Below are 127,318 nucleotides of genomic sequence, written 5' to 3' on the forward strand. Positions count from 1 at the left end.
TGCTTCATTGTTGACTTTGACAAAGAGAAATGGTATTAAGTTTGCAAACTGGGAGTTATCTGAAAATGAGAGTAAAGTTAGCATGGTGCTAAAGTGGACGAAAAAGACTACTGATAATAATAATAATAGCGTTGAAAAAGCTTCTACAAAAGACACTAAAACTGATTTTTCTGCTTTGAAAACGACCCAGATCAACACATCTGTTAAAGCTGATCAATCAACAATGGCGGAAGTTGAAAAAACTGTTAATGTTGTGACCTCTGGTGAGGAGCAGTCAAAAGACAATCAGCAAATCATTATTGTAACTGGCCAGGAAGGAGAAAACAAGTCTAAAGACTCAAAAGGTGTAAAAAGAAACCTGACCGAGGGTGATGAAATATCACAAGCCAAAGTTATAAAAGTGGATGAGGACTTTGAAGCCCAAAATGTCAGCGGCCAAGAAGAGTTTATTGTCTGTGTTGAAGAAGGGCAAGACCTTGAGGGTGTCCAAGATGAAGAAAGGGAGATGTTGGCCTTGGCAGATGCAGCAGCTACAGGAAATCCATATTCAGAAGAAGTTGTCGTCCAAGCTGAGCCCGCATTGTCAGTGTCCCAATCTGTAAACACAAACACATTGCTTGAAAACTTATCAAACCTCTCCAATCCATCGGAGCAAGTGCAAATTGTTGTTGAACAAGATCCCACTGGTGAACACTCAATTAAACATGAACTGGCTGAAAACAGTCAAAATTTGCAAAACCAGGGTGATGAAGGCCAACAAACAAGCACTGCTACTGTAGCAGCTCCACACGGTGTAAACCCTTCCATGATGAGCAACCTTCTACACACAGCAGCTGCAGTTGCTGCCTCTCAAAATGCCGCAGCAGCCACTGTACAAGTAATCCCTGGTCAGACGGCAGGAACGATTCAGCTTGTTCAGGAACAAGATGTACAGAAAACACAAGCCATGATGGCCGCTGGTATCGCTCCCCAAAGTGTAAATCAGTCTGCTGAAGATGCTGCGAAGACACCACCACAAACAACATTCACTTATTTAGTCACCAGTCAGGGAACGTTGATTGCTGCTCATTCTAGCGATGGCACAGAATTGATTTCCAATAGCAGTGCTGCTGCAAAGACTCGTCGTACTCAGGGCAGAAGAAGACAGAGCAAAGGCTCTAAGGCAGTTAAGGAAGAAGTATCAGAAAATGGTGATGATGGTAAGTGTAGAATCCTTCAAGGAAACTAACTGTCTGAACTCTTGAGACTGTTGTTTGCAGAAAGTCAAATATCCTCAGAGTGTAAGCTTTGTGTCATAATTTTTTGTATTTTGCAGGCCATGGCAGCGGAGTCAACCAATTGGGTGGAATGTATGTCAATGGCCGCCCGCTTCCAGAGCCTATTCGGCAAAGAATTGTCAACTTATCTCATCAGGGTGTAAGACCTTGTGACATTTCAAGACAGCTAAGGGTCTCACATGGGTGTGTGAGCAAAATTTTGGCAAGGTAACTTTCGACAGAAACAAACCCAGTTGCAGTGACTGAGCCAGAAAACTATGAAAATGTGTGAACCTTTTAAAGTCGTTTCAACATTTTTTAAATGAGATTTTTCTGGAGCTTTTTTGAAAATTAGTCATATTATGTAAGCCTCTCACAATAGCATTTATCGAAAATTCATAAAATGTAAAATATAGCACATTCCATGTATTCAATAATAAAATTAAAGTGTGACCTAGAAATCACCCTTTGCTTAAAGAGCATGTACAACTGTTAGATGAAAAAATAATAATAATAATTTTTGTATTTTTCTCCAGATATTATGAAACTGGTAGTATTCGACCAGGGGTGATTGGTGGCAGCAAACCCAAAGTGGCCACACAAGATGTGGTTGTCAAAATCACTGAATACAAGAGGGACAATCCCACCATGTTTGCCTGGGAAATAAGGGACCGCCTTTTGAGTGACGGCATTTGTACAGGGGAAACTGTACCAAGTGTTTCTTCAATCAACAGGCAAGATTCTTAAAAACACAAAAAACTTTGACACATAACTTAATAGTTATGAACATAAAACAGTGACTAACATGGCAATAGCAATTATGTCCCTTTATATTAATATATTTTGTGTTTGTTCTGTGCAGGATTGTAAGAAGTAAAACTTCGGAATTTATGAAAGACAATCAAAGATTAAATGAACAGGCCAACCTACCCTCTCCTATTGTTCATATGCAAGTTAAAGGTAGGTTACCTTGCAGCTTACACCCTTAACATCTCAAACCATCTTCATTCCTCCACATTCAACTAAACAGTAGATGCTAAACCATTCTAAGATCATTTAAAAAAAATGTCTTTTATCAACTTCACAGGGTATTTTCACATAGCCAAAGTGTCTATTTTCAAACTAGATAAAAAATTAAGTTTTTAGATTCTTCCGTTGGGAAGCACTGCCTTACTGTGTGAATATGACTAGTTCAGAAAAATAACAAAACTACAAAATATAATATCTGTGAATAAGCTATGCAAAAGTTTTCTAGAATTTGCTTTCAAAACCGTATTCACAATATTTGATTTTTTGTTTCTAGGAGAAAGGAGAAGGTCTACTGGTCCTGTTGTCATGTCTGCCCAACAACACACAAATGGAAGCACAGTGCAGAGTGTGGATTTAGCCTCAATGCAAATTATATCAAGTGGTCCAGAAAGCTCATCTCTGCCACAATTTATTACAGTAGATGGAACTAGTGAGTTCAAATGAAATATATATATCTCAACAAGAATAGCTAAGAAATTTATACTGTTGACACACATATATATATATATTTCTATGAATACATATGGCAGTGGTTCCCAACCTTTATGGACGAATTCATCACTTAACCATTCAAAACATTTTTAATCATTCCCAATACACTACAGAGTCGATAACCGTACAAAGATTGTCTAAAATTGGGTCTTTTATGAACTTTACAGGTTATTTTCCCAGAGCTAATGTGTCTATTTACAAACCACATGTACAGATTAAAGTAAATTTCCTCCTCTTTAAGTTGGGAACTACTGACACACTGTTATATAAACAAAATAATATATCGGCAGGAGTTGTCCTAATTTGGTCTACATTTTATGCATTGAGAAGGCGTTTAATTTGCACCACTGGCCTATCAGTTGCGCATATTGATAGGTAGCTCTCTCTCTCGTGTAGTAAATGCTTTTTTGTAACTTGATAGAAGGCGGTTCTATTTTCACGGAAGGGACTGGGCTAAAAACAGAGACTGCTGCCAACAGCACTGCCTCGAGTGAACAAAACCGAATTTACAGTCTCAGTAACCTATTGGGAATTACTCCTAGTCAAGCTGCTATCCTTGCAAGCAACCCTGCTGGTATTTACCTAAATTTTTAAACGCTGATGATTAAATTAACATTAAACATGCTCTTAAAGGCATTAAAATTGGTTGCCAAATTCATTACTATTTCGTTTTCGTTAGATAATGCTTGGCAGATAATCACCATCACAATTTTCCTTAAAAAAATAGCCACTAACAGCATGCTTTTTGACTAGGGATATTTAATGTTTCTTTAAGTGTAAAAGTAAAAGACCAAACTGGTGCCAATCAGTTTCTGCTCTTTTTTGAGTATTTTTAGTATTGCCAGTTACTGCCTAGTAACACAAGTTGATTCCTGTAGTCTTTTCTGACGTTTACACTTTTTCTGGAATAATAACACTTTTTTTCTTTCACACAGTAATATTTTACTTTTTGTATACTCTTAACCAGTGGTGGGATTCAGCCGGTTCGCACCAGGGCTGCCAATGAGAATTTCAACAAAACCCAAGACTCACAGCAAAATAACCCAAGAATTTAAATGAAAACCCAAGATTGCAAAATGTGGTTAGAAATGCAATTAATTAGGAAATTTACTCGGTTCATTGACAAATTTTTGACAATTTACAGTCCAGAAATGCAACTTTACAAACTGGTAGGAAATGGTCAATGCAAGCAAAGGGAATGTTATGTTCAATAAAATATGCAGCAATCGCCATTTCACTCTTGGCTGTTTGATGATCATAATCTGTTTTCTTTTTCATAAAATTAGTAATGTCTACAGTATATTTAGAGTTTTTATGTTTAACAAGCATTGATTTATTTGCATTTTTAAGTGTAACGATTGCTTTCCCTGTATACTTATCTGGAAAGAATTAGGGTCTAGAAAAGAAAGAAAATAAAAGAGATGATAAAATGGCCTAAACACTGCAGCTACCCGAAAAACTTTTCTCGTTAAAATAGTTCTTACATATATTTATTTCATCAATAAGACTCAAAACCCAAGAATTGCTATAATTTTCAAAATAAAACCCAAGAATTGCTATAATTTTCAAAATAAAACCCAAGAACCCAAGACGTCAAGTAAAAACCCAAGATCTTGGGGCAAAACCCAAGCTTTGGCAGCCCTGGTTCGCACCGGTTCTATAGAACTGTCTCACGAAATTTTATGAGATCAGCGAACCTGTTAGCAATACTAGTCACTGTCAATAGATTTTGTAACAAAACCGGCTGAATAATATGACTTTTGTGATAGAACTGGCTGACAAAACATTTGAATCCCACCACTGCCCTAACCATTCATCTCATTCCCTACGCTAATCCTAATACGCCATAATTGCAAAAAATTCAGCTAAGTTAAATTTTTAGCATTCACTCAAGCCGCTGCAGTGGTTGGAAGCAACACGTCACCGGCTCCTACGACATCTGTTGAGACGTCAAAAACATCAAGTAGCGTTCCCTCTCTACCTGCTGTACTGGCTAGCTTACCCCTAGGACAACAATATGAACTTCTGAAAACTGTAGGTGGTGATTTGGTTGCTGTTCAACCACCAAATGAAAAATCACAGGAGGTATGCATGTTGGTGTATTGTACAACATTCTTTTTAAATGAATAAGCTGTTACTGCCAGGCATAATGTATAAATAAGCAGTTTTATGTTGATGTTTCGATGTCCAATAACAGACGCCTTCATTAGGATAATGGCATATCTTGAAAGACAAGTTTCTTACAAAGCAACAAAAGCGTTAAAACACACAAAAAATAACAATAACAAGCTTGTGGGAAATGTCAAAACTTTGATTATTTATAATAAAACTACTGGAAGAGCAATACTCATTTATTCATTTCAACATTTAGAATTAAATATTTACTACTGGGATAGTTTGTAATAGGGTTGGCAAGCCGGTCAATTGACTGGTCAAATACGGTCAATTGACAACACTTTATTTAACCGGTCAAATACTATTTTTAATTTCAAAAATAAAATTTGGTAAATTTTCTTGGACTTGCTTTTTGGTTGTTGAAAAGGGTAATTTATTTCGAATAACCCTCAGGTAGAACAGTTTAGGGCATACTCTTGTATTAATAAGTGATTTTTAAGCTAATGTAGATGTGTTTTGTTCATTTGAAAAAAATCCCATAACAATTAGGAGATACTTTACATTTGAAATTAAGATCTGATTTACGTTATGGCAAACTTTGCAAGGTTTCCAATGCAATTAAAAAACATGGATCACTTCTAGCACCGTTTTATCTTAATAAATTTGAGTGTGATAGGTCCATGAGGGGAAGTTAGTTCATTGGTATTTACTTAGGCATTTTGCAAATGTTGCACATTTTTACTGACAAATAAAATATCTAAGTAATTTAAACCATCTGTGTAAACTTGTAGGCCCACAGTCCTTTTTTCTATAGTTGATCCAAAAATTGTTTGTAGCTATATATTTAGCTTATAATTGCCCAGAATAGATTTTTGTAGATAAGTTACTGTTCAGTACTTATTGGGATAAAGTACGTACATATCAAGCTTTTGTATATTCCTTTTTTGTCATGAATGGACAACAGCTTAACAGCATAAATTACGATTTTAAGCAGGATAAGCGAGTTTTGCAGTTAAATCTCAGTCAAAATTAGACTTTAATCTGATGTATATAGAATATTATGAGAATCCAGTTCACAAATGTGATTACTGAATGAAAATTACAGACACACAGGTGGGGCCATTGATGAAATGAAGCACGCAATGCAGTCGGAAAAGTCTGTAATATAATATAAACTGAACATTTCCTATTTCACAAACAAATTTACATGAGTTGAAACCTTCATTTTCATTACTTATGGTTTAGAAGAAGATTAAACTTCCAACTTTTAACTAAAATTGCAATTTAATAATGGGAATAGTATTTGACCGATATTTGACCTATTTGACAAGAATTTGACCGGTCAATTGACCAGATTTTATTTGACCGGTCAAATGCCCAACCCTAGTTTGTAATATAGGTTTTTGTATTTTTAGAGCTCCAATCGTCTCCCGGTGTCTATGAGTAAAGCAAGCACAACCGAAACTGTCGGACAACAATTTGTCATCAATGCACAGGGTCAAATTGTGCCACAAACTGGCGTTGTTATGGCAGCAAACCAGGTACACCAGTTTTGTCTTAAATCAATAATGAGATAAAATACATTTTGTTAAAAATGTTCCATATTTATAGTAGCCACAACCTTGGGACTAGTTTATATGGGACCCATGGTAATACTGCTACTGCATACAAAACTATGTATTAAAATACAAGAAAAGTATCACAAAACTCATAAGACTTAATTGGCAAAATACAACATTTAGCTAAGAGTTGTGACAAACCATTAACACAGAAAGGAATACACTTAGTACATAGTTTATTTGCGATATTTATTATTGTTCCAGCACTATCAATTGTCTTGTGCTGTATTATATAGTGTTGGACTGTAGTTTAACACAAAAATTTGACTTTTTGTTTTAGGGTCAAGTTGTGTCACCAGCTTTGCAGCAATCTGGCTTACTGATGACATCTAGTGGTCAAGTTATTGCCTCTCCTTCAGCACAAAACCTGTTACTTCAGCCAACCTCACAAACTGCCGATCAACAACAGGTGATTGTTAGTCACATAAAGGACAACTAGTATATTTGAAGTTTGTTTAACCAGTGGCAACAACTTTTCCCTATAGCTGACCGCGTTATAGTTATTATCTCAAGTGCGCCAGATGAGAAAAAAGTTTACCAGCTGACTACTTAAAAATTCTGTAGTTTCTAGACCAAAAATATGTTTCTTTCCAGCCAGTTTTTAGGGCCAAGTTTATGTCAAACAATGCACAGCCAACTGTACATAGACTTATGCAAAGCTTAGTAGATTTGTTTTAAATTTAATCTTATTGCATAACATATAATCGTCTAAATGATGTATTCTATATACGCCAGTTCTTTGGCAGTTATGTTTATGATAAAATTACTTTTCAAGTCCGTGTACAGTGTTCCTAATCATTCCAGTTCTATGCTTTTTAGTGCTACTATCTTACTGAGCACTGTGTTAATCTATCAAAAATTTGTTTATTTTAATGACAATGTTCTGTTTATATAATATACTTGTTTTGTGTTTATGTGGTTATGTGTTACTTCTATGCATAGGAAGCATTTATATGTGGTTTGTAGTTAACACTTGATTAATTTTGAAATTTCAAATGTGTTGCGCTTTTAGAATACCTCCACTGAATCTGTTGTCACTACATCAGCTCTCAGTCCATCAGGAACAAAACTAGGCAAACCTGAAACTATAACTGCTGCCACAAGTAAGTATTTAACTAAACCAAAGCTGCAACACCAGTAATAAACAATTGGCAATTTCTTTAAAGATCAACAAGGCCTTGTGACTCTTACACAGCAACAAATACAACAGCTGGCTGCTCAAGGAGTAATAATTCAAACAACAACCAACCAAAATCAATTCCAGTCTTCATTTACTGAACAAATTCCTGAGGTATGAGCTAGGCCATGGTAAAGTGCGTTGGCATGAAATCTAGCTGTAGTTATTGAAAGTATTGTTCCTTTTTCTGCACGACTACAGTTTGACAATTAACCACATGCATGAACACTTGATTAAGTAGATCTCACAAGTATCTAAGGTGGAAAGTGCTAAACCATTTTTTATACAATTTGGGATTTAGGTTGTGAAGTAGCGTTATAAAATTTAATGTTGAAAATAGCGGCCTAAATAGACATAAAAAGCAACATGCTTTGTTGTATAAACGTTTCGGCAAATGATTCATGCCTTCATCAGCGATATAAAGGTCAGCATCAGTTACACCCGTTTATATCCATTTAAGTCATGTAAAATCATTAAACTTATGAACCGATCTGTATATGGTGTTCCAATGTATTTGAAACATGTAGTACAAATTTTGAATCTTTCGTAGGTAAACTTTCTCTTATATGTATCAGTCTTCTCAAGAAAAAAACAACAACATTTTGTTAACATATCACAGATCCTTTGATCACACTTGGAACTTAGCATTGTCTGTTTCTTTGGTTGCATTGGCTCCCAGTAAATCTATTTTCTGACAAAAAACTTCTGTTAATCGTTAATCGCATGGTATTTACTCACAAACTAATCACAGAAATCTGACGAAAGTTCGACAACTGCTGAAACTGAAAACACTAAGCCTGCTGAAACTAAAACCGAGTCTAAACCATCTGAAGATAGTGAGAAGGTATTTAACACTGCATGTGGCTGCCAGTCTTAACTGCATGAATGTAGTGTGGCTCGTATTATAAGCAACTCTGCATGGCCAATCTCACTAAAATTGTTTTGTTCACATTTTTTTACCATGCTAATTGCCAAACAGTCAAAATAATCCATGTTTGATTATACATGTTTAAGATTTCATGTGGCAAAAATGTTTCTTTTGCCATTAAATCAACATAGGTGTTCTTGGAGTTGTATTATAGTCGGGGTTGCCATACTGTCCTTATTTCTAAGATTTGTCTTTATTTTGAAGGGCTATGTCTTATAAAAGTTTATTGTCCTTATTTCTAAGAAATGTCCTTATTTTTGACTTGAGTCCTTATTTTGTCCTATTTTCAACAATTACAAGTCAAATCCCTGCTACATATAAAAGTAAACCTAAACCTGAGCTGTCGTAAGATGCACGAAGTATTGTTGACGAAAAAAAGAATATGGCATGTGATATGTCATGGCTCTGCAACGATTTGTTCAAAAACGTTTGGTTCGTTTTGTATGAAGATTTAATTTTTTGGTTGTCCTTATTTTTGGTTTTAAGTTGATGGCAACCCTGATTATAGTACTGATGTTTTTACATCAAACTCAGTTTAACTTTACTTGAGTAAAAAGATTCAGATATTTCACCTAGGCACAAGACTCGTAAAAGGTGCTTGAAAAAGATATCAAAAAGTTTGCACAATAATGCAAGCACTAAAAAACCTAATTAATTTTTATACTACGCCAAATAGAAACAACTAATAATTAGATGTCATCTTTTTTTAAATTTTGTACATTGTTATCTTTGTCAATTCGTATGTCACATAATATTAACCCCTCCTAATCATCTAAAATCCTAGTGGTCACACTTTGCAAGTTTCAACAGTTGTTCAAATAAACCATGATTTTTACATGTTTTTTTACTGTAGCAGTATTTGACAGATTTTGCTCCAGCTTTTGTTTTTTGGCAGAGCACTGAGCATTTGAAAAAGTTTTGTACTAAAGTGGTATTGCACTGTTTAATAAAACAACTCCTACTAATGTATGCAATGTTAGTCTAAGCCAGGGGTGTCCAACTCGAACACACTGCCATGCCAAATTTTGTTTTAGAATATACTCGCGTGCCACTGTTTGGTACTTTTTTCATACCATTTCTTAAACGTCCTAACGTGACGGGCTCAATTTATGATATTCCAAAAACCTTTTATTATGTTTATGCGACACAAGATAGAAATAGTTTGCAATGGCGCTAAGTTTTGTCAAAGAACGAACAATTTAATTAGTGTGTTGTGTAACTTTACTACTGATAATCCTTACTTAAGTTAGAATAAAGGGCAAAAGAATTAATAGAAACAAATTGAAATTGCGTGACAAATCCTATTGTTTACCATCTGAATTTGCAAAAGCTTGTGTGCCATTTTCAAATGCTCTGCGTGCCACTTTTGGCACGCATGCCACGTGTTGGACACCCCTGGTCTAAGCCTATCATACAAAACAGAACTTCTAAAAGTAACTGTATTTAAAAGTCACACAGGCCTGTCAAAATGTTTTCTTTCAAATTGATGTGTATCTTGTTCTAAGGGTTTTAAAAATCACACTTCAAGTATCATAGTTTTTTTTTTAATTATAAAACTCTCTCAAATCAATTTACCATCTTGAACTGATATAACAAAACAATATGTTTGATATTGTACAAACATTTGTATTGAATTTGCATGTTGTTCGATGCTTGCTTAAGTGGTGTATGTATGCAAACTATATTGTAACATGGGCAGTTTTATGTTTTCATGTTATGACAAAATATTTGCACATTAATTTTAAACTTTTCTTTTAGGTAAAACCGGTTATTGAACAACCAGCACCAACCCAAACTACAGATGAACAGCACCAACAGCTGCTAAAAATGATACAAAATGGTTAGCAAAATGTCTGAATTAACTCTAGTAGTTTGTTAAAACAAGCGTGACACCCAGTCAGCAGTTAAGTAGGCTAAAAACAGATATTTGAAGCCCATCTTTTGTTTGAAATAATAGACCCAAATTTGCGCCTTTTTAATGGCAATTAACTCAAACATTGCCCGAAAAGCGAGGTTGGGTGATTGTACAACAAAGTAAAAAAATCCAGTTTGAAGCTATGCTGTATGTATAAACGATCATAACCATGTAAAAAGGGAACCAACGAAAGCCTTGTCAGACCATCAAAGCTTTCGACATTAATTTGTCTTGATATCCATCAGTGACTGGACAATGTTTAAGCGAGATACAGTTGCACCAACCAAACATAACACAGTTGGAAATGTGCCTTTAATTAAGTAAACATTGCCATTTAATTAGCACACAGTCCCTAAAGAGTTTTTCATTTACCTATACTAATGAACTGATCGTCACAAATAAACATAAAATAACTGTAAAATAACTTTTTTCAAAGTGATATACTTTCTCTTAAAAAGTAAGGTAGTCTTTACTGAAATACTCATTTAATATAATATGATTTGACAAAAGACACAATTAAAATAATTTTTAATTTAAACTTTTGAAATGAAAGCCCATGTTTTATGTTCAGTTGCAGCTCAACAACAGCAACAGCCAGGAACTGCTCAACTCCTTTCTGCAGCTGCTGCTTTAAGTTCTGTTCCCACCACAGGCTTCTCAACTTCAACTGCAGGTAACTGTGGTTCTGTTGTCATATTTTCTTTTGCATTTTGTCCGAAGAAAAGTATAGTGAGATACATATCTTTCACATGTAGAGAAGCAGGTCTTGTACTTATCTTTTTCATGTTTAGCAGATTTTTAAAGCCTTCCATTTATGGTTTATTAAATGATATTTATGGGTCCTTCTTTCTGAAGCGGACACATAATATTTTTGTACATTTCTGGTTGTTTTCCCCTTTTGCTATCTACTGATGGTGTTTTCATTATGGTTGAAAACTTATGCCCAGGTTTTGTGACAAAAAAGCTTTAACAAGTTGTTTTTTCTGGTCATTACGCTAGGGAAATAAACCTAACTATTTTTCGCATTATTTTTGCTTGCTCAACTAAAAATAGAATCATAATTGCTTCTTTTCAGAAACCAATACAAATGCAAACAACAGCAACCAGACACAACAACTGCTCACCCAACAACCACAGGTGTTAACAGCTGCACAAATACAACAACTTACAAACAACCTACAGCAACAACAGACACAACAACCAGGGATTGTACAGGTAAATTTAATTACTCCAAATTTAAATATTTTTAAAGTTAGGATTTAGCATTGTGAAATTATTGCAGAAAAAAATATGTCAAATTGTCAATTATTTCAGAAAACAATCATAAAAATGATTTTATTGTTATTTTGGGGACACCAGTATTATGTATTACAACTAAACTAAAATTATTATCCTTCATGACCAAAGCCACCCAGAAATACAACTTAAAGTACTACATGTAGTATTTTTTGGCAATCTCAATAGGTCCATAGAAAAAGTTCTGTGCTAATTTAGAGTCATGTGACTAAACATAAATTGTAAACCAACTTATAATTTGTGTTTAGATCTTGTCAGCGGCTGCCCAGTTGCAAAACCAGCAGAATGCAAACAGTAACAACAACAGTAACAGTCAACTACAACAACAACTTGCCGTAGCACAAATGTTGTCTGCTGCCAGTACCAACACTGCCGGATCTGTTGGAAGGTAAGTTGTTTTTTAAATGAGAAAATAATAATGGATACAAAAATTGAATCACAGTGCAATGCTTAAACTCCGACAACGTTGTTTAAAATGTAGGTCATTATGTTAGTTTTATTAAATTCCAACAGCATTGCACATAACTTATGCTTTTGTATTAGGAGCTGCAATCGATACGAATAAAATGCTTGGTGGCCGATAAAAAATGCAGTCAAAAACACAAAAAACAACCAACATATTAGATATTTCATATTCATCTAGTGCAGGTGTGCACAACCTTTTTGCTAGAACGGCCGCATTGCAGATCCTTATTTCACCAACGGCCGCCAATGACCTGCTTGTTTTTGTTTTAAAATTTATTGTGTGAAAATAGGGCTTGTCCCACATACATCAACCATCTAATGGCGTCCAAAAAGCCCGTATAATTTGAAACTTGATCCACAGATTGAGCTATATTTATGACGTCATAATCTATATTGTGACGCAAGAGGTGACTGTTTATTTGCATTGTTTCCATACAATAGGGGTATATAAAGTGTGATGCACAGGGGGTTACTAGGCTGGTAATATTCTTTACAGTCTTACAAAATCTGTTTAATGCAGTTTGAGAGTCAAAATATTTAGCAAAAGAGTTTTTTTATGTCACGGCCACCAGTGCATATATTTTAATAAACATGTTCATGGCCGCACAAAATCGTCTATTCGGCCGCGTACGCCGCAGGTTGTGCACCCCTGATCTAGTGTAAATAAAAACTACAGTAAACATCAGTTAATCTGGACCCATTTGGACCAAAACAATGTCTGGATAAGGCCATGATCTGGATTAACCAATGTCGATTAATTCAAGGTCTATCACGTTTCAAATTATTTGTACCTCAAGTTTTGTCTGAATTATATGAAGATTACCCGAATTACTAGGATGAAGTTTAACCGAAGTTTACTTCAATCGCATTTTTACATGCTGATTTTTCTTTACCAGACCTGCCACCCAACTTCAGTTGAATGCTGGAACCTTGACTGAGCTTCAGCCTGTCAGTTCCCTACTTAGCCAGCTTCGTCCACAAGCTCAACAAACCGTTGCTTACTCTGTTGCTGCTACTGGTGTGTTTAAATAAGCTTGTTGAAATGAGTGTATATCTAAAAATGTGTGTCAACAATCAGTCCAACTCTTGTCCAAATTTTATACTAAAGCGAAGCAGTTGCTTGGGGATGGGCCCAAACTTGGTCGAGCACCAAGCGTCTCACACTCAGTGCATTGTGACATCACAAACATTCCCTATTCTTCATTAGTTTTCTAGCTTTCCAAGGTCCCTTGCATCACCAGCGGTATATTAAGCTGAACTGGCCCCAGAAGTACCCATTTTTCCAATATCCAACTCATTAAACAAAAGATCATTGTTGTTCTTTATGTTACAAGTGCATGAATATGCAACTGCTCGGCCGAGCACCAAGCATCAAAAACAGCAATGCTTGGTACCGAGTACTATGGTTCTGGCTCAGCTCAGTCCATTCCTGATGTTGGTTAATCATTTGCATCAAATTTAGGAGAAATAATAAATTCTTGTAAAAATGCAATTGTGTTGTTTCAAGTTAGCAAAAGCACTTTTTTTCACATACCAAGTTTCTGAAAAAAATCTTTCACAATAAGTAATCTGGATTTTTTCTGTAGCATTTATAAACTATGATACCATTCGGTTCATAATACAATGTATGTTCTGGCAGGTGCAAATCTGCTACCAGGACAACCAATCACAGCCACTGCCCTGCCATCGCTCATGTTACCACCGGCAACGGTTACTGGAGTAACAACAACAGCCAACATAGTCCAAGAGGCTTCCAATACAATCCAGCCATTCACCTCAATTTACAATGAAGCATGGAAGCTTGCCACTAATGGACAAACCACGAGAGGTAAAAATAGCCTGAAAAAGGTTGATATAATAAATAATCATGCTATGTATAGTATAAACTAACAATGTTTAAAAAGTTTACCCATTTTAGGGGGGTAGTGGGTTAACGACTGTGGCTACATTAAAAGAACTCATACCTATAAATGGAAATTTTACATGCTATCAAAGCTTCATTTATCCATTTTCAGTGACGACTTGGGTAAACATTGGGGCTATTGAGTTAAACGAAACAAATTCCCAATGTACATGTTTATGTCTACAATCTGTAAAAATTTCATCCCACGCCATCAGACATTTCATAGCAAAAGAAGATGGGCAAACTTCAAGGAAGAAAAAAAATACAGAAAAAACAAACAAACAGATTCAGTACGATCAAAATGTGTCCCCTTCTGGAAAATGGCCCAAAATTTAAGATTTTTCTAGATCTAAATGCAAAGTGTAACACAGATGTGTTATTGCTCTTGTAGCATACTTTTTGATCTAAACATCTTTTAAGGCCACTGTTCCGATTTATTATATGTTTTGTAGAGGATTCAGTACATCCCTAGAGCTTGTACTAATTTCTTGAACCCTTATTTTAAGACTGATAATGCAAAAACAATACTATTCAAGTTACGGGGTGCGTTTCGGTCAGTATTTTTTAACAAACTTATTTTGTTGCAGTCAGCCAATCAGGAGGTGAAAGCTCTTCAACCCCAGCCGGTGGTGATGTAGCATCGAAAAAGAACTGAAAAAATCCTGAATTTTATGACTATAAGCTGTACCATTGCGAAGTGCCTAAACTGTATATATATGTTCATCAACTTGCTCGTGGTTGTTAGAAACAGATATACACAAGCTGAGTTCTGAGCTTGTATACATTTTTTATACTTCAATGCTTTAGTTGAGTTTGTGTGTTGTGTTTGAGGGATTGTAAATAATCAACATTGCGTTGAATTCAAACCCAAGCATTCATCAATATATCATACAACTTATCGTGTTCAATAAAATTTTGTATGTTTTATGTTCATCAAAAATTCACCCCCAAGACTTTCCATAAAACAGTTTTAAATTTTAAATTATAGGTAAATTAAAATACACGACCGACAAAAAGAAATGTTTTCATTAAAACTTGATGAATTTTTTTCACAAACAGTTATTGTGTACTTTGTGGTGGCCTATCAATAGAAGCAGCAATTCAAAGTTCATTTATATGCCATGCTAATGCTTTCACTATTTTTTCACCAAACTCTTTTAATAATCACCCAGTTGTGTAACTTGTATTCCCACCCAAAAAAACAGTCCTATTTTCCCCAATCTAACAAATAGCAGTAAAGTCTGAAGAACCTGTGCTTGGTAAATACCGCTATTGAAAGTCTTTGTGATGTTGTGTTTTGCACTGCTATTCTTCAGACAATTTTTTTGTTGCATAATAGTTTGTGCATCCTTTTGTGGTACCCCATGTACATTTCCCTGCCATTTGAATTTGTGGTTTTTGTTTATTTACTTTTTGTATCTTTAAAAAAAAACTGTAAAATAAACTCGTTAATGAAGAATTTGTTACATATGTTTCAAAACGTCTTCCTCTCACTCTGTACTCAATTGAAAAACTACTAAACATGCTTTGTATAGTTTATAAAGTGCTTGTTTAGTAGGTTATAGATTTTGAATTTCCCTAAAGTAGTTTAGTCTTTTATTATTACATGTTTGCCAGGTAATATTCTGAAAAATCTTTGCCTTACAGCAGTGGTTCTCAAACTTTTTAAGCATGTGGTGCATTAAAGAACTAAAATTTCCTTCCACAGCACACTTTGCAGGTAAACACAACTTAAGTGGATTAAATAATGTTAACTTTCAAGATTATTGTGGTGGGTAAGGATGCTTTTTATTACCAATAACAAAAGTAAGCTTTGAAACGTTGTCATGCACAGCAGTATTTCGTTGTAAAGTCCTAAAACACCAGGGAATGTTTGCACTTTAAAATAGAGAATATTTTGCGGCAAACTTAAAAATCTCTTACGGCACACAGTTTGAGAATCACTGCCTTACACAAACAATTTTGGTAAATTATGTAGCAAGATTTTTTTGATGCAATTTACCAGAATTTTTAGCAAAAATGAATATGCCACTTAAAAATTTTGGTGATTATAAATACATTTTTTCCAGTTCTAAACAACTCCCAAATTTGCCAACTGGTTTGTGCTAATGAGGGTGGGTTTAGTTAACACAAGACTTTTCCAAATATATTTTCGAAGAACTTTTTATTTTATTTCAGTAAATTGAAAACTTTTGGGTATGGGATTAAGGTGAAGTTGAACTTGTAATTGTGTGATGTAAATTGAAGCCAACAATGTAATTATATATTAACCAATTGCCTATTATTGGGATTAAACAACTATCCCCATTAAACACACAAAAAACCTTACTGGCTCTGCAAATATTTAACAAGGCGAAACTGGCTGTCGTTAAATAACGTTGAAAGCAGTTTCCACTAACAAACTTGGTTATTATTTTTTAGGATTTGTAGTGTACTAATTAGTGAGTACAACATAGGTATTAGCATAAGTATAAATGAAACTGCAGTACATGACTAAAATTTTATTTTGTTGTCGTTTATTTATATACGTCTTATTATTTTGTTTGTTTGTTTTAGTTTAAGTGGAAATGAATAGATCAATGGATAACATTATAACTTTGTGCTTTTTGGTCCTCTACACTGGCTGTGTAACAGGTAGGTCATTGAGTTTACATTGGTTGTTGTGTTGTTGAAAAATAGATTTTCAAATGTTGGAAATAAATTACTTTGTATGGTTTTTAAAATGCTGAATTATAATCTAATGTCTTTTGGGTAGTTTATGTTAAACATGTCAGTTGTGTGTGTACTTTTGTCTGTTTTACATTATCATTATATTATTTGTTTTTAGGTGTACAATTTGACAATAGTCTTAATGGTCAAAAATTCTGTGAAAATCTACCAGTTGGACATTTCTTATACTCGCTTACTTTAACCGATGTCAGCAACTCCAATCCAACAACAATAACAATTCAAAACGTGTTATTTTCTGATTATGTTGAAATAAACAAGCAAGAAGCTACAGTATTTAACTTGTTTGTTAAAAAGCCTTTTGATCGAGAGGTAAAAACTAGCTTTGTTCTCAATTCTTAGAATGTGCTTGGATTTCATTATTGTCTTGTTTTTAGGCATATGGTACCATGCAAGCAGTGCTAGTAGCTGAAGATGGTCCTGACTTTGTGCAGGTAGACATTGTGATTTAATATTTACATTGTATTGTGTAAACTTATTGCAAAAATGTTCGTAGCAAACATGGACCATTATTATTGATGATGCTAATGACAATGCTCCTGTGTTTGATTCCCTGCCATATATTCAGGATGTTTGGGAGGTTGGTTTTCTTCTACAGATATACAAAATAAATAAAAGTGTGCTGTACATAAAAATTATGTGTTTTCACACAAAAAAATGTATATTCCTTTGAATCAATTTAAATTGGTAAAGTTTTCCTAAATCCAGCTAAAATTTACAAGTTTTGTCAATTTATGTGTATTCAAGGGTAATTTACATGATTACATTTAAAACTCACTTATTGCAACAAAGCTCAAGAAAACAGAAGTTTGTTTTTATTATACACTATACTGTTTAAACTTATACCAAGGTTTTAGATATGATCAATCAATCCAGTGTAACTGATAGGGTAAGAAAAATTTGAAATTTAAAGAAAACTTTTCATATATTTCAGTATCCATGGGCACCTGCAGAATTGTTAATTGTTTCAGCTACTGATCGTGATCAGGGTTATGCTAAGTCATTTCTGTTTACAATGGTAAGGATGGCAAATCGTGCAATGTTACAAGTTTTGTTAAACTTAAAATATTTAACAGGAAGATGCAATCTTATCTGTTACTGCAGCTGATGGAATAGTTAAAGCAATTGACCCCAAATTACTAGATTTCGAGAGTTTGCCTGTTGTTATTGCGACTGTTGTTGCCACGGTAAGTATTTTGTGAAAAACAACTTTGTAAATAAGTTTATCAATTTATTACTAAGACAAGAACTTCCTCCAAACTTTTTAAATCATATTTAAGTCATACATAAATAACTCTCTGGATTAGGTCCAGAATTTTTCGCATTGACTTCAGTCATGTTATTCCATGAAAAAAAAATGTTTTGTTCTTGAATATGGTTTATAAATAAAGTTTGCCTTTATTTGACTCCTGATAACTAGGGCAATTGTTTTTTGACCTAAAAATGAAAAGTTTTGACCTAAAAATTAAAAATTTGGACATTAAAAAACTTTTTTTGACATATTTATTGTACAAAAAGTTAAAATATGGCTGTAGGCTAATCTAACTAAAGCGAAAGAATGTGCAAAAATATAACAGAGGGGCAAAAATCTAAACACAGACCTGGCCTTTTCTGAAAAGAAAAATGAGCTAATTAAAAATCACTGCCAGTAAACTTATGCTAGGACACAACAAAAATTGTTCAGTTCAATACATCTAAACGAAAGATACATGAAGTATCTAATTCTAAAGCAAAACCCAAGCAAGAGCTGTACCTAACCTACAGCTGCTGTAAAATAACTTGGGACCTACCAGAATTTTACACGTTTTGAGTTTTGTTGAGCATCACACCATCTCAACCTAATTATTTCACTTAATGGTTTATGATTCACAATAAGTAGACAATATGCCATTTACAACTGCATGAAGTAGGCTACCAAGTGTAAAATGAAAAGTTTACTGACGGTGCAACCTCTACAAAACCATGACAATGCAGTTTCACAAACAAACAAATTTTGACTTTGTAAAAAATTTTGACTTTCTAAACAATTTTGACAATTTTTGACCTAATCTAAAAATTTTGAAAGATTTTGACTTTTTTTGACAAGTCAAAAAATAATTGCCCTACTGATAACCAATATAAATAAGAAACCTATTAAAATATCATAGTTTTTTTGTAGATTATGTTTGTATATTTTAACCATGTGTCCCAGGATCAAGGTCTAGCTCCTTGCAATCAGACAGTAATTAAATCTTCAACTGCCCAAATTATTGTCAACATCGGTGATGGCCCTGATACCCCACCATTTTTTATGGAAGCCAGATATTCTAAAACTATCAATGAAACCAACACAAAGGTAAACACAACCATAATATTTAAAATATGTAACATTGACAACAAGCGAATACAAAAAGCGTTTATAGCAGGCTACTAAAATGGCAGACTGTGGTCCCATCTGGACCTTTGAGACGTTAAATCTGGACCTTGCCGGTCTTTTGATTACTGCTCCATATAGGCTATCATTTGTGTTTTAAGTACTTGATCATTGCTAGCGTACAGGGGTCTGCATAGATTGATCGGGGGGCTGCGAAGAGCCTAAAGTCTTGAAGTCCTATGTGAGGTCAGATTGTCCAACTGTGACGAAAAAATGGTCCATTATTCAACCATACAAATAACACAATGGCCATTGTTGCGCACAGTAGTATCTGTGATGTAATAAACTGAATTTTGAATCAACCATTCCTGCAAAACCAGATAAAATGTATTTTGTATGACAGTCTGCCAATATACTCTCGCAAGGAATAAATTTAAATGTTCGGACCTTTTCTACCTGGACCGTTGATAAAACTAATTGAGTAGCCCTAGTTTATAGTATATTTTTAATTTTCAATAACTATTTTTTTTTTCAGGGGGAATATGTTCTTACAGTTACAGCGCAGGATGGAGATTTGGGTTTGAATTGGACAATGGAATATTCAATTATTCCCAAGGAGGGTATTGATGGGGTGTTTGAAATCGACAAATCAACTGGTGTAATTTCAGTTTCAGGAATAGTAGATAGAGAATCAACTGCAAGTCTGCAAAACGGAGGACTTTTTGTGTTTGAAGTGATGGTATGAACTATGAAAAAGATTTGATATTAAGTCTTTGTTTCTATTTTATGGCCAACTACAGTTAGAGTGCTAAAATGTATTACATTTTTTTGACATTTCGTTGAGAAGTGAATTTTAGAAATGAAATGTAAACAATAATACAATACCATAGTAGATTGCCTTATTGAAGTCTGTACAACACAACTTTGTTACTTATGTAGGACAGGCTTTAAACTTGCAAATGTGATAATAAAAGATGTTTCGGCAAATTAAAAATGTTCAATCGAGATGTTTTGGATCATTGTTTTGTGTAAAGTTTGCTGTTTGTTAGTGTTACATAAGGGTTTTTGTTCAGGCACTTGAGGTAGACCCTTTAGATCATACTTTCTCAAAAGATGTGATAAACTTTCCGCTGAATGCTACAATTGAAGTAACCATTTCTGTGACTGATGTTGATGACAATCTTCCAGTTTTCTACAAGTAGGTTTGATTTTGTTACAAAGCATGGTTTCTCAATAAAGCTTCAATTTGTATAATTTTTGCTGCCAAACAACTTTAAGTGGTTTTTGCTGTTTTTAAACAAAATTTCTCGATTTACGTTTCCTCCCCAGTCATGCTATACTCATTGTGCGCCAAACTCACTTTCTAGTGAGCTCCTGTCACATAACGCTTTATGTCACAGTGTAGCTGCAGCATATTTCGGCATGATCCACCAATTGTGCCCTTCACTTTCTTGCGCTCAATAACGCCTTAACGTTGTGCAGCTATTTCCGGCTTGGTGATTGTTCAGTGCAATTGTGTCACTATGTGTTCTTGCACCAAGCAAAATAAACTCAACTCAATTTTTCAGTCTAAATGGTAGTGACACATCCTCAAAAGTAGAACAAAATGAATTTCAAGGTGAAATACCTGAGTCTACCTCTGCAGGGGTTTCTGTACCAAATCTCAACATATATGTACAAGATATTGATGCAGTAAGTTATTTGGACATGCCACTTAATTTGCAACAACAACAACAACTTATTTTCAATTCAATTTTTCAGGTACAAAATTCCCAGTTTAGTTTATCTCTTACCACTGCAGAAGATGTGTTTTTAATCTCACCAGAGTCTGTAAGTGGAGAAGCTGCTGTGAACCTTATTGTCAAGAATTCAAGCCTACTTGATTACAGTGCACAAAAATATATTCTTGTGGAGGTAAATATTTTTGATGTTCGCAAAAATATGCTTTAGGCAATGATAAAGATTTTTTGATACAACAGTTGTATTTTTAAATGTATAACTAAATCTTTATTGGCTTGACAGCAACTATTGTTTAGTTTTTTTTCAGAACTAAGTTCTTCAAAGTTTACACATGAATATGTTACCTGTCGAATTATATTACCATCAGCTATGAAAAATTATACAATTAATTATGTAAGATTAAGGCAAACTTGTGTAAAAATATTTTATTTTTTACAGATTACTGCCAAATCATCATCCGGGAGTAAAGCATCTGCCACCGTTAATGTTACAATTACAGACATTAACAACCATTCACCAGTCTTTGATAATGCAACCTTCATAGGAAATGTTGCTGAAAATTCTGTTAATGGCACAGAAGTATTGATAATACAGGTACCCAACTGCTAGCAAAATATAAGACAAGTTATAACAGTAAAATTGATCTTTTTTTCAAAGTTAGCAATAAAATTCTGGAAGTTACAATTCATTTTGATGCTCTTTTGGAGTAATAACCTTGTCTTTTTGCAAGTATTTTTTTTTTCTTGTGACCAAAAGTGCCACAAGAAAACACCTAATGTATTTATGTAAACAATTTTACAATCTTTTTTAAAACTAGAACAATATATCAAAGCATCAAAACAATACATGATAACCTGCAGACAGTGCATACTGTTTCACCCTAGAAGATTTTAGCAGTGCAGATGGTGACTGAGATTGAATGTATGAGCTAATGTAGTCACCTTATGACGCTCTAGTTTAGGCTTAAAAGCTATATGTACTGTCAGACCTTATGGATTGAAACAGTGTACTATTTGTGGCTTCTGTCATAATGCAAAAATAACGTTTTTGCACGCTTGGGGTCACCAAATGTAGCGAGGTGTTTATTCGAGGTACATTGTCATAGAATAACACAATGAGCGAATATGACTCATAAGACGAGAGTCAGAGAAAGATGGCAATCTGTCTGGTTCGCTGTAGTATGAAGGCACACAATAACGGAAGTGAGAGAGGCCGCTACAGTACACTGTTTGCAGCTTACAACAATGTAAACCTAAATTTTTGTGTTAGCACAATATAAATGTAAATTTTTGTGTTTGAACAATATAAATCTAAATTTTTGTGTTAGCACAATATAAATCTAAATTTTTGTGTCAACAGGCTACAGATGATGATGCTGGAAAAAATGCAGAACTAACTTACACACTTCAGAACAATGACATGTAGGTCAACTTGTGTTTTAAAATATGCAAGTATCACTTGTTGCTTTGCAAACAGATTTGAAGTAAATTCAACAACTGGACAACTATCTGTTTTGGGTGATTTGGATAGAGAAGCAACAAATATATATTATGTTGCTGCAACAGTAACTGATGGAGGTGGAAGACGAGATGTTGCCACAATTATTGTTAATGTCACAGACACAAATGACAATCCTCCAATGTAAGTTTGTTCCGTTTTGTCTCTTTTTATGGTTGAAGCAGCTCATTAAATGATTAAGCATATAATTGTTTTTAACTCCATATATTTTTCGCTCTATGGGGCCTATTATTTTTTGAAGTGAAATTGAAACTTGTTCTCCTGCTAGAGTAATATATTTGAAACAAAATGTATGCTACAGCTTCCCTAACTGTAAAAAGTTATATGTTGTAGATTCCAAAGATCTTCATATGTGGCTAATGTCCAGGAAAATTCAACATCATTTACAACTGAAGTTTTACTAAATGTTTGTATTTTTTCAAAAATATTTGACTTTTTTTTTAGTTAATATGTTACTGTCTTGTAGGCCATTGATGATGATGAACCAGGCAATCCAAACAGTGAAATTAATTTCAGCATTAGTGCCGGTGATGTATTTGGCAATTTTGACATAATTAAACAACCAAATTCTTCAACACAAGGTAAGTTTATAGCTGCCTGTCATTTTTGATGTAATGAATACTTGGATGCTAACTTTTGTTTCTGTAAATTGTTTTTTAGTGTGTGTTTTGGAAAGGTAGTGTTTACCTGGGTGTTATAAATAATTAAATTTTAAACTTACTTGGGAAAAAAATTGTAGTTAGTTTTTGTGGTTATTTTTTCAAAACTTCTTGCCTTTTAGCAACCTACTTTAGGGCTTTTTACTGATCATCAATTATGTTTCCAGCTGAACTTGTTGTCATATCACCAGTAGATTTGGAGAGTTTAAACCCAGAACAGGTTGTGTGTAGTGGTCGAGGTACAGGTACAATTATTTTGGAAGTTATGGCCACTGACGGTGGAACTCCATCCCGTAACAGCACAGTAAATGTATCTGTATCTGTGCAGGTAAACAAAATTGACAAAAGCCCATATGTTTGTAAATACAGTGAACCTTAGTTAAACCAGACCCGTTTGGAGCCAAAAATTGTCCACTTTGGGTTAAGATCCAAATTTATTGATGTTGATTAGGTAAAGTCTTACCGCATTACTAACATTTGTATCCCAAGTTTTGTCCGGATAAGTTAAAGAATCGAATTACCCAAGATTTACTCCACTTTGACCCTTGTTGAACAAAATACTTTAGCCCATGTTAAACTAAATACTTTTGCCATAATGTGATTTATGCTGAAATGATAGCTGTAATAAAAGTTTGAATTTTCTGTAACAATTTAACCCCTTGCACTGGGCTTGGACACTGTAAAAATAAAAATGATTAGCTTGATTTCAGTAATGAAACACTTTTATTGTCATTGTTTGTTTCGTTGGAAATCACCATGGTTGAAGAGGTTAACAAACACAGTAAATGTTTAACTTTTTCATGTTTGCATACTTTGTTGCTATTTAAATTACACTGGAATAAAGTTGGTATTTCCTTTTTAGGACATAAATGATCACAGCCCTAAATTCTTACAAGATTCATATGAGGCTGAAATTCCAGAGAAGTCTTCTACGGGGTTTTTCGTGCTTCAGGTAGTGAAATATATCAATATTGTTTGAGTTTAACCATAAATTTATGGTGCTAAAAGTTATTTGTGGACCAGTAAACAGATACATGCAAATAATTTCACTAAAGGTTACTATTTATCTTCATCAAGGGTAAGGAAATTTTCGGATCTACAAAACACTATGAACTAAGTATTTTAAATTTAGAAGGCATGTTGTGGTTAAGTTGTTGCAAAAAACAAGAGTTACATACTTTGGAACACTGTACACAGACTTATGGAGTAATTTGATTAAAAACATAACCGATAACTTGTGTATATGGCATATATCATGAAGATGTTTTAACATTTGCTGTTGTCATCATCAGTGCAGGTTACAAATTTGGAGTTTTGACAGTACATGTTGCTGTGTTACACATATTATTAATTTGTTTTCGATGCAAGACTAGTATTCTAACTTTATTGATTAGGTTTCAGCCAATGACAGTGATGCTTGTGATCCTAACAACTTGGTGGAATATCAGATTGGTCCTGGTGGAAACACAACATCCCCAAGTGCATTTGACATCAATACTGAAGATGGAAATATAACTGTATGTGCAGTAATGTACTTTCTTTTCAAATTTAAAATTAACCATTGTTTTGTCGTTGTAGGATAGCAGATGATTTCGATTAAAGTTTAGGTGCAATTTGAGGTCAAATCAGTTAAATACTGTGCAAGACAAGTTAACCCTATAGTAAAAATGTATATAACAGAGACAAACTGGTTGGCTATAAGTGGTATCGAAAAACTGTTTTATTTGGTAATGCTCTGAATTGCAAGAGGTAAATTTTGACTCCAAAATTATGAAAAAATAAATCAGAACCCATGTTTATATATTCATTTCTGAACCTGGGTGGCTAACTTGATGAATTATATGGACCCTTCATCATTAATCAGTTCATTGCCCAGCGTATTTTATTTGCAGTATATTCTAAGCAATTACATGTCATAACTGTATAGCCTAAGCAACTGCAAATAAACAAGATGATGATTAACAGTAATTTAAACAATGAAATTGGTTTAGGTGCGAGATTTTCAACTAGATCGAGATGAACAGGAAACATACTGGATAGAAGTAATTGCAGTTGATGCTGGGACAAATCGAATGAGTGCAACTACTACGGTTGTTGTAACATTACTGGACATAAACAATAAGTCACCAAAACTTGTTGGAGCAAGTCTTGAAAATGCTGAAGTAGAGGAAAATTCTGCCAATGATACTGGTGGGTATTTGTCATGTTTTTCTTTGTACATCTGTACTTTAAATTTATTGTACATCTCATATAAGTCAATGAGGACTTAAAGTTGAAAAACACAAACCTAAACTTAATTATATTTTGAGCTGGTATACCTAGAATTATGCCCGAACAGTTATGCTTGGCAGCTAAAAATAGTCTTTTTTGGTTTCTGGTGATTGTCATTTTTTGCATACTCATAATTTTGAAGTAATAATTTCAAAATTAAATCAACTTTTGGATATCAAACATACGGTTCCACTTCCAATGGCATATTTATTTTTTAAGGAAGCCAAACAAATTTCCACTTATGTTTTTACACCTTTTTTCTAAAATGAAAACTTTTGTGCCAAAAACAATTACTGAATTCTTGTCTACTAGTTATTCGTGAAATTGTTGCAACTGACCCTGACCATAACCCCGACTTGGTGTATGACATTATCAGTATTACTTGCTTTGATGTTGGAGGAAATCCAGTTGCAGAATGTGGACATCCATTCAAAATTGACACAAATGCATCTGAACAGGTATATTCACGCAACTTTATTGAATTGTCATCAATGATAGTACGCCAGGCCTATCAGAGGTGTTGTAGTGAATCAGCTGGTCTCCCAAGCATTTCCATATGGTAAAGAAAGGCAAATTATAATGCTTGGGAGACCGTTTAATTTGCTACAAGGCCTTTGATAGACCTGTCATACTAATGATTTATCGATAAGTGTGCATGATCGTTAATCTGCATTGACGCTTCGTGGCTGATACCAGAATGAATATATTCATTTTAGCTTTATTGAAATGTTAATTACAACTAACAGGTTACTCTGTACCTAAAATATGTGAGCTGTGTGTGTACAGTTTTCAATTCAGAACTAGCAATAAAACTTTTATGAATTGTGTAGCATATTTGCATTAGGATTAGGGACAAATCCTGCAAGCAAAATGAAAGTCTTTTTGTTGACATTGCTCTTACAATTACATTATATATAGGTACTTGTTTGAACATGACACATCAGCTGAAATACTTGTTTGTTTAGGTTGGAATTTTGAAAGTTAATGGGGAACTAGACAGAGAATCTATTTCAACTTACAAAATTCGGGTGGAGGTACAGGATCTGAATGCAACTTCTAATCTAACAGTACAAACTGATACAGGTATTTAACAAGTTTATGGTATCTCGTCATTTTGGCATGCCTAAGCTCTAAAGTTATTTTCTCTAATTTGTCCCTTTGCAAGTATCAATGATTACACAATGAAAGCCTCTTCCCAATGTTTTACAAAAACACACCGATTTCACTTATATTTTGTTTACCTCTGAAGTGTGGCCCATTTCGCCTTGATTGTAAATTTATCCCATTGGAGAACCTTTACTTTAGATATTGTAGCACACCGGAAGGATTTCATGGAACTTAATAGTACCCCAGTAGAAAAGTTTTAAACCACTTCTAATACATGTTACTTAGATGAAACATACAAAATAGGTTTTTCAATACCATATGTACAGCATTATTATTGGGTACTAGTTTTTTTTGCATAAAATCCCCTTTTCACTGTTTTTGTTGCATATGCTTTACAGCTGTTAATGTTTGTGTTTAGGAGAAATCCAAGTTTCAGTAACTGATATCAACGACAATTATCCTGAATTTGTTACTAATGCAGTTTTAAATGTAAATGAAGAAGCTGATCAAAATTCAGTTGTTGGTCAGGTAAGGGAATACATATTTGTTTACTTTCTTGATATCTTGTATTCATGTATTTCCTATTTTTGAAGGTTTCATGTACGGATTTGGATATTGGTGTGAACGCCGAAATTCGTTTTTCAGTTGATGAAAACTCATCCTACTGGATTAATATTGATCCTTTGACAGGTTACCTTGAAATTAAATGTTTTAAAACTGTTAATTTTTATGTTATTTACCTCATGGCCTCCACAGCTCAAACTTTGTATTAATTTGTATGTCATTTCATACACAGTTTTGGTATTGTCTTATTGTTTTTGCTGCTGTAGGTCAAATTTCAACAACAAACAACCTATTTGATCGTGAAACCCAGGGCGACAGCATTAATGTGACTCTGATTGCTTCTGATCGTGGCCAACCATCTTTAAATACAAGTCAACAGTTTGCCATAGAGATCATAGATATAAATGACAACGACCCTCAAATTACCACTGTAAGTGTGCCATATGATAAAAGATGAACAAAATAGCATTACCTAATTGGATTAAAAAACAAATATTTACTACAGCACAACATTCATGTTTTAAGTGAACATAAATTAGCATGAAGTTATGTTTAGATTTACCAATTTTTCACTTTTGTTGCAGAATAGTTCTGCAGTTCTTGAAGTAGAAGAGGCAAGTTCCTTTGTTTTGTTTTTTTATAATACAGTATATTACATAATTTATTTGTATGTTTGTTATGTTGCTGCTAACATTGAAAAATTGTACATAACCTATGTAAACATCAAAATACAAATTAATGCCAAAAGCGGAAAAAAGTTAACCACTAAAGTAAAAATCTTTAAAAAAGTTATTTGCATAAAAACTGCAGAACAAGGATCCAGGAGCTTATGTGTTTCAAGTAACTGCCACTGATGATGACATTGGACGAAATGCTGATCTCTCATATATCCTGAGACTAGGTTATGAACAATTTTCAATCAATGCAACAAATGGAAAAATATTTACTAAAGTTCCATTCGATGCTGAAAATTCACAAGTTCAAACAGTAAGTGTAAAACAAATTTGCTGAATTATTTTCTGCTGCAAATAAATGGCCAATTTTTAAAATTTAAATTCCGGTATTGTAAACATTTGTACATAACCTTTTTTTGAAAGTTTGACCACATAAGCTTAAAATTGGATGATTGAATTCATACATTTAACTTTACCTTAAGCTTGCATAAACAGATGAAAAATGTTTTCTTTTTAAAATTGACGTTTAAATATAAACTCTAATTTGTTAAATGTTAGTGTGTAAGCTTCACTATGAATTTTCACATTGACACCTCATAAAACTTGTTTAAATTGACTGGATAATTTAATGTCGGTTTCGGTTAAATGGAGTAGATATACAAGGAAACACTGTATAAACACTGTTTTGTAAAATATTTAACTATTGTGTTTAAATTTGTTGTTTCTTTATGCATAACGATTCAAACTGAAAATTAAACTTATTCAACTAAAGAGTAAAAATGTTACTAATATCAATAACGAAATACTTTTTTAACTTACATTGTGTTCAGATCACAGTTGAAGTTCGTGACAATGGACCTGCTACAAGATCTAATGAAATGACATTAAATATTAACATTTTGGACCTTGATGACAATGAGCCTTATTTCCCAAAGGTAAAATCACCAAGTTATGACTTCACAACTACACAACAATTAGCTAGTTGTAACCAAACATAAACAAACATTTTTTTTATTATTGTTGTCATTTTATAAAAAAAAAACCTACAAAAATTATTCAATCTAAAACATTACATAAAACAGGGGTGTGCAACCTGTGGCCTGCAGGCCAAGTGAAGCCCATTGATTAAAGGTTGTAAGGCCCGCAGAGGTGCTTGGATTTTAAATGTACTGGACGACAAGTTGAATTTATATATTTTTGAGCAGATCATTTCAGCCTGTGCTATTTTTTTGTGAACTGACAATAATGCGGCTAGAATCAAAGGCAAATTTAACTTGTTAACTAGTGATGTACCGAATCGGCTAAATTTCGATTCGGCCGAAACCGAATATTCGGTGGTTTTGCCGAATAAATTCGGCCGGATCAACCGAATCATTTATGACGTCACGCGAAGTCGTACCCTTCGCGTTTGACATGAAAACATAAGTTTATCTACCAGGCAATTAGTGCAGAATGGTTGTGTTTCGTCCTTATTTTAGTTCTGTGGGGTTTAACATTGCCTCAAGTATGATTGCCAACCCGACATCGATAAACTGATTTTTGTCTGCAGTGGGAAAAGCGTCAATGTGTTAAAAAATATAACGCGATTTTGGTTGGTAATAAGCAGAAAAGACACGTTTAACACTTTAAATGTGTGTTTGTAAAAGATTCGGTTTCGGCCGAATCGCAACAAATTATTCGGCCGAAACCGAATCTTTGCAAAAGTGGCCGATTCGGCCGAATAAATTCGGCAAACCGAATATTCGGTACATCTCTATTGTTAACTCAGTATAAGCATATGTGGTATGCAACAAAGTAAAATCACCTTGTGTTATAAAAAGGTACGGCCCATGATCTAGTTATGGTAATTGTATTTGGCCACACAGTAAAAAAGGTTGCACACTGCTGATGTAAAGCATTTGTACTGGCAAAATCAATAATGGAACAAAAAATTCACTATGTGATGTACTTTTTGAGTCTTATTTTTTCATTGTTATGTGTTGCAATGTGTGATAGTTGATATTGTAAGTTTTTGATCATTAACTGATCCTTTGCTTACACAGGATGAAAAACAATTTATTGTTACGGTGGATGAAGAACAGGATCCACTTATGATTGACACAATCCCTGTGGCTTCTGATGATGATGTTTTGTCTGAAAACCACATTGCTTATTATTTCATTGTTGGTGAGTTTTAAAACAAAATTGACCAGTCCCAGTTGTCAGTTGAATAATTGTTGAACTATGACTGGCATTCAGGTTACTACACACACACACAAATTTTGCCTTTTGACAAAAATGTTTTAAAATTATTCTTTCTACACCTCAAAATCAAAATAATTTCATTAGATCTTTACTATTCCATCAGAAAGTTGCCGACAATTAAGGAAATATGTTAAAATACCTGATATTTAACTGATCTTTCAATGTTAGGTGGAAGTGGTGAATTTCTATTTGCTCTCGATAATTCTCGTGAGCTGTGGACCACTGATCGTTTAGATTATGAAACTACACCCTCTTATGATTTGGTTATACAGGTTAGTCTAAAGATTTTGGCAAAACGTTTTACTGTCGTTTAATGGGCATTGTGTAGTGGTACAAAATTGAATGAACATAATTTATGCATATAATTTATATAATTACATGAACATAATTTATGCATAAAATTTATATAATTGAATGAACATAATTTATGCATATAAATTTTATAAGTTTTGTAGCCACTTCTTAGACTTTAAATTTTGGTGCCATTGTATAAATTAATATTTTCAGGTTGGTGTAATAAACTCTACAAATTTGACGGGGATTTCTTGGAACGATGTTCAATCCAATTCCTCCATGTTGCATGTGACTGTAAATGTTCAAGATATAAATGACAATTCACCTGTATTTGACAATGAACTTTATCAAACCTGTAAGAAACAAAAATTTTTGTTTACAACTTGGGTTAAATGTATTAAAAAAAATTCAATGTGATATTGTTTTTTTTCCAATTTGTATTTTGCTTTTTATGGGATAAAGTTTTTTTTCTTTCAAAAGTTGGTGTGCTGAACTCAATTTGGTAAAAAAATCAGTTTTTGACATTTACTTCTAACACAATTATATTTTATGTAGACATCTCTTATAATGCCCAACCCAGTCAAGAAGCCATTTTCCAAGTTGTTGCGAGTGACATTGACCTTAAATCTAATCTTACTTACAGTATAACATCAACTTCACTAATCACTGCAGAAACAAGTACATCAAGCCCGGTAATCATTTAGTCCAGTAATCACCCTTATTTTATTTTTTATATTTTTTATTTATGGATTTTACAAAAAGACAAATAAAGAAGTTTGCAAACCTGCCTTTATTTGATGATGAACTTTTGTTTTTTAGCTACATTTGATTTCAGAAAAAACTAACAAAGTATGAGATATTAAACGAAATAGAAACTAAACTATATTATTTATACATGTCACAGACATCAAAGTGTTTAACCTTAATAAACAACATGAAAAAATACAAACAATTTTGTTACTTCGATCTATTTAACATGCCTAAAAATTTTGTCATTAGAACTAGAAAATTTTTACCAATTATGAATATATTAGTTTAGTTTACTATGATGAGCTGAAGTTTGTTATTTTAGTGATAATTAAATAAAGACATGTTCAAATTATATATCTATGTCTATTAAATAATTCATTTTCCTATTTAGAGCACTTTTGGTATCTTACAATCAGACAACAAAGGAAATGTGTATTTAAATAGCGAACTCAGCCCGGATGCGTCAGGATATTTTGAACTTACTCTTCAAGTGACGGATGGGTAAATTCATTTCTAACTGCTTATAAATGGCATGCAAACTATAAAGCAAAGATTGTGTAAATAAATAAACTTTTTTACTTGTAGGAAATATGGTTCCTGTTTAAAAGTCACATTTTGCTTATTTTATAAACTCTTTTAAATATATGCACAAACATTTTGGTAAAATAAAAACAAACAAACATTGAATTGTTTTAGAAAAATCTGTTATATGTCCAAATTTTAAATCAGGTTTTGTGAACATTTTTCCCACACTCCCTACAGCAGTGGTTCTCAACATTTTTGCCTTTGCGGACCCTTTTCAAAGCTGTAAGCTAATTGCGGACCCCTTTGAAGGTTTAGGTATTTTTAGTACTTTTTTACTAACAAGGAACCAATACATGGTGCATAAAATACCAAGCATGTTTAGCCCAGGACCAAAATTTCAATCCATTTATTTGGGTTGGGACATCGCGAATTAAAAAGATCCATTACCTTGTGATGTGATGTTGTTTTCCACTGACAAGAAAAAAAGCGCTTCACGGACCCCTGGTTGAGAACCACTGCTCTACAGCTTTAGGACCTAGTTATACAAATAAGACATAAAATATTTGTTTTGTAGTGTTGCCAGTCACATCAATGAGACAAAGGCTGAACTTCAAATTGTTCAGTCTACTGAAACGGTTCCTTTGTTCTCTGAATATTCTCCAGCAGACTTTGCAATTATACAGGATGAGTTTATAAGGTAGTTTAATTTTTTTATTACAAGACAAAAGATATTTTTGTTTTTAGCAGTGATAAAAATTAACAAGGAAAAAAATTAACCCTTTTATAACTTTTTACAGTGACTTTTCAGCTCTATTGAATGCCCAAGTATTCATTGATAAAGTGATTCCACATGTTGCTACTGATTCAACTGATAAGGCGAAGTAAGTTCATATAAAAGTTTCACACTATAACATGAATTTATGAAAGCAAATTTGCTAATTTTTTGTACTATGATTGTCCAACACAATTTTAATTGTTTCAAATGCAAAAGCATTTCATATAGTTTGATATTTTGTTTAGCGGTGTAAATTTTTTCAACTTTTGCAGATCTGAAGTTTATATGCATGCTGTAAATGATGTGTCAAAAGAACTGATGCCTAAGGATGATGTTATCCAGTAGGTGTCTGTAAAGTTGTGTTTAAAAAACCTAAAATGTTTCTTATAGCTCCAATTGGGTTTAAATTTTGCTATTACTGGTTATTGATCATTCACTATACTGCACTTGTAACCTGCATATTTTTTTATTTGCTAAACTGTAACTGTTTTCTAATGGAAACTTCTGGTTATAGAAACCATCAATACAATGAATCAATTCAGAAAAACAAAGAAATTCAAATTTCTAAAAAGTAACTCTACAAACTGTTTTTTTTTAGAATTTTAAATGAAGCAAATAGTTCCAGTGTTTTGGTGAAATATGCTATCACCGGTTATGACAACACCGTTATAGGATCTGATATTAACTCTGGACAAACTCTGAAGATTGCCATTATTGCCGTCATTGTTGTCCTTGTTATTGTCATTATTCTTTGTTTGGTGACTTTTATTGTTTACCATCGAAAGTAAGTGCTTTTTTATTTCAAAAAATTGTGACTTTACCCTTAAGTTGATTACAACATTTACTTCTATTGCTCACTTTTTGACCACTTTCATAATTAGAGCTATTATGGTATATGTGTATAATTTGTTATTCCATGGTTATTTAAAATACGTTTTTTTTTTTCAAGGCTAAAGGCTAAATTGCGTTTTGCGAAAGCAATCGAAGAAAGTAATGAAGAAATGCTTAAAACCAACAGAACACAGACTGAAATTGGAGCTGTGCCAACTTCCAATATGTTTGTTGGGTAATAACTTGTTTAAATCACAGTCATGTAAACATATAACTGTTATGTTCAACTTTTATCGAATGCTAAATCTAAACTTTGTACTTTGCATATTCCTACAAATAATACTTCCTTGTTCAGTCAATTTAATAATTAGGATTTGTGGTTCTATTTTTCTTAAAAGAGACAATAATTACATGTAGATTTAAGGTTAAAATTTTGCAGTATAGCTAATGCATAATTGTTTTAAATCAGTGCAAACCCCATTTTTGGTGAAAATGATGAAAATAAAACAACATCTGATTGGCAAGATAAGGGGGAATCTAGTGACACTGATAATGAGGAAGACAGTGCTGTTGTTGCTGATTCACAGGTTTGACTAATGTTTACATAATAATGGCCAACTGTAGGGGAAAAATAACAGTAATTAAAACAAGTCTATAGCTGTGTACAAAACATCACAATGTTTTAACAATTACTGCTTTCAAATGAAATTCGGTATGTAAAAACACACATTGAACAAGTTTTGTCTTTTAAAACTTTGAAAAGTACCTTTAAGCCTGTAGTACTGTTTTAAATATGCTAGAACATGCAGACTTGAACTTTGATTTGCAATTTTTGTTTCAGGATTACAATCCAAATGAACCTGATTTCAGTGGAGGTGGTCAAAGCAATGCTGAACCTGATTTCAGTGGAGGTGGTCAAAGCAATGCTCAGCTTTTAGCTGCTTTGAGTGCAGCTACAGAAAGTTTTGGAGAAGATAACCTAGCATCTGTGTTTGATAATTTAGATGACACTTCATTTTAACCACTTTTATGTGGTAATCGTTTTTGTAATCATCTAAGATTTTTACTCGTTATTGTTTTGCTAAACTCGTTACTCTTGACTTTTCAAGTTTTGCGTTTAATTGACTATGCTTTGCATTGTTGAGTTTTCTGTATGTAATTTCTGTATGTGTATGTGTTGTAATTACAAGCTGTAAGGTTTAGATAATTTAAAATTCAAATCACTTTTCATCTTGGTTGCTATATTACCTGCCACTGCAAACATGAAATATATAAGCAAGGCCCAGAAAAAAATGTGTACTTATTTTACTTTTGCATAAAGCAGTAGTTCTCTTATATGGATCGCATACCACTAGACAACTTTTTCTATCGCTGCATACCACCCAAAGCCGTAAACCTTGTTTAAATAGATATACCAAAAATTGGCCCATTTTCTCAACCTGGCTGCCATATTTAGCAATTTCAAATAATGTCCAAACCACGAGTTTTGCCCAAATCATTAGGGTCAGCTAAGTTGCAATTTTAGATCTGTATAGCAGATAGCTACTAATGTACCACCTAAAAAGTTCCGGCGAACCAATAGTGGTATTACCACAGTTTGAGAGCCACTGGCATAAAGTAAGACATAGCAAAACAAATTTTGGTTAAGGATTTTCCTGTTCAGCGGACTATTTTGTTTTAGTGTTTTGATACATACTGACTGGTAATGAATTAAGTAAAAAATACAAACTGAAAATATTCTTTACCATATTTTTAGTTTCTTTTCAAGTTTCATGCTTTTCTATTGTATGCAAAGTTTGGATGCATATATTTTGGGTTCAATTTTGTGCATATAAATGGTCACAAGCTGTGCATGCATTTATTTAATGTTTAGAAAAAAAATATAATCTTCATTTCATTGGTTCACTTCTATAAAACAAAGTTGCCAGCATTGAATATCTGATAAATGCAACTCTTAAACACAGACACTTTAACAGATCAAACGTATCAAGTGCTAAAGTTTTGTTGGTACGTTACTACTTTCTGTCACTAGATAGGGCCAGAAATTCACAAGTGGTCTCTCAAGTGACTAAAATTTGTCCTATGGTGTGTTTGCTATAGTCTGGTTGAAAAATCATTCAGATTTTTATCAATTGAGACGTAAAAATAACACTGATATGTAGCCTAATGTTTAACAGATTTTCAGGGCAAATAGCAAAAATGATTGGTATCTGGTTGTAAAATTACCACAAAAAGGTTATTAACAATTTTCATCAGAGTAGATAGCTAAATGTATTCTTGTTGCTCACAAACCTATAAAGTTTAATTATGTTGAGTTACAATTGCCTTTTACTTTTAGCTAAACAAATATTTGCCACCTACTGTTTGCTTTTACCTGTTCCAACTCTGACAAGGCGGGTAGACTTAATAATGAAAGTTGTGTGGCGATTCAGTCTGTATGTTATGAACTTGTACTGTTTATGCTGTGTTTCAGGTTTATGATGAATGTTTTGAGATGAAACTAGTAAAAAAACATTCCTGTGGTATTCTTTGAAGAAGTTTAGACAATGGAAGGAATATATTTGGCGTTATTTGCTTTGTTGCCACAGATTTTGGCTCAAGGTTAGTTCGTTTGTTTCGATTAATAAATGTGTTTACTGTCAAATTTCACGGAAAATGTTGTTCAATTTTGAAACATTTCCAACAAACATTTTGTGTATAAAGCTCCTATTTGGATCAACTCAATGGATGGGAAGCATTTTTGTGAAAACCTTCCTGTTGGCAAAGTTTTTTACACACTGTATGCAAGTGGTGCAGTGAGATATGAAATTACTACCACTACCTTTCAAGATTATGCTGAAGTAAACCCAACATCTGGAGAACTAAACTTAACGAAACCATTTGACAGAGAAGTACTGTTTATGTGACACTACTTTAAAATGTCCTTTATAAATTTCATTATTTTGCCAGACACAAGCAACCATGACTGTACAGTTTAAAGCTATTGGTTCATCTTCAAGTGATTTTACTGATGTAAGTATTTACTTTTGCTGTGCTAAAAATTATTAGCTGGTTTTTGTGGCTTTCATACTGTCATTATAGTCAATGAAATAATTTAGCATCAGTTAAATTTATCAGAATATGTTTTTAGCAAACCTCAACCATATATATAGATGATTCAAATGACAATGCCCCAATATTTACTCAACCAACTTACTCTGCCGATATTTTGGAGGTAAGAATGTTAAGTTAGCTGTGTAAAATCACGCAAAATAAAATCATTGTTGTGTACTTCCACGGGGCAATTTTACATTTTACCAGTAATAAGCAGGAGAAAATTTAGTTTTTGCTATATTCAAACTTTAGTTTGTGTGTCAATCAATTACAACATGAACCAAATGAAATCATGATTTTGAAATCTCATACCTTGCCCTAACTATCAAATTTGTGGTTTGTAAACATAATGGTTTATCACATGCATTTGTTGGCTGACTAGATGTTTCCGTAGTAATACCATCTGAAATATTTACCAGTTCAACCAAATCGTTAGTAAAAGGACATCATAATCATTTTGTTTTGTTTGTTTTAAGTCAAAAGTTCTTACAAGATGACATGAACATAATTTACACAGCTCTAAATGTATGTCGTTTTATGTTGTGTCCATTTTAGTCCCCATGGACTGCAACTTCGAGCATACTTGCTGTTAATGCTGATGACGCTGATGATGGTGCTGCTGGGACTGTCACATATTCATTGGTATGTGAAATGGTGCAAAAATGATTGTGGTTTTGCATAATTGTTCAGTTTACAGCCTTTTTTGCAGACAGATGAAAGTGTAATTAATATTCAGACTGATGGAAGTGTTTTACTACAATCTGGAGTAAAACTTGATTATGAGAAAACACAGTACCACAGTTTTATAGTAACTGCCACAGTAAGTTACAATTAATATGGCTCTTTTGTTGATTTTAACTTCATACTATTTTAGGATCTAGGCGGTGGTACTTGTGATACTAGCAGTATCTTCCTTAAATCTACGTCGACAATTGTTTTAAATATTAAAGATGGGCCAGATGAACCTCCATATTTCATTGGGGCTCCTTACTATGCTCAAGTGTTGGAGGGGTCAGATGTGGTATGTTCACTTTAAGTTTTGTTAACCTACATATAACACATGCACCTCCATTGGTACCCAACAGGGTCATAAACTTTCTACCAAACTGCTAAAAAATATTTATATTAGCCATTTCATTCTTATACTACATTATATCATGGTTTATTTATATATATTACGAGAAACATATCACAGCAAAAATTTTGTTTAAAATTTTCATAAAAAGTAAACAAGACACACAAGTATTGTTTTTGTACACAATTATTTAATACCTGAATTTTGAAACTTAAAAAAAACTGATTAAAAATATTTGTTTTGTTTTTTAATTTTTTTAACCAACTTTCAGAATGCATATATTACAAATGTTACTGCTCGCGATCGGGATTATGGTTTAAACTGGAACATGGAATATTCCATTTCAAGCACAAATGGAGCAGAAAATGTGTTTCAAATTGATAAAAACACTGGCGAAATTAAACTTAATCAAGTAATTGACAGGGAATCACAGACTGCCTTGGATAATGGAGGAGTTTATTCTTTTGATGTTATGGTAGGTCTTAGAGCTACAGAGTTAGTCAAATATTTTTTGGATAGCTGGAACTACAAATCTTGTTCAAAGTTTTCTCTAAAAAACTTATCTTTTGTTTTACAACTGTAACTTTGCAAGTGTTTTTATTGTTGATGTGTGTTTTTTTTATTATTGATTGAAGTGTCATTATTCATTCACTTGTAAAATACAAGCATTATACAACTAATAGCTTCATAAATGGTTTTAATTGCATACGTGTTACGTTTATGTAGTATATGCAAAATGTTATTTTGGCACTATACTACGATTTTATTGTCAACTTTCAGGCAACAGAAATAGTTCCTCAAGACAATACATTTTCAAATGATTCTGTTTTCTTTCCTTTCACGGAATCAACTGGCGTAACAGTCACTGTAATTGATGTGAATGACAATGTACCAACATTTTACTTGTAAGTCTAAATATTCATTTGCATACTTTCAATGTCATGTAATGTTCTGGTAAAACCTTTTTTAAGCAAACAAAAAACTTGACACAAAATCAAGTTTTTGTCCACTTTTAAAAGAATATTACAGTTTTTATTCATTTAAAATTTATCCGTTTTTGTGGATCAGACTTTCTGACCCAACAGACACTTCTAGTAAGCAAAATCAAACTCAATACAATGCTACAATTGATGAAGGCACATCCAACTTTATAGCAGTTCCAGGCCTATACATATATGTTCAAGATATAGACTCCGTAAGTCCTATAATTTAAGGTTGTGTCAGGAAAGTGATTGTGTTTTACTATTAATCTGCTGTACAAAGTTCGTTAAATTTTACAAATATTTTTTACTTTTTGCGTATTTAGACTGGATTAATTGCTATTGAGAGGTGTTTTAACAGTAGATTATTCTTCTATTTTTTGTACAAATAGTTTTAAGGACAAGTGTGACAATAAATATAGTTATGTTCCAACATACTATTGAAAACTGCATAGGTATTTGCAATTTTGGTGGATTTACAGTTGAAAGCTCCTGAATCTGTTTTAACCAAATGAGCATCATGTAACTATGAAATTTAAAATAATTGTTTTTGGCCATTAATTGCTACAGGTAGAAAATGCTCAATTTCAATTGTCACTTGCAAAAGGATCAGATGCTTTTGAAATCTCACCCACCCTTGTAAACAGTGAGGCACTTATTCAACTCCGAGTTAAGGACTCTATGTTGTTGGACTTTGAAACAAATCCTGTTATGGAAGTTGAGGTATTTATGTTGTTGTTTAATGTACTATGAAGCAAATTGTTTTGCCGATGCCAGACAGCTCATTTTTGAAAGTGCACATTATAAAGCATTATTTCAACTCATGTTTGTTATTGCAGATACATGCCACACAAGTTGGGAATGATGCTTCAATCTTTCAAACTGCCTTTGTAACTATTTACTTAACAGATACAAATGACCAGTCACCTGAATTTCCGTCAACAGTTTTAACAGCAAACATTAGTGAAGCTGTGCATCCGGGAGCTGAAGTTTATGTTGCAAAGGTTAAAGCTATTTAAAAGTTATTTTTTTCATGTTTTTTGTGTGGTAACTCTATTCATTACTTTAAGTGTGCCTGTGAAACTGACTGCAATGATTAAGTTTTTTCATTTTTTGTGTATCAAATTTTTCATGTTTGCCATCATTCATAGGATCAGTGATTCTACTTTTTGTCTGACCAGTATTACAGGCCAAACTAAAATGATTTTGATCAATTCTTAAAAACTTAAAAACATTACTTTCAATCCTAAATTGATTTTTTTTAAAGTTACATTAACATATTGTTTCCTTCAGGCAAAAGATTCAGACTCTGGAGTGTTTGGTGAAATAGAATACACCTTGGCCAAAAATGACATGTATGTACTGTTGCGTAAAGTATCTCCATCAAGACACTTTTAATAACACATTTTGTTGTTTCATCCAGGTTTGAAATAAGTGACCCCAAAGCAGGTAACATAACACTAACTGGAATACTAGACAGGGAATCAAGAAACATATACTATGTGAGTTTGACTGCAACTGACGGAGGAGGGAGATCAACAACAGCCTCATTGGAAATCACAGTTTTGGACATAAATGACAATGTCCCAGAGTAAGACAAGTGACAATATGTTAAATTTGCAATTGTTTGAATAAAACTGTACACAGCATAAAATTATATTGGCATTTTTTGTTGATGTACATAAACCTGTTTAGTAAAAAGCTATTAAACATTGATATAATCTTTACCTTTAAAATATTGTTAGTTTGATTGCCAAATCAGCTTACATCATGTGTAATTTTTTTATTGCCTTTTAAGTCACAAGGCCCTATTACATTTTGTTTCTGTCAAGGCTTAAAAAGTCAATTCGTAGTACTTTACAAATTTTTTTTTTTTTTAACCTGAAATTGCTTTGGAATAAACTTAATATTTGCAGATTTCTGCGCTCCTCTTATTCTGCTCTCCTGCAAGAAAACTCATTTACATTTACCTCAGCAGTGTTACTATCTGTAAGCAATATTTATTTACAGGCAACCAAATATCACAGTCTTTATCACACATTATTTGGACTTTTTAGGCAACTGATGCAGATGAACCAGGAACAAGCAACAGTGATATAACCTATCTCATATTGGATGGGGACTATTCAACTCATTTTAACATTGCATTGGATGATAATAGCCAAGGTGCTGTTTCCTTAGTTTATCACAGAAGTTTGGCATTTTTTTGGGGGGGGGAGGGAAATATGCGATATAAATGGCTGGGTGAAATGACCATACTGGTTTTTAAACATAACTAAACAGCGCATCATCACTACCAATAAATTAATGGTAGACTATAAAGTACAAATATTTCGTAGGAATTTTAAAGCAAACATTTCAAATAAAGGATCATGATGTTTTTCTGTTACATGACCTGCCTTGCATTTTATCACAGGGGAAATTATGGTAACAAGTCCCATTGACTTGGAATCACTCCCAGAAGCTGCGATAGACTGTGGGCGTGGAGTAGGATACATTAATCTTACTGTCATGGCAATTGATAATGGAAGTCCACAAATGAATCAAACAACTCAAGTCAAAATTTCTGTAGAGGTAAAAACAGATTTTTAGGCTACAAAATACTGTTTTTGAAGAGTGTGTTTTGAAGATAAATATAGGTATGTTTTTTGTTTGTGAATATATAATGCAACTGAGAGCTAAAAAGACCAATCATTCATAATGTATAGATATTCACTTTTCAATGTTTGTCACCTACTAATTTTGACCTGTATAAAGGATGTGAATGACTTTGACCCACAATTCTGGCAAAAGAATTATGCAGCCACCGTTCCTGAAAAGTCCCCACGCGACACGGAAGTTATGCAGGTTAATAATTCACCAATCTTTTTAATGCTATTGAAGTGCTTTATTTATAAACTTTTAAAGTGTGTACAAACTTGACAAAGGAAAAACAGCTTAAAACTCTATCTCAACCTCTTTGTTGTAGATAATATTCTTTTAAAGATTTGGGTAAACAAAGCAATCTAATGGTAAGGTTTATATAAAGGATTCTTTGTACCAACTTTGTGAAATGAATACATACAATAGATTAACCTGTGTTGCAATACAAGTGGTATAATCTTTACATTGGCAGGTTAATGCAACTGATGATGACTCTTGCTCCCCAAACAACTTACTGGATTACCAGATTGACGTAACATCTTCAAGTGCATTTCTCATTGATACTGTTGATAATGTTGGAATTCTAAAGGTTAGTTTGTCTCATGTTTAAGCAAGTTTAGGTTCTAGGTTTAAATCTATATAGAAGTCTTGAAAGTGACATTTTTCTTTGGTAGCTACTTGTCCATGATTAGGTTATAATAAAATTTAAAATTGTTAAGATCATTTACAGGAAAATAGTGTTATGTAGGGAATAAATGTTTTTACGTGAATTGAAACCAACAGAATAACCATTGAAACACTTTTATTGAACATTAGCATTGAGATAAGAGGTAAAAAACACAGGATAAAAAGTTGAAATATTGCATAGAGAAAGCTTTTAAATCACAGTTAAAGCCAATGTACTTAAAACACACAAATAACTAGGATTAAATCTAATGCTTTGATGATAAATAACAGCATGCACACACCAAACAAAACGTAGGATTTCATACAACATGTCTTTTTAATAATCGCTATATTTAATAATTAATCATATTCATTTGACATAAGTTGTGATACTAAACACGTTTAAAAAAAAACATCAACTCAAAATGCATTAACTTTCTTTTTCCCTGGCAATTTTACACTCCATAAACAAATAATGTCTGTAATTATGTTGTCTAATAACACCATTACACACTATTACATGTTATGAAAAAAAAAAGCATTGCATTGATTTTGGTTACAAAACATACTCTGCCATTTTAAGTCATTAAATCTAAAAAACTTGTTTTTTGTGTTTGAATATTTGTGTTTGTTTGCTTCTAATGCTTTATAGGTATGTTTAAATTGGATGAAATACTTTAATATTGTTGGTGCCACTTTCTGTAAGGTATACAGCCCCACTTGTATCAACCTTCAAGTCGAAGGGATTTTGTAAATCCTCTTCTTTGATCACGTGACACTGAAAACTTCCGGTGGTTGCGTCAAAGGACGAAATTCGATTGTTGCCCCAATCAGCCACTAACAGGGATCCATTGGGGGCTGAATTGAGGGTAATTTGACCCCCAGGGACGTGTGCAACTCCGCAGGGGCTTATAAATTCCCCATCTTCATGTCCTTGATAAAAAAAAAGCAGCCACATCGTGATTTTACAACCAAATATTCTCACAATAGTTTAGTACGTAGTAGAATTGGATCTAGTCATTTAAAGGAGTGTAATTAGGGTTAGAAGTTTAGTTGTTGTGTTAAAGATTGCCATGACTTATAATCGAAGTTTTTTTTCCAAATTTAAATGGTACTAAATGCGATTTTAAATCCACCATAATCGTGATGTGACCGGTACAAAACCAATCACACATTCCCAGTAGAGTCTTTAAAGTGTTTACCAAGCACCCATAAAGTGCAATTCAAGTACACTTTTAGAGTACATCAATAATTTAGTCGTTTTGCCACTTGTAGAGTAAACTGCTGTAATGAACATACTAGACACCAACATAACAAGGGGGAATAATTCCGAAGTACTCTTGGTATGGGCATATTTAAGAGTTTCGTTCGAACGAAACTGTGGTTGTAATGTTACCCCATTAGTCACATTTTAAGTGTCATCGCTTATTTGTCCGTTTAACGACTGTTTGTATAATACTTTGTCAATTATTAACAACGTAAGAGGAAACTAGTTTCGTTTTATGGATAACATCACCTATTTTAAATACGCAGTCAATGGTTGAGCGTTTTAAATGCAACAACCCTTAGAGTTTGAATTTTTATTTTCCCTCCAAGTAATGTAACCCTGGCGGTGGTGGAAACTGTTAAGTGAGGTTCTTGAAATCAGCACTCGAAAATTTTACTATGTGTCTGACAAACGAGCACACAAGGTTTCAGGAGCAGGCTAAAGTGGCACAATTACCCCTTCTTCCAATTGTTATCGTCGGCTCCCTAGAATTCCGAAAATCGTAGCCCATTACCACATGACCCTCAGAATCACTGACGTAAGTTTCTGTGTCGCTTCCATGTCTAAAAAAATCAAAGGTCGAGTTTAAGAACATGGATTCTTTAAAGACTCATTTTAGCCTGTTAAGTGGTTGTTTCGTGGAGAACGATGTACATGATGCGGTGCTATTTCAATAATTAATGAAATAACATTAAAAGTTCATTTGAAACATTAATTTGAGGTAGTGCAGTTTCACTCGGGTTCGGCCCAAATTATTAAAAATCAAACATGTTTTGACATAATTTTACACAAACGCGCGAAACAAATTTTCGTCTAAAAACGACCAATACAAACTTGGCCTCACTTGAAGGTCACGAACTCCGGCCATCCAACCTTGGTGTCTTGTGTTGAATCGATTGCACATTCAGCGTTGCCTGTGATGTAACAAACAAAGCCTATTGTTAGTCAGGGACACACATAGGCGAGGCCGGGTTTTTCTAAACCTCATGCAAACAACCCACCCGTTCGTATGTCAAACATTAGAATCCTCCACTTGCGCAATAACCTTATGTCTGTCGTCACAAAGGTCTGATTGCAGGGATGCATTATGACGCAACGGGGATTTTGAAGTTTGGCAGCACGTCCTAGCTTTCGTAAGGTGGCGCCTTTCACGGTATCGACCACGCAGATGTCGCCGCTCGAACTGCTAGCGCAAAGCACGTGACGTGACGTGTATGACGCAAGGCCGCGGGGATTTCCCGGCACGTTGATAGAAGATCTTAAAAGTAACATAAACAGGTTTAGCTTTGTTATTTAGGACAGTGTTTCTCAGTAACTTAGCCGTGGTACACTATTATGCCGTGTATGAAATTGTCCTTCATATATTATGTTTTGGTGTGTGCAACTCTAAGCATGGTAAGGACACAGTTTACAAAGCCTGTAAACTTACTTATGCTTTCCTTTGTATGAGTAAATGTCCATGCAGTCGCCATGGCAGTCAGTTGCATAAATGTCCCCGCTTTGATCAATCGAATGACCTTCAAACGAAAAATGTTGTTGGTTTTAAAGGACCAACGTATACCAACAACAGAAGTAAAAAAATGATTGAAGAGGAGGATTAGCTTTTTTAGGAGGATTGTTTTTTTTTTAATTTCGGAGGCAACAATTTCTCCAAAAATAGCAGTTTTCTATTTTTTTTGAAAGACTGCACAGCCTTATTTTTTTGTTAGTTTGTTACTGTTGCATTGCCATGAAACCTTGGCGTTTTTTACTGTACTTTTTGCCAACATTAAAGCTACTGTTTAGTGCAGATGTTATGTTACCTGGTGTGCGATTAACTGATATATATGGGGTGGAGAGCGCACATTGTCCGTGGCTTATTTCCAAAATCATCATGTAGTCGACAAAATCGTTTTTCTCAACACTGGTTGGCGATCGTTTTAGTACGTCATAATCGGGAAACGAAAACACCGCTGGAGGGCTGTAAAGAGGTTAGATTCTTTAAATCACTGGCTTGTAAAGAGAAAATACAGTGGAATAGTTACTTTTCCAATATTCTACATTGCAGACTTCAAAGCAAGTTTGTATTTTAAAAACTTTATGGGTGGATTTTAGATAAAAAAATGTTCGGATTCAATTAAAAAAAAACATTAAAAAGAGTCATTTCGTTTGGCAATTACTCCACCCCAGAGTTGCAAGTCGGGCCGGGCTTTTCGGGCCGGGATCGGGTTCGGGCCGGGTTCGGGCCGGGTTCGGGCCGGGTTCGGGCCGGGTTCGGGCTTAGGTATTTGTGAGAAAACGGGCTTAAAACGGGCCTGACTTTAAGTTCCGTGTCCGCCATTTTTTTTTAATAAAATCACTCAGCTAAGTAACAAGTCTCTAGCTTTGACCTAATGCCCACTCTACTCTAAAACGTGTTGTTTACCCCATTGTCTACTATTATTTATTGTGTTTGTTGTCTTTCTCTTTTTTCTTTCTCATCCTTTGTTGCAAGGCTTTTTTGGATAGGCCTGTCAATCAAAATTTCGGGCCTAAACGGGCTTCTCAAAAACGTTTCGGGTTCGGGCCGGGCTTCGGGCTTATACTTTCGGGTTCGGGCCGGGTTCGGGCTCAGATTTCGGGCCCGCTTGCAACTCTGCTCCACCCAGTGACATATAAATGTACGGTAAATCGCGAGATGCCTTAAACAGCGTTTTATCATTTTCTTTGAAACGCAAAAAATGTTTCAGATTAAAAGAGAATATGTGTACCGTCTTGGTGTGGCGCCACTGTGACTCGAAATCAACGAAACATCGACATAATCGTCATCTTCAGCATCAGCCTCGTCTTCAATGTCGGCATAGTCAGCATCACATTCCAACATACCCGAATCCTTGACCACGTTCAGCGATTTAACCCTTTTTTCTACTTTTCTGTACATCATGCTGGGTGACATTGGACTCATCGAACCGCCACCTATAAAGCGTAGACTGGCCGAAGTAAACTTGATTGGAGACATACTTAATTCGCTTGACAGTTTACTTCGTGATCCCGCATCCTGAGTTATAATGCGGTTGTTGTAGTTGCTTTGAGGGCTAAACTCGCCAGGTTCATCGTAGATCGCATCGTTATGTGAAATTTCAGCGGGACTTTCTTCATTATCTTCCGGCAAAGACTCGTATACTGCGCCAATCTCCTCTGGATTTACAATGCCTTGTTTCTTTCCTGATTGGTTATCGTACGTCACGCCCGTTTCTTCAGAAAAGGCGTTGTCTTCTGTAGGCGGAAGGTCATATATGTCGCTACTTTCTTCTGTATTTGATTTTAAGGTATCTGTAACAACTGCTACATCTTTAGGAGGCTGATCATATATGTCTTCACCATCATTTTGCGATGTGCACAAAACTGGTATTGTTTTTTCGTTTGATGTTTTTTTCGTAAAGTTGCTGTGTGTTTCAATTGGTGGTGGTTCATCGTAAATGTCATATTCTGCAACTTGCCGATGGTATTCATTGCCAAGTGTCTCAATATCTTTTGAAGGCTCGTCGTAAACATCGTCACACGCAAGTTGGTTAGAATTTTCAATTACATTATCAGTTACCTTTGTCGCTCCTGACCTTTCTTGTGTAACAGTGGAGGTAGTTGTACTCAAGCTTTGTAGCGTTGGTGTCGTATTTTCGTCCGAGCCAGTCTGAGAAATGAACACGTCATCTGGCGTCACGTCATAAATTACGTCACCGTCATCACTGGACACCAGACCGCTGTCGCGTTGCAAAGTTTCACTGTTTGATTCCACGCTGATGACAACTATACGAAACTGGTCATCAGTCGCTGGTGTATCATAAATAAACATTTCCTCATTTTGTGTGACATCATTTGACAACGATTCCGTACGACTGGATTGGCTTTGACGAAGCAAGTTGTTACGCATGACCTTTTGTCCAAGTTCAAGTGTCTGTCTTCTTTCTCCAGCAGCAGTATTGAAATGCATTGGGCTTGGTATTGGTGTGTCTGTATGAATATGAGGAATACATTCAACCGCTGGCGAATTAGGAATATCATAAATAACAATGTCGGAAGTTATTCTATCCCCCTTAATCTCCAAGTTACGAACTCGATGCAAACCATCGCTTTTGTCATCAACACGAGACGGTGACTTTGATTTCTTTTTTAGTGCAATTCCTAATTGAGTTAAAAAATCCTGAGTGGGTGGTTTAAATTCTGCTGATTTGGACTCGGTTATTTCATTTTCTGTTTTGGGAGAATTGTGTATAAGAGCTTCATGTTCAACAACTGCTGATGTATCGTCATTTGCTGAGTCATATTTAGGAGAAAGCGCGGTTTCTGACACTGATAGCGAATCGTCTGAACAAGAGAAATCGGCTAAACTTGGATTCATACTAGTTTCAATAGGAACTTCCAAAAATTGACCACTGCTGAAATCAGAATCCTTCTTTTTTGACTTTTTGTTCTTTTTCGATTTGGCTTTTGCCTCTTTGGGGGAGAGTTTGGGCGTGGAAGATTTAGAATCGCCTTTTTTCTTTTTCTTCTCACTCGACTTTGGACTTGACTTTGACGAAGATTTGGGTGAAAATTTCAATTTGTTTAAAAAACCTGCAAGACGAGTTGGCGTCTTTTCACTTGATTCCACCTGGTCCGACTGAGCCATGGGAACCGGTTCTTCTTTGGCATCAAAACCAGAGTCTTCTTTTTTCTTTCCGATAAATGCTTCACCATCATTGGGACTTTTATCCACAACCACGTTTGTAGCGATCAACAAATCATTCCTTTGCATTACCATGTATTCATCACTGTCAGTATCGCTTGCAATCGGCTTGTTGAAGATTTTATTCATTATTTCCCTACTCTTGGTCCATTGCTTTGTTTCTTGTATCGCCACAGGTGTGACATCGACGTCTGTTGGTTCCACGTAATCCTGTACGGTAGCCGATTTCGCTGTATCAGTTTCTCTATCACCTGACGGTTGTGGTGGCTCGTTCTCCTCAGTCACTTGGTCGTATATTTCATCATTTTCACGCACAGTGAGTATGGAAACCGCATCTTCTGCGTCAGACCCGGGCACGCTTTCCTTTTCTTCAATCAGGACTGTTGTCATGGCCGTACTGCTGTACGATAACGGTGCTTGTTCTTCGTCGTCCATTACAATATTCTGTTGATTGCTGTTGGCGTATACTGGATCTTCTGCGTCGGAAAAATCGCTGTCAATATCGCTGACTTCGCATTTTTCGGCCTCCATTCGTATTTCAGCAAAAACGTCATCGATGAACTGATATTCACATGACCCCGGTTCAGCGATGTCAGGCGTCTGAGGCTCAAAAGCTGTATCCCACGATAATGCTCGTACTGTACTTTCCGCTATTTCTTCGTACCTAAAAATAGCAACTGAACATGAAATCAAATCATAGAATAAGTAGGTTTCCCATCTAGTGAGTAGGTTGCCTACCCTTCTACTTGTGACCAGAAACTCTTTCTATCACTTAAGACATCGATGGATAAAAATAAATTGTCAGCGATTGACGCACAAGACATTTGAGTTTAAACTTCAACAAAGTCTGCCTTACTGCCCTAAAGCTAAATACACCTCAATCTCTGATCAAATGTAAGCCATCGCCGTTATCATAACAATCGCCGATGACATAGAGCCGTTTACAACCAGTATATCATTGATACCCTAAAATAACTACATCTGCAACCGTTATCTATTCATATTAGATTTGCCTGCACATGATGCTATACCGTACGTAGGGCGCAAAATCTGTTGATATAACATGAGTTTTTGCTTTCGTATATCCCTATACCCGCTGTCTACAAACGTTAGCTTTGCGCACAGTTGAGTATTTCCATCGTACATCACTTCGGCAGTTTGTTTGCATTTGTGTTCTTCATAAAACCCGTGCTGGCATCTGAAGCATTCTGACCGATGGTGTACATTGGCCGCACGAGCTTTACGAAAAACGCAAAGACTAGTTGTTGATACTGTACAAACTGAACAAGTAGGCTGAAAACAGGTGCTAAACTGTACAAACTACACACAGAAGTTGTAATGTTTCTTTTGCATCCCAAGCTACCAAAACTCTGCGCTTGTGTAGAAAAGTTAAACGAGGTTAATGCGCACAAAGCCAAAAAGCCCCCTTTTCTGTTTGTTGTTACATGAACGAAATCCCTCGCCTAATGCCCACACAAGCGAGGCTTTGTACCGTCTCTGCCCATTACCTCTGATCTCACAGCACAATGCTTTACTTATCAATAAACTTACATCAAACGGCATCTGGGACTCTCAGTAAGAAATGCTAACTTTACAACCTAATAAAGCGATTGGAAACAGGGTTACTCATTGAAGTGTCGTTCTATGTTACACTCAAATGTATAAATTCCATCTTTGAAACAACACTTTTTTCGATAATTTCGTTCTCTTGAAAGTTGCTTGACATTTTCGTGCCTAGACGCACTTATTTCTACAAAGGGATAGGTATTGTGTGTTTTTGCTAAGCAAGCATGGTTTCGTATTTGTTGACTGATTTTGTGTGTTCAATTTTGTCTTGGATACAGTGTCAATACAAAGTAAGGGCGGACTCCTCAACCTTGATACCGCTAGAGGATAAACCAACAACGTCTTATTGATTTTTGTGGAAACTAAACTCATTTTGCAACACAGTAATACAGGGGTGTCCAAACTGCGGCCCGCGGGCCCAATGCGGCCCCCAAAGGCATTTTAAGTGGCCCGCGGCTGTTTTTTTTTAAATTGTGTTGCGAATGGCCCGCCATAGTTTGGAACTTTGGATTAAGTTTTTGGGTTTTGGCGACGCTACATCACGCAAAAGCTTTCCATGGAACTTCATTTACCGGTAAAAAGGAAGGTGGTGACTCAACAAAATTGCAAAATTTCCTTAAATCCTGTAAATTTGTGTCTTAATTCTGAAAAAACGTTGGCCCGCGGGCGTCTTTACCTGGTAAATTTTGGCCCCCGTTAAAAAAAGTTTGGACACCCCTGCAGTAATACCAGACATTATATAACTTACAGTAGGCTCTTTTAGTAAAGGGTTCTAGAACTTTACTTTTGTTGTCAGTTTTTAGATGATTATAATGATGCCAAAAACAACCTCCAATTCTTTTAAATCTAATTTTGCATTTACTGTTCAACCATATTGGATGAATGTTGAACTTACAAGTGATTTTCAGTTTCCACTGTAGTCGATTGTGCTCTTCGGTCTTTCATCCCACCAAAGTCTGTTATTTTGTCCCAATCCTCGCGCAAATGAGACTGTCGAAAGCCGACGGTCTTAGAAACTCTAAAAAAAGTAATGTGTTTTGGGTTTAAGTGTTTTTGTGTACCCGCTAACAATGCGGCAGATAAGTATAAACTCCATGTAAAAAATTGATTGTACTTTTAAAATTCCATTTTACAAAATTGATAGGTTTTAAATTTGCGCATGATTACCACAATGTGGACAAAAGTTTTTCCTTTCTCTGTAGAGTGATACTTTGTCATATTTACTTTAAGAAAAGATTTACTCTGCATTGCCATACCGGTTTCTTTTGCTATGCCTTTCCTTGGTCTTTCGAAGAACTGGGTTCCAATTTTCCTCGTCAATATCACCACCAGCGATTCTTGAGCGCATGGTTTTGCTGTATTTGCGACTTTGTGACCTTTTCGGGGTTTTAGTCGGCGTAACGCTTTGATTTCGACTCTTTCGGGTCCTACGAGTGTCAAGGTTCAAGACAGCACCGTCGTCCACGTGCCAGCTCTCGTCAGATTTCCCGCCAAAATCTTCGCCGAACCTCGGAACAGCCTGGCGTCGGTTAGCGCTGGTTGTTACTTTCATGGACATTGCACGTTTTACTTTAGACAGGGTGTTTTTATATCCAGATGATTTCCGGCGGTTTGAAGGCCCGTTCCCGAGAACATCGCTGTGCGGGCGCACTGGAGAATTTTCAACTGACTCTTGTTGGGTCGAAGGAGACCTAGTGCGTCGCATTGTAGATATTCGTCTCTTAACTTCACGCAAGGCTTTCCTGGGAGATTTTGACTGCACTTTATCTTCATTGGGTGCTTTGTCGCATACCACAAAGGCCCCTTGGACTTCAAGCTCGATTTCATTTGGGACGCTGTTCTTTTTATTTCTCTCTTCAATTTCCGCGATCATTTTGGCGATTTGAGCATTCTCCTCCTGTTGTAGCTTTTCCTCTTCTCGTCGCAGTTTTCTTTCTTCAATGCGTTTTTGCTTTTCCAACATCTCTTCTTCTGTTTGAATTTCCTCATTGCGTAGTCCTGCCTTGTCTTGAAGGACATCCAGTAATCCTTCTTGTAAAACTTTTGAATCTCGCTTTGTAGATTTAAAAAAGCCAGTTCCTTTTCTGGATCTCGGAGATTTTGCAGACAAATCATCTTGAAGATCTGAGCTGGATTCTATTTCACACGTGTATAGCTTCTCTTCTAGTCGTGTATCTTTGTTTTCGGTAAAATTGGTAGGTGATTTATTGATTGTTATCTTCCTAGGTGCTGGTTTTGGTGCGTTATCAATTCGGTTGATTTTTAGTCTCGGCGCAGGCTGTGGACTATTTTGCAAAATCATTGCTTCACTCTCATCCATCGTTAGTTCAATATTACCAGCCGTAAGATAATTTTCGTCCTGTCCGAAATCTTTAGTAGTTGATGTAGCAGAGTTTTTCCTTGCAAAGTCTTCGAAATCTTGAGTTAGACTTTCGTTGTCGAAATTCACTTTAAATGTCCCTTCATTGTCATCCTGCACAATTTCCTCCAACTGAAGCAAGCTTCTTCCTCGGGTATTACGCAAAGAAGGGTCGAGATGGAATTCCTGCATATTACCTTGACTTTTTCTTGGGCTGCGCATAGTATTCATGTACTGTTTAATGCTTTTAAACACAGTTGAGTTGTTTCCGCTTTGTGGAAAGCTGTTGCGAGTATAATTTCCGGGAATATCAGCTGTGTCGTCAGACTTCGTTGATTTAATTGCTGTGTCACCATGTTCTCTGACTTCTGACTCAGCAATTTGGTCTTTGTTGCTAAGCAGGAACGGCAAGTCAAATGTTTGTTGTTTTGGTGACTTAGGTGAGAATTTCGAAGCAGTTGGTTTAGATTTTGTAAGAGCCTGTGCAAATGGCAATTCGAGTGAATCCTTCTTCTTTTTCGGCGAATTAGTTGACCTTGTAGGGCTTGAGTGCTGCTTGTATGTCTGGAAACATGACAACAGGGTAAAAGTTTGGAATTCGTAAAGAAAAGCACAATCATATATGCGATCGACTTAAAAAGGATCCGTATACTGCTTTTGTTATTTGTGGATATTTAAAATCAAAATTCCGTTTAAGTGCGCATATTACAAAGTAGAAAAAATGGTTAACCAAGCCATTGCGATTTTATGGACAGTTGCATTTTATCCATTTTAAATTGAAAACATGCTTAGTAGGTAACTTTACAGTCCTAAATATGTTGGTAGTTTTAAAGACATAGCTTACTTTGTCTGATGGGGGACTTCTTTCAGATGCCCCCAGTGTCATAAACTTTCGTCTTAAATTCTCCATGTTCGTTGCTTTGCTTTTGTTGCCTATGTCATTTTGCATAGTTTTTAATTAAAATTTACGTTGTCAGTATACAGTACACCTGCGGAACAAAAAGACAACTTTGCTTAAGCCTGAATTTCCTACGAAACTCTTGCGCTTTTAAGAAAATAATCACCACCTCTTATAGACTAGTTCTGCTATCAGCCAGCATGCTTTGCTTTTTGTTAAAGACAAACCATTTGAATTGCAGTCATAATCTTGTCTTCAACCCCCCCATCTTGTTAGTGCTGTTTATTAAAAACGCAAATATTACTTGTCAAGGCATAACAAAACCAGGTAGCGTTTGTTTAATACTGATTGCCATTCTTGTTGATCACAATAACGCGTCGGTTCTTTGTCTTGTTTCCGCTTCTTTCGCTTTTCCGGTATACGCTTGTCTGCGTTTGTTGTTTGCAAAATTTTAGCGTCTCACAAACACACACGTAACAGAAAAGACTCTGATGGCTAGAGTTGTTCAGTCACAACATAACACGATTATTTGATCTGGTCCCTGGTTTGAGCATTAGCTTATATTGACTTGACTACTTATAACTATTTCAAATAGATTTGAATTCTTTTAGTGACACCGTTCTGTGGTTGGGCTTTAGGTATAGACATTTCTAAACTAACCCGGTCTAATATTGTACAACGCATCGACACAAAAGTAAACTTTCAATCTTTTCTGTCCAAAATACCTAGCTAACACATAACTCTTGAACGCACAACTATTCCTTGTACAAAATCAAACTTACATGAACTAAACATTACGGAACGCAACAATGCAGTCAGACGCTGCAAGACTCATGTTTATGTAGGAAAATAAATTACCACAAAGCCCCAAGCACTGGTGGTCCTAAAGTAATTTCAGGCCATTGTAATTACGTGAAAGACGAAACCGTGATTACCTGTCCTGTATACGCATCTGTTTATGCCTTTGCTGCCATGACTTGCATCAAATTAAGCAGGTTTTAAACCAGCAAAGTTTTACGCTCTAAATGAAAAGTGTTACTAATTATTTTCCATCTTCACGCGTTAACCCCGTCAATAGGCTATGAAGGTATATACTATACTTAGGACATATATTACTGAAAGTGGCTAAAAAAACTTAACCCTGCGTCAGCATTTTGCGTTTTATGAAATCGTTTCAAACTATCCAAGTCATATTTGTTAAAGTCTCGACAGAAAACGCAAACCCCAACCTTTTAATGTTGTTTTTACTCACTGACCATTTACATGACAGCGTTTATTTGTTCAGATGTTCATAAGGCGTATTCCAAAATAATCAACCTCTTTTGACGCTCGTGCCCCTGTCTCACTGTTCATAAGTGACGCGTAACAGGGTTGTTTCACCCAGTTTTATTGTCTTTTGTCTGGGGCTCACCGCACTTCTACATCCAGAAATACGTACCATTTCCTGAAACGATGCTAGGTGGGTTTTTTAATGGCTGCTGCGTGTTTTTGGTAGGAAAGTAGACGCAGCGGCAACGATGACGTGCCACAAGTGACGTCAGGAAACAATGTAATTCTCTGAACACAAAACCAATAACATTGCGTTGTTTCGGATATAATTAGCAACCGAATAAGGTCTACAGTACACAGTATAAAATTTCCTTACTATCAGATGAAAATATACAATTCTCTTAACTGCAAACCCAAATGTTAATTATGCGTTTATTCCATTAGTATTCAAAAACCTGTCCGGGTCATACATACAATATTATCTACTGGACACTGTTCTTGACAATTAGATGTTGCACGTAAACGGCGTTAAAACGAGTGCAGCCCAGCCAACTGCCGCAAAAATTAGAAATAACTTACATCTCTTCAGTAAAGAGCCGTCCAAAAACTAACATAGTTGATAAATCGTATCAAGTACAAAAACATAGTTTTGCGGCAGTAACTGCCAAATTTAGACGTGTAAATGCGGCTTTCAAAACACAAACCTCGCCTCATTGCTGGACAACAGCTACAAAAGCTGACCGGCCCTGGCGTTTTTGCTTTGTTTTCGAAGTATATGGGTTTACAATGGACATCTTCAAGCTTAAACAGGTGCATGTTACCTACTTAAGTGTCCTCACCTGCCATTATCAATAGTAGATTCATAACATTCTGGCTTAAGTGCGGAGGAATTCGACATATTGCTGATCAAGCGGTCAAATCGACAAACCGTCGTTAACTAACATTTGAGTTTGTACGCAGGCCCTGGCCTTGGCATGACCACTGTTGTAAGTTAAAAATCCCAATGTGTTTGAGTTTTTTGTATGGTACTCTTTACGTCCATCGAAAAGTTTGAAACATTGGTCTGCATTATGAGTTGAGTTTATTTCGCTTGGTGAAAGAAAACATAACCACACAATAGCACTAAAAACAAACACCGGTTGTGTGCGTTTTATGTTATTCATAGCGACGTTTATGTCTGTTTTTAACACAGAAAGGTTTGTGTAAAATTCTTACAACTGTCAATTCTTTTGGTGCATGAAAGATGGAAAGTGAAAACAAATGAAAATTACTAAAACACAATTTAAGGCCCGTTTACACTGGACGCAGCGTAGCGTAGCGAAGCGAAGTTGGGCGAAGTTGAGCGAACGGGGTGTTTACACTGGACGTAGCGTAGCGAAGCGAAGTTGGGCGAACGTGCAACTTCTTCGGGGAAACTCTTACACACAAACAAAATTTGGCAAAGGAATACAAACCATTTAATGTTTATTTGTCAATAAATAACCTAAATCATATTTATTTCACTACAGTTTGAATTAATTGATATTGTGACGTCATATTACGTGTACATATGTATATGTTTACTGTAGTAAAATGTTTGAATCACCAAAATGTAAACAAGAAAAGTTCCGGATTTTTCTTTGCCATATCTTGACAGGATGTCATTAAACATATGTTACCAGAACCAACTACTGTTTGATAAGGAACATTTCTGTCCTATTCTTGATTAAATACCTGCCTTTTTTATGTAAAAATGATGGTCACTTTTCATTTACAACATGCAAACACAAGCCATAGCCACGAACAGTTTATTAAAATCAAAACTAACATCAAACCATTTGAAATACTGCATAATTTATTGTTTATTGGCACAGTAGTGTTCTGGTGTTTAATTTAAAGCCACTTCACAACATCTGTCTTGAAGGAGACTTAGTTTCACCATCCTTGTTCATGAAATGACCATTCATCAAGATCTTTTAAATCTAAATAACAACACTCTGGTTTAGAAGTTTATTTAAGTGCTACATCTAAATTATAACACATTATAGTTTAGAAGAGTAATTAGGTGTGAAAAATTATAGTTGGATAGTATTCACATATTAAAGCAACTTTTATCTAATAATTTTTCCTACTGCACATAACATACAAAACTAGGCCACAAAATTACACCGACATTTGAGAGAATAGCATGTGGATGATGAGGCAAAAAGTATGCAAATGCCAAAATCTTAAAACATTACAAACGTTATACTGATGGATGATACATATCAAAAATATTACTACACAATACAAACCTACATATGGTAAATCCAATCAAGCCAGACATAGGAATCCATGGTCATCCAGGAACCAGAAATCTGAAGCCTAATTTACACACATTAAAACCAGTTTCACCTATTTAAAAAAGTTTTGTATTGACATAACACCTGGCTTGTATAACAAATAGATGTCTTCATTTTACCTGCTAAACAAAACATAAGTTTTCATAACTATATATCACACAAAACTTTTTTGATAACTGCAGGTCTGCTCACATACATATCTTAGTTTGCTTAGTGACTATCCCCTCATAATATCACTATAATTCACAATTTCACATTTACATATTTTTTGAATTGACTGCTATTTGTTTTATTACACTTACTTCAAATTCAAGCAGTATTTTTATTCATTTAAAAAAAATAACCTAATAGTTTTACAATTTTTTAGACAGCCAACTGTTTATTTTTACTGACAAAGTAAAAATCGTTACTTTAAAACCTTCACCTAGCCTACTGTACAGTTTTCGGCAAAGTTTCTGGCAAAAATTTACGACTGTACATGAACCTTCGCTCAACTTCGCCCAACTTTTTCGCTACGCTCACGAACCTCGGCGAATTCGCCCGAGTTCGCCCGAGTTCGCGCGAATTCGGGCGAAGGCTGCGCTCAGTGTAAACAGTCCCATTGAAATCCATTGTAGCGAAAGGTTCGCTCAACTTCGCCCAACTTCGCTTCGCTACGCTACGCTCAGTGTAAACGGGCCTTTAAGCTCTTTTCTGCCTAATTGTTTATAGCAGGAGTGGGCAACCTGCGGCCCACGGGCCAAATGCGGCCTTCATTAAAGGTTGTGACCCGCAGAGATGCTTTTATTTCAAATGTACTGAAAAACGAGTCAAACTATTATATATTTTTGAGCAGATTAATGCGTCTGATGTTAGTTTTCTGCGACCTGACAAAATGTGGCTAGAATCAAATGCGAATTATACTTATGTTTGAGCATATTTGGTAAGCAACAAAGTAAAATCAGCTTGTGTTATACACAGGTGCGGCCCGCGATCTAATTTTGGCAATTATATTTGGCCCCACAGTAACAAATGTTGCCCACCCCTGGTTTGTAGCTTCTTCGTCTCAACATTTTTCAGACCTTATTTGCAGTATTTAGTAGAGAGCATGGTTTGTGACATCATAAAGTGGTGTATTTTTATGACACAACTCCTGGGTATTCTTTTCCTTTCTATTTTGAAAAAGGTCCAATACAACACCATTATATTTATTTTAATACATACAATCGAATTTTTCAAATACAAATAAAAGTTGTATTAAAATGCAAAACACAACACAAAACTTGACGATATAAACCATATTTAAGCATTGAGTATCAATATGATGAAAAAAGGCCATAGATAGTTGCATAGTAAAAGAATAAATAATTTTGCACACTTTTATTCATTTGCAGATGCTTCTGCATATTCATTGTCAATCAATTCCCCTTCTTGTCGATCAAAAACTTTTATGTAATTGCTTGATGATTCACTGGCAAATATTGTTCCCTTTTCATCAGTCTGTAAAAAAGTGGCAGAGCTTTGAAATTTTAAAACAAATTTTCCATTACTAAAAGCAGCAAAATAGAACTAGCATGAATTTTAAACAAAAAAGACATGTGCAAACTTAACAGTGGGGTCAGGGCATATATTTTCACCTATGTCAGTCATGGGCTCCAAATCTGTTGCTTGATTTTTTGTCCATTACTACAGTCTGAATTTTTACATTTACAATGACAACTTATGAATTTTGAACCTTAACACTTCCTTACTCAACTTATAGTTTAAAAGCATCTGTCATAATAGAGATATTCTTACCACCAAATCATAAGGACTTAATATTGGAGTTGGTGACCCAAATCTTTCAATCAGAACATATTGTTGAAGATCACCAGTTTCTGGGTCAAATGCCGGCACTCTGTCACTAAACCAATCAGCAAGAAGAATTGATCCATTAGGGTAGAGAATACCCTCTGGCAGAAAAGCGATTCCACATGGGTTGGAAATACACCCATGATTTGACCCTGTATCAATAGTCCAATGTTACAACATTAAAAACTCAGAGTTATAAAAACTTGAGTTATAGCTCTAGCACTTTTTGATCGAACTTTTCGGCAGTTGTAAAGCAGCAATGTTTGTTTTTCAGTTGCATTGACCTACTATATCAAATTTACAGTACCTTGTTCCCCAAATTCAAGAAATGGATTATCTGGACTTCTTAAATCAAAGCCATAAACTTTGTGCTTCCATGAGTCAGACACATACAAGTAGTTTTTGTCATTTCTGCCATAGGTAACAAATTCAGTCCATCCAAACTTTGAAAAATTGGCTGAGTTAGGGCAAATTGTTTGTGCCAACTTTCCTTTAAAAATGCAATAATGAATGTGAATTCAATATGTTTATTAAACAGTATTTCATGAATTAATTTCTTTGGTTATTGCAGTAGAAATATTTACCACTTTTAAGGTCAAACATTTTATTGCTGCACTCATGTAAATTTTGAACATCTGAAACAGCAATCGCTCCAGAATGCATGGGATTGCAGGCAACTCCTCTTGGCATCTTTAGATTTTTGCTTTTAATTGTCTGAAGCTGGACCATTTCTAGTGTAAAAAATATATTCTTTTTGTGTTTCTTGTCAACAAGACAATTATTTTTAACATTTTTAACATTTAAGTTATAAATGATGTCAAAATAATAAGCTTAAATTTGTCTTTACTTGTGAGGTCCAGCATAGCAACATTATGTTCACCAGGGTATGCACAAATCACTTTGTTGCTATCATACATATCTATTCCAAGTGGTGCTGAAGGGCATGTAGTAGTTTGTCTGTGACAGAAAAACATCTCATAAAAATCATTTGCAAATAATTTTATTGGAACTGACAATGACTATTTTCCCTGCATATTGATTAAATACATGAAAATACCATACATTTTTTTGGTGTGAAACTACACTAAAAAAATAATGTGATCAAAAACAGTTTGCAGGGTAAGCCATGATTTTGTTAAACAAAAAATATAAAAAATCAAATACATGTATGTTCCTTCAGCAGTGTAAATTCTGATGCATTTCCCAATTCTGTCTGCTGTAAAAATTCTTCCTCCATCTGCTTGACTTTGCACAGCAATGTAGGGAACTGAAGACTTGTCTCTTTTCTCTCGAATCTCAATGCGCTTTTCATATCCACCATAAGCCCATGTGTACACATCATCTTCTTCATAATAAGCAGTGTGTTTCCTTGCACTTATAAACTCACCAGTTGATGGTTTTTCAACTTTCTGCTAATTTAAAAAAACATGTCCACAAAATTGTTATAAGACAGTTGTAATAAAGGATATTTATTTAATTGACACTGGTGTTTTGCACACAATGCACCTAGACAGATTTTTGCATGATTACAATTAAAAAAGTTACTATCTTGACCAAAAATGTTACATTATTCTAAACACAAATACCGATCTCATGTGTTCTTTATTCCATGTAAATATAGACTGAAAAAATTGCCTCGGTGACTTCGGTGTCTGCAATGAAAAATGAAGCTATTTTTGTACGTTAATTGATTTACAGCAAGTTAAATCAGAATGTGTCAAACCTTAGCAGGACTACTTGAAGGTTCTTGGTTAGGTTCTGTTTGTTTTGTATCTGTTAAGAAAAGTTTGTGTAATAATTTTAATAAATCTGCTGTTCCAAACTATTTTTATTAAATTCTTCACAAATTTAAAACATTTCTATCTGTTCCTGATATAAAAATAGATAGTCCATCTTTCTAGGAAGTGCAAACTATGTTTACAATCTACATGCAAAGCAAAAGTGAAAATTTATAATTATTTAAAAATGGCTGAAAACCTCTAAATTTAATCCTGGTGGTTTTAAAAATATGCTGTGTAACAATTTCACTCCAATAAAACAGTTGATCAAAACACACATACAAATATGCATACTTCTGATCTTTTTTGGTGAAAATGTTTGTTTCATTCTGAACAATGCACTAGGTTTCTTCTTCAAAGTTGGTTTTTCTTTTATTTCTTCTTTGACACTCTATAAAATATTGAAGAGATAATGTAACTGCTTCACAAGTATTGTTGAAGATTATGTTAGTTACATCTTCTAATGCAGTGATAGCCACCAGCTCTTCTTCTTTCATGTTCTTCCTTTCTTGGGTCTCCTGCTCAATGGCATCCAAAGCTATGATCTGTGAAACCCAGCTTTCAAACTTTTGTAACATGATAGGCAATTTTTACCCCCCAAAATATCATAAAAATTTTAATGACCTGAGCTTCTTCATCATCTAAGTCACCATCTTCAGATGTAACATGAATTTTGACAACTGACTTTTTTCCAGTTTCATCATATCTCAAAATCTTGTAATGGCGCTTCTTTTGTGGAGCAGAATTACCTTCTACAAAAAAAATTTTTAAAAATTTGATTTAAACCTAATGTCCAATAAAATTTATAGCAGTACTAATTTTTTTTGGACTTCTATTTTTAAAAATAAAAAAATTAAAAATAGAAAGCTAATTTTTAAAGTGTGCAGAGCCTTTAAAGTGGTGTTTAGGGTGATTTTTTTCATAAATTAATAACCTGGGATGTTTGGTAATGGTGTTGGTACATCAACGCTGTTTTCATCAATCTCAGCATATGTTTTGTCAACATCATCTTTGCTTTCTGTGTTGTTTGATTTGTTGGACATCATTATGTCTTGTAAGTTTATCTGGTCATCAACCTCAAAAATTTTTTAGGTAAAAGAACTTATATTAACAAATTGTCATTACTTTCAATATATTTGTGGTTAAAGTACATTAGGGTATTATTTGTAATTTTAAAAAAATCACCACTTTTATTACAATTCCAGTAACAAACTTTTGAACAAATTAATGTCAAAAACAAAAAAAATCTACCAATTCTTTATTATGGAAAATTTGTAGGGGAAACATTTTTTTGTAAAGTTTAAGTTTTATATTTAAGATCTGGGTTAGATTTTGTTAGACATGTCGAGTTGATTGTTGAGATATTGCACCTGGTCGTCATGAGAGTCACCTGCACAAAATTACATCTGTTATCACAAGCTTTAAGCCAAACAAAATTTGCATTCCCATCTTACCTTCTTGGCCTAATTCTTCAGGTTTATCATCATTAACAACCTGTTAAAGGCAAATGTTAAAATGAAATCACAACACACATACTGTACAATAAAACCAAGCATTTGGTATGCTTCACACAGACAGCTTGTTTGTTTTTGGTGATTTACATAACCTGTTGAGGCTGTTGGATTGTGACCATGTTTGCCTTGCTCGGTTGCATCACACCTTTTTGAAGCACTGCATATACAGACTTTGCTTCATCAGTTTCTAAAAATATTATCAAATATAAGCCCAACATGTTTCAATGCATGTACCACTTTACACAAACGAATAGCACAAGCACAAAAATCCTTTATTTAAAAAAGTTTTTTTTACGTACCACTTTGTTCACTTGTCGATGGTTTGTCTAAACACAAAGACTCAAACGGCTTGAGTTTTACAAAATGCTCATTAACGATTTTTGACATTTTTTCTTCGAACTGTGGTGATTGTGGACCATCTTGTGCCTAAATATTTTAAATGTTGAATAAAATTAGGTTTGTTCTATTAAAATGTTAAAAAAATATTGTTTAATCAAAATGTTGTTTAGGTTGTCAAAAAGTAAAACTATTTGCTCATTTTCTACATAGTTACCTGACTTGCTGTTTGTACAGGTTGTAAAGATCCAGCAGTTCTGTACATTTTCTCGGCCATGTTGTTCCTACTATGTTTGCATAAAACTTGAGCTCAAACACACACAGACTGAATGCAAATAGATGAAGTCAACATGTATCATTTACAAAAAAAATATTTAGCTGAAGGCAATATCAATCCAAATCTTCATTTTTTATGTTATCTTTAATTAACCTGCCATAATAACTGTTTTTAGTTGCCATCCTTTTTACTGCCCCTACAGCAAGACGGCTTTCAATATGTACATAATAGCAATACAAATGCACAGGAAATCATCATAGTACTCTATCCTGTGTTTCCAGAAATCAATTAAATATGTTTCTCAGGCAAAAAAATGTTTCCTTTTTTGTGGTGAAAAGTGGTGAAATATATGAGGCAATACTTGCATTGATCTTTAAGCTACATTACTTACTCTTAGAAGACATAACCACAGCACTCAATACCTTTAGTTTTGAAGTTTAGTGTCAGAATAGAATCATTACACCCATTGAAATATTTTTTCTTTTGTTTTATGACCATGGTTTTCTATTCATTTAACACATCTTATTTTCAGGTGAAAGACAACAACCTTGACCTTGAAGTGAATCCAGTGTACAATGTGGAGATATTTGCAATTGATAGTGGATTAACAAGGAGAACTGGAACTACAACAGTTGTTGTTACATTGGAGGATGTGAATGACAAACCTCCATATTTTGTGTCAGCATCAACTACTAGTGTCACAGAAGATGTTACTGTGGGCACTTGTAAGTGAAAACAGTAAATCTAAGGATCTTTGGGCAAGCAATAGTTTATTTCTTATAAATCTAAACACAGTTTTTTTTCCATTTTTCATGAAACTAAGATTAAATTCAGTACTAAAATCAAGATGTTAAAAGTTGTAAGCAAGGTATTTTTTGAATACAATGGCTGTTTGAAGTTTATTAGTAATATTTTATGCATCTGGATTTTTCTACTTAAAACACACAGCAATAGAACATTTTTAAATTTTTAGTTTGATTGTTTGTATACAATTTTTTCACAAAATGCGGTGATAACAGAAGCATAGGCAGAAAAACAAAATATTTAAAATATGTTATTTTACAGTTTTGGATGAACAAGTTAAAGCCAATGACACAGATAGTGATTCTCAGTTGGAATATTCAATGACTGTGACATGTTCATTTGGAACCAATCAAGTAGATGTCAAAGAAAATTGTACAGATAGATTTAGACTGGACAAAGTGGTAAGCATTTGTTGTTTGAAACGTGAAAACTGTCATAGTGTATATTTACCAACCAGACATGGGTTCTAAAACAGTTCTGTTTTCAAATCCTATTTTTGTTCAAAAGCGTTTACTTTGTATTATTATTTTTTATTTTTTATTTTTTTTTTTAAAAAACTAACAACAAATGTGAATATGTTTTGAACAGAATGGGTCTATTATGGTGGTGAACCCTTTGGATCGGGAACATATTGATACTTTTTACTTGCAACTACAGGTCACTGACCTTAACGCTATGAACAACAAAATACAAACTGTGCTTGGTATGAGTTTTGCCTTTGACATTATATGTTACATATTAAATGACATTGATTTTTCTGATGTCTAATTACCATTTTGAAAATGTCTAATTACCATTTTAAAAACTTAAAACCAAAGAAATTATTTATCATGCAGGGAAAGTTCTGGACCTAAAAGTGCATGTAATCTAATAAAAGTGGTCAATTAGTGGTTATGAAAATACATTGAAACAAAAATCCCTACATTAATAATCAATTTTCAAGTCAATTATTTGCTCTGTTTGCAGGTGATATGACTATCATTGTTGACGATGTAAATGACAACCACCCAAAGTTTGTGCCAAATACTGGTTTAAGAGTAAATGAAGCAGCAAACAATGCATATGTTGGTGAGGTAAGTATGACTAACACAGAATGTTCAGTACCTTTAAATGAAAAGCCAATCAGTTGGGATTGATGTAATGCTATATGTTTTATAATTTTCTTATTTTGGTAAGGTTGAAGCAACAGATCTTGATATTGGAATCAATGCTGAAATCACATATTCAGTTACTGAAGAATCAAGTTCATATATTGAAATTGATGCAAATTCTGGTACTTTTCTTTAAATTATTTTTAATTGTGATAAAATGAAACACAAAACTAAATAAGAGCTCCCACATACACTCTGCAAACGCCTTATTGAATAACAATTTGCGTTATATACTGCTCCTACCACCGCAATTAATATCGTTTATTGTCATTTTTAAGGTCAAATCTACACTGTCTCAGATGGAATAGACAGAGAAGCAATCTTTAATGCCACAGGAGAAAATATACTTAATGTATCGATTGTTGCAACAGACAATGGAAAAGAAGTTCAACTAAATACAACCACTGTGTTTCAAATTACAATTGTGGACATCAATGATAATGACCCTATATTTGATGAAGTATGTTAAACTACTTGTAAAGAATGACCTGTGTACCCGAAATATATTTTCCTAAATTTTGGAAAGATATTGTGTTAGCTAATTCATGATCTACATAGAACTAGTTTACCATATTTGCCAATAATGGGTCTTTCGAAAAATGTGATTTATATTTATTTTACAGAGCACTCAGAATGCATCTATTTCAATCCAAGAAGTAAGAACCTAAAGCAACACTTTCCAATGATTTTTTTGCTTAGTGTTTTTTGTGTATCTTTTTGGTGCCTTAATCCATTGACTTATTCATGTTTGGGTTAAGAAGCACTAGTGACTGGTTTTAAAGAACAATTTTGTGTTATAATTTTTTGAGTTGGTTTAGACCCACTCTCCCAACCCAATAATGTTTTCACAACCATTCTTATTGTTTACTATATGTCACTAGATTGCTAGCCTTTTTAACAATTTTGTCCGCTTGGACAATTTTTGTTCATCAGAACAATTTACTGTTGACATCTTTAGGTTGGTGATAAGCATGTTTCTGCCACAGATAAAAGCTACCTTTACTTAAATTTTGTTTTCTTACCCAGTGAAGTAATTGCAAATTACCACCCAATTTTGAACGACTTTCAGAATCAATCTGAGGGAACTGTTATCTACCATCTATCAGCAAGTGACCTTGATGAGGGTGTCAATGCAAAACTAATCTATGTACTTGTTGGAAGTGAAAGCAGAATTAATTTCAAAATTAACGAGACCACTGGTATTCTTACATCTGGCACTGGGTTTGACAGGGAATATCAATCTTCATATGAAGTATGTGTGATAATTGTCATGCAAAAGTTTTAGTAAATGTTTTTTTTTGTGGTTGGTGTTCTTTCAAAACTCAAGCAAAGCACAAATAAGATGCCCATTAGATAATTTTTATGTGCCTAAACTAAAACTGTAGTGATGAACATATTTAAAAATAGTAGTTTAATGTTTGGGCTATGTTGTTTCTATTAAATTCAAATTTATTTTTTTAATATTTTTTGTATTATTCAACAAATACAGTTTTATTTTTAAGTTTTTTTAATGTGGATATTTAAGGGTTTGCTTAAAACCTTTTAACACAAACGACTACTTTCCATTAAATTAATAACACATTTCCATCTTGATTTAATTAGATCACTGTGAAAGTTGAAGATAGTGCTGGATCCTCATCACGATCGAGTGAAATTGTCCTGACAGTGTTAATAGATGATGTTGATGATAATGAACCAGATTTCACATCTCTGGTAAGCATTCGTCAAATTTCAATTGTAGGATGCAGCAAGTAACTAAAAGTTTAAAAAATGTTTTTGTTATCTCCACATTTTTTTATTGAACAAAAATTTTATTTCTGGTGTTGTAAATTGAAATTTGCATTCAAATAAATCTATTGTTGTTCCTGTTATCCATTTTTGTCACAGAAGTGCATGTGTGTGATATCTGTTCAAGTTAATTTATGGTTGTTTCTTTTGAAAAAATTTCGCCATATTTTGTTGTTTTGATTTTAATCAATTTTGTACTTATCCTCATAGACTTCAAGAGAGTTGTCAACTACAGCAAAGGAAGGAACATCAACGCCTAATTTCTTTACTGTTCCTGCTGCTGAAGACAGAGATCTTCTTGTGAATTCCCATAACTTTTACTACAAAGTCGGTAAGATACAAAATCAGTATTGATAAACGAAGCAAAAATTTCAAGTAATGCTTTGTCTGCTTTACCTTGGCAAGACAAGTAATCATACTCAAATAAAGATGTTCATCCAGGGAAAAAATTAGCTTTCTTTTGCTCTGAATGAAATAAAATTTATTATTTCAAAACTTTGCCAATAAAATTGATTTGCATTAAACAGGAGGAACTGGTTACAGCAGCTTTGATGTGAACAAAACCTCAGGCCAATTATCAGCTCAAAATCTTGACAGGGAGACAATTGATGAATATGATCTTATTGTATGGGTAAGAAATACCAAATGGCATTTATCCATCCGCGTTTTTAATCAAATATAGTTTTGTTAAAGTGCCATGACATAAATGTTTGGAAAACAATGATTCATCACTTACATATAATAACTTTAGCCCCAAGATTTTTTTGCACTCAAACAGGAGTTTTGTAGAGAGTAAGAATTTGTGGGTCTTGCCTCAATTGGATTAGCTTGTATTTTTTTCTTATTCAATTTATAGAAAAGCTACAATATATTTAGGTAACTGGTAATCCTGATGCAACTGCATTTCAAACTACATGGGCAGAAGTTCAGAACAATGCAAGCATGCTGCACATATTGATTACAGTTGGTGATGTAAATGATAATCCACCACTGTTTCCCCAAGAAAGTTATGAAGCTGGTATGTATTTTTTTAATGTATAATCCTTGGTTAGTTTCAAACAGGTGTAGCCAGTGGTGGGATTCAGCTGGTTCGCACCGGTTTTATGGGACCGTCTCAAATATATTTATGAGATCAGCGAACCGGATGGCATCACTGTTTACTGTCAATGGACTTTTTGTAGCAGAACCGGCTAAAGAATATGACATTTTAATGTAAAATTTTATTTAGATATGCCTGGTGATACTCAACCAGATGTGACTGCAATTGTATTGCAAATAACAGCGACGGATGCAGACATTGGTGTTAATGCAGAATTAACATACAGAATTTTGAGTCAAACTTATGTGGTAGATGGAGTAGAAACTAACCAAATTGTAAGTGTGTGTTTGTCTTGTGTCATGAGATCTGGATACAGAGTATGATTTTCTGAAACAGAACACAATAATTTAATTATAAAGTCTTTGCATAATTTTTCTTATTAGTAGCATATTTTGACACATATCACAAATATTGCATTTCCTGTTGTTACATGTTAACTAAACCAAGTATGGACCCTTAGTTGTTTAAAATAGCTGTTTATCAAGACCTAACATTTGTTTTTGTTCAAAGGGTGCTTTCGATATCGATGCAAATTCAGGTGATATTTATCTTAGTGAGGCAATTGATGGGTTTGAAAACAGTTACTATATCATCACTGTTGAAGTTACTGATGGGTAATCTTGTAGCTAAAACAAAATATTTTCTTCTACATTAAATGATTCTTTCAATTAATTTTCATATCCTTTAAATGTCAGTCAAGAAATGTAATGGCCAGAAGGCATATTTGTTTTAACTTCCCTAATTTTCTCATCTAACTTTTATGATCAGTAATTCATAAATGTAATTGAGCATTTTTTCCTTTAACATTATGTTAACCAAGTATTTTTTCAATGGAAATTAGTATAGCTTACCTATTAACTTATTTAGGATGGTAGGCCACACTGACACAACTGAAGTCACAATTCTTATCATAAAAGGAGGCTCAACTGTTACACTCTACTCAATACTCACAAAAGACGAATTTGAAGCACAACAAGATGAATTTATTAGGTCATTTTTTTTTATTTTATGTTAGTGGTAAGCCTTTGAATTAACCCAAAAGCAGACATTGTTGTTATCATATACATTATGACATTGACAATAAACCAATTGTTAAAGAGTGTTTTTGGGACTGAATATTAATTTTTTTTTGCATTATTCAAAGCTTACTACAAGTCATTTACACATTATCACTTAAAGTTTGTTTGATCAACTGGAAGGAGGTCTATAAAAAATAACTTGCAATGTAATTCATCGTTGATTTTCACTTTTTTGTATATTAACAAAAAATGTTGTGAAATTTTGTTGGTTATTTACTTAGCTTCACGTTTTAACAACAGAAGCGCTTATCACCAAAACTAACAGACAATATCTTATTCACAGCCAACTGGAAGCAATTTTAGATGCCAAAGTTTTTGTTGACCAATGTATTGATCACGTCCCAGTTGATGAACAGGATGAAATCAAGTAATTAAATTTCTGTGCCAAAAAGTATAACATTGAAATATTTACATTTTCAAATAATTGCAGGTCCGATATAGACATTCATGCGAGGGAAAATAACTCCACAACTTTAGTGTCACCAGAATATATAATATTGTAAGTATAATGTCCACATTTTGAAAGATACAAGACAGCACCGGTCTATTTAGTTGTATTTGACTGATTTATGTCTGTGTCTTTTTTAGTGCATTGACTGTCTAATATCTGTGTTTGAATTACGTTTAGTAACTTCATTTAAGCGTTAGGTTTCTATGGGTTGGAGCATTGTTGCGAACGTGTCTTGGTCTGGTAAACACAAGTGTTTGAAATAAAATCAAAACCCACATTACAAACACAAAGTGGCTGCGCTGAATACTTAGCAATCTGCATTGTAGTTTAAAGTATATTACTTAAAACTTACTCCATACACATACATCAATTTTGGGCCTGTGTAGAATATGATGACCATTATAGGGGAAAAGTATGTACTTTTTAAATGTTTGTTGCACAAAATTTTACAGGAAAATAAATGAGGATGTTCAATTCCGAACAACCTTTGGAATAGTTGGAGTACAAAATGATCCCCCCCAGGAAACTCAAACAGACCTTGCATATTTACAAGCAGGGTTAATTATTGCCTGTGCTGTTATTTTGCTAGTTTTAATTGTCTTTGCAACTGCTACACTTTGCATCCGGAGAAAGTAAGTATTTCACATTCAGTACCTTTTTATTACTTTGGCAGCTAAAGAAAAATGTTTATCTCAAAATATCTTATTTTTGCAGCTACTCAACCAAACTTGCAGTGGCTAGTGCAACAGAAAGAGCTGCCCAGGAGATAATAAGCATGAAATCTAAAGAACCAACTAACATACTTCCGAGTACAAACAAATTTGCAGAAAGGTTGGTGATCAAAAAAATCCAAAGTTTAAAAGCACTTGCTAATTCTTTAAAATGTGCCTGGGAGAATTTTTCACGTTTAAACCATATCACCAAGTTGGTTATATGTTTGGATACAGAGCTGTTTAAGTAGAAAAGTTATTTGGTGTAGAATAATAAAGTGCCCTTTATAGCAAAACCACCCTTTTTTTAATGGTGCTTAGTTGAAAAATTCTCAAATAACAAATATGTCTCTTCTTATAACTATAGTGAAAATCCTTTGTATGATGAGAAAGGTGACAACCAAATATTGTCATGGCCAGTTAACAATGAAAGTAATGATGATGATGATTCTATTGATGATAACGCCGTTGACAACCAAGACAGTGCAATAGACTCTGATGTAAGTATATTTAAAAAAAATATTTTGGCATTTGTGTATTGTACATTTCCATTAAAAGTAACCTTAATTTGAAAACATCACTTTCTTGGTGAAGCAAAATTTTTTTTGTTAAATTCCATTCAGGACAAGCCAGCTAGCATTGAGGATGACAACCTAAACGATGCATTTGACATTGATTTTGACCCAACAAAACTGGAAGCAGCATTAAATGCACCACGACAAGGCAGAGAAAATCTTACTTTTTTGTTCAATGAAATTGGTGATGAAAAAGGCGATAACTTTATGTAAACTTTCATGTTTTGTTGTGCAATTTTGCATTGTAATGAAGTGGTGCAAATGTTTATCTAAGCCAAATACTGTATATAGTTCGCTGAATGAAACATGATTTGATTTTGCTGTACTGCTTTTCTTTTGTGTCTTTGTGTTCACTGTTTACTTGCTTAATTGAAGTATAATTTACCTCGCTACTTGTACTCGTTAATCTATCCACTGTTCTCTGCTATGAAATGCTCGTTACAAGTTCTGCAATAGTTTCTTACTTTAGGTGTATGGGCACATACATTCATATTTATCGTTTGACATGTTTTCTGAAAGAAAAAACTCGTGTTATGTGGTACGGTAACTTGTATGCTTCCTGACTGATTTAATTGCAATAAAATTAGACATTTGCAAGTTGTCTGCTTTCACAACTTAAAGAATTGCGGTAGAGATCCTAAGAGCAAAATGAAACAGTGTAATAATATGGCTGCTGATGCAAATCGCACAGTTAAAGCAATTGTTATGCAACTTTAGTTTTCTTGCGTAATGCCTCGACATTTGACATTATGTGACATACAAATTAAATTAAATTATTAGTGCAATTCCTTTGTTGAGATATAGAATTGTTTGAGGCCCATACTTCCGATTAAAACTGTATTTGACAAGAGAGTCGTAATCAGAGAAACAAAGTCAATGAGCAGGCTACAAAACGACCTCTTGAGAAAAGAAGCAAAGCGCCTGTTCTACAGTAGTGGACAAAAATCCTAGTCGCTCCGGATCTATTAATTTTTGCGATTTCTATGAACTCATGCTGTTTCCAACTTTCCATCGATGCAATACTGATTGCCGATGTAATCTTAGTGGTACTTTAGATTTAAAATTAACCCAATTTGTCCCAAAGTGCAATCACAGGTTTTGGGCATAATCAGCCTTGATTCGAAGATATGACAGATTATGCTGAAGAACAGCAAAACGAAATTGAAGCATTGGAATCAATATACCCCGACTCGTTCAATGGTTTGTTCTCAAAAAATAACTCGTATTTTGTTCAGAATCACACCAGATTTGTTAAACTTTTAGTATTTCATCGTTGTGTTAACTTTTACAACTTTGTGGAGATCATTTGTGTTTGTTTATGTGTTAATTATGTATGTTTGGAAGATACTTTAGTTGAAAAAAAAAGAGTGTTATGCATTGTATATTTCTGCAGTAATTTCATCGGATCCTCATTGCTTTACTGTGTGTGTGGTGTCTGAAGAAGCAGATGCATATGGGCCGCAAATTGAATCCCTGAGTGTGACACTTAAGTTTACTTACACTTCCAAATATCCTGATGCAGAACCTTTATTTGAGTTGGCAGATGTAGATGGGCTTCCTGATGATAGCGATGTGGTTGAGATAAGTGATCTAATTAGCACACAGGTAAAAAAAGCTAAAGCTTTTGTTGATGATTTGGTTGAGTTACGAGCTTAGGCACAAAACACCTTATAACAAAATACAAACAGATTTGGCTTATTGCTGTTATTTACATTTATTAGTTACCGTATTTACTCGATCGTAAGCCACCCTCGTTTATAAGCCGCCCTCGAGTGTAAGCCACATGTTGAAGTGTTAAAAAAATTATGTAAGCCCCTGATTATAAGCCACACAAACGGCAGGTAAAAACAATATATGCCGCGGCCAGTAAATTTGGTATGTGTAAATTTATATAACTAGCTTTTTTTTAATGATTCATGATGGGTTTTTGGTGGAAGTAAATTCAGTCAAATGACAATGAAATATGAACTTGGTTAAAGCTGATTGGTGGTTTGCTCATGGCCATGATTTTGTATAAATTCATGAAGCAAATGATGGCCAGAAACCAACAATGTCTTTTTGACTATTGGTTCAACATATTATACAAATTGAATCTTGCAAAATCACATGTTTGATATGATAAAAAAAAACTTATTATTCTTGGCCCTATTTTCAGATTGAAGAAAACTTGGGAATGGTGATGGTGTTTACAATTGTGTCTGCTGTTCAGGAATACCTTAATGACAAAAAAGACTCAATCATAACAAAAATTATTGAGGATAAAGAAATGAAAGAAAGGGAAGAAAAAGAAGCTGAGGAGGTATGACTTTGTTTGTTTACAAACAGAAAAAAATATTTACAGAAAAAGTGCAACTAATTATCTGGAAATGCTTGCTATAAATGGTAGACATTGCTTTCATTTTTTTTCTGGCATTTTTGAATTTGTTACTTTCTTTAAAAATATATTCATTATAGTTTTCAAAATTGCAAAGAATTTTGTACATAACCCATCTTCACCCCTTATACCCCAAAATATTTGTTTCTGTCTAACACTGCTTTGTTAAATTCGTTTGGTCAAGAAAGAGTTCTTCAAATTTATTCAAATTTCAGATGTTAGTTATTGTTCTGAATTTGATCCTCCTGAAGTTTGACCCCAAATGACCCAGCGGCTCACCCACAGGCCCCCAAAACAAAAAAACAATAAAAATAGGTGTTCTGACCCAAGTACATAATCTGAGGGTTTCATGCTTTGTTGGTTGGTGCAATGTACCTATTCTAAAGAATTTTGTGACTTGTTATTGGATTCACCCATTTTTACCCCTTAAACCCCAAAATAATATGTTTTAGGCCAGAAATACAATCCCTAATGTGCTGAAATGTTAAACAATTGTTTGCAGTAGGTTATTCGTTTAGTATTTAAAAATTTGCCTTAATCAGCCAAATAGTTACTTGCTCAGCTTGACGTCCGGACGGACATTTTGTGAGACAGTCGTGTTGGTGATTAGACATCGGCTGTTTTTGCGCAGCTATGCTATGTCGGTTTATTAAGTTATCAAGCACATTTTCAGTTTTGGAAAATTGTGTTCAAAACTGACCTTGAATGACAATATCAAGGTCAAAGCATGAGATTAAATTGAAAGTATTTTTCCTGTTCTTATTTACTGTTTTTTTTTAATTACATGACAATAATGATGCAAAAAGAATAGGGACAAAATTTTTAAATTGGGTTAAGGCTAAAGTTGGTTAAGTTTTTCCTTAATAATCTAAAAATAACTAGGATGTTTGTTTACCATAAATCCACACAAACATGCATGTGGGGACCCATTCGTTTTTGCTTACAAAAACAATCATATGTGTAGATAAAATGGTGTGTATAGTAAATTGGTAAATATCTAACAATGATTGTGCCCTATTTTTACTGTTACCAAATTGCATATGCATATGTGTAGAGAGCCATTAGATTATGCTTGCAGAAACAATTATGTTATAAAGTGCCAGGAAAAGGATAGGGACCCAATGAAATGTAGGTGCCAAATATATATCCATTATAAATATAGTAAGTGGTGTATGTGATATATCGTTAAATATGATGTAGTATATATATGAACCGGCAATATATAGGAAAACCACTATTCTAGTTATTATGTGCATCGTTAGAACTAAAAAAAGTATTCCTATTTTGATTTTTTGTTGTTGCTAGAACCAACTGGTTTGTTACATTGTTTTGAAACAAACTTCATTCACAAGTTTAAAGCTCACTTCTTAGCATTGCCCTGCCTATACACACACTAATCTTGTATTCATTACATGGGCTGTTTTGTCTCGATGCAATTCAACATGCAGACACTTCTTTTTCCAAAAACTTTTCATAGAGATCTATGTCAATTCACACTATGTACAAAATGTTTTTTGACATAGACATCAGTTAATGCACTAAAAGTGTTACTTGATAAATAATTTTATTCGTTTTTGGAATACTTTCCTCTTCCTTTTTTGCATAATCATTTTCTGGAAGTAATTAATATGCAACTGCATTTGATTTATTGATAGGTTCATGCATTCATTGCATAATTAATCCTGGTTCTTCCCCCTGATCTGCAGTAGTTATTGCATAATTGACATGATGTCATACACATATCCAATTAACCTTTGGCTCAATCAAAGGGAAAACCCTAGCATGTCAATTGCATTGAAAAAATGTCATTTCAGAGGTTATTGTTGACACGACCCAAAGGGCATTTAGGTCAACTTATGTATATTGCATAACACTGTTAGTGATGGTGTAGTGTTAATTTTTAACAACAATGCTCATCAGTGTTACAAGACATACAATTGCATATTCGTTCTATGGATATCAAAATAGGCCGAATTAAATTACAACAACCACAAATTATCTGTTGCGCATGCTGTCAGATTTAAGTATCAAGTCCAATATTGTTGGCATTACAAACAAATTGGAAAAAAATATTAGAAATGGTGCATTTTTGTGTTTTGTATGTTTGTGTAGTTTATAAGCTAGATTTTGCAAGGCTGAAAAGGCACTTTTTTATTTTTCAAATAACACATGTGCCTTCATTAAACTATGTTCTTTAGAGAAAATGTCATGGCACACCAGTTACAGTTGCCAATTTTCTTGCCTGGAAAACTAAATTTGATTATGAAATGATGGAACTGGAACAGAAAAAAGCTCAGAGTGAGAAGAAATCAAAGAAACTTACAGGTTGGTTACTTTGTTTCAACTCATGTACCAGCTAAGCTAGTATTTTACCATGTTGGATCTGAATTGTCAAGTTCTTGATGTCAAATTGCTTTAGGAAAGTTAAACAAAAAAAACTAAGATTTTTTTTCTCCAAAATTCGACCCCTTGCACCCTTCTAACCCTTGACCTTCTAAAACTACACATTTTTACCTGCTATTAGCGCTTGTTTCTCGCGTTTTTTGCTGGTTTTAAATGCTGCTTGGTTTTACATTCATTCATTTGTGAATGACACAAGTTGCTGTCGAAATGTCATTTTTACAAATATACTGGCTTGTTTGTCGCTCGATAGATTTCTAAAACCGTGAATTGTGTACCTAAGCTTGTGACAAAATGAATCCATACTAAATCTGTTTTTAATGTACATAAGAAGGTTGTGCTTGCAATCATTGTTCATATTTTTCTGCAGGAAGAGAAATTTTCATGCAAAAACACATCAAAGAGGATGATTCTGAATTATTAGAAGGGGAAAATGTGGTTGAGGTTGATGAGTCCTTGTTTGAGGATTTGGATGATTTAGACCTTGAATGTGATGAAGATTTGACTTCTTGACAAAACGCCCTCAAACCTGGCAATCTCACTTTGGTTGTTGGGATGGTGTTAGCATTATAACATGCAATTTTATTTATTGTTTTCTATCAATTTCGTGCACTAGCATTCGAAGAAGGATACTGATCTCTTGCAATGTGGTTCTATTACTCTCAGAAAATATTTTTTTTGTCTTTCACGGAAACGCTGACCCGGGACAAACGGTAGCCTTCTTGGTTTTGAAGAGTTCGTTATCTAGATGCAAGTTCAAAATACACGTTTCAAAGTTCAACATGTAAAATTAACAAAACGTGATACAATGCATAGCGCAAAGAGCGCCAGATGTTGGTTTGTCATTAAATTAAACTCAATATGCAAATGAGCTCACGATCAGTTTAGTCAACCAATCTGAACTAGAGACAAGTAAAAGAATTTTTTGTTACAAAAACCTATTACATTGCCCTAAAACTTAAAATAATTGTTAAAATGCATCCCTTTACTCCTTGTTCGTGAGTTTACGTCATTGTACTGCTGTCGCACTGAAAACGGTAAACATTTTCACCGTTTTTAGTGGCAACTTTTTTAGATATGGTTGTTGCAAACAACTTAACGGCAAAGAGCTTCAAATGTAGCCTATGTTCGTGCTTTAGTGTTTTCAAATCAGTAAATCCCTAGAACTAAACTGCATACTGATTCGATGGAATCGAATAAATTGCGTTTTCGTCAACCAACCCTTAAGTGATGTGTCAACCAAATCGTCTGTGGACACGCAATTTAAGTTACACTGCGCCACCGAAATTAGATACCTTTAACTCGGTACGCTTTTGGAGACGCTAAATTACCCTTGTTTTCAGCTCAGTTGCACAAATAGTCTTGACTTCTAAGTCCTACTACATTTGCGCTGAAATAAATAGCACCACGGTGTTAACTGATATAAATATATCCTGTTGCTAAGGCGGCAAAAAACGAACACGATTTTGCCAAACATTCAATGTGATACGCTTTGACACAGCAAATACCGCGGGTGACATCATTGCTTAGGAATTTGATTAGGGACTGCCTACGGTTACGTAGTCTGTAATGCTAGCCATACAGTGTTCAACGCCAGGGCAAGTTGGCTGTGCGCCTGTCCTGTTTGCATGCAAGTAAGAGGTTGTCTACTGCAAATTAGTGGACATAGCCGGTGCTTCGCATAATGCATTTGTGTTCTGTCGCAATATGGTTTGTAAAACAACATTGAGGCTAGTAGGGCTACGTTCAAAACTAAAGTGTGTTGCCAAACATATATGTTCATTTTTGTGTTTGCAAAACCGTAATGGTCTTGGTCAAGAACCAGCTGAGTATTATACAGTTTTTAGTTTCAGTAAAATGGTGATTGTTTTAGTTGTTTTCCTAAAATATGAGTAAGTTCCAGCTAAGCAGAACTTGACATCGAGCTTTCCGTCGCTCAATATGCGGAAATCATGTACACGCCTTATTAGTCAAGTATGATTATGTCAGATAAATGTTTACTTTAGGTTAGCTTGAAGGGCAATTTTCTCCGGACTTTCACAAGAGTCGATGAAATTCGTTTCGGTCTATGATGCAAATGTTGACATATTACAAAGCGCAACTCACTTTGATAGAGTGTTTTTGAACGATCATGTTAAATCCAAAAACTGTAATGTAAAAAAGGTTTAAGCTTGCAACAGACGAATAAAACACAGTGGGTTAGCGACAGGGTTGTAATTGAGCCTAGCGTTCAGCCTGTTAACAAAAGTGCTTGCGACAGTCAACCATACAGTACAAGGTCCAGGGTAACGGTAGCCGCAGAAGTACCTAAAGGCCTATTGTATTGCAGACTCTATATAGTATGCGTGTTGCTTTTAGCAAACACAAGCGGTGGACACAAATCCCTCGCTCACGCTTAGCTGCAAGTCAAGCGAACAGACACGGCAAGAAGTAAACAGTTCATGTCGTGCTAAATTGGTTTACATTCGTGGAGAGGCGACATGCTCTGCTTGCTTACATACATTACATAAGTTCGTGCCTAGTTCAGCATTTAGGGACAGCATAAATGTAGAAGGGACAGCATAAATGTAGAAGGGATAGCATAAACGTAGCCTAGACATTGCACGGGCAATAGTTTTTGAAACGGTTTGAAAATCTTCAACTGTTTACTGATTTCATTACTTATTTTCTAAACCTTTTGGTTACAGACGGTTTGAAAATGCTTAATGGTTTAGTATTTCATTACATGTTGTAGCCTATTGTCGTGGATGATTTAAAAACAAACAATTTTGTTTTGGTTTCTGGTGTTGTGATGTTTATGAGTCATCAGTGATCAACGTCTTTCAGCTTTCTATGCCATACGGTTTGTAATCAGTTTGGTTGAAACTTTAATTACAGTCTGCAGAGCCGTAAACTGCTTAGCTAAGCATTATGTTTTGAACGCCGGTGCTTTTCCGGAGAAACAAATGTCCTTCTGTTTTTCAGAAGTCACTTTCAGAACAATGTTCAAAATTTTCTTTGCTTTATAGCGTGATTACCGACCATAGAAAAGTCTACACTACAACAACGCTTAGCATATAGTTGTAACAATGCGTTGAAATATCGTTACAGTGCCATCATATCTTCAAAGTGACTTTGTGATTTTAAATTAAGTGGACTGTAGCAAGAGCAGGATAATTTGGAAGTTTGTTTGCGTGTTTGCGAACCTCAACGGGAAAATTTGTTGAAATCAAGTTCAAAAATCCCCTTAAAGCTTTTTTGTCTTGGTTGACGGGGCTGCGGTCTCAGAATAGCTTCGGACGTAAATTTAAAATCCACCTCAAAATGTAAGCCAGATTTAGTAAATTCCTGTTTAGTTAATTGTGTTGTTCTTGTTCACCGAAGTGACTCAAAAATGTCTAATTTAAAATGATTTTTTGATATATTTAGGTGTAGCATTGAAATAAAACTGCATCAATAGTCAAGCGAATTAATCAGTTGTAATAAAAAGAAAAAGTCATCTGTTACCGATGTTAACAAGAAAATGAAAATCATTTGCTCTGGTTTTCCTAAAACGGGAACGAAGACTTTGGCTTGTGCACTCGGCGCACTAGGCTACAACGTTTATGATTTTATCGAGAACTTCTGGTATCTGGACAAGGAATGGAACGAAATATTTAACCGCGGAGGAAATGTCAGTCACTTCAAACGCATGTTCGAGAACGTAGATGTCGTGTGTGATTTACCAGCGTGCTTTTTCTGGGAAGAACTACATGAAGCATTTCCCGATGCCAAGGTTAGATTCGCTGGTATTAAAATTTGTGTTATTGTTATATGCTTTATGACATCTGGTATGGGTGGACTATTGGTTCGTGATTTGGCAACGTCGCGTAATTACAATACATCGTGATGGTAGAAAAATTACCATACGAAAAACAATTGTATGTGGTTTGTAAACTGGGGTAATGTAACTTGCTGTCGGGTAGTTAAAAAACCTGCTCTCCCGCAAAACGTGACAGTTTTTAGCGCAATTGCGATACATCAACCTATCTTATTGTTTGGCCGCACCAGACTTCTTTGGGGGCGCTATTGCCGCGAAAAACGTTGTTATTTGGTATCATTAAGATGCAAAAACAGCTGGTGCATATTATGTAGAGTGTTTATTTGAGAAAACGTGTAATTATATCTTTGTCATAAAGTTCAAAATGATAACTTTAGTAATAGACCATCAACAGCATGTCTTAAACTGACGATCACTGTTTGCCTTTTTAACTTCAATACACTAAAACCAAAAGACTGTAAATCCTTGGTTAAACAGAATCAGTCGGTTTTAAATGAAGGAATATATATTTCGCCTATGTGGCATGATCGCCTATGTGGCATCATCGTCTTTTGGTTTTAGTGTATTGTCATAAAGTTTGAATGTTATTTAAAATATGTCATACCATTGTAATATAAATGTTATTCTTTCCGCCTTCTTTGACTAAACTTTCATCTGTTTAATCAGATCATTCTTGCCTATCGAGAGTCTGGAGATGAGGATGACTGGTGGAGGAGTATGAGAAATCAAATGATGAAGGTGGACAATTTTTTGTTTCGTCTCATCCTGGCAGCAACACCAACGGGATATAGAATGCTGCAGTTTATGCGTAACATAGGTAACTGTATTAAGAGAGCTTCCAAAAATGACCGCACATTTTAACTGAATATGTAGCCACAGTGAGACATTCGATCACCTAATTTAAATAATGAACACATGTACATTTGTGGGCAGTGGTGGGATTCAAATTTTTGTGTCAGTCGGTTTTGTCACAAAAGTCATATTTTTCAGCCGGTTCTATCACAAACGTTATATTTTTCAGCCGCTTCTGTTACGAAAAGTCCATTGACAGTAACCAGTAATGCTAACCGGTTCGCTCATCTCATGATATTTCGTGAGACGGTTCTATAGAACCGGTGCAAACCGGCTGAATCCCACCACTGTTTGTCGGCCAGGTATAATGTTGTCAACCTAACACAGGACTTCAACAATTGTACTTTGTTACTTGCGTTTTGCAGGAAGCCTTTATTAACATAAATACCATTCAACACAGTGCGTAGTATAAAACACATGACAAATTGGAATATGTCGCAGTTGATTTCGAAAATTGTCTACGTGTTATAGTTGATCAAATTTGATCCTTTTCAAGTGACGGAGTATTTGGTTGAAATGATCGCATACGGCACTATATAGAACGTCCCCGAAATCCGGTAGCAGTTTACGCAAAACGAACAAGTGGTGAAGCGTGGTTGACCGCGTAGGAATGTCCAAATCCATTGTTTGAGCGAAGTAGGAAGAACCAATCTGTGTCACCGCCATTCAACCGCAAAACCACGCGACCAGTATCGTAATATCAAATCAATCATAAAGCATTTAGGAACACTATACACGGACTTGAAAAGTAATTTCAGCATAAACATTACTGCCAAGGTACTGGTGTATGTAGAATAGAATAAAGCATAACTAGACATTCCGGCAAGCACATCTAATGTTCAAAGCGTTTTTAAACTGTTTTTCTATTGCTTGTCCCATAACATTGGTTTGGCATCGAAATGAGACGAAGTGTGTCACTGGTGGCCAAACAAGCTTCCTGTTTTGTACAAATACTTTGCTGTCATGTTCTGTGCGATTAAACAAGGGAAATTGGTCTGGAAACTTCCGGTTCTACTCCCTCCTCAAGTGACCCGGTTAACCTCCTTATCCCTTAAATGATATGCACCTGGGGCAATTATATGATGACTAACCGAAAATCCGCCCACGAGCTCGAGTTGCGAACGCAAAGGTATAAAGTGTTCAAAGGGTATTCTGCACTTGTCAGTATACCTAATGTTAATATGACAACTTTGTCTGTGTAGTTGCCTTGAGCAGGGGTCACCGAACTACGGCCCGCGGGCCATGTGCAGTCCGCGAGGCCATTTTATCTGGCCCGCGACCGTATTTTTTCGGTTTGCCAAATCGTACGTAAAAGTTTGCAACATTTAAAAATTAATTTAAGTTTTTCTGCAACGACATGGAATTAATTTTACCTAGTCTCAAAGGATTACAACTTACAGAAATGATCCTAAGCCAATGTGTTACCCCACACAAAAGACTGCAAGGTTTAATTGTTTGCAAACAATTGTCTTCTTTTATCCATTTTGACGTAATATAGGAACATTGCTCGGAAGAAAAGACTAACTTTAAAAATTAACATTCGTATCACCACACTTCGAATAGCATTGTATAAAGATCTCTTAGCGGTACGATAAAAATCATCTCGCGGGGCGAGTTTGGAAAGACTAGGCCTACCTTAAGGCTTGCAAACTATGCGGCCTTCGCGAATCGTTATTAAACTTATCTGGCCCGCTGTGAAAAAAGTTTGGTGAACATTACCCCTGGCCTTGAACATTAAAACAAGAATCTTGAACATGCGTTTTAGGCCTTTAAGGACTCGTTCGAGCTATCTAGGCTTAACTGTAATTTATATTTAGATAAATATCACTCTAGCGAGAAATTCTTTCCACAACACCTTTGTTTGCAACTTAACAGGGCATTACTTTTAGGATAATCCTTCTCAAATAACGTTGTGTATCTTTTTCAGGTCGCGTTGTTTTCGGTCAACTACCAATGAGCCGATGGGGGCCTGTCACATACAACGAGACTTTGATGCGTAAATCATTCCGACGTCATTATAACCACGTGATACAGGTTCGTGGGTACAACCAATTCGATACCGATTTGTTAGCTGCACGCATGATTTCAAATTACTAACATTCTTAACTTAATTTTAACGCACATGTTGACTTTTTTTTGGCGGTACGCGTGAATATCAGGTCATTTCCTTTCAAGCTATAACTAAGCGGTGATCCAAAACAAGGAATCCGACCAACTCTGTTTGCAAAACGCTAAAATTATTTAAAGTACTAAGACTAACAAAAATGTTTGGCGGGCAACAAGTAGACGCTAAAGGGCACAATATTATATTTTTGGCCAAGGATTTAGAATTGCAGGTCAGTTGAAACGTTTTACACTCACTTTAACGGCTGCATGATTACACAACGCCAATTTGGCTACTAGAACGTTGGTTAAGGAAAAACATTGCATCAGGTATTCCTTGTATCATTTCTTCCAGTGACAAATTAGAAACTGAGTTTCCATCTCAGTGACAGTATAAGAAGCGGGTTAAAATTCTTTTACATACATCGAGTTGTTCATGCGCGAGCGAATCAAACCTGCAATTTCGAACACTAACAATGCGAACCGGGTCGTCTTAAGCCGTAAAGGACGCATCAAATTGCAGAATTAAGTAATTTTCAAAGTTCCTAACCAGAACAAAAGTCAGCAAACGACCCACATATTTTGCATTAGAAAACTAAACAAACCATTACAAAGCTTTATAAATGTACACTTAGAAATACCAGAAACATTTCTTATTGCCGGTTTGACATTACCACTGTAATTTTCCCAGAGTTTAAGCCTCACTGTCCGAAAAGTGCCGGCGATGGCACTTTAAGTTCATGACCTATTAACCACCATCTATAAATGCCTTGCTATGCTTTAAAGTGCCGGTGTTTCAAACTAAGAAACTTTAATTGAACGTTAAGAAACGATTTCAGGGAACCAAATTTCCCCGATGAAAGGTATTAGTTTATATCGTCGCATTCGAAACGGATCACCTCATGGTTAGAACTGTAAAACAATGTAAAACATATGTCCACTAAAGTGGCCGATACTAAGCAACTGTTTAGCTGTGCCTTATAAACCGTAGAAAATCGTTGGATAATAGAATGCTAAAATCTTGTTGGGTGTGTCTAGATCCAAAATCGTTATGTGGGCAAAGTATGATTCTTTAAAAAAATATCCTTGTGCTAAAAATACTCGTTACTCTCAACAACTGACTAGTTATAACGGCGTACGCTATATTGCGCCATGCCTAAAAATGATGTAGAAATCTACAGCGTTTTCTAGTATTCAAATGCTTTGGTCAATTATGGTTACAACGCTGAGTTCGAATTTCACAACATAATATGTCTTTTTCTCTCACGGTCTGTTTCGCTTGAGCGCTTGGATAGTTACATGTCATCGAAATATCGAAACCAATTCTGTGTTTAAATCTGAACAAACCTAAACTTAGTATCTTAAAGATAAAAAAGATAAAAAATGACTAATAACAGCCAAGTGCTCCGTGCTAAAATTTAGCTTCTTGTATGTCATTTATAAGGCGATTTACTAAGATTGGATTTGGACTAGGTAATGTTCGTTTACCAAACAAACATAATTGCAGTAACTATATATAGGCAGGGTTGCCATACCATCCTTATTTCTAAGATTTGTCCTTACTTTGAAGGGCTATGTCTTAGAAAAGTTCATTGTCCTTATTTCTAAGAAATGTCCTTATGTTTGACTGTAGTCCTTATTTTGTCTTATTTTCAACAATTACTGTAGTCAAACCCCTGCTACAAGAAGAAGTGAACCTAGACCCGGCCTGTTGTGAGATGCACTTAGTATTTTCTACGAAAAATGAGTTGCTGGAACAGATTGTTTCTGGCCAACATATTGCAAATATTATGTAATGGCTGGTGTAAATGCAAAGATTTGTTTAAAAACGTTTGTTTCGTTTCGCATAAAAAAATAATTTTTCGGTTGTCCTTATTTTTGGTTTTAAGTCGATGGCAACCCTGTATATAGGTGATATCGAAAAGGTACCTTTCTATGGACGTTTATTTACTGTGGTTTGCGGTTTTCGCACTGTTAGGTCGTGCTAACGACATTAATATTGACATTGTCTATCCGTCGTATCCGGTGTGTATTATTCCCGCTTGGTGTTGACTGTTGACAATGAAGTGTGTCTCCTTCCTTCGGTAATGGGGCATAATGCAATTTTCCATTAACTCGGAAATACCGTTAGCGAAACCGTTCCGAGTAACAAAATTTCGTTCCAAAATGAACAATTTCGTTTCGGAACGAAAATTTTGTTCCGAATTTTGTTCCAAGTTACAAAAATTTCTGGTATGTCGTAACGAAAATTTTTGAACAGAAAAACATCGTTAAATTGGGTGTAACAAAAAATTTTGTTACCGTATTTTTTTGTTCATTATGTGGCGACAAAGAGATTTTTTAAGCATATTTTAAACATTTTGTGTTTTAAATCTGCACATACATGGTAAAACCATACAAATTGAATCTCGTTCCCAAAAGTGTTAGCTGGCACAAAATTTTGATACAAAATTGTTAATTGGAGGAAATTACGTTACAGAACTATTTGGTGGAACAAAATTTTGTTACGAAAAGTGTTAGCTGGAACTAAAATGTGTTAGAAAAGGTATTTGTTAGCAGAAAATTTGGTCACGGAAAAGTGTTAGTTGGAACAAAATTTTGTTACGGAAAACTTTTAGATGGAACAACATTTTGTTACGGAAAACTGTTAGATGGAGCAAAATTTTGTTACGAAAAGTGTTGATTAGAACAACATTTTGTAGCGGAAAGTATTAGCTGGAAACATACTTTAAGTTTAAAAATCATCGGTTTTTGAACAAATTTAGCTCACAAAAAGCTATAGCTGTAAGAAAATTTTGTTACGGAAAAGTGTTAGTTGGAACAAAATTTTGTTACGAAAAATGTTAGCTGTAACAAAATTTTGTTACGAAAAGTGTTAGTTGGAACAAAATTTTGTTACGAAAAATGTTAGCTGTAACAAAATTTTGTTACGAAAAGTGTTAGTTGGAACAAAATTTTGTTACGAAAAGTGTTAGCTGTAACAAAATTTTGTTACGAAAAGTGTTAGTTGGAACAAAATTTTGTTGCGAAAAGTGTTAGCTGTAACAAAATTTTGTTACGAAAAGTGTTTGTTTGAAACATACTTTAAGTTGCGAAAATCACCGGTTTTCAATAAATTTAGCTCGCAAAACGCTAAAGCTCTAGTCAAATTTGTTACGGAAAAGTGTTAGATGGAACAAAATTTTGAGGCAACAAGTGCTAGCTGGAACAAAATTTTGTTACGAAAAAATAGTTAGTTGGAACAAAATTTTGTTGCGAAAAGTGTTAGCTGGAACAAAATTTTTGTTACGAAAAGTGTTAGTTTGAAACATACTTTAAGTTGCGAAAATCATCGGTTTTCAATACATTTAGCTCCAAAAAAGCTAAAGCTCTAAAGAAATTTGTTACGGAAAAGTGTTAGTTGGAACAAAATTGTTACGAAAAGTGTTAGTTGGAACAAAATTTTGTTACGAAAAGTGTTGGTTGGAACAAAATTTTGTTGCGAAAAGTGTTAGATGGAACAAAATTTTGTTACATGAACTGTTAGCTTCAACCATCCTTTAAGTTGCAAAAATCATCGGTTTTGAATAAATTTAGCTCGCAAAAAGCTTTAGTCGTAAGAAAAGTTTGTTACGGAAAAGTGTTAGCTGGAAAAAAATTGTTACGAAAAGTACTAGTTGGAACAGAGTTTTGTTACGAAAAGTGTTTGCAAACACGCTAGACCGCACGATACTGAATACGTAATTCACATGCTATACTGCCACTAACTCCAATTGACAGAAAGAACAAAAAATTTTCGCGACAGCTTTGTAGTTTCCTGATTTTGCCGCTGGTATCTAGCTTACTCAGCAAAACTGCAGCTGCAAGATAAGCGATAAGCGTCAGGTGATCAAAATCGTTGCTTAAAAAGGGGGAACAGATTCTCAAGGAATGAACGCCTTTCTAAAGCGATGATGCTACTGTTAAGTTGCGCAATGTCACGAATGCACTAAAGTTGGTAACTGTAGAAGGCATAAATTGTGGCAGTCACAAATTCCGTGTACCCTAATAACATAACTCGATTAACATCGATCTAGTGTTTGGGACAGAACTATTACGTGTTTGGCTGGTCGAAACAATACAAATGCAAAAACAGTTTGATATGTTGCAATAAGTGCAGTTAACACCAACCAAGAAATTGCAACCAGCGTTCCAGCCGGAACGTAACTTTCCGATTGTTAGCGCATAAAACTCCTTATTAAACCCTTGTTACGTCACAATTGGCGATTAGATAACAAGCGAATACAAGAGATTGAAGGCTCGGGGCTTTGAGATAACGACTCCCTGTTATCAGCGGTAAACGGAAACGATTTGGACCTATTTAATTTACGCAAAACTTTTTTGAAAAGGGGTGGTCCGAATTTATTATCACATTAGTTTACAACTTGATGAACAGATTGAGTTGCACAATATAGATCAGTCTTAATGTTTATTAAGTCATAATCTATATTGTGATGCTTTTACTACCTGTTTTATCGCATTGTTTGCACATAATAGGCCTACAAAAAGACTGACGCATTTGACTGCTAGGCTTGTAATACTCATTTCAGTAACACAACATCTGTTTCGGGCAGTTTGAAAATCAAAAGTTTTGGCAAAGGAGTTTTAATTACATCACGGCCGCCAGTACATATATTTTAACGTGGTCGTACGGCCGCAGATTGTACAGCCTTGACTGAAAGTTTGAGGAACGGTTTAATTCATATCGTTTCTATTCATCAGAATTTGTATTTACAAATTAAATTTTGCTAAATGTCTGTTTAAATAATAGCTTTGAAAAGTAAGAAAAATTTGGCTTTATCAAAAAAATCTAAAAAAATACTACAATTGTTATTGACTGTTCGTGAGCCGCATGCGGCCGACGGGCCGCGAGTTGGACAAGCCTGCTGTATCTGACTGCAATTTGCGAATAATGATGATGCACGCTTCTGAATTCCGATTCCCTCATTGGAAAGACCTATAACTTTGCATGCTGTATCTAAGTGAAATTTGGAGTTGGCCAGTGAAAACCGTTTGAATTTATGTCAAACCGTTCGTGTTTTGTAATCGAAAGGTGCTTGCCAGTATGTCAGCCCGCCTTATAATTTTAACGGTCGTTCCTTGCAAATAATGACCATGTACGCTTCTCATTTCCGATTTACTTACTGGAGTGACCTATAACTTTGCATGCTGTATCTGAGTGCAATTTGGAGTCGGCCAGTGAAAACCGTTTGAATTTATGTCAAACCGTTCGTGTTTTATAACCGAAAGGTGCTTGTCCGTATGTCAGCGCGCCTTAATTTTAACGGTCGTTCCTTGCAAATAATGACCATGTACGCTTCTCATTTCCGATTTACTTACTGGAGTGACCTATAACTTTGCATGCTGTATCTGAGTGCAATTTGGAGTCGGCCAGTGAAAACCGTTTGAATTTATGTCAAACCGTTCGTGTTTTATAACCGAAAGGTGCTTGTCCGTATGTCAGCGCGCCTTAATTTTAACGGTCGTTCCTTGCGAATAATGACCATGTACGCTTCTCATTTCCGATTTACTCATTGGAATGACCTTTAACTTTGCATGCTGTTTCTAAGTGCAATTTGGAGTTGGCCAGTGAAAACCGTTTGAATTTATGTCAAACCGTTCGTGTTTTATAACCGAAAGGTTCTTGCCAGTATGTCAGCGCGCCTTAATTTTAACGGTCGTGACTTGCGAATAATGACCATGTATGCTTCTGAATTCCGATTCACTCATTGGAATGACCTATAACTTTGCATACTGTATCTGAGTGCAATTTGAAGTTGGCCAGTGAAAACCGTTTGAATTTATGTCAAACCGTTCGTGTTTTGTAATCGAAAGGTGTTTGTCTGTATGTCAGCGCGCCTTAATTTTAACGGTCGTGACCTGCGAATAATGATGATGCACGCTTCTGAATTCCGATTCCCTCATTGGAATGACCTATAACTTTGCATGCTGTTTCTAAGTGCAATTTGGAGTTGGCCAGTGAAAACCGTTTGAATTTATGTCAAACCGTTCGTGTTTTATAACCGAAAGGTGCTTGCCAGTATGTCAGCGCGCCTTATAATTTTAACGGTCGTTCCTTGCAAATAATGACCATGTACGCTTCTCATTTCCGATTTACTTACTGGAGTGACCTATAACTTTGCATGCTGTATCTGAGTGCAATTTGGAGTCGGCCAGTGAAAACCGTTTGAATTTATGTCAAACCGTTCGTGTTTTATAACCGAAAGGTGCTTGTCCGTATGTCAGCGCGCCTTAATTTTAACGGTCGTTCCTTGCAAATAATGACCATGTACGCTTCTCATTTCCGATTTACTTACTGGAGTGACCTATAACTTTGCATGCTGTATCTGAGTGCAATTTGGAGTCGGCCAGTGAAAACCGTTTGAATTTATGTCAAACCGTTCGTGTTTTATAACCGAAAGGTGCTTGTCCGTATGTCAGCGCGCCTTAATTTTAACGGTCGTTCCTTGCGAATAATGACCATGTACGCTTCTCATTTCCGATTTACTCATTGGAATGACCTTTAACTTTACATGCTGTATCTGAGTGTAATTTGAAGTTGGCCAGTGAAAACCGTTTGAATTTATGTCAAACCGTTCGTGTTTTGTAATCGAAAGGTGTTTGTCTGTATGTCAGCGCGCCTTAATTTTAACGGTCGTGACTTGCGAATAATGACCATGTACGCTTCTGAATTCCGATTCACTCATTGGAATGACCTATAACTTTGCATGCTGTTTCTAAGTGCAATTTGGAGTTGGCCAGTGAAAACCGTTTGAATTTATGTCAAACCGTTCGTGTTTTGTAATCGAAAGGTGTTTGTCTGTATGTCAGCGCGCCTTATAATTTTAACGGTCGTTCCTTGCAAATAATGACCATGTACGCTTCTCATTTCCGATTTACTTACTGGAGTGACCTATAACTTTGCATGCTGTATCTGAGTGCAATTTGGAGTCGGCCAGTGAAAACCGTTTGAATTTATGTCAAACCGTTCGTGTTTTATAACCGAAAGGTGCTTGTCCGTATGTCAGCGCGCCTTAATTTTAACGGTCGTTCCTTGCAAATAATGACCATGTACGCTTCTCATTTCCGATTTACTTACTGGAGTGACCTATAACTTTGCATGCTGTATCTGAGTGCAATTTGGAGTCGGCCAGTGAAAACCGTTTGAATTTATGTCAAACCGTTCGTGTTTTATAACCGAAAGGTGCTTGTCCGTATGTCAGCGCGCCTTAATTTTAACGGTCGTTCCTTGCGAATAATGACCATGTACGCTTCTCATTTCCGATTTACTCATTGGAATGACCTTTAACTTTGCATGCTGTATCTGAGTGTAATTTGAAGTTGGCCAGTGAAAACCGTTTGAATTTATGTCAAACCGTTCGTGTTTTGTAATCGAAAGGTGTTTGTCTGTATGTCAGCGCGCCTTAATTTTAACGGTCGTGACTTGCGAATAATGACCATGTACGCTTCTGAATTCCGATTCACTCATTGGAATGACCTATAACTTTGCATGCTGTTTCTAAGTGCAATTTGGAGTTGGCCAGTGAAAACCGTTTGAATTTATGTCAAACCGTTCGTGTTTTATAACCGAAAGGTGCTTGCCAGTATGTCAGCGCGCCTTAATTTTAACGGTCGTGACTTGCGAATAATGAACATGTACGCTTCTGAATTCCGATTCACTCATTGGAATGACCTATAACTTTGCATGCTGTTTCTAAGTGCAATTTGGAGTTGGCCAGTGAAAACCGATTGAATTTATGTCAAACCGTTCGTGTTTTATAACCGAAAGGTTCTTGCCAGTATGTCAGCGCGCCCTAATTTTAACGGTCGTTCCTTGCGAATAATGACCATGTAAGCTTCTCATTTCCGATTTACTGACTGGAATGATCTATAACTTTGCATGCTGTATCTGAGTAAAATTTGGAGTTGGCTAGTGAAAACCGTTTGAATTTATGACAATCAGTTCGTGTTTTATAACCGAAAGGTGCTTGCCAGTATGTCAGCGCGCCTTAATTTTAACGGTCGTTCCTTGCAAATAATGACCATGTAAGCTTCTCATTTCCGATTTACTTACTGGAGTGACCTATAACTTTGCATGCTGTATCTGAGTGCAATTTGGAGTCGGCCAGTGAAAACCGTTTGAATTTATGTCAAACCGTTCGTGTTTTATAACCGAAAGGTGCTTGCCAGTATGTCAGCGCGCCTTAATTTTAACGGTCGTTCCTTGCGAATAATGACCATGTACGCTTCTCATTTCCGATTTACTCATTGGAATGACCTTTAACTTTGCATGCTGTATCTGAGTGTAATTTGAAGTTGGCCAGTGAAAACCGTTTGAATTTATGTCAAACCGTTCGTGTTTTATAACCGAAAGGTACTTGCCAGTATGTCAGCGCGCCTTAATTTTAACGGTCGTTCCTTGCGAATAATGACCATGTACGCTTCTCATTTCCGATTTACTTACTGGAATGATCTATAACTTTGCATGCTGTATCTGAGTGTAATTTGAAGTTGGCCAGTGAAAACCGTTTGAATTTATGTCAAACCGTTCGTGTTTTTCACCGAAAGGTGCTTGTCTGTATGTCAGCGCGCCTTAATTTTAACGGTCGTTGCTTGCGAATAATGACCATGTACGCTTCTGAATTCCGATTCACTCATTGGAATGACCTATAACTTTGCATACTGTATCTGAGTGCAATTTGAAGTTGGCCAGTGAAAACCGTTTGAATTTATGTCAAACCGTTCGTGTTTTGTAATCGAAAGGTGTTTGTCTGTATGTCAGCGCGCCTTAATTTTAACGGTCGTGACCTGCGAATAATGATGATGCACGCTTCTGAATTCCGATTCCCTCATTGGAATGACCTATAACTTTGCATGCTGTTTCTAAGTGCAATTTGGAGTTGGCCAGTGAAAACCGTTTGAATTTATGTCAAACCGTTCGTGTTTTATAACCGAAAGGTTCTTGCCAGTATGTCAGCGCGCCTTAATTTTAACGGTCGGTTCTTGCGAATAATGACCATGTAAGCTTCTCATTTCCGATTTACTTACTGGAGTGACCTATAACTTCGCATGCTGTATCTGAGTGCAATTTGGAGTCGGCCAGTGAAAACCGTTTGAATTTATGACAAACCGTTCGTGTTTTATAACCGAAAGGTGCTTGTCTCTATGTCAGCGCGCCTTAATTTTAACGGTCGTTCCTTGCGAATGGTGACGATGTGCGCTTCTCAGCTGCATTAAGTCTTAAATTTTGGAGCTGATATTGTACGTCATAGCATTACTGTTCACATAAATATTCGCTAATGTAGCACTAGATAGTCTGTAAACATTACATTCCTCTCAGTACACAATCAAATATTCACTTCTTTAGAAGTATGAAAAAAGTTTCAAGTGCACTGGTTAAAAACAAGTACTCTACGACAGATGTAATCAAAGCATGAACTACAGAAATTGCCAAAGATTAGAACAACAACAGAAAGGATCACTTTTAACAAAATCATTTAAAGCCATGTGCAAAATATGGGTGTACGTTATCCAGTGATGTGTTATGTATTCTATTAAAATGATGAAATATATCACTGTTTCATGTTTGTTTTGTTTTATGTTCATTGTACCTTGATGTGTGTAATTTTGATTGGAATGGAAGCAATAATTTACCAACCAAAGCATTTTATCGTTTTGTAACACACCTTTTGTTACAACTTTTGTAAATGCTATAGCTAATGTTGCAAAAAAAGGAATATATTATTTAGAATCATTTTGAACTAGCTATGGGACGTCTTGACAATAATTGATGAGTCAACAATATGCAACTTGCTGATTCAGCACTTTTTGTCACTGTAAAAGCCTACTACGCTCCGTTGCGTCATCTACCACAAATTCAGAAAGAAACAGAAAGAGAAACGTGAACAATATGTAAAAGAAAAAAGTAGAAAGAAGCTTAAGGATTTCGACACACCAAAGAAAGCAATGTTGCAATATGAATACAACAACAAGATCACAAAAGAAATGGACAGGAAAATGGAACAGAAAATGGACATTATATGCAGACTAGGATGCAGGGGTGGAGTATTTAGAGGAATGAGGCGAGATGAACTGTTAGGAAAAGAGGAAACTGCCCAAGGAATTTTTCAATTTTAGTTGAAAAGCAGAAAGAACAAAATCGACATGGTTGAATTGTTTTGTACAAACTTAAATATGATCACTTCAAGGTTGCATCTAACCATGCATGGGCTTTTTTGAAACATAAGCCGGGAGAGAAATCTCAAGCTTTTCCATCATTGGTTACTGCTGGTGCTGAAATGGAAGCCACTACATGCAATAGGCTTTTCAAACTGGTTTCTATCAACATAAATGGCAGTTTCAGAAACTGATGTCAGAAAAGTTATAACAACCAAAATGCGAGATGCTCCAGCAGAAGTTCAAAAAGCATGGAGGAGGTGGTTTCAAGTAAGCACCCGTTTACTAATTCATTTTCAACTACCCTACAGGATTTTCCTTCAATAGTTTCTGTTTCGCAATTTGGTCAGTTAAATCCTTTTCATCATTATATTCTAGATGATATAAGTATGTTTTAATATGATATTAAATAGTTGTTTGTTTTGTACAGAAGATATATCTCAATCTCAACCGGATCAGGAGTCGTCAGGATCTGGTATGTATATGACTTACATACTACAATCAATGTTAGACAGGCATTCACATGTTATAAGTAAGCACTCTAGTTGTACATGGTGTGCTTGCCACCTATACAGTCATTCCATAACGACCATTGGGGCTGTAATCTAACTTTATATTACATTATCAATGCCAATAAATTTGACATAAGAGTCACAACTCAAGCATCTTCCTGCACTAAGAAGGAAATTTTAAACTAAACTCTGCAAGAATTTTAACTGTTATGTCAAATATATTGACTTCGTTATATTTAGAGTTACGCCTATTTTGCACTAACTTAAAATTATACTTGTCTAATTTCATTTAATGTGTCACAGAAAGTGGAGGAACAATCGCAACCACAACGTCAGAAAATCAAAAACTCAGCAGTGGTAGGCTTGCGTTTTTTGCTTTTAGTATTTTATTTATTTCAATGCAATTTTAATAACTGACAAGTTTGCTTGATTGCAACCAATCGCTGTCATGAACTACCTCTGAACATAGTGCATTGAAGTTGTTATAGTCCAAGTCATGGCAGTTATAATTGTATTTACAATTATTTATATTATGTTGCAGATGAATCATTGTATATAATGGTTCAGTTTGTGGACAATAATGAAGTTTTACAAATTTTTCGAATCTCTGACTTAAAAACATTGGACAACAAGAAATTTAAAGACTTCTCTCAAATTCCTGAAGGTGGTTTATGCAAAGCGAGGTGGCCAGCAGACAAGCTGTTTTACAAAGCTAAAAGAATCCAACAGTCGCTATGTAAGTTTACTAGACTTGAACTTTTTAAAGCTTAGTAATACCAGATACAAGTAGGATAATTGTAACTGCCTAATGACATCCCATTAAACGTACATGAAATAATATAAAATTGCAATCTTTCCAAGAAATATTAATATTATTTTGTCTACTTTCAGGTACACCAACTAAAGAAAAATGCAGCTCAGATTCTGAAGCATCACAAAAAAAGAGAAGACTTTTCTAAATTATTTAAAATAACATGTCATGCAGTTACATTGTTTCTGTGAAATAACTTTTTTCTATTCATATATTTTCTATTCATATTTCTCACTGTAGTTGATAGTCTGTGATGCAGCTTTAAAATTACCTAATTTATTGACTGCAAAACAAACATACATTTACTTATATTTTACATGTCCCAAGCTATTTTGGAAACTTAAAATCATTGCATTTCTGTTTTGCATTGTCATTAACCTTATTATCTTAGTGAATGTTTCCAATGTTCGGTGTTCATTTTCATTATTTTTGTAAATAATTATTTATTTTCATCACTGTATGTTCTTTTTGCAACAATGTTGTTGAAGCCCGAAGCCCAATTTTAATATTGAATGTTTCCAATGTTCTTTTTGCAACAATGTTGTTGAAGCCCTAAACCCCATTTTACTACTGAATGTTTCCAATGTTCGGTGTTCACTTCCCTTTTTTTGTAATTAATGATTTATTTTCATCGCTGTATGTTCTTTTTGCAACAATGTTGTTGAAGCCCTAAGCCCCATTTTATTATTGAATGTTTCCAATGTTCTTTTTGCAACTTTGTTGTTGGAGCCCTAAACCCCATTTTACTATTGAATGATTCCAATTTTCGGTGTTCACTTTCCTTTTTATGTAATTAATCATTTATTTTCATCGCTGTATGTTCTCTTTGCAACAATGTTGTTGAAGCCCGAACCCCAATTTTAATATTGAATGTTTCCAATGTTCTTTTTGCAACAATGTTGTTGAAGCCCTAAGCCCCATTTTATTATTGAATGTTTCCAATGTTGGGTGTTCACTTCCCTTTTTTGTAATTAATCATTGATTTTCATCGCTGTATGTTCTTTTTGCAACTTTGTTGTTGGAGCCCTAAGCCCCATTTTACTATTGAATGTTTCCAATGTTCGGTGTTCACTTCCTATTTTTTGTAATTAATCATTGATTTTCATCGCTGTATGTTCTTTTTGCAACTTTGTTGTTGAAGCCCTAATCCCCATTTTACTATTGAATGTTTCCAATGTTCTTTTGCAACATTGTTGTTGAATCCCTAAGCCCCATTTTCCCATTGAAAACTTTCACTTCATCAAAATTCCGAACTAATAAACACATAAAATTAATTTAACTGTGCGGTTTGAATGCTAAAATTTTAGACCTCTACCTCCATCTAACGGTTTTTCGTTGACTTGAAAAAATATGTTCCGAACAAAAATTGTAACATTATGTGGTCGTTAGAAACCGTTACCTATGCTAACAAAAATTATGTTACAAAAAAAAATCTCGTTCCGAACCATTACATAGGAAATGGTTACGGTATTGCATCGAAGTGCATCAACTGGATTTATTCTTGCAAACAAACTAAAAGATGATTGAAACACTCTTCCAAAAAGACTATAAAGTGGAGTGTTTTTAGACACGGGTTTTGTTTCAGGTCAAAATTGGGTTAAATAAACTCAGTGGGATATGTTTATTCCAATTATGTACCATGTTTATGCAACAATCTGTTATTTGATTAAAGGCGTAACGTTCAGTAGGTTTGTGTCTGTATATTATACGGTCTGCTTATCTTACGTTTATGTTGTAATATTGTAAAAAAATGCATCGGTTGGGTGCAAAAAAGCTTGTGGAACCACTTGAGATGATGCTTTGTTCAAACTAGTCTGGTTGTTTTTTGCAAAGTCACGTACAAACGTCCTTAAAAATCCTTAAATGTATACTCAGAAAACGCCGCTCACAAAGGTGGGTACGGAGAATTGAATTAACTGTTCTTGGTATTCAGTTTGATAAGCGTATCCGCCTCCAGATACTCCCACTATATCGGTTACTTTTTAATGTGCCGACTTGTTTTTCGCAAAATCCAGGAAATGGGCAATATCTACAAGGTCCGATACTTTTCATGCGCGTAAATTAAGCGTTTTTCCGACTTCTTCGTGTGGATTCGCTTGGCGGTCACGCATGCGCTTTGACATATGCATTTCCTTATGTAACTTAAGACTAGATGCTTATCTGTGAGATGAGAAGACAAGTCAAGCAAAAATTTTTGATGCAATGTAGAACAATTCACCTGCAACCGTTTTTCTTGGGTTCGCAAAGTCTCGTATACAAGTCTTGTAATTATTACAATAAACAATGCCACGTAGTTTTCTTGCGAGAGTTAATCCTATACCAGTGGTTCCCAACCCTTATCGTCAAAACCTAACATTCCTTCCCAATATACTACATATTAGATGCAAAATGCAGCACACAACTGAAATTTGAATAGCTTCTTTTTGTCACTAACACATCTCTGCAGAAAGAATACTGAATCTGAATTATGAGACAAACATTTCGAAACATTGATTTTTTGCTTCATAATCTTTAGTGATTTTGGTCTGGTGAGGGTCGCAAAATAAGTAGTTGGGAGCCGCATGCGGCGCTGTGAGACGCGGTTAAAAATCACTGTGCTAAACCATACAATAGTCAATAAAAATTGGGTCTTTTATCAACTTCACAAGTTATATCCTAGAACAGAAGTGTATATTTACAAACCACATGCACAAATGCCTGCGCCTGAACCAATCTTTGATTGCGGGTGGCTTCGGCAAATTCCGGGAATAAATGTACCGGTTGTGCATGAAAGCGAATCGAACCCAGTTCCAGTAAAGATACGCAAGGTGGTTCCAACTTTCTCTACGACTCGCGTTTGCCTAAACAAGAAACTTCTAGTGCTTTGCTTCTTCCCAGAGAAACCTAATGAAAAAACTTAACGAACCAATTGAAATACCTATAGCTTGAAGTTAAGCTAATGCAACAGACTGAAAATAGGGCAAGCATCGATCACCACGACGGACTCTTTTTGATCTCAACCAAGGATAAAAATTAATCAAACAAACAAACGTAACTTGTCGATCAACAATTGCTATTTGTCTTTTGCTAAGCATTTAACCAAGTTGAAAAAGGCCGTTCCAAGCGGCGACGTAACTGAATTGACTCCAATAGTCATTTGTGATGGACCTAGTTGGTTTATCACTTACAATAGTTTAAGAACATTTTGCAATAAATATTCAGGCACAAGATTGTAAGTACGAGCATAATCTTTATGTTTGTTTGGCAACAATAAACTTACGAACACTATACATAGGGGAAAAAATAATACTTAACCTCAAAAAACTATATTGCTTGGTCACATAGCATTTTTATTTTCTGTTAAATGAATAACTTTATGTTATTTTTGCAGAATGCACCACGCGACAAATTGCTCATCTACAAAGCATCGCAAGGCTGGGAACCATTGTGTGAATTTCTCGGTCATCCTGTGCCGAGCGCCCCCTACCCCCACAAAAACGTGCGGGGAGATGTTATCGAGGTGGCGCTACAGAGCCATCCTTTTATGCGTGAGATGAAGTTTGAATTAGCCGTGGTTGCGTCCCTCGTGGTAGTTGTTATCGGTTCGGTGTCTACATGGGCTGTGTATAAATGTTGGCACTGGTGGTAAAATATTTTTTTGTTTGTTTGGTTAAGGCAGTGGTTCTTGACCTGTGGGCAATTCTCCAAAGAATCAATTTGACATTCCACAGTGGTTATTAATTAGCTGACAAATTCAGCACACACTTAAATCTGTCTGTATTTTTTTATTGCAAAACACTTCGGAAATCGATTGCCCAAATATGTGGCATCGTCAGTCCTAAACAGGAAATAAATTTGAAAGCTAATTAATGTCTTTATATGTGACTCGAATCGTCTGTTGAGCACCCGTGGATCAGGACGATTTCTGTATTAGTACATCGTTATTCTACATTGGTTAATTACAACATTTGTTCTTCTTGTTTGTGCTTTGGTAAAGCAGATTAATAGTGTTTTGTTTTACAATTATGTGCTGCCTATGTAATAAATTGTATTTTTTCTAAGCTGGTTTTCTTCAAAGGTGGTGACGCCTCTTTCGTACTTACTAGATAATAAATATTTTAGCGTATCTTTGCAGAGTTGGCCATATCCAGTTATTTACATGGTTGGACAAGCTATTGTATTGATTGTTGCTGGTTAATGAGTTTTAAACCTGGAAATGCAGAACCTGCAAACACAATATCGTTAAAAAGTAACATTTCAAGAAACGAATCTTAAGTAAATTAATGAAGATTTTAAACATCAACATTGATGGATGTTTCATTGGTGGATTAAATCATGCTTTCATACGTTTTGTCTCCAGCTTTTCATTTGCAACAGCTTATTGTGTTTTTTATTCAAACTCACAATTACTCAGCTTAGTTTGTGTTTGTTTTGATCACTGTTATTGTTGGATGACAAGCTTTAACAGTCAGTAAATTATATACCTTTTTCGAAACATGCGAAGGCCTTATCGTGCGAAAATAATAATTTTACAATGTATTGTGCCTTGAATTATGATTCTGTCATAAACGTAGTACAGTATTTACCTCTGCAAATTGTGACAAGAATATGATTAATTGTAGGCTATATGTTTTGCTTTGTGATTTGTAAAATAAGACTTTCCTGACACTTTAATAATCTTAATTTTTGTTTAGAAAACGTTGAAAAGTTTATTGCTTTTGCCACTGTGGGGCCTGTGCTTATAGTGCTTTTGCACAAAAGTTTCAATTGCTTCGCATCAAGCTCTTTTGAGCAGTACTATCCGCTTTACATGTCTTTGTTTTTTTTTATCAGTGCTCCTAAATTTGACACAATTTCTTTTGTTTTGCCACATCGATTAAAACGGTCTTGAAGGAAAACTATAACGCGAATAGCTCTGAAAATCAACAGCGAGAAGTGCGGATAAAATAAGCTCAGCAAAGGTACTATGATGTTCAAACGTGGGTTCCAGTTTTGTGATGTATCAGTCAATATTTTCTCATTGTTACATGTGTTAATACGTACATACACAAGCTCTCTTTTTTGTATTGTTTTTTAAATGCACCCTGTGGAGTTTAGTGAGCAGACAGTCTGTCAGCGTTGTACAGGTGTTACATATGTCGAGCTGTTTTCAACCACACACACCTCACAAGCTATAGTCGGTAAAAGGTAATAGTAGTTTACTGCCGAAATTTTAAGGCCATCTAGACTGTAACAGCAGTAGTTTTACAAACTGTAATTCGTAAGCAAACCGTGTTTCCTAGGGACTTTAAAATTGAATAAACAAGATCACAATACTCTTAACTTATATCATTTACACGTATCAGAATTTATTCATCTCCAATGGAAAAGGCATAAATTCACGTCAAATAAGAAAACAACTTTTGTAAACAGTTTTGATTGGTCAATTTTGTCTCTTGCCGTGACTGATTGCGCCACAGTAATTACTTAGATACAAAAATGAATCTCTAGGCACGTTTAATTATATAGGAATAACTCTGGTGTAAACATTAGCCTAGGCCTTCCTCTTGAAAAATCGTTTCGCCTCTGTACCGTCGAAGTTCATTACCTAAAAATTCAAAACAGTTTTTTAATCGTTTTCCATCTCTTGTATAATGTTCAGTGATAAAGCAAATGAACTTTAGTTGAGTGTTTGAAAGCTATATTACTTTTTGTAAGCATATTTACTTGCAGTCAGGTCAATACAAAACATCTCAAGCAAACAACAATCAAGCTTGTTCCTTATGTATTACTTTGATGTTAATAGTGTGGGGATTTGTATGGTGGTATTGAGAAAACGATGCAGTAGTCATGGGTTGGGGTAAAAACTCCTTTTTACATTGAACCTTTTACTGTTCAAACTCGTGCCTATGGTGCACTACAGCTAAATCTTAATTGGACGGTCTTAATTTGTATATTTTACTTACTTGTATGAGTTTGTCGCCTTCTACATGTCGTGACATCACAAACTCTTTTCCCTTTTCAGTTTTGAACCTTCCGACCATTTTTCCCCCTTCAACTTTCCAGGACCCCTAAACAAAAAGTTAAACAATGTTTTACGCCAGTATGTACTTGTACTTTTGGCTTAGGACACATGCACGTGAAGCCAATTTTTTTTCTCTGTATCTTTAAACATTGTCAAATTTTACGAATGTTGGTTTTGGCAAAGTGGTACAAAACTTTCTTCATTTTGTTTTTTAAGCTTAATATGTAAGGTTTTCAAACAGCTCTGACACGAAGTTTGAACAAAATGTACAATACAGAATCATAAGATGCTTGTGTTTGCGTATCCTTTCAGGAATTATCTTTTGGACTGTATACATGTCGCTTTGTCGCATTTTCCAAAGTAAATCTTGTCGCACAACGAAAAAACACGTGGACACAGTTTAATGATTAACCGAATTTCCAACCATAGACCTACTCTTGTGGCACCACCATTGGGACCTTCGTCATCGAAGTCTTGACCAATGGGCATCTCGCGTTCTTTGGTCTTGGGTCCGTTAACCGATTTCACTTTGAATTTTGAATCGCCAACGGCCTGAATGGACAGACTGCCACCCAGTTTGACGACCATTCCTCTTTTAATAGCGTTCATTCCTGTCAGTAAAATATCTTAAGTAGTAAGCTTTGGGAGAATTACTTTTGTAATCAACAGCTAAATTGTAAATGATTTCTATATTTCAGTATAGTTACTATCACGCTTAAGTTTGGGGTGGCAATAATACTTGATGGTAAGCATGATCACTTTACAAAAGCTTATTTTGGGAGAATTACCAGACATCAAAAGTTTAATTGTAAATGACTGCTATAGTTTGGTATTGTGACTATTGCATTATATTTTTGGTTGGCAAAAATACTTGGTAGGCATGACTACTTAAGAGATAAATTCCACCATTAAGATAAGTGTTACTATCACGTGACAACCACGTGACTTGGCGAACGTCCTTAAAACAAGTTGTTGATATAGCAACCGACCTTGATTGACCTTTTGCAAACGCTTCAAAATTTGTTTCATATAAAAACTTTAATGTCGCCTAACAACAGTTTCCCAGTAACGTAAACTTTTATGTCATTGGGATATGAGATGATCATAAGAGCCATTACGAGGCAAACCCACATCTGTATACATCAATGACAAGTTACTTTTACTGCTGGCGCTAAGCCGGTTTAACGACCCCTGTTGCAGGTTTACCAAAGAGTGTAACGACATGTGATGAGCGATAACGCGTGATTATTACATCATAAAAAATGTTTGGCCCGCGAGGTTGTTCAACCCAACAGCGGCCTTGCGCTCCTGGGGGGTTGTAGACTTAAATGACATCACTATTGAAGGGTTTACCTATAGCGACCTTAAAACCGGTCGGAAAGCGCACAATCTGACCGCGCCCATTGATTTAGAAACATGATAAAATGGTTCTGGTAGACATCAGACAGTACACAGTTTCCTACACACAGTACAGACAGTACCACTCTTTTTAAAAAAATCTTTATCCTTTAGTTCAGGGGTGGGTAACCTTTGTTACTGTAGGGCCAATTATAAATGTCGAAATTGGAATATGCGTATTTGATTAAGTAAAATTCGTATTTGATTCTAGCCACATTTTGCCAGATCGCAGAAAACTATAGCATCAGGCGCATTAATCAGTTTAAAAATATGTAATAATTGAACTCGTTTGTCAGTACTTTTGAAATCCAAGCGTCTCTGCGGGCCGCACAACCTTTAATGAAGGGCCGCAGGTTGCCCACCCCTGCTTTAGTTCGTCCCAAAATATCGTTAAGTCAGATTTTGGTCCTCAAGTAAAGGTAAATACGTTTTATGTTGGCATTTCCGTTTGGTCCTATCGATTTGCCTTTGGGTCAATAATACACATACATTTCATCTTCGGCTTTATCAAAGTGTTATTTGACATGTAAAGCAAATATTTGACGATGCTTTAGTAAGACCGGAAGGGCTTTCTAATCAAACATTTGTTCGTAGCTACAATACGTGCAATTGATTTGATGTTTGGATCAAGGCACAAGGGATGGCTGTCCATGCTATGAGCGTCATTTATTTCTTTCTCTGACGTTAAATTTAGAACAGAATAAAACGTTTTCTGCAGCATTTTAATACAATGATATCGCTACAGATATTATTGAATTTTGCCGCAATAGTTTTAACGTGAAATGTTTTTATAAGGTACGTTTCATATGTCCTATAAATATTAGAGCTCTATTTTTAACACTGATGCATTTTTAAGAGCTCACCTTTAATAACCAATCAATGGAATTTGGTTTAAAAATCATAGAGTCTTTAAGATATGAATCTTACCAACTTTCTTGAGGAATTCGTCGTAGTTTTCGTTTTTGTCCAATTCCCATTCTCCTGCGATTGCGGCGGCCATTGCGATAGTTCACCAAAGTGTTACAACAAAAACAATTAACAACTGCAAGACATAATAACAGTCAAACTTGCATTAAAAACACGTCGACAAACACCATAGTTTTTAGGATTTCAAAACTCAAACGTCTATGGACAAAATTAACGCAGCAAATAAATTCCATAAATAACACTAAATTGCTGCCTTTGCATCAGCCACGTTTAAAACAAGTTTCCCTCAAGCCAAAAAAGCGATATTTACAATTTAATGAGTAGGAATGCATTGTACCATCTCTGGTTTAACACCAGTGCACAACATACTTGATTTAAAAAAAAATCTTTAACTTATCACTGTGTAAAATGAAAATCCATGCCTTACGAATAAACACAGCAACCAGGCTATCCGATTATCTCGGGCCTTTACTTGTAGTGGCCTACAGCAAACAAATGAAAAAAGGCAATCTTGCTGTAAGTCATTGAACCAAAGACCGTGGGTACAGGTGATTTCAATTCAAACGGAAAATTTCAGAAATCTAACAACTTTTCCAAAGCAGCAGTTTTTGAAATCCTTTCATAAAATGTTTAACGAGGATGTTCAGCCATTTACTACCTACTTTATTGTGTTTTATTGCTAGCATAGTCAATACTTGGAACGGTAAACCAGCTTCAAACAAGCATTTTATGGGTGAAACATGCCGTAAAACTGGCCTAGCATCCGTTTAGAATCAAAGTAATTCTGTCATGACATTGGCATCAATAAATCAATGTTCAGTTTGTGGGTTTGCCGCCAGCTTTTCTTCGACTTCGGTGTCATTGCCCTCATTCATTTTACTGAGGTCATGCAGGCTTATGGCAAAGTCGTGCAGCGCAGCATTACCGACTTTATACTTATTGGAAGCTGTTGATATTGAGGTCATCTATCGATTGAACTGGCGGCGGTTCAAATACTGAATTACAAATTGTTCAGTACATCACACTGAACACCGTCAAGTCTACCTATAGATTTATAATGTAGGCCATAACATACTGAGTCTACAATGGATTAATAAAGCGCCAACCCTAGTCCAATAAGTCATACACGCAAGTCTGAGTAATCCAGAACAATGTCTTATCTTACAATGCTTTATTCTACAATTAATAACTAAACTATAAACTGAACTTTTCGACCAAATGGGCTTTCCCAAAGCAGCACTGTTCATCAACTCAGTACCGCACTGATAACAGCCATCAATCTTTGTAGGTCATTGACCTCTAGGTCTAGTCTCGCTCATGAATTACCCAGTCTCTAAACCAGTGGTATTCAACTTTTTTCACGACGTCTGACGCTATAAGCACTAAATGTGGACTTTCACCCAGTCCCGTCTTTTAGTCACGTTCACCAAATTCTATTTCGAAATCCAGTGTAACGCTATAAGCACTGCCTTTGAACTTTTACCCAGTACCGGCTTTTAGTCATGGTCAACAAACGCTTTGGAGTCCGGTTCATTTGAGGTCAAGAAGGTAACATCAGGTCAAATGTTTGGAAAATGCTTGTTTTTAACGTTATTTATGATTTTAAACCTTCACCTGACCCGAATAGCCCTAACCGCCGGCATTTCTACAAGTCTGCAAAAAAAGATAAAAAAAATTAAATTATTTTGAACTATTTGACATTTGACCTTAACCGACTCCAGTGCCGCCAGTTTTTGGTGTTTAAGTATCTGTATACCCACCTTTTCCGTCTGTCCCGTCTTTTAGAGCTCGATTTCCGTATTTCCGTCGTCCCGTATTCCCGAATTTTAGACGTGTCCCCTTTTTAATATCGCAACCCATTTTAGCAACTTTGCGACCCCTTTTCAAAAACTTTCGGTATTCATACACAGATAAACTTGTTACAACACACTGACACGCTTTACCAACTAAGAGTTTTGATGTTTTGACATTCGTTTGCCCACGTGATGCTGTGGCACTTGCATTGAGTTAACTTCTGTATAATGACGTAATAAAGCATTTTACTGGGTATTGTAATGGTCATAGTGGGACGCAAAACAAGTTACAAATCAAATAGTTTCATTGTGTTGTTGGTTTTATTTTGTTGTTGCTGATAAACATATACTTTTTTAATGTTTATCAAAGGGCCTCGCGACCGCAAGTAAAGTGGCAAACGAGGTTGGAAACCACGACTATTCTTAACAATACATTTCTGGTGTGCTAACCTGTTGCTTAAACCAGTGGTCGTCAACCTATGGGTCGCGACCCAAAGTGGGGTCGCCTAAACTTTTTCTGGGGTCGTAACAAGTCGCCGAATTTAATTTATTGCTTTTCAAAATTGATTACAGAAAATGAAACTAATATGATGTTCTTTTAGATCGCAACTTTTGCTCTTGTTTTGTGGTACAGCTTGTTACCTCCTTTTCGTGGTAGTGGAAAAACAGAAAATGCCCTTATCGCGTAACAATGGGTTTCGACAACGTGTATTATGACTCAACACTAAAAGTTTGTATTATTTAAGGTGACACCAGAACGAGTGAATAGTTATTTGTGCAACGTACCCTACTATGCCAAATTTTTCTAATCCCGTTTTCAACCACGTGGCTGTGTGAAGCAGGATTTAGTCCAAGGAGTGTATTAAAAACGAAACATCGTAATCGATTGGAAGTGGAGCATGACATGCGGTTAAGCTTGTGCAAAGTCAAGCCGTGGCTTCAAAAACTTGTGGACAGTATACAGGCGCAAACATCTCACTAACAGTGCAAATTAAATGTTGAACAATTTGACAAGTTTGTGTTCCGAAAATTGGGTTTATGTCTTAAATGAAACGCCTTAAAAACTTTTTTCGTAATACTTTTGTATAGCCATTTTTTCGTAATACTTTTGTATCGCCATATTTGTTTGTAATTATGTACAGCTTGTGTAATTGTTCTTTTGGTTGAGCATTACTAAAAACATTTTTCTCAGTGTTGAAAAAAAATTGGGTCGCATGTAAATTTTGATTTCATTTTCCCTTAAATTGGGGTCGCCTATAAAAAAGGTTGAAGACCACTGGCTTAAACCTCGCTACTTTTCAGCTGCTCATACTGGGCTATTTAGCCAGCGAATAAAAAAATATCTATAGGACAAGGTATACATATAGGCTACCAGGCAGTGATAAAAGTACAATAATGTTCTTTTAGACTGGTCCGGCATTGTCAATATCAGCCCGGAATTCCAACAACATTCAGAACGTGATTAATATCTTAAGAGACAGCACCATAAGCATCTAAGACGTTGGTACCCCATACTTATGGGGCTCGTGTCAGGAGAATTAGTAGGTATAGCGAGCGTTGAAACTAAACATATTTTCGTACTATTGTGATGTTTCCATTCGTAGGAGACGAAAACAGTATAATAAATCAGACTTGGCTTTCCATTTTAAAATTGAGACAACACTTAGAATTTGTTTTGAAAAGTTTCTGTGGTGCACCTTGATATCATAATAAGCGCACGTTTGTTCATGGTTAACGCAACTCCAGGTCATCCTACGGGACGCTACATCGCAGAAGGTGAAACAAGCCTAACTCGTTTAACTTTAGCGGACGTAATATATACTATAACCAAGTATTGCTCATCCAGCAGTTTTATTGTTTTTATTGTTTTATTGTTTTTTTTTTGTGTGCTTTGCATTTTGTCGCTTTATAAGAAATTTGTCCTGCAAGATATGTCATTATCCTGATGAAGGCGTCTTGTATAGCAGGGGTCGGCAACCTTTTTTGCACTGCGGACCGCTTTTGACAGTGAAATTTTATTGCGGACCGGTCTTCAAAAAACTATAAATATTTAGCAATAAAAACGCTTAAATTAGTTTATCATCCAGGGATACATGGGCAAATTGTTTTATAGCATTTAACCTAAAAAATTATACGGCCCGGTAACGAACTCCTCGCGGACCGGTACAGGGCCGCGGACCGGCGGTTGCCGACCACTGTTGTATAGGACGTCGAAACGTCGATTGATTACAATAAAGCTGCTGGATGAGTAACACTGGGTTATACATTATGCCTGGCAGCAATAGCCTATTTCATTGAGACTTGACTTGAAATTGCGACTGACAAGACACTAGCTATTTAGCAAGACTGGGACCTTGGTCGAGTAACGATAAGTAAAGGAAGTTTTATAAAATTTTAGGCAAATATTTTTGTACACAAACGACAAAAAGTTACAGAATGAATATTTCTGGCCCTTTTAACTGGTTACGTTGTTTTTTTACACAACAACATTGCTCTGGTGTGAATATCAGACAAGTTCAAATCAGGCTTGCAACCAGTGATAGAATCTATATATTCCGATATCCTGATCTCCCGAATTATCGAAAATCCTGCTTCATGGTACATTTTTTGGGCATAAATGCTTACAGCTGAACTTACAATGTATTCACATTCATTTTCGCGACCAATGGCCTCAAACAAATCGAACATGTTCATTTTTTTCCACAATCTCTGTCCATGATATGCAGGATGGCCAGTAACCAAGCATAAAACCATAACTTTCTTAGCCCCAAGGTCGGAGAAAACATTACCCTGGAGACAATGTAGAAATCTTTTTCTTGCTTGATGTCTTGGACAGTTCTCTCCCACTATAGTTGGATGCTCACAAATTTTATTCCTCTCTTGAATCTTGGCCATTGTTAGTCGGACCATTTTCCCATGGTTGTCAAACACCCCAAGAGAAATATTATCATCGATGATAGTTTTAGCTCTTGCAGTGGAAAACAAAGAGTAAAATTGTAAATTTACTTTAAAGATTATTGCTAAAATGGCTCTTGGTGCAAAGTAAGTCTGAATAAACTTGTCAACTTCTGGAAGATCTTCTTTTGTAAGTTTCCTGCAAGTGAAGTCTAAGACAGATTCCATTTTGCTCGTTGCTTATGATGACCTGAAACAAATTTATTCAATATCAGGTGAAAAAAAAACATTTTTGGAATTTCGCATTATGGTGTTTAAAATTATTTAGACCAAGTTACTAAGTATTTTTCAATAATACGCCTAATATAAAGCACTCGCTCACAACTATAAAAAGAAAAATACAGGTAAAATCAACTAAAACTAATCCTTGCACATAGAAACAAATTTTAAGTTATACAACATTAGCTTTTTTATGTTTGACTGTGCTTGCGTAAGCTTTATATACATGCGGCTATTCATTTTTCGTAACACATAGACTTGGTGTAAACTGTACACTTTTTCTTTCTCTGGCACCTATTAGTATCAAGCTTGCATGTTTTGTTTGCAGGTCGCTAAGTGGTACTCTTTTTGTCAAGTATAGAAGCGCCAATGTCGAGCTCAGTGCAACCCTCTTATACTCACAATGTTGTCGGGACTATAGGTACATAAAATAACTATTTCTTTTGGTGCTTTTGCTTTGCGTTAAGTTAAAATTCCCAGCCGAAAGTACAAGCCCGAATCCCGACCCGAACCCAAAGTACAATCCCGAAACCCGAATCGTTTTTGAGAAGCTCGTTTACTTTAAAGCAGGGGTATGCAACCTTTGTTACTGTGGGGCCAAATACAATAGCCAAAATTAGATCGCTGGCCACACCTGTGTATAACACAAGGTGATTTTACTTTGTTGCTTACCAAACGTGCTACAAATAACTTCAAATAAAATTTGCATTTGATTCTAGCCACATATTGCCTGGTCGCAGAAGCATAACATCAGGCGCATTAATTTGCTCAAAAATATATAGTAGATAGACTCGTTTGTCTGTACATTTGAAATCCAAGCGTCTCTGCGGGTCGCACAACCTTTAATCAAGGGCCGCATTTGGCCCGCAAGCCGTAGGTTGCCCACCCCTGTTTTGAAGCCTCAGAAAAGACCAAGACAACAAACGCAATGGACAATAATAGACAGAGGGTCCTGAACAAGGCGTTTTAGGGCTGTTTGACATTAGGTCAGGTATAGCAACTAGCTATACTTAGCTAGTTAAATTTATTTAAAAAATACTGACACAGAGTGTAAAGTCAGGCCCGAATCAGGCCCGTTTTTTTGAAGAAACGTAAGCCCGAACCCGGTCCAAACCCAAAACCCTGCCCAAAAAGCCAGGCCCGATTTACTATGAAACACTATTCACCCCATATAGGCTAACTTGAGGTGCGCAGGTTTTGTCAAAACGAAAACGAACCATTTAGGGAGCCAAGTTTATTTTTTTATACGTTTGGAACGCCCTTCCTCTAATGGTATCTACATACAACTTGTTTTGTTGGTGAGACGTTTGTTTTTTTAAATGTATTACAACGTTCCTGCTCTGGTATTGTTAAAAAATATTTAAATGCAAGTTTGACTTTTATTGCACGATATTGGTCAAGCGGGAGATTAATAACACGAAAAAACAACAAAGCAAGTTTGGCACTTAACTGACATCATATACTCGTTAAACGCTTAAAAATCGACAAAAAGGCATCTTGGTTGTGAAAAAATGCCTGTTTTGTCTACACATATGACAATAATAATTTATCTAATCGTATTCAGTTTTACTGACATTTTTAACGATTAATTAGTGGAAACAATCGTAGAATTTCATGTTTGATTCAGCTCCATTTGCATTTATTGCACGGCGCCATAATTCCATCACACGTTCGGGTTTTCCCCTTGCATGGCAAAACAACTTATTGGTCTGAGAGGTTCGGGTTATTTTCAATCCACTCTTGATTCGTAAAATACCAGTAACGTACACGTCGTCCAAGTAAATCTACAACGGTCAATAAGTGTTCAAAAATATTTCCACATTATCGGATAATAAATGTTTTTTTTTAGTTGTAGGAGTTTTGACAAGTTGGGGCACAACGAATTTGATCGGTTATAATTTTTTGCAACGTGTGCAACGCAGTGTTTAAAATCGGGTAGAGTTGGGGTTTAAGTCGGTTCAGGCTACGATTTGTTTCACCAAGAAACTAAAACTCAACTTAACAAAATTCATATCGAGAATACAGGCCAAAAATGTGACATCTGTATGTTGAAAGTTAACTGGAATCTATTCACCTGTGGAGTAACTTGAGAAACTTGCAGCAAATCGCTAATGACATCCCGAGAAGCAATCCAACAACCACCGAAGCAAAATTCGGGCCACTTTCGGAACGGGTAAAGCTCTTTGGGCACCCCATACTTGCCGCTACGCTCCACTGAAGCGTGTCTTACAGGTTGGCATAACAACAGGCGACTGGGAGGAAGCACTGCCATAAAAATCATAGGCTGACTGTGAGTATTTTAGGTAGAGCTACTAACACTAGTACAGAAAAGTTTGGTAAACACCAATAGATGGCGTAAAGAGCGCAGTTATTTAAATTAACAGTGAGACTGGGTTAGGGTAAGGAACTAAATTCAACGGTAAGAACTAAGTTTTTTAGATTAATTTTATTGTTATGAAACCTCATCCCAACCCTAATAGTCCTGCCCGTCAGTATTTTTTCACAAATTGCATTTTAAATATTCGCAATAGCTCTTTGCGCCACTTAACGGTATCAAGCAAACTTGTCTGGTGTTAGCTTTTCCATATATTAGAAAACACTTACGTTCATAGTGTTTATATTTTGGGGCTGTCCATTCTGAGTATAATGTTGCCGAGAAAAATAACATGTTTATGACCCGACAAGGGGACTTTTTGAATATTTACGTACGTTGATGTAGAATATCGTTCAACAATCTTCGAAGAGACACAAACATATCGTCGTCACACTTTACTACGTACGCCGCACGGGGGCAGTGTTGAGCAGCCCACTTTAATCCCATCAGTGCTTTCAGTGTGATATTTCTGTACATAAACAGATGTTGTAAAGCAGTGGTTCTCAAACTTTTTTGACCGCGACCCAAATCTGAGTTTTATGAACATCTCACGACCCAAGCCTCAAACATCAAAAAATGTAACAGTTTCGAGGCCACTTTGTCGCCGCATATGAGTCTGCCCATTTCAAAATGGCTGCAGGTTTAACGAGTTCGATTCGACAATACTACATAACACAACACATATTGTGGCTTTGCAGCACCATGATCATTGATAGAAGTGAACCCCAAATCTAAAAATGTTTCTGTGTACGAATACTTACTCATCCTCAAACGCTAACTGGTACATCTCCGCGTTCAGTTTTGCATGATTAACTTTTATTTCCCGTTCTATGACGTAACAATCGCCATGTGCGTAACAGCAAAAATCAGAACGCTATTATCAGTATGTTGCAATGATTAGTTCATTTCACTGTGCAACGTGGTCGAGTGAGGGGACTTTACTACTACAACATTAAGCAAATTCGTTTGTGTTTACTTAATGCAGTAATAGTTCGTTTGGACAGAATTGAACCACCATAGCGCGACCCATTTTTTGACCCTGCGCGACCCATGTTTGGGTCGCGACCCATACTTTGAGAACCACTGTGGTAAAGCATACAACAAACCACGATCGTAAGTTTGGTTTCGTTAAAACTTAACCGACCCACGGTCTTCAGGTAAAATATACATGTTCAAAAAATATGTCTGGTTTTGCATTTATCTACTGATTACATCTGATCCAAAATTGCATGTTTTCAGTAGGTGTCTTACCTGTAAGTTTCATAGAAATCTTCTTGTAAAATATCGCCATGTATTTTAATCTCTTCTGCCAGTTTTGTTTGAGTGGTTTCATTATGGGGATTTCCCAGAAGAAAGACGACCTAAATTTTGCCAAAAAAGTGTTAAATGTAGTACAATTTAGTACAGGGGTCGGCAACCTTTTTTGCACTGCGGACCGCTTTTGACAGTGAAATTTTATCGCGGACCGGTCTTCAAAAAACTACAAATATTTAGCAATAAATACGCTTTAATTAGGCTATGATCCCCGGGATACATGGTCAAAATGTATTATAGCATTTAACCTGAAAAATTATACGGCCCGGTAACGAACTCCTCGCGGACCGGTACCGGGCCGCGGACCGGCGGTTGCCGACCACTGATTTAGTAGATGGTTGGTTTTCGACCTAGTTTATATCGAAGCCTGCTTTAAAATGTGGCAACATGTAGTTTAGCGTTCATAGTTCAATTTAGTGATCTAAAACCCAAATGCGAGCAGACCCATATTTAGCTAAACTTTTATGGGAGGTGCAAAGAGCTGAATTATTAATTTAGCATGGGTAGGGTTGATTTTGTTTTGTTTTACTGATTTCAAATGACAATACATTACCAAACCATAACCAAACAGCCTTAACCATCAGAAATTCAAATAGGTTTTAGTGCTCTTTTCTCCACCTAACTAAAATGCTTATAACTGTGAGTCAATACTTTTCCACCATACATAATTAGCTTCAGTAAAACCCCATTTACCTTTGAAAGCAGTTTTCCCGACGATGCCCATGTTTCTCTGATCACCCGACGATGTTCAAAGTGTGACGCGCTGCTGTGGACCAAGACTAATATCAGAAGAGGGGGTTTCCGCGTTTTACCGGATACTTTTCCCAAACTGGTTCCATATCTAGCAAAAAGTAAAACACATTTTTAATATTTTTTTGCCCGGTCCTGGTTGTTTTATGTTAGGACTTTAACAGGTTAAATCAGAGTTGTTGTTGGATTCAGGCCGGGCTTTTCCGGTTCAGGTCTAACTTATTCTTTTGTAAAACATATACTACCTAGTTGCTGGATAGAACGATAATGCCCATAGCCCTTGAACGTCTTGTTTAGGCCATTGCCTATTATTGTCCACTGTGTAAGTCTCCGGGCTTATACTTTCGGGTTTGAGCCGGGTTATGGCGTCGGATTTTGGTTCAGGATCGAATTGGGGACTCGCTTACAACTCTGTGTAAAGGTTTATTTCAGGCAAATTTTGCACTGCAAGATAGAAAAAAAGCTTTGAATATTTTTTTGATAAATACTAAACGTAAGAGCCTGTGTAGCTCAGTTGGTAGAGCGCGAGTCCCGGAAAGACTCCTGTCGTGGGTTCCAATCCCACCCCAGGCTAGACTTTTCTAGCCTGTTCTTTGCCATGTGGGAATGCTTGGAAGACCAGCTGATTCGGTACACGCCTTTAATAGGCCTGGCATACTATGATAAGTGGATAACTGCCTTACTTTATCGTTTCAGATGATAGTTCGCATGAGTCTTTGAGGTTCGGTTGAACAATGTACCGAAAATTATGTTGAAGAACTGTTGAATTTTGAAGATACTCGTTGGGAAGTTGCAGCAGTTCGTTTTCGATATTAGTATCCTAATAAAGCAAACCGTTACATTGTTGTTTTTTAACTTTCCAACGTACTGGCAAATTAACTTCTAACTTCTGTGGCATTTATAACTAAAACTTCTGATCTTTAAATTATGTTTTGTTGTAACTTAGTTTGCTCAGGTTGGGAAATTTAGCATGAGAAAATACTTTACTTACCTCAGGCTCAATGGCAACGATCTCTTTGATTTTAATTCGTCCGTTACCTGTCCCTAGTCTGCAATCATTAAAAAATAAAGATTTACACAATAATTTAAAACATGCCATCTTTAATACAGTGACTTACTGTTTTAACGTTGAAAGAGCGAACACAGACCAAATCGCTAAAAATGCGAAGAAAATAAACCGTACATTCCACCAGGTGGGAGCAGAGAGAACAGTGACCATTGGTTCATGAAGATATTGCCCAAGAAAGGCTTGTTACAAATATTAGCTTCTCACGCTAGCTGTATTTCAACACCACTCTCGAACTAAGTTCTTGGTCCATCTATGCAACAAAACAAAAAAATCGCACGAATTAGCTTTCTGGTAGATAATGCCCGAGGATATAAAATTCTATGAGTAACGTCGGAATAAACAAAGTTAGATTCACTTGTGATGATTAAGCCGCCCAAACGATCGTATTCTGCTATAGGCCCCATCGGGTTGTAAGATTAACTTTACTTGAAAACAGATGACTGATTTTCTCTTTACGTTTGCTTAGGTTGCGGTAATTATAATTTTTGACTTTTGTAACTAGCAGTTTCGTTCCATTAAGCTTCATGCCACACAATAAAAGGCTTTAAACTTATATCACGTATACTTATGATGGAACAACACAGTAGGCCTATAGTCAATATTTAATGAAAAATTTTGCAAGTACTAACTTACATGCACTAATAAATCAAACCCATACTAATTCGTTTGCAAAAATAAACTTTTTCAATATTTCTACTCTTTTAACTGACTAGTGGGCGACATTTTTCCTTAAAGCTGATGTCATTCCCTCAAAAAAATAAAGCTATCGAAACTCGTCACCTTTCTACGCTTACCAATAACCGAAAGTTAACAGTAACCGGTTGGCTCGAACTTGGTTGTAAGCCTCGTCGTTTTATTGTACGTGTCGCCCTGGGCTACTTTGTTCTGCGCACGAGCGACTTTTAATTGTGACCATTTACATTCGACACACAGGTCGAAACAACGGATCTCTCTTGACTACACGAACCGGTTTAGCGTTATTCAAAAATTCCCCCCTATTCATGAACAGGTCAAGTGTCAAAAAAATGTTTTTGCAACAATGGGGAAATCTTAGGAAGATACATTGTTCAAATAATATAAATTTACAATGAATAAATTCTGTTTGCAACAAATATTCTTCTTCAAAAAGAAATCTTAATTGTTTTACAAGATATTTAAGGTGACACATGTTTTTTCTTTGTTTTTTTTTATAGTAACAGTAATTTTGATCGCATTTATTGGGGTATAAAATTAACCGCTAGATGGCAGTAGCACACAACATGATTTTGTGCGAATACCTACCAAAATTTTAATTTTGCACACTTTCCTTGTTTTTACTTGCATTTAAAATACAGCGGTAGATGATAAATTCGGAACAGATTTGCCTTATAAGCTTATATTGAAATTCACAGGTTTCGGTTTAAATTCGGTTTCGCTTGGGCATGTACAAATTAGTTTCTTGTTTAATTACATTTCCAAGTCTTTAAATAACTCTGAATTATTACGTCATAGTCACAATGTATCTGTGTTTCGTGTTCGGTGTGTTCATTACAGTGAAACATTTGTGGTTGTGAATGAATATGAGACTGTATTCGTGTTCACTGTTCATTTGTCATTTGGTATCATTGCGACTTGTGTAAACTAGACCGAGTTGTTTAAACAACTTGGAATTGTTTTTTGCCAAGATATTGAAAATGTTACGAAGTTGTTTTTTTCATCAGTTTTACTCCTTAGTTATGACATCTTTATACTGCCAAAACAGTGCTGAATATAAATGGTTTTTACTATTTTTAGGATAATCTTGTTTTTGTGGGTTACTGACCAGAATACAGGCCTAACATTCATTGATTCATATATCAAGGCATTTCTCAATTAATATGTCAAAATTGCTGCTTTGACTTGGAAGTGAAGCCAGATTCTGGTTGAGTCAGAAGTCATTAAGAATAACTTATTAACTTCAGAAATTTCACTTTATTATACCAACATGCAATTACTATTTGAAGCAATCTGCACTCTGCAGAGTGTGGCAGCTGCACAGGCTGTTTTTTTTTCTTCTAAATCTTGCACGTGAACTTACTGGTCGTACATGCAGGCATGCAGTACATGTTGGTCCTGCACGCCCGAGATCTCGTCAGGAACTGACATGTTCTGCAGACTGGCATTTGAAACTGTCTTCCCTGTTCATGTTGACTTAGGCATTTTGGTGGTTGCAACTATAACCATTATGATTTGGCACAACAATTTTGCCCCAATCCTGAATCAATTAAAGTCATATGTGTGTCTCAAGTTTTAGTAACCGGTGTATTAAGTTTAAGACTCCCGACTTATTAGCATGTCTGGAGAAAAAATGGTTTGAGTCATATCAGCACGTTCAGAAAAAAAATACTTTACTTTTCACTGGTCAAACAACTTTCACTTTGGTTGAAAACAAATATTATAAACTCCAAGATAGAATTTCAAACAGTTTCTTTCAGGCCCACATCCAGTTTTGATGTCGTAAATTTGTAGCGTTAAAAAAATGTTTTCACCTGCCTACTACTGTTCATATATGTAACAATGGTTTTACCATCGATAAGTTGCATAAGTAGGCATATCGTGGCATAAAAACCAATCTATGCTAAGTCCCAAAACTGCATTTTCAAAAAAACAGAAAAATAACTTTTTTGCACAAAAACTTCTAGTGAAGGACAGTTGGGCTAAGGTAACATTGCAAATAGTAAAATAAATGTGTTATCCCACAAATAATGCAGACATATTGCTGTAATTGCAATTTGATGTGCATTTTTGAACAATAGTTGCAATTAAGGTAAATTACAGAATTTGCTCTTTAAGTATGACACCCAAATAGTGTACTTTTATATTGTTTTTGTTCATGTCTCTTCTTTGTGTACTGATTTGATAGTGGGTTCTAATAAAAGACATTTATTGTAAATAAAATCATTTCCATTATTGTTTAGGAAAAAAAGTAATCCACTGATACCACCCACCCAACAGCTTATCATAAATTTAAGCTCTAAAATGCCGCTGCTATACAGTTGTATATCGCGTGGCGATGTTATTCTTGTTGACAAACAATTGTCACCTGGTGACCATCAAACAACTGCAAGAGGAATTCTTCTGGACCTGTCTACTGTAGGAAACCGGAAAACCACTCTGCCACAAGATGAGTATGTATTAAGGCTAATTGCTAGTTTTGCAAGCAGAATTATTGTCATTGACTTAATTATTGTCCCAATTTTTTGATCTTTAATTTGTGTCCTATGCTAAGGAGAAATAAAAGTGTGGATTTGTATTTCTGCTTGTTTAACGGTGAAGACAATACTGGTGTTACAAATTTACCTGCAAAAATGACCTCTTGATTTTGTCTCACATCTGCATATACATGTAAAGTACAAAAGATAAACCCCTAATACTTAAAAAATAAGATTTCATATACTTTGTGAAAATGTCAGGTAGACGGAATATATATATACTCCCTGTAAATTCATTGACTGATACTGTTACTTGAAAAATATTTTCTATTCTCAGTTCTTTATTGTCATAAACAGTGAGTGTTTAAGGCTATTCAATTTATTCACTTTTAAATCAAATACGCTTTGTCTATTATTTTCATGTAAAATTTGTTAATTAGAACCACTGCTATGTTGTTTAAATTGTTACTTTTAAGATTTGTTTTTTGGGAAACATTACCATATGTGACATCTAACATGTATCAAATTTTTAGTCTTCTTTTTCACACCATGACTGAGAGTGGACTTGTATACCTTTGTGTTTCGGACAAGCAGATGGGAAGAAGAGTGCCTTATGCCTATCTTGAACAGGTTGATAAACAAACAATAAAACTCAATGAACTATATGTAATATTTCCTTTGGCAAATATTTACATGTTATCAATCTTTACATGAACTGTCATTGCGGGTTTATCAAATCTTACATGGGGTATATTTTGGTAGTTAGAGGGGTCCAAAAGTTTGTTGTCATGCTCCATCTTTATCTCTTTTCTTGCAATGTTTATTCATATAAAGCTGTAATATGCTATGATACTTTTGTTGGCTTTCATGCATTGTATGATGTCGGCCGTATGTATACACAACAGTTTTTAATTGTTATCCTTAGCATAAATGTATTTATTTTATCAAATATACTAACTGTAAGGCCATTCATTAAATAATATGTACTATTCTGTTAAAAAGATGGTAGCAGTCTCCCTTTGAGTGGTATTTCACAAGTAAGCACTTTAGGACTACTTCCTGTTAACATGCTTAAAAACCATATACAACACTGTGCCAGTTTACTGTGTTATTATAAACAGAGACTAAAAACTACTTTTCAAGTCTTGCATTCTTTGTGTAGGTGCAAAACAGGTTTTCTCAGACCACTTCTTTGGTGCAGCGATCGTCTGGTGCCTCTGCTTTTGAGTTTAACAGGGACTTCAGAAACGTTCTGGCAGACCTTATGGTATGTATACGATATAACATTCTGTTTTACATCATTATCCCCTGAATGTATTTTTCTGGGATTGTTTACTAAATTACATAATGACTTGTATAAAAGGTAACTTTTCTGTTCAAACAAAATTCATTTGCTTTGCAGGATGATTTCAACACTGGAAAGGCTGACAAACTCACCTCAATGCAAAATCAGGTGTGCTCTTTTATACACTACAAAAATGGTTTTTGATGTATGTCTTTGTTATGATCGTTAAATGCTGTCCCTGTTATGTGACCTCACTTGCCATATAATATAAAGTCTTGAACGTGACAGTCAGTGCATTTACAACATGGTGTTTTGTACAAAGTTATAAAAAGGACTCACTTGACAATTAAAAACATTTTCATTCCTCCCTAATATACTACATGACAACAACATTTAAAATTGAGTATTTTATCAACTTTGCAGGTCATATCCTAAGAACTTAACTGTCTATCGACAAACCACGTGTGGAACTTAAAGTGAATTCCTCCTCTCAAGTTTTAAAATTCCTCCCCAGTTCTGCATGTTCCGCATAGTTTATTAACAATCTTTTAGTGATCTATGGTTCTAAAACTTTTGTGGTTTGTAGGTTGGAGAGGTAACGAACATTATGAAGCAAAATGTTGAGAAAGTTGTGAAGCGTGGTGAGGGAATTGGAGATTTGTTGGACAAAACTGATGAACTTGAAGCTAATGTAAGTGTCCTTGGAATACTTAATTGATATTTGATAAAGAACGTTCATCGTTTCAATAATCAGTTGACTTATTCATATGTTTTTGTTGCATGTTTGTTAGTGTTTTAATGACTGTTGTCAGGTTTTTATTGCTTTTTAGTTGATTTGAGTCTTTTTTGTAATAGCAAATAGGCCTATTTTACCTGTATCACAATTTTAAAGAAAATTGTAGTTTAAACAACTGATCTTTACCAACATATTTGCTTAACCAATATTCTATTAATTTATTCCTAGAAAAGTCATAGTATGCCAACAGCCTGGTGATTTGTCTTTAAAATTGTTCTAGTGCTCAACTAGGATCACTTAACATAAAGAAACAATTTCACAGAGTTAACACATTTTTCCTTTGTTCAGTCTCAAACCTTCAAAGTCACAGCCACCAAACTCCAACGCAAGTACTTCTGGCAGAACAAGAAAATGTGCATTATAATTGTAGTTGTGGTCCTTATTATAATCATCATTATAGTACTTGTGTCTTTGTCTGCCACAGGTACAATCTGATACATACATTCAGGACCTCATTGTGTATTTTATGTGCCTTTCCATTTATTTGTTCTGGACCATCACAAATTAGGTTTTGTTGTATTTTGATTACTGCTCTAATTGTGCACAATTTCTCAAAATGGGAAAATAAATGATAAATGTTTGCTTCTTGTTTTGATTGTAATGTGTAAATTTTGCCACAAAACTGTTGATATTTTTATTTCTCATATAGTTCCATTAAATGTTATCCTATTATGTTTCTGGCATTATCACTGAAATTTCCTTGAAAAGGCCTACAATGTATCAATTTTGCAACAATGTGTATATACAATGCATATTAATGAAGCGGTCTTCAAAACTTTTCAAATTATGTTTTAACAAGACTTGCAATGAAAATGTAGTAGTGATTGTGCCCACATTTTTCCTTCTTATGTCATTCTTTTTTATTATGCAAAGTGTACTTAACATTCCCAATTCTTTTGCAGTTATTTCAATTATAACATTTAACATCCTTAAGAAGTGTATGAAGCCTCTTGCTTTGCTGTGTATTTTTAGTTTTTTTTCACTGGTTACAAATAACAGGAGATTTTTAACAGTTACAGCAGTTTAACTTAATTCAAACATTTTTTCCGGTGCAATATGTGATGCATTTTCTTCTTTTTGCATATACTTCTAATACATACCATATAATTTAAAACTGTCCTGGGAGTTTGAGAGGAAAGTATATGAAGTACATATTATTGTAGGGTTTGCACTAGCCTGTTCAATGGAATATATTTTTGCTGTAAAGTTTTTGGAAATGGTCTTCCGGACGGTGTACCGGTGTTTTGTCAAAATAACTTAATAGTTCGGTAAAGTCTGACAAATTGCCCAAATACGTTAAAATAATAAAAATCTCTATTTAGACAGAAAAAATAGCGCCACTAGTGACAGATATGCACGTTTGTTTTGAAAGGTTTTCTTCATTTTAAGAAGTTTTGTAATTTCTCGAAAAAATTTCCCGTTTTTGCACCAACAGCGCTATAGCTTTGATAGAAATGGCAACGAAAATAGACAATGATATTCACGTAACGCTTGAAGATCAGAAAAAGATCAACTTGTTCGCCCGGAAAAACGGAAGACTGAATGAGCTTCGAGCAGATGTGGAAGAGGCCAAAAAGCGTTTGCAAAATATCGAGGATGCAAGTGACGATTTAGAGCTTCTTGATGACGAAGAAACCATTGGCTACAAAATTGGTGAAGTTTTCATTGACCATTCACTCACTCACACACAGGAATTACTCGAACAGGACAAAAAAAATGTCGAAGAAGAAATCACAGGACTTAAGGAAAGCATTGCAGACGTAGAAAGTCTGTTGAAGAACTTGAAAGTCCAATTGTATGCAAAGTTTGGCGATAATATAAACCTAGAGGAATAAATGAAAGTTTTTGATATCAATTTTGTTGTTTACAAGAAAGGCAACAAAGCGAAGTTTGTATTGTGTTCGCTACTATTATAGGTTTGAATTCTAAATGCCAAATGTGTATAAATTCTTAAAAACTGATGCTAAAAATTTGTTTTGAAAAGTGTTGTCGCAACCTAAATTGTTACCACCATGCTAGATCTTGGTTAGTTATTTGTTGAAAGGTTACATATCATTTTTGTTGACAAGGTTTAAATAGAAACAAAATGCTGCGTGCATAATGTTTGTGAACTTGTTAACAAACCTGAAGTATTAGTTGGTTTAAATTGTAGGACTCTTAATCTTTACATTCAAATATTGTTATCTGAACCATTGCATGATTGATCTGTGTTTATTACATTATGTGTATACCACAAAATTATGGATGTAATGTTTTCCAGATAGGACACACAAAAATGAAGGTTATTGTTGCCAGTCACCAGAAAACTGGCACTAAAACTTTACATCAAGCTTTAGAAATTCTTGGTTATAGTGTCTATGATTTTTTGGAAAACTTCTGTTTACTTGGTAATGAATGGGAAAAGATTCTCCATGGAAATGCAACAACTGCTGATTTTCAACAAATGTATAAAAATGTGGATGCCGTCTGTGACCAACCTTGTTTAGTTTATTGGGAAGAAATACACAAAGCTTTTCCTGATGCTAAAGTAAGTAGTGTTATATCTTTGTTTTTTAACAAGTTGGCCGAGTAGTTAGTGCAACCGCCATTTGATCACAAGGTCATTGGTTCTAATCCCATCGGTCGATTGTGTTTCCCTGAGCAAGAAACTTAAGCGGCGTTGTTCCAACCCAGTGGTTTCTAATGGGTTGAACTAAACAGCCCTACGATGGACTCATTGTGAGCATAACACATTCAGGCGTTGCCCGCCCACCGAGGATAAAAATGAAACAGACAAACAAAAACACATTTTTAAGCAGTGATTTTTAACCCAACTTATTATGAAATATCTTCAGAGGTAAAAAAATATAACATAGCTTTTTGGTCAACCATTGAAAGTCAATATCACAACTTGGGTTTTTATAATTAACTGACTTTTGTATGGTATATATATATATAGCTTGTTTGTTTTCTTCTTGAATGCTTTTAATATATTTTGTTGTTTTAAGGACATTTCCAAATAAATGTGCTAATAGAGGAAAATACAACAGCAGGAAATGTGTTTCTGTTAAGCTTGCAGTAAAATGCACTAATTTACCCCTAATGTATCATTTTGGTTTTTGGAACAATTTAGTATATTCCTCAGATCATATTGTCAGTGAGAGATGAAGAAGCATGGTTTAAAAGTTTGGTGGGTCAAGTTGAGGCAAACGATTCGAACTACTTGCTCTGGGCAATATTCTTATTAGCTCCCTCAGCATGGAAAATGATGAGGCTTGGCACAACTGTTGGTACTGTCTAAGTTGATTTGGTGACTAAAGAACTTTTTGTTGAATTTTCCTAAAAACTTAATGTGTTGAGCACAGCAAGGCTATCTCTTGGATTGCAAGGATCCATGTTCAAACCTCATGTAAATGAAATGTATGCAAAATTGAGTTACAGAAGGCATAATGCACATGTTATTCAGGTTTGTACTCTTTAAACCTTGATAACTTTTTTTCACTGTGAAACTAAAACTTGATTTACAGAACGCACCAAAAGACAAGCTTCTGGTTTACAACATTAAAGATGGCTGGGAGCCTTTGTGTAATTTCCTTGACAAGGAGATACCTCCGGTTTCATTTCCACATAAAAATAAAGGGGGGAATATATTTGATGAGCTTATTGCGTCACATGGAATTTTTCAGAAATTAAAACAAGAGGCAATCTATGTAGCCAGTATTATTGGTGTTGTTAGTGCCATTGCAGTTGGTGGTATACTCAAATGGAGAGGGATATTGTGCATATAAATAATACATCAGTTCTTTTTTTTTCTGCTACAGCTTGTACATCCACTTTTGCCAGAAAGTTCACATCCTGTAGATATAGTAGTAATGTTACACCATTACCCCGAATCAGCAAACTGTTGTTTTATGTTGCTAATCATGTTTTTTTATCACAAGGATGACAATGTTTGGTCATTCTTGACACCCTCAATTCACTTTCAGCCCCCAAATGTAAAAACAGTTTTGTGTTAATTGTTAGCTTCACAAGTCACCCGCTGCTAAATCCCTAATTAGTCAAATTTTTCATGATGTTTAAAGTCGACACAATTTGTATAAGATGTGTAACTAGGTTTACTGTTCTATCCAAAGATGCCAATCTACATCTCAGGCTTTGTTCCACAGGTTGACCATTTTGTTCGACTAACAGGGTTCAGAAATGGTTTTAAGGTTGAAAGTTTGCACATTGCTATGTTTAACCAAATGGCCCCACAAAACCAAGCTAGTCCAGTAAATGGAGTTACCTATTAAACAATGTCTGAATTGCAGGTTGGACATTTGTAGATCATTGTAACCTACTTTAGTGAAGCATTTTTGTACCCATCATTTAAAGAAATTGGATATTGAAAGATTGTTTTTTGACCTTAGTAATTTCTGTGTTTGACCCAATGCATTATCAACAACTTTGCATACTTTGTGCTTTTGTTTCAGGAAAAAAATGGGCATTTTAAATGGTATAACTTCATGACATATTGTGTATGTGCAATGGTAGTTTGGTAAAAGCTGCTGTTCTTGCTAATTTGTTGCTATTTTAGTTTTTCAGAAAGTGTATTTCAGTCAGTGCTTTTATTGGTGTTTTTGAAACATACTTTGTTAATCATTGCCATTTAATGGTGCACTTTTAAGTTTCTAATGAATTAAGCAATCTTCTTTCTCCCAATATTTTTGGTGTTATTTTGTCACTCTTGAAAACAATACTACTCTTTTATTAATGAAATATTACCCAGATGCCCAATGAGTGTTGTAAAATGTATACATGGTTGTGATTTTTTATTTGTGTATTTTTCATGCTTACTTCTTCAAATAAAATAAGGCTGTGTCCCGAAAATGAAATCCTTTAAACAATACTGCCTAATGCCCATTGTGGTATTTTGCCTTGATCAGCATTTTTCTTTCTCTTGTGTTCAAGACAAGGCTGGAGTGCATTTTGTCACTGCAGTTTGACATCATTGTTCCGAAATTCCAAACTGTAATGACTAGATTAGGCTTATCGCAGTGTTTCGCGACCCAAACTGGGGTCAACAGGCAATTTTGAAGCAGAGGTGTACTCGAGCCGGAGTACCGGATTGATTTTGCCAATATTCGCCGTAATCAAACCGGAGCTGGAGTTTACGTTTCATCAGATCTGCAGTTACCGCTTTCATTATTGCTTCGTTAAAACAACAATTGTTTGTTACGCCGGAGTATTATAGAGTCTAATTTTGCGCCTTTCATCAGCAGACGGAGTCATTTTTTTTCGGACCCTGAGTGGAATCGGAGTCTAAAAATTCAGACTCTGTACATCTCTGTTTTGAAGAGGTCGCGAAGACCCACCCCATTTTCAAAACATTTTTTTCTTATTTGATGTCAGTTTCCGCTGAGTTTGTAAGTGTGTGCTGGACAATCTGTCTCGCAGTGTGGAAAAAACTAAGCGGATCGCAGCCAGTACTTTTGGCAAAAAAACAAAAATTACATGCAATAACTTTATCCCAAAATTCGTTTTAAAGGCATCTTCAAAACTGTTTAAACCAGATACCGGCAACAATTACAAAAAACAAAAAGTTTCCATCGGACCTCCTTGCGAGAAGATCCGCTGAAATGCTAAAAAAAAGCTGCGTCATGCTTTTTTGCGTCTGATCAGACCAACAGCCATGGAAACGGCATAAATGAAAACATAAAGGAGTGAAAACTTTTTGAATGTCACATCACGGCAAACTTACAAAGAGCTTGTAGGCCTACTCATTTTACTTTAAGAGTTCGGGGTTTAGAAACACTGACCAAGCAGACTAATTACATGCAAAGTAAACCAGGTAGGCCTGCAATGATAAATGTGTCGCTCAGACCAAGTTCTCGTTTACATGGGATAAAGCTAATACCAGTTAAATCCGTGCACTGTTTAGTAATAGTTAGCTTTAACAATAAACTTCGAACTACATTGTTTCTTGATACAGATTAATAGATTTATTTGCACGGACTTGCTTTCGGCCAATCTGAGTTTAAAATTCTAGCCGCTAAAGGGCAGTAGCGAATAGTTAAATTTGTGCTACTGGCTTTCCAGCATTTTATTTTGTAATGTGAATAGATGGCCTTCGATTCCGAAAAATCGTTGGTTGATATCTTGTTTTGCTCAGGTCGATTGCACAAGTTTTCACGTTTCAACTTAGGCTGATCTATCGTGATTTTCACAATGTTGACTGGCAATCAAGTTTGGATCTTCGGGCAATTATGCCTTTTTAGTTTATGCATTTTGTGTTACTAGATGGACTTTAATGTGTGCCCTACGTCAGTGGTCGGCAACCGCCGGTCCGCGAGGAGTTCGTTACCGGGTCGCATCATTTTCCAGGATAAATGCTGTGAAGCATTTTGCCCACGGATCCCGGGGACGATAAACTAATTCAGGCTTTTTCATTGCTAAATATTTGTAATTTTTGAAGACTGGTCCGCGATAAGATTATACTTTCAAAACCGGTCCGCAGTGCAAAAGGTTGCCGACCCCTGCCCTACGTAAAATACATGTTTTCGGAAATTTCATAAATATTTTGCACATCCTCAGCCACACATCACAGCCACGTGTGTAACTTGGTAGTTGAAGTAAAATTTGCAGATTTTTAAGTTGTTAGCGAAAGAACGTTTGAAAATATGCACAAGATTAATTGTGTTTTTTAACACGCGTACTAGACACAAGTTTGAGAGTTTCTTGTTGCATATGAACAGTATTTGTTTTCCACTCATTACGTCCTCAAGGTTGCGAGGAAATTTTGAACCAGTTTGCAATGTTGGGCTGCAGTCAATCAACATAAACAAATCTGACGCTCTACCGTTACCGATCAGTTGGAGGGAATTATCAAAGAGTTTTGGGTCGTTAAGTTTGTGCGTCAAACGACATCAATCACTATGGCCGCAGCCAAATCGTCCAACCTCGAGACAGTCAAGATCAGACGTAGCCTTCTCAGCACTTTGATTGCCCCAATAACCAGCTTCGCCCGGTAATGGTTTTGAGGATGCACGTTCAACCCGTAAATGCGCTCGATTTACTCCGATTAGAAGTGTTTTCTGGGAAATGGCTGTGACGACTAAGAGGGCAAAAATATCAAGTTAAAGCGAGATTAATTCGAAACACAGCATTTGCAAGTAGGTAATGTGGCGTATAGTAATAGTAATAACAGCGAATATAGTAATAATAGCGAATATACCTAGAGTAATATAGCAAATAGGTGTTTTTCTTTAAAATGCGTTTCTCTTAGTGCCTAAAGCGCCTTTGATTTTGCGCAAGTCAACCTTTGGGTAATTTGCATCCAACGACGGTTAAAGGGCATATAGTCAAGGCATTACAAATGCATTTTTTAGAATAATACCAGTTCCGATATTTGCCTTGAAACAAATAAGCGGTTTCTGTGCATCACGATCGATAAAGGTTGGGTGAAAGGCCCAGCAACTCTCCTTTCCATCTGTTTCCGCTATCTCCGTAATTCACGGTATGTGTGACGTCATAACAGGCGCGCGCGACCACCCCATGTTTACTTTGCCTTGGCGGCGCTCAAGCGAGTATGAGGCGCCGAAAAAGAAAGGCGAAAGGGAGCCCAAGGGTTAAAGCCTGAGTCTTCGTTCAGCACTGCTTCCCGTAGTGAAGAGCCGAGAGACGGAGCGAAAAAAACGACATGTGGTTAAGGCGCGGCGGGTGTCCGAGGGTGAAAGAAGGCCATTGCACCTCGCTCAGCCGTAGTAAACAAATCGCAATGGCTAGCTGTAGCAAAGGATGGACGTTGTAAAAATTCGAACTCGCGGAACTTAAAATCATTGTGTTGTATAAGCGCTTGCATGTTGTTGAAGCATACGTGTATATTTGTAGGTTTATGAGTTCGATTAAGACTGAGATATTGCCGTCGATCAACTATACTTTGGTAGTGTAACCTCTGTCTTAATCTTTAAACATGTAAAATTAGTGATTCTTACACTGCAAGCTTTTCAGTTGGAGAAAAATATTCTAGTTTTAAGGGCATGTATAACATTGAAACAGAAATATATCGATAATCAGAAAAAAGCTGTTTAAAACTTTTTGAAGCGCAGCCGAAAAAGCGACTTTTTGTCGCAACCCGTAAACAAAGTTCATACTTGAGACTTGCAGCTGATGTAATGGAAAAACGGTTTAATAGGCTCTGTAACAGTTTTGTAGTAATCGACAATAGTTATGTTATGTATTAAAGTATTCGTAGAAGGTCAATCGATCAAGTAGTGTTTTTTTTTTCAGTTAAACCTGTTTGTTCAAACTTGTTATTGGCAAGGTGCATAATTTCACGCTTTACGTGTATGATGCCTGTTTGTCTGGTACAAAGCTTATGTAGGCTACAGTACTAAGGACAATGGCATGAATTATTGCCAAATATGTCATTGGAAGTGCTCCTTTGTTCGGGTCAATTGTAAATAGACCAGTGTTTAATATTCCGACAGAATACTTTATTCAATAAATGCATGCATGAAAATGTATCTATTTCAACTTCGCATTCTCTGGTGTCAAGTTTTGGTTAGCGATGTTGCAAATCCAATTCTAGACCGCCGTTGGCATTTAGGTTTGCAGTGTGTAGAGAGAGGCTCGCTCGGCAGTCATCTGAGTTGTTTGCTTAAGCCATATTCTTTGCCTCCGATAAGTTTTGCCAAAGTTTATGATGTGGCAATTGTGGGTCGGGCTGCGAACAATGCGTTTTCATTGCTCGTTTCGCTCGTTGTTTGGGCTTTAGAGTCTAAAAGTTTAGACTGAGTTTGCCCGACCAAATTTCACCCAAAATAAATAATAGGGTTTGGTTGTTGACATGGTAGGCAAAATATTTAAAGCTAGTCATTTCAGAGGTGAAGTATTTTGAACTCAGTTGATTTTGTGTGTTGTGGAGGCAAAATAAATGCTGTTTTATTATTATAGTCAAATAACATGTTTTAATGTGTATGGGCTCTACTCAGTGTCGTTTGTGTCTAACAACAGCAAAGCAATAACACACAAAGTAAGTACGTTCAACATAAAACTTTCTTGCCATTAACAGTTCAACTACTTAACAAACACATGTCTTTGGAAATCTGAAAATTTCTGCTTACAACTGATACACAAACAAAAGGGGCTCTGGACATTTTTTGTCATCGAAGGCTTTTCAACGTTTTTCGGACCTGTTAGCGTGGTAAGCTCGAAAGCAAATATCAACGCGTTTAAGGCCTGTGGTAGTTTGTTATCATGTGCTTGGTGTGAACGCGTTTTGCGTGTGTGTGAGTATAAGTATAGCACTACGTGATATACCCTCCCTTCTGCTGGATTTGTCAAGCATAGTAGAATATTGATGGACAGATAAATTAAGTGGGCAAAGGAAAAACTGTACAGCAAAAAACTTCATTATTTTGTTGTTATCATATCTTTTGCAGCGTTGATAGACCTGACTGTTTGTTGTTTTAAGAGTATCCAATGCACTCTTGGATTGTTCATGTCAATTATGACTTTATTGTCGTGTGTGTGTGCGCAGGTGCCTTGTTGCCAAGTTTGCCAATATGGCGTGTAATGTGTTTACATCACTGACATGCACTTGAAAAGGATGCATTGATTTCATGATAAATAGAAATCCGCTTACGTATTTATCCCTTTATTTGCGTCTTAATATAACCACGGAACACGACTGGCAAAAGATCTTTTTACAAATCTACCCTAATAACCTTTCATTTTACAGCAAACCTGCCAAAAAACGGCAAGTTCGTTGGATTTTGGTCACACTAGTTGTAGTTATGTCCGCGTTAAGCCATTGAACTTTATAGTGCAGTTAATAGCCACTTTGTAATGACATGTTTAAAGTCGTTGTGGCTTTGGGGCGAGAGTAAAGTGTGGAAATGCGCAAGGTGCCAATTAAATTTGATTCTTCACGATTAGAGCCAAGCTATTCAACCATTTCGGGCCGTAAGCGACTGCCCTGCACATTGTCTCCAGTGTTATGTCTTTTCTCTTTTGTTTGCTGATTCAGCTGCAAAAACAGGCAGCAGACTACAAAGTGAGCACCTGCTAGCTGTAGAGAACTGTTACAGGCTTTATGTTTATGTGAAGAACCCTATATTTTTAAGTTTCCATCACCAACTTTCATTGGAGTGATAAAGCAAGTCTACTGTAGATCAGTTAAAATGTGTTGATTAGTTTGATTTACTTGGATGTAACACAACTTTCTTGGCGGTAGCTAGTATCTTACATTCCGAGCGTTTTTTTTTTGTTTCTCATTCATTAGGAAATAACAAGTATTATCAGTTGTATATGTGTTTGTAAGTTTTTGTAGCTTTGCTTTGGCTGGAGTTTCAAAAATAATTGCTGTGTTTTTAACAATGTGTGAAGTACAGTCACTGTTAAAAAAATTGGCGTAAAAGAGCCGTTTTTTTGTCCTTTAATGACCTTTTTTATGTGTCGCGTCTCGCTCTAGCACGCTCATTATCTTTTGCCTTCGAGCGAAATAGAGCGTGACTGCGGCGTTGGAGTCGCTAAAACGCGGCGGAAAATTGAAATGACGTTGGGCGTCAGTCACAATGATGAACCGATGTGTACCATCATTATTTCCCCCAAAGTTAGTCATGATTCACAGGAGATGCCGGCGAAAGGCTTTTGGCGTTGAAATCCTATTTTTGTATCAGCGATTTGGTGAGATAAAGATCGGCGTGTATTCAAATATAGGCATCAATTAGCTTCACGATTATAATAGTGTATGATTTGCCAACAGGATTTACTATGTTGAATTCAAGTCGTTTAGGTTTCAGACAGGAAGCCATTTTTTTCTTTCGCCCCCGTGAAAGA

The 127,318-nt window shown here is 35.4% G+C and overlaps 14 protein-coding genes and 2 long non-coding RNA genes across 23 annotated transcripts in view; 11 read left to right on the plus strand and 5 right to left on the minus strand.

Annotated features, from left to right (window-relative positions):
* The window catches only part of LOC145232261 (uncharacterized), a 23,685-nt gene extending 8,031 nt beyond the window's left edge, over positions 1 to 15,654 (plus strand). The window contains exons 1-19 of one of the 4 annotated variants that reach the window (XM_080096831.1): positions 1 to 1,199; positions 1,316 to 1,484; positions 1,793 to 1,990; positions 2,119 to 2,216; positions 2,560 to 2,715; positions 3,199 to 3,351; positions 4,660 to 4,862; positions 6,308 to 6,433; positions 6,792 to 6,920; positions 7,524 to 7,614; positions 7,678 to 7,802; positions 8,440 to 8,532; positions 10,375 to 10,456; positions 11,103 to 11,204; positions 11,607 to 11,746; positions 12,076 to 12,215; positions 13,189 to 13,310; positions 13,932 to 14,120; positions 14,783 to 15,654. The exon at positions 1 to 1,199 is cut by the window's left edge and continues 270 nt beyond it. In XM_080096831.1, coding sequence (XP_079952957.1) covers positions 1 to 1,199; positions 1,316 to 1,484; positions 1,793 to 1,990; positions 2,119 to 2,216; positions 2,560 to 2,715; positions 3,199 to 3,351; positions 4,660 to 4,862; positions 6,308 to 6,433; positions 6,792 to 6,920; positions 7,524 to 7,614; positions 7,678 to 7,802; positions 8,440 to 8,532; positions 10,375 to 10,456; positions 11,103 to 11,204; positions 11,607 to 11,746; positions 12,076 to 12,215; positions 13,189 to 13,310; positions 13,932 to 14,120; positions 14,783 to 14,850 — 3,583 coding nt within the window. In that variant the 3' untranslated portion in view covers positions 14,851 to 15,654. The remainder of the gene's footprint in view (positions 1,200 to 1,315; positions 1,485 to 1,792; positions 1,991 to 2,118; positions 2,217 to 2,559; positions 2,716 to 3,198; positions 3,352 to 4,659; positions 4,863 to 6,307; positions 6,434 to 6,791; positions 6,921 to 7,523; positions 7,615 to 7,677; positions 7,803 to 8,439; positions 8,533 to 10,374; positions 10,457 to 11,102; positions 11,205 to 11,606; positions 11,747 to 12,075; positions 12,216 to 13,188; positions 13,311 to 13,931; positions 14,121 to 14,782) is intronic. The other 3 variants (XM_080096834.1, XM_080096832.1, XM_080096833.1) reach the window with 3 other exon arrangements.
* A 3,429-nt stretch (positions 15,655 to 19,083) lies between these two features.
* Positions 19,084 to 35,068, plus strand: LOC145234402 (cadherin-related family member 2-like). The gene is made up of 34 exons (XM_080099138.1): positions 19,084 to 19,257; positions 19,811 to 20,014; positions 20,349 to 20,473; positions 20,844 to 20,967; positions 21,037 to 21,189; positions 21,454 to 21,609; positions 22,375 to 22,436; positions 22,492 to 22,656; positions 22,867 to 22,939; positions 23,000 to 23,114; positions 23,360 to 23,520; positions 24,055 to 24,144; positions 24,587 to 24,709; positions 25,184 to 25,382; positions 25,776 to 25,921; positions 26,429 to 26,546; positions 26,989 to 27,098; positions 27,164 to 27,260; positions 27,401 to 27,564; positions 27,719 to 27,748; positions 27,945 to 28,121; positions 28,639 to 28,743; positions 29,851 to 29,974; positions 30,221 to 30,324; positions 30,560 to 30,701; positions 30,902 to 31,038; positions 31,488 to 31,597; positions 32,196 to 32,318; positions 32,419 to 32,502; positions 32,669 to 32,737; positions 32,995 to 33,180; positions 33,346 to 33,462; positions 33,697 to 33,814; positions 34,069 to 35,068. Exons 1-34 carry the CDS (start codon positions 19,084 to 19,086, stop codon positions 34,246 to 34,248), a joined length of 4,365 nt encoding a protein of 1,454 aa, XP_079955264.1. The 3' UTR covers positions 34,249 to 35,068.
* Positions 35,069 to 35,711: 643 nt separating this feature from the next.
* Positions 35,712 to 36,320, plus strand: LOC145234403 (uncharacterized). Its single transcript, XM_080099139.1, has 4 exons — positions 35,712 to 35,828; positions 35,931 to 36,118; positions 36,177 to 36,239; positions 36,309 to 36,320. Exons 1-4 carry the CDS (start codon positions 35,774 to 35,776, stop codon positions 36,318 to 36,320), a joined length of 318 nt encoding a protein of 105 aa, XP_079955265.1. The 5' UTR covers positions 35,712 to 35,773.
* A 43-nt stretch (positions 36,321 to 36,363) lies between these two features.
* Positions 36,364 to 37,132, plus strand: LOC145232091 (uncharacterized). Its single transcript, XR_013860829.1, has 3 exons — positions 36,364 to 36,441; positions 36,876 to 36,962; positions 37,030 to 37,132. It is a non-coding gene; the product is annotated as an uncharacterized LOC145232091 (long non-coding RNA).
* Positions 37,133 to 37,672: 540 nt separating this feature from the next.
* LOC145232111 (cadherin-23-like) lies at positions 37,673 to 70,031 on the plus strand. The gene is made up of 33 exons (XM_080096621.1): positions 37,673 to 37,870; positions 38,176 to 38,300; positions 38,464 to 38,590; positions 38,946 to 39,098; positions 39,215 to 39,379; positions 39,669 to 39,730; positions 39,799 to 39,966; positions 40,292 to 40,364; positions 40,433 to 40,541; positions 40,792 to 40,949; positions 41,133 to 41,222; positions 41,491 to 41,607; positions 62,316 to 62,508; positions 62,849 to 62,988; positions 63,176 to 63,290; positions 63,554 to 63,660; positions 63,764 to 63,860; positions 64,017 to 64,198; positions 64,362 to 64,394; positions 64,808 to 64,990; positions 65,341 to 65,451; positions 65,737 to 65,857; positions 66,054 to 66,157; positions 66,403 to 66,544; positions 66,755 to 66,900; positions 67,136 to 67,239; positions 67,493 to 67,615; positions 67,988 to 68,071; positions 68,135 to 68,203; positions 68,608 to 68,787; positions 68,870 to 68,986; positions 69,233 to 69,365; positions 69,489 to 70,031. The coding sequence occupies exons 1-33, from the start codon at positions 37,724 to 37,726 to the stop codon at positions 69,651 to 69,653; spliced, it is 4,143 nt and encodes a 1,380-aa protein (XP_079952747.1). The 5' UTR covers positions 37,673 to 37,723; the 3' UTR covers positions 69,654 to 70,031.
* On the minus strand, positions 41,810 to 52,544 carry LOC145232110 (uncharacterized). The gene is made up of 10 exons (XM_080096620.1): positions 52,405 to 52,544; positions 50,458 to 52,124; positions 50,097 to 50,219; positions 45,681 to 48,299; positions 44,754 to 44,911; positions 44,381 to 44,468; positions 43,953 to 44,209; positions 43,796 to 43,865; positions 43,408 to 43,514; positions 41,810 to 42,617 (listed from the first exon to the last, which is right to left on the minus strand). The coding sequence occupies exons 1-10, from the start codon at positions 52,507 to 52,509 to the stop codon at positions 42,343 to 42,345; spliced, it is 5,469 nt and encodes a 1,822-aa protein (XP_079952746.1). The 5' UTR covers positions 52,510 to 52,544; the 3' UTR covers positions 41,810 to 42,342.
* LOC145233425 (uncharacterized) lies at positions 55,498 to 56,354 on the minus strand. Its single transcript, XR_013861092.1, has 2 exons — positions 56,005 to 56,354; positions 55,498 to 55,688 (listed from the first exon to the last, which is right to left on the minus strand). It is a non-coding gene; the product is annotated as an uncharacterized LOC145233425 (long non-coding RNA).
* LOC145232112 (uncharacterized) lies at positions 57,220 to 61,838 on the minus strand. 3 transcript variants are annotated; one of them, XM_080096624.1, is made up of 17 exons: positions 61,724 to 61,838; positions 61,470 to 61,596; positions 61,263 to 61,357; positions 61,111 to 61,150; positions 61,027 to 61,046; positions 60,591 to 60,720; positions 60,281 to 60,408; positions 60,112 to 60,201; positions 59,951 to 60,047; positions 59,602 to 59,651; positions 59,465 to 59,530; positions 59,043 to 59,290; positions 58,726 to 58,835; positions 58,463 to 58,609; positions 58,186 to 58,368; positions 57,825 to 58,030; positions 57,220 to 57,527 (listed from the first exon to the last, which is right to left on the minus strand). In XM_080096624.1, the coding sequence occupies exons 1-17, from the start codon at positions 61,781 to 61,783 to the stop codon at positions 57,408 to 57,410; spliced, it is 1,917 nt and encodes a 638-aa protein (XP_079952750.1). In that variant the 5' UTR covers positions 61,784 to 61,838; the 3' UTR covers positions 57,220 to 57,407. The 3 variants fall into 3 exon arrangements, with proteins under 3 accessions (XP_079952750.1, XP_079952749.1, XP_079952748.1); XM_080096623.1 differs by having other exon boundaries at positions 59,043 to 59,287; positions 60,591 to 60,732; XM_080096622.1 differs by having other exon boundaries at positions 60,591 to 60,732.
* Positions 70,032 to 70,428: 397 nt separating the features above from the next.
* LOC145232113 (RWD domain-containing protein 1-like) lies at positions 70,429 to 74,995 on the plus strand. The gene is made up of 5 exons (XM_080096625.1): positions 70,429 to 70,640; positions 70,834 to 71,045; positions 71,596 to 71,739; positions 74,013 to 74,139; positions 74,585 to 74,995. Exons 1-5 carry the CDS (start codon positions 70,568 to 70,570, stop codon positions 74,725 to 74,727), a joined length of 699 nt encoding a protein of 232 aa, XP_079952751.1. The 5' UTR covers positions 70,429 to 70,567; the 3' UTR covers positions 74,728 to 74,995.
* A 2,635-nt stretch (positions 74,996 to 77,630) lies between these two features.
* Positions 77,631 to 97,515, plus strand: LOC145233162 (uncharacterized). The gene is made up of 4 exons (XM_080097831.1): positions 77,631 to 77,968; positions 78,680 to 78,830; positions 80,793 to 80,899; positions 95,856 to 97,515. Exons 1-4 carry the CDS (start codon positions 77,717 to 77,719, stop codon positions 96,111 to 96,113), a joined length of 768 nt encoding a protein of 255 aa, XP_079953957.1. The 5' UTR covers positions 77,631 to 77,716; the 3' UTR covers positions 96,114 to 97,515.
* Positions 91,348 to 93,759, plus strand: LOC145233164 (uncharacterized). 2 transcript variants are annotated; one of them, XM_080097833.1, is made up of 5 exons: positions 91,348 to 91,432; positions 91,593 to 91,637; positions 91,978 to 92,031; positions 92,216 to 92,410; positions 92,566 to 93,759. In XM_080097833.1, the coding sequence occupies exons 1-5, from the start codon at positions 91,414 to 91,416 to the stop codon at positions 92,631 to 92,633; spliced, it is 381 nt and encodes a 126-aa protein (XP_079953959.1). In that variant the 5' UTR covers positions 91,348 to 91,413; the 3' UTR covers positions 92,634 to 93,759. The 2 variants fall into 2 exon arrangements, with proteins under 2 accessions (XP_079953959.1, XP_079953960.1); XM_080097834.1 differs by lacking the exon at positions 91,348 to 91,432 and having other exon boundaries at positions 91,635 to 91,694.
* Positions 97,516 to 97,782: 267 nt separating the features above from the next.
* Positions 97,783 to 100,941, minus strand: LOC145233163 (fatty acid-binding protein, intestinal-like). Its single transcript, XM_080097832.1, has 4 exons — positions 100,794 to 100,941; positions 98,904 to 99,079; positions 98,410 to 98,514; positions 97,783 to 98,051 (listed from the first exon to the last, which is right to left on the minus strand). The coding sequence occupies exons 1-4, from the start codon at positions 100,864 to 100,866 to the stop codon at positions 97,998 to 98,000; spliced, it is 408 nt and encodes a 135-aa protein (XP_079953958.1). The 5' UTR covers positions 100,867 to 100,941; the 3' UTR covers positions 97,783 to 97,997.
* A 4,653-nt stretch (positions 100,942 to 105,594) lies between these two features.
* LOC145233594 (beta-1,3-galactosyltransferase 5-like) lies at positions 105,595 to 112,024 on the minus strand. 2 transcript variants are annotated; one of them, XM_080098349.1, is made up of 9 exons: positions 111,901 to 112,024; positions 111,317 to 111,517; positions 111,190 to 111,247; positions 110,882 to 111,018; positions 110,142 to 110,289; positions 109,386 to 109,495; positions 108,470 to 108,603; positions 107,835 to 108,025; positions 105,595 to 105,731 (listed from the first exon to the last, which is right to left on the minus strand). In XM_080098349.1, the coding sequence occupies exons 2-9, from the start codon at positions 111,415 to 111,417 to the stop codon at positions 105,648 to 105,650; spliced, it is 963 nt and encodes a 320-aa protein (XP_079954475.1). In that variant the 5' UTR covers positions 111,418 to 111,517; positions 111,901 to 112,024; the 3' UTR covers positions 105,595 to 105,647. The 2 variants fall into 2 exon arrangements, with proteins under 2 accessions (XP_079954475.1, XP_079954474.1); XM_080098348.1 differs by lacking the exon at positions 105,595 to 105,731 and adding an exon at positions 107,120 to 107,544 and having other exon boundaries at positions 111,901 to 112,018.
* A 708-nt stretch (positions 112,025 to 112,732) lies between these two features.
* Positions 112,733 to 117,632, plus strand: LOC145233919 (vesicle-associated membrane protein 7B-like). The gene is made up of 6 exons (XM_080098688.1): positions 112,733 to 114,413; positions 114,971 to 115,067; positions 115,600 to 115,704; positions 115,840 to 115,890; positions 116,309 to 116,413; positions 116,807 to 117,632. The coding sequence occupies exons 1-6, from the start codon at positions 114,265 to 114,267 to the stop codon at positions 116,951 to 116,953; spliced, it is 654 nt and encodes a 217-aa protein (XP_079954814.1). The 5' UTR covers positions 112,733 to 114,264; the 3' UTR covers positions 116,954 to 117,632.
* A 249-nt stretch (positions 117,633 to 117,881) lies between these two features.
* On the plus strand, positions 117,882 to 118,779 carry LOC145233750 (prefoldin subunit 4-like). Its single transcript, XM_080098525.1, has one exon. The coding sequence runs from the start codon at positions 117,973 to 117,975 to the stop codon at positions 118,351 to 118,353; it is 381 nt and encodes a 126-aa protein (XP_079954651.1). The 5' UTR covers positions 117,882 to 117,972; the 3' UTR covers positions 118,354 to 118,779.
* Positions 118,733 to 121,372, plus strand: LOC145233749 (uncharacterized). The gene is made up of 4 exons (XM_080098524.1): positions 118,733 to 119,045; positions 119,643 to 119,787; positions 119,863 to 119,963; positions 120,025 to 121,372. Exons 1-4 carry the CDS (start codon positions 118,740 to 118,742, stop codon positions 120,283 to 120,285), a joined length of 813 nt encoding a protein of 270 aa, XP_079954650.1. The 5' UTR covers positions 118,733 to 118,739; the 3' UTR covers positions 120,286 to 121,372.
* The last annotated feature ends 5,946 nt before the right edge of the window (positions 121,373 to 127,318 follow it).

This window comes from Phallusia mammillata, chromosome 6 (genome assembly GCF_965637545.1).
Source record: "Phallusia mammillata chromosome 6, kaPhaMamm4.hap1.1, whole genome shotgun sequence".
Taxonomy (NCBI): Eukaryota; Metazoa; Chordata; class Ascidiacea; order Phlebobranchia; family Ascidiidae; genus Phallusia; species Phallusia mammillata.

Bases quoted from the DNA above. Each gene is read 5' to 3' on its own strand.
- LOC145234402 (XM_080099138.1), top strand. From the start codon at position 19,084: ATGTTTGTATATTTTAACCATGTGTCCCAGGATCAAGGTCTAGCTCCT. The intron at 19,258-19,810 runs GTAAACACAACC...TTTTTTTTTCAG, and splicing joins TCAATGAAACCAACACAAAG to GGGGAATATGTTCTTACAGT. The intron at 22,657-22,866 runs GTAAGTTTGTTC...TATATGTTGTAG, and splicing joins ACAAATGACAATCCTCCAAT to ATTCCAAAGATCTTCATATG.
- LOC145234403 (XM_080099139.1), top strand. From the start codon at position 35,774: ATGGAAGGAATATATTTGGCGTTATTTGCTTTGTTGCCACAGATTTTG. The intron at 35,829-35,930 runs GTTAGTTCGTTT...TTGTGTATAAAG, and splicing joins GCCACAGATTTTGGCTCAAG to CTCCTATTTGGATCAACTCA. The intron at 36,119-36,176 runs GTACTGTTTATG...TTATTTTGCCAG, and splicing joins CGAAACCATTTGACAGAGAA to ACACAAGCAACCATGACTGT.
- LOC145232111 (XM_080096621.1), top strand. From the start codon at position 37,724: ATGGAATATTCCATTTCAAGCACAAATGGAGCAGAAAATGTGTTTCAA. The intron at 63,861-64,016 runs GTACTTTTCTTT...GTCATTTTTAAG, and splicing joins TGAAATTGATGCAAATTCTG to GTCAAATCTACACTGTCTCA. The intron at 68,987-69,232 runs GTTGGTGATCAA...TTATAACTATAG, and splicing joins ACAAACAAATTTGCAGAAAG to TGAAAATCCTTTGTATGATG.
- LOC145232110 (XM_080096620.1), bottom strand. From the start codon at position 52,509: ATGCAAAATGACATAGGCAACAAAAGCAAAGCAACGAACATGGAGAAT. The intron at 48,300-50,096 runs GTAAGTTCAACA...TGCTATTTTTAG, and splicing joins GTGGAAACTGAAAATCACTT to GTACGAAGAAATAGCGGAAA. The intron at 43,515-43,795 runs GTGAGGCCAAGT...TGATTTTTTTAG, and splicing joins CCGGAGTTCGTGACCTTCAA to ACATGGAAGCGACACAGAAA.
- LOC145232112 (XM_080096622.1), bottom strand. From the start codon at position 61,783: ATGGCCGAGAAAATGTACAGAACTGCTGGATCTTTACAACCTGTACAA. The intron at 61,358-61,469 runs GTACGTAAAAAA...TAATATTTTTAG, and splicing joins ATCGACAAGTGAACAAAGTG to AAACTGATGAAGCAAAGTCT. The intron at 60,048-60,111 runs GTAACTAACATA...AATATTTTATAG, and splicing joins CTATCACTGCATTAGAAGAT to AGTGTCAAAGAAGAAATAAA.
- LOC145232113 (XM_080096625.1), top strand. From the start codon at position 70,568: ATGACAGATTATGCTGAAGAACAGCAAAACGAAATTGAAGCATTGGAA. The intron at 70,641-70,833 runs GTTTGTTCTCAA...ATATTTCTGCAG, and splicing joins ATACCCCGACTCGTTCAATG to TAATTTCATCGGATCCTCAT. The intron at 71,046-71,595 runs GTAAAAAAAGCT...CCCTATTTTCAG, and splicing joins GTGATCTAATTAGCACACAG to ATTGAAGAAAACTTGGGAAT.
- LOC145233162 (XM_080097831.1), top strand. From the start codon at position 77,717: ATGAAAATCATTTGCTCTGGTTTTCCTAAAACGGGAACGAAGACTTTG. The intron at 77,969-78,679 runs GTTAGATTCGCT...CTGTTTAATCAG, and splicing joins AAGCATTTCCCGATGCCAAG to ATCATTCTTGCCTATCGAGA. The intron at 80,900-95,855 runs GTTCGTGGGTAC...TTATTTTTGCAG, and splicing joins ATTATAACCACGTGATACAG to AATGCACCACGCGACAAATT.
- LOC145233164 (XM_080097833.1), top strand. The intron at 92,032-92,215 runs GTAGGCTTGCGT...ATTATGTTGCAG, and splicing joins AAATCAAAAACTCAGCAGTG to ATGAATCATTGTATATAATG. The intron at 92,411-92,565 runs GTAAGTTTACTA...GTCTACTTTCAG, and splicing joins AAGAATCCAACAGTCGCTAT to GTACACCAACTAAAGAAAAA.
- LOC145233163 (XM_080097832.1), bottom strand. From the start codon at position 100,866: ATGGCCGCCGCAATCGCAGGAGAATGGGAATTGGACAAAAACGAAAAC. The intron at 99,080-100,793 runs GTAAGATTCATA...TTTTACTGACAG, and splicing joins CGAATTCCTCAAGAAAGTTG to GAATGAACGCTATTAAAAGA. The intron at 98,052-98,409 runs GTAAGTAAAATA...TTGAATTTTTAG, and splicing joins AAGGCGACAAACTCATACAA to GTAATGAACTTCGACGGTAC.
- LOC145233594 (XM_080098348.1), bottom strand. From the start codon at position 111,417: ATGGTCACTGTTCTCTCTGCTCCCACCTGGTGGAATGTACGGTTTATT. The intron at 111,248-111,316 runs GTAAGTCACTGT...TAATGATTGCAG, and splicing joins GCTCTTTCAACGTTAAAACA to ACTAGGGACAGGTAACGGAC. The intron at 111,019-111,189 runs GTAAGTAAAGTA...TTGCTTTATTAG, and splicing joins TCGTTGCCATTGAGCCTGAG to GATACTAATATCGAAAACGA.
- LOC145233919 (XM_080098688.1), top strand. From the start codon at position 114,265: ATGCCGCTGCTATACAGTTGTATATCGCGTGGCGATGTTATTCTTGTT. The intron at 115,891-116,308 runs GTGTGCTCTTTT...TGTGGTTTGTAG, and splicing joins TCACCTCAATGCAAAATCAG to GTTGGAGAGGTAACGAACAT. The intron at 116,414-116,806 runs GTAAGTGTCCTT...TCCTTTGTTCAG, and splicing joins CTGATGAACTTGAAGCTAAT to TCTCAAACCTTCAAAGTCAC.
- LOC145233750 (XM_080098525.1), top strand. From the start codon at position 117,973: ATGGCAACGAAAATAGACAATGATATTCACGTAACGCTTGAAGATCAG.
- LOC145233749 (XM_080098524.1), top strand. From the start codon at position 118,740: ATGTGTATACCACAAAATTATGGATGTAATGTTTTCCAGATAGGACAC. The intron at 119,046-119,642 runs GTAAGTAGTGTT...TATATTCCTCAG, and splicing joins AAGCTTTTCCTGATGCTAAA to ATCATATTGTCAGTGAGAGA. The intron at 119,964-120,024 runs GTTTGTACTCTT...CTTGATTTACAG, and splicing joins ATAATGCACATGTTATTCAG to AACGCACCAAAAGACAAGCT.